This window comes from Gymnogyps californianus, chromosome 1 (assembly GCF_018139145.2).
Source record: "Gymnogyps californianus isolate 813 chromosome 1, ASM1813914v2, whole genome shotgun sequence".
Taxonomy (NCBI): domain Eukaryota; kingdom Metazoa; phylum Chordata; class Aves; order Accipitriformes; family Cathartidae; genus Gymnogyps; species Gymnogyps californianus.
This window is the reverse complement of record NC_059471.1, coordinates 122,331,227-122,475,405: the sequence shown is the minus strand read 5'-3', so window position 1 is coordinate 122,475,405 and position 144,179 is coordinate 122,331,227. Positions and strand designations below refer to the sequence as shown.

General features: G+C 40.3%; 1 long non-coding RNA gene across 2 annotated transcripts; it reads left to right on the top strand.

Annotated features, from left to right (window-relative positions):
- The first annotated feature begins 42,765 nt into the window (after positions 1-42,765).
- Positions 42,766-136,341, top strand: LOC127024659 (uncharacterized). 2 transcript variants are annotated; one of them, XR_007767587.1, is made up of 4 exons: positions 42,766-42,827; positions 119,161-119,303; positions 132,098-132,299; positions 135,109-136,341. It is a non-coding gene; the product is annotated as an uncharacterized LOC127024659 (long non-coding RNA). The 2 variants fall into 2 exon arrangements; XR_007767588.1 differs by lacking the exon at positions 135,109-136,341 and adding an exon at positions 132,535-132,849.
- Positions 136,342-144,179: the final 7,838 nt, after the last annotated feature.

Here is a 144,179-nt window from a genome sequence, read left to right as displayed (position 1 = left end):
TGCCCAGCTGGGTGTTTATATGCATGGCCTCCCACTACGTCTGTGGGCCCTCAAGATATGGATGCTTCAACACCTTACTTCTGAAGCTTTTAATGGCAGGCAGCCTGCATATGGAGGATATAAGTTACAGATCCAGTCAGCTGCTATTAATCCTGCTATTTATTTTTTAAAAACATCGAAGCAAAACAAGAGCCTACCAGCTGACTGATTTCTATGATAATTCTTCTTGGAGACTTTTTTACTGGAGAAAGGTAAGGGAATATTCTTATGGATCACATTGTAGAGGATGTTCCCTTCATAGTGACAACAGGGAAAAAGGTATATGAGATAAGATTAAGAGATATAGGTGACTGAGTCGTCAAGGCTGGTGCCAACAGGCAATTGGAGGGGGCAGGTTAAGAAGTATAGGAAAAGAAGATGAGAAATCTAGACAGTGCAAACCCCTTCATTCTTAATAGAGCAAGATTGGTGGGCACTGTGCTGAAGGAAACGTCTCTTGTCTGCACATCTTGTTTCCCAGTAACTTAAATGAGAAATCATTTGAGGAGGCTTTCTTATAAGTTTATCGGTGCATTGTATACAGTGCTGTTTCTGCAGTCTGTGGAGCCTGTTGTAATGTATCTTATTACTTCCAGACAGAATAAGAAGAGCAGTCATTTCCAGAAATGAGAGCACTCTGTATAATTATGGGGAATGAGTTATGCATAATATATATACACTTCAAAAATAAAGATTATCTGCTCTGCGGATATCCACACAGTATTAACTGACTGAATGTAGGAATCTGTCCAGTGGCAAGCAAATAGGAATTAAACCAATGATAAAGGTGAGGATCTTGTAGTGGATGATGGGAAAGAACTGTCAAAAAAGAAATTAAGTGAGAAAATTTCTTGGCTGCCAGTGAGTTATTAAAGGTGAAAGCTTACAAAGAGAACATTGTGTATAAAGATACCATCATTGAGAAAGAGGGATGCCAAGTTGGGGGGAAGGAGGGGAAGAAAGAGCTACCCAAGGACTGTCAGTCAGAGTTGAGTGGCACATGAAAAAGAAATGCAAGGAGGCCTTGTTTATTCCAGCTGGCAAAAATATCAGGTGAGGAAACTTGTAAATGTGTAAAGGGAGAGATAGGAGGAGAGGGAAGTAAATGTAAAGGTGATCAGAGATCCCAGATTAGCTGAGACAGTCCTTAAATACAAGCCCTATCTTGCCATCATGAAATCTTTGAAATGTCATTTTGTCTCAGATTTTGAAGGGAGTATAGTAGCCAGCCTCCTGCACAGTGGCAGGAGATCAGAAAACAGAAGCCCTGCATCAAACCCTGTTATGCATCCTGCTGTCACAGTGTGCATGCCCCATGATGACAGCTGGCACTCACGGTATATTCTCCAGCATGGTATATATATTGATTTATGTAACAGACGTACCACCAGCATCAGATCATGTGGTCTGACACAGAGGGATTGTGTAAAACCCAGGGTAAAGCTCCTCCCCCACATTGATTTTTATGGGTTTTTTTGTTCTAGCTACCCTATTTTGGAGACTCTATGCTAACTTTGTGCTCTAGGTGCTATGTACTTTGTTTTTAATGATGGTATTGAAGGGACAAAGAATGCCTTGTTAAGAGAAAGTTTCTTTCTGAATTGCTTTAGACATTTATGCTTGTCACTAGTTCCTAAAGGAAGAAGGCTACTATTAAATTCCAGTATCAGCCAACCCTGTTGCTTTACTACACCTCAGAAACAGGGTGATGCTCAGAGGGCTTGTCCAGAGTGGCTAAACTATGTGGTTATACCCAGAATGACGTGGTCAAAGCCGGGCTGGGTCTCCTGGAGACAGACTGAAGTGAGTCTAAGCTTGGCACATCTTCACTCCCTGCACTGATAAGCAGTGTGTGAAACTTTACCTGAAGGTAGCTTGGGTAGGGCTGGTTCTTGTTTGGAGTTCAGGTGTATTGTATTTCTTCTCAGTCCTAATTATTGTCATTCATTAGCCTCCCTACTTCCCTTATGTAGAGCTGGTCTCTTCTGCTTTACGCTTGTTACCATAAGGTAGTGCTTTAAGTTCATACCCTCAACGTTTTGCTTAGGAATGTCTTCTCTCTCACATTACTATTGAAGAAATCAGTTTACACTGTTGCTGGGAAATTCTGTTGCCATCCTGGTCTTTCTGGGAAATGAGATCCACGCACAGTCTGTCTCTGGAGGCCAACTGCCCCTGGAACATTGCTGCCCTGAGACACCCTCCCAGCAAAGGTCTTCTAAATACAGTGGAGAGTTCCAGTGAGGGCTTTCAATAAACTTGCCCCTCTTCCATGCTAGCCTAGCCGAATGCCACTTAGTTCTCCCAGTCTTTCTTTCTAAGACAATTGCGCCATCTCTTTAGTCATCTTTTGCCTTTCTTCTGAGTACCCTCCAGTCTGCTAATAGCTCGTCAGTAATGACAGTGCTCAGCACAGGGCGCAGCATTCCAGGTGTGATTGCATCAGCACTGTATTTTTCATTCAACAGTATCATTAGTCATCACTGTTTGCAGTATAGAGGGCAAACAGAGTGACTTTTCCAGTCCAAACAGTTTCAGTCATATATTGAGGCTGGCGTGTAGAAGCGTGCACCTCGTAAAGGACCAGGCTCACGATTACATTATCAGACCTAGCTCCTTCTTCCAGCCAAACACTCTTGGATAAATAGAATTCTGTGCTTTGGCATTTTGCTGCTGCATATTAATGTAGATTCCTCTGTGGGGGCTGAGAAGCTGATACTCAGTGAATGTAGTTAAAACACTTTTTCCATGATTATAATGAGAAGGACCTGGTGAGATCACAGGAAAGCAAGCCACACATACAGGGCATTTTCTGCATTTTATATTAAAATTATAAATAACTGCAGAAAAACAGGATGTTTGGGAGATTAAAAGTGTGCATTATATCCTTTATGGCATTGCTTCTTCTGAACTGGCAGTAGCATTGCACGATTTATTCTCTGCAGGGCATCAAGCAGAGGTTGGGAAAGTGGATGTCGACTCCCTAAAGCAATTTGTTTTAGCAATGCTGTTGAAACACAGCTCAGAATTATGTTTAATATGAATGAGAAGCTGGAACCACTTGAAAAGGCAGATGGAGGATTTTCCAGACCTATAAACCTGCCTCCTTCATGTTTTGCTTGTACATTCATCATGTTTCCTGCTCCTGGCACAGCTTAAGCTTGTTATGCCACACATCGGTTTTTACCTGGACCATGCTAGGAATGGCTGCCTCAGTACGAGGACTTATTTTGCTCTCCCTGTTGTGTGAGTTTCAGTTCAAAATCCACAGGACTGTTTCTGTCTCATCGTTGACTGGCTTTTAGCTTGCACAGGGGAGTGGCACCTGAATAGAGTTGAATACCTAGTTCATCATCCAAGACTGTATAGACAGACCAGTAGATAACCAGCAATGATTACAGACACAAGCTGGTTCACATTCAGTGTAGATCTTGCCCTTGTCTCATAACGTGAAAGGCTGCCTAGTTTCTGTGGGACAGGATACTTTTTTTCTGCCCAAGAAGCTGGCAGCAGGCTAGTCAGGAAAATATAGTAGATTTCCTTTGTTTTAAAGAAGGAAAAGAATTCTGGTGATGGCCTAGTTTTCATAAAAGTAACTGAGGGCTTTCATTAATTTCTTATTGGGACAGCAGCAATGTTCCATACTTTGCTTTAGTTTAACATACTGCTTGCACGTAGTTGAAGGTTGTCTGTTTTGGTTTTGTCTTGATTTCTGCTGAAGTAATCTACTACTTGTAAAAGGCAAAATACAGGAGAGGGAATCTTGTAAGTGTGTACTCTTGCAAATGTACTGAATTTCATACTGCTTGCTGTTAGAAACTGCAGGCAGTTTCTAAGCCTCATGGTAGTAGAGAAAAGACTGGAAATATGGTAGAATGCATCCTTACCATGTATACATTTCTTAAAATACCTGGGCAACTGGGATTATTGATGTTAACAATGTAAAGATGGTACCTGAGTTGCTCATAACAATCAGTTTCTCAGTAGTCCTCATCCAGGCAAGTCAGCTGCAAATTAATTTTGCCCTACAACAGGATAAGCTGCCAGAATAGGACATCTGACAGAAAGTCAGTGCTTACCAGTGTGGCCATGGGGAGGTTGGTTGTCCCCACATTGCATGTCTGTATTCAATGTCCATTATGGGTTCTCCTGTTGGAACAATAACTGCCAGGAATGGCATAGGTATGTTTGGTCCTGCGTGAGAGCAGAGAGGTGTGTTAGGCAACCTGTTATGCCTCTTAGCACATTTATGATCCTCTTTAATGCTTGCCAGGCCCATGAAGGCTTGGAGCACTTTCTCTGGTTGCCTGAGTAGAGCAAGCCCAAGTTCTGAAGAAAACAGTAGGAAGTCATGTCTGACAAGCCTCTCGATGGCACAGAGAAGTCCAATTGTACTGAATGGCACAGTGTTTCTCCTGGTGTGGCCCAGCCTGGCCTGTCTTGTCTGACCGCTAGCTTTTGCCTTGTTTTTGATACCAGGAGACAGAATTCATGATTGCTTGTCCACAACATGCCTCTGTTATATCTTGCATAGTTTCTTTCAAATTGCTCTCTCATGGCTGGCTGAGTTGGGTAAGTTACAGTCTGCAGCTTAATTCAAGCTGCAGAAAGACCCATCCTGACCATCAAAGGACCTGTGTTTAAACATTGGTAAAAGAACATGTGATGTGATGGCTATAGTTGCTGGTAATAAAATTTATTTTTGCCCAGGTTTATATGTTTAAGAAGCCTAATTTACCAAATGATAAAAATAGTCTTTATATAGGTATACACTCTTCAGTCAATAGAGGCACAATTGTTTGTTATGTTCAGTATTTTGGATGTTTTGCTTCTCATGTTTGAACAGGTCTGAGACTGTTCTGAGACAGTCAGAACAATCTGACTCTACCGTACATTAAAACTACACAGACTTGTAGCTTTGAAGATGGCTACAATATCCTTTGCCTCCTGTCCTAAAGCATTGGATGAATGCATATACAGAGGATGTGGACGTCAGCCAGGTTTTCTTAGAAATGGGGAAGGTATTAGAGGCTTTTACTTGGCACATGGTTTATGCTATAAAATTAGGTTTTTGTGAAAATAATCCTGATGAGCATGTTTGTCATGTTTCTTCAAATCATACAAATGCTTTTATAGCCTGTGGGCTTTCAAGCCTTTCTTTTCTAAATACTCTGTAGCCTGTACTGAAGTAATCTCCAACACTAGGATTTAGACTGTGGACAAAATAATTGCTTCTTAAATGATCCTGACTTGTAACTGAATATAAGTTATACTGGCACTACTGGTTTTTTTCCCTTAGCCTTTTATATCCCTCCTTCCATTTTATTGCTTCAGTTATCTGCATCTACCTTGCAGTGCATATCAGAGCTACAGGTCTTATTTTAGATTGGGTATCACTCCTGATAATTAGGAATTCTAGCGTAACGGACAGCGGCCATTTTTTTCTTTTTGTTGTGTCTAAACAGAACATGTGAGCTTTTTTTTTTAACCGGAAAGAGATAAGAAGAAATAAAGAGATGGAGAATTGGTTAAATGATGAGTCTCGTAAAGCCTTGCTTTTCTTTATTGTCCCCTTAGGCTGTTCAGAGCAGAAATTGCGTGAGTAAGAGTTGTGGTGGTTATATTAAGAGATTACACTTTGCATTATTTTGTATGTGAGCCTTATAGGAGGTCCCTGGGACCTGTACTTATATTTGATGAATTAAAAGAAACATTAATAGCACACTGGAAAGACTCATCCTTTTAAAGAGCTGTGGAAGTGTACAACCGTTGGTCTTCGAAACATTTCAGGCAGAGGACGGTGCTAGTTTTTTCAACACGAACAAAAGGAGAAGCACGGCTCGCTGTCTCACTGGCTGACTCTAATCTGGCAAGCTTTCTCAAATGACACAGGAAGGTAGCTGAACAGCAGCTATCCAAGAAAATGGCTATAAAACCTCCTTTAAATCAATATCCCTATGCTTGACTCCAATCCTTTCTGCCTTTCCAGCTGGCATGTTTACTGCCCAAGCACCTACAGAAGGTATAAGGAGAGCGAGGCATGCCGGGTCGGGTCTGGACAAACTCCAGCCAATTCTCCTGGCTTCTAATATCTTGCTCCCATTTCTATTGATAGCCTGGGTTCCTGTCCCACCCCACTGTCAGTAATCTCTTTCTTGCTCCTGCTTGTTGGCAGAACTCCACCCTACCAAATCTTTTTCATTTGTATTATTCGCCCTGTTACTCCTGCTGCTCCCTAGCACATGCCTCCCTGAGGGTCTGAAAAATCTCACCCTGTCTTATTCACAGCAGCTGTTCTCATTCCAGGAGTCTGTGTGAGGGCAGCCAGCATTGCCTGCTTTAGAGAAAAGTGCTTTAATCATCATGAGTGACAGGGAATAAAAGTCGTTTCTCCTTAACCTCCTCCTCGTGATGGGGAGGGTTACTCTGCAATGTCTCTTACTTCGTTTATAGTCTGTTTATCTAAATAGCCTTTAACTTGCTGTTCTTCTGTCTCTTGCACACATACATCCTACGAATGTGTGCAAATAGATCCATGTGAATATGCATTCATATTAGCTCAACTGTTAATTCTAGTTATTTGTTAATCATTTATTAATAACGGTTCCAAATGTCTCTTCCACTGCTTGCATGTCTGTCAAAAATCACTGGCATTCCATCACTTAAAAACTACTCAGTCTTCATTTGTTGTCTTTCTGTAAATATGTAATAACAGAGGCTGGCTCAGAAAACCTGCTGGGACAAAATTCCATCAAAAATACAACTTCTAATGAAAATGGATAAATTTGCCGAGTTGGGTACACATCACCATAATCCAGTGTTCTCGTAATAAGGACTCTGTTTAGATTTTCCCCAGAAACGACTCTGGAATTTATATTTTATTTCTGGATCATACTACAGTATAATAATGTAGAAATCAAATGACTCTGAATATTTTAGTCTTCGAACATTTTCCTTTGAGAATTTTGAAATGCTCAATCTTCTTTCCTGTCCTGAAAGCAGTGAGGTAACAAAATATCAAAATCCTTCATGAAACAAATCTTACAACCTCTTCATGTTAATAAATCCTGATCCTGCAGGCTTAATTCAGGCTATTCAGTGAGCTCACGTGAAATCCAAGATATCATGTTCTCATGAAGTACAAACAGATGAATGAAACGCCACTGAGTCGTAATATGAAACTTTACCCACCAGCCATGTAGGAAAATTAATTTTCATAGTGTGTGGAACCGTTACATATTCTTCTTTGCAAGTCACATTAGTTGAAAGCTATTGAGCCCCTTCACTAGTGTTTGAGCAGTCTTTTTTTCCAATACTGATCTTATGTCAGGCTGCAACTCTTCTGATTTTGTTTCTGGTGATCACCAATTTTAACTCTAATGAATTTTGAATAATTGAAGAATGGAATTCCATGCATGAAGTTGTCCAAAATGACTGAGTAACTGTCTAGCAGAGAAACTCATCTTGACTGACCCTCTCAGAGTCTGGCCCTGTCTGAAAGTATTCTTGCTGGATTTACACTGTCCATTTAAAGAAATGGCAGCCCTGCTTTCATCATCAGACTAAAAGCAATTATGGACTATTTTAAGCTAGTGGCTTTAACACAAAAGAAATGAATGTGATCTTTTTTTCAACTGCTTCTGACTAATATTCTGTCAGCTAGGCTTTATAATTAATCTTAATTCACATAAGCAGTAAAAAGGCATTTTTCAGTACTGGAGTCTTTATACAAGCTCTCTGCTTAAATAATTGAGTCTTAACCTCTCCAGAATGAGTCTGTGGTGTTCAGTGCCATTCTAGCTGCATGTCAGAGTGTGTAATTTGTTTCCTGTTTGGCTTTTCTTCTTTTTTTCCCAAATAAGGGTCTAACATTAAAGTGCATCAAACACATGGAGGCTATCTAAAGAAAAAAAAATGATAAGAAAATCAAATGCAGGCAACTCTGTAATCTCTGATGCTCCTTCTGCAGTATCTGCCACTGTTGCTTGAGCTGCTGCTTCTACCACCACTGGTTATAGTACAAATATTGGCAGTTTTAGATGGAGCAATTTCTTAATGGTAATTTCTCCTCTTGAAGGTTGTGGCTTGTACACAGGTGTCTCGTATGCCAGAACATATGATATATTCAACCATATATCTCTAGAGCTATGAACAGTGTTAAAGATTGATGGGTATTGTCTTACTGAAACATCAGAAAAACCTAATGAATCCATTTGCTGTCCCTAGAACATCAATTTAAGAGCACTGGCTTTTCCACATGGAAAAGATCATTGGACTGTAACGTCGGTGTCCTACTTCTGACTCAGACAAGTGTCCCTGGCCCTCCTTCCCCTCTCCTACTCAAGGCATCAGATCTGCCCTGTATCTAGGCACAGGGAGAATTTCTTTTCTCAAATTATGAGTTTTCTCCTTTTAGCTTTATCTCTTTTTGCTCCATGTCACTGGACATACTTGACTGAATATAGTAATAGCAGTTATAACCCTACAAATAGAAGGGTTCGTGTTGAGATTTCACACTGAATCTCTTCATTTTAGGGATAGTACAGCTATGTGTCAAGGCTGCAGAAAAGCCGACAGGTCACAAAAAAAGTGTGCCTGTTTTCTGTATAAATTTGCAAGCTTGTAATCGGGATAGAATAGACAGATCTCAGTGCATAATTCCAGGCAAATTCAGGCTTAAATCTGATACAGAAAAAGATGGAGACATTGCCGTAGGGTACAGGAGCAAGGAGCACAGGCTGTATACCAGGAACTGTTTTGCTCATTCTGGATTTCTAGTGTGGCTGACTCTGAAGCTGGAGTCCCATGATCATTAGTAGTTAGGGCCCTCCAAGTGGGAGAGAAGTTCAACGCTTAGTTGTTCTCAGCTTGCTTCATGAAATTCAAGACAAAAAAGTGTGTTGGGATTTGTGGCTGCTCAGGACAATGATATCCACATTTTATATTTTTCCAAGACCCAAGAGGACATATAGAGTATACCTAAATTCTATCCATCCTAGAGATGGTAGAGCAGTATTGGAAAAGTATGGATATTCTGATTATTTTCTCCTGCAACTTATGAGTAAATAGATAGATTATTTATGAAATGGTAGCTTTATAGCTTTTTGCTCTGTAATGTTGTCACCAGAAGAGGCTGGACTAACTCATGAGATATTTGCAGGTTTATTCTCTCTGGTTATATCTAAACAGGATATACAGGAATACTTTCTGACTCTGAGAAAACATCGTTGTCCCAGCTCCATCCAAAGTTTATGTCAAGAGTTAAGAGCCAGGAACATAATTCCTTTCTTTATTTTCCCCAACTGTGCATCAAGCCCAGTTGCAGAGGTTAGAAAGAAGATACAGACCTTAAACATGTACAAAGAATTCATTCTTCCTTCTTCTTTAAAGTTGTTTGGTTGCTCATTTGCAGTAATTTTGGACCTTCTACATAGGACCAGGTAAACATCAAGAGAAACACTACGCAGTTTATTCATCCTGGATGGTACATTTTTCAAGAAGTGATATTCAGAAAGTCTTCTGCACGTATGTAGACCTGATGAATACATGACACCTGATGCTTCTGTTTCTATCAGAAATATGCTTGTCTGCTTAGATATAATACCTTCCTTACCTACTCAAAGCCTGGAAAGAAAGATCCACATCTGATGTAAGTTGTCATTGACAAAAGCTGAGGAGCAGGTCCTGGAATCCATTTTGCATCTTAGGGCAGTTCATAAAAAGAAAATAGACTTACATTTCACTGCAAGCTATTTGGCTGTCTGACAGTTGAAGAAGACCAGTTAAGCAAACAGAAAAGGTGATGAAAAACTGAGTTCAGAGATGGTTATGTTCAAAGTGAAAGGAGGGAAAGGGCAATACATTAGTTACTAAGGCAACTGTTTGTTTAATGCTAAATCATTTCCTCATTGAAGGGAGCAGCTTCTGTTTCAAATTAATTTCCTAAGCTGTTGTTGCACTACTCACTCTTTCCCCTTACCATGTTTCACGATAAGCACAACCTCTCGCCAGCATCTATTTTCCAGCTCCCCTCTAACCGTTGAACCATCTTGCTCAGTGAGCGGTCAGGGTGCAGGTATGAGGCAGAACTTATGTGATTCATAGCCTTGGTTCTAATCCATCAGCAACTGCACAACATGAGCCTCTACCTAAGACAGGAATGACTGCCACTGACTTACTGGAAAGCTGCATAAAGGTACAGTCGCCACAGGAAAAAAGAATAAGGTTAGTCAGGGTTCCTTCCCCTGATTATTTTTGAAGCATAGACAGTGATGATCACAAAAAGTAGGTCTTCTTAGACCAGACACTCTACCACTTCCTGAAGAAAACATAATAGAAAATCTCACAGGTTACCATATTAACCTCTAGCCTAATCTACTCAGCACGTTCACCAATATATTTCAAAGCCTTTGGTTTTATTTATACTCTTTCCTCGCCCATTTTATCATTTAAGGGCTTAATTCAAGTTCAGTATCTATGTTGTAAGTAGTTCAAATGTGCTCCATTTCCTGATTTCTACTTTGGAATCTTCGTATTTTAAACTAATCATATAATGCATGATTGAAAATTCTTATTGGATGTAGTTGTCAGTTTGGTTTTTTTCACTTCAAGGTATGGTAACTGTACTTCTGAATGTACTTCTGAAAATAGGAGAATTTTAATTTTCAGGAAAAAAGGGGGTTTATATAATTTTTCATTCAAAATATTGGTATTTCCTGATGTTTTAAGAATCACAGACATTCTTATTTATTGATCAGCATATGTTTCTCAGTATCAAATAACATGATTTCATAAATAGTAATGATCTGAATGTGGTGGTTTTATTTATGAAAATATTCATGACTTCCTCTCTGGAGCTTTAGAATTCAATCAGTTCTAGCGTCTATTAAGGAAGGAATTTAGATGAAGAGAGGAATTACCCATATGTAAGAACATAGTGAGAACATATGTCAGAACTAGTGTTAAAGCTGCATTTGAGAGGTCAGGAAGTGCAGGGGTAAAACGATAACTGCCAAAAGTCAAGCTGAGACAGATCTTGTAAAGGAAATTTAAGCAAATTGTGAAAGATTTTTCAACCATGCAACTAAAAAGAACAAGAAAAAAAATGGAAACACTGTGCACTGAGGATGGGGCTAGAATTAAAGATGATCTCATTTCCCATTTTAAGTATTTTTCTTTATTTTCTTTGAAGTTGAATTTGGGGGAGGGAGAAAGAAGAAAAGGATAGAGAAGATGGCTAACGGGAAGAAGGGAATGGAAATTTCCACAACTAAGATATGAAAAATAAACTTTGTGATCTCCGTTCACTCCAGCTCACAAGGACTCTTCGTCTTAGATACCTGAAGGGACTGGCATACAGAAACGGATGTCCAGCACAAGGATTTCCTACAGTGGAATCAAGTCATAGTGGGCTTTCATGAATAGAAAACAGCAAATGTATTGACAATATTTAGGCATGGAGTGGCAAGGGAAAAGCAATCCAAAAAGCTGCAGACCTGTCTAACTAAGTGCATTTCTGCATATGGCTTTGTACACATTTTGAAGGGAAGAACAATAGAGTATATACAGATAAATGAAAACAGGATCAAATGCAATATAAGTTTATCAAAGGAAGATCATAGCATAATAACATATACGTTTATGTTCTTTTTTTTTTTTTTTTGTAAGATACCTGCTTTTTAGGCAAAGGAAATTCAGCGAGTGTTGGTTAACACACAGTAGAGCATTTGACAGGGTACAGAATATGAAATTAAGTATTCAGCTGAGGAAGATGTGAACTTGTGTAAGAACTGTACAGTCGTAAAGTATCTGGTTTAGTGGGGAGATGACAGATTATTAAGGGGAGCATTTAAGCTGGAAGGATGCTATTACCAGTGCTCTTTAAGGATGGGTCTCAAAAGCAATCCCGTTTAGTATTTTCATAGGTAAACCTGGCACAAAATGAGGACAGAGCAAATAGACTGCAGTGATGACACAGCCCAAGGAGGGGCCATCAATGCAGTGTAGGACCGGAGTGTTACACTCCGAGAATTGGATGACCTTAAGGACAAGAAAAGAAATAGGATGAAGATCCTATACTCAGTCCAGGGTAGTATGTAGGGTTAGACACATTCAGATTCAGAACAAAACCTTCTGCGGTCAACAGGATTGCCATCAGCTGGGGAAAAAGCAACATGAGGAGAGAGAAACAGGCCTGTTTGATCACAGGATGACTATGTAGCACAACCGTGAGGGAGCGGGGAAAAGGGTGAAAGCGGGGGCGATTTCAGGTGAGGTACTGTCAACAGAGGGGGAATAGTAATTTCATTGTGCGAGACTCAGCTGAGGCCTCATCTAGAATATTCTGTAGAGAGCAGTGCTCTGCAATAGCTGGGTAAGATTAAATAAACCTTGACCAAGTGGGACCTACCTGAATAATGTGGGGAATGGAAATCTATGATTATTGACCTGGCTAATCTAATGAAGGATGAGAGGAGATTGATTACCCTAAGTAAATACAGTACTACATAAGAGGGGGAGAAGAAGCATGTATAAATCATGTGTAATTACATTAAGGTTAAAAGTGAAGGGGAGTTATCTAACCATCAGAGATGTGAGTCCTTAAACAGCCTTTCAATAGGAATGGTAGAAGTAAAGTATTCACCTGGTCTCAAGATAGGTCTCAGGTGGCTTCTGGAAGGATTTTATGTTGTGATGGTTGTACAGAGAGGGATTGGACTCTTAAGACCCAGGACAAAGTGCCTCCAGTTCAGTCCATGGCACTGATGCAACCTACCAGTTGAAGCCCCTGTACCCACATGGACGATTCTCATTGTGCAGAGAGGACCTGGCGGGCTCTGGGTTTGTCCTGCAGCACCTGCAGTTCCTGTAAGGAGCTATCTTTGCTGGCAGAGAGAGCACTCTGCAGAATGAGTATTTATGCACCAGCACCTGGTTTCTTGAAGGTCATCTTTTGACTGCATCTTCGTCTACTTTTGCCCTCTGTCGCCCCTCTTCCTTCATTTTGCCTACCTTTTGCCATCTACATTGGTTCATTTTACTCGAGTCTCCACACATGGTTTCTTTTCTCTAGGGCTTCCAACAACATTTGCAATATTGTAAGTGAATAATAATAAATATGGCCCTTTGCTTCTAAGCAGAATAGTCATACATAAAGACAGTTGGTCTCCCAAGGCATCCTTTCCTTTTAAAATAAGTAAGAGTCTATGTTACGTATTTTAGACCTAGGTTATAGAAGCAGCTTAAAAAGGTGATGCCAGTATATTGTATTATTTTCCCCTAAGCAAAAGCATCTGTGCTTAATGAGACATTGAGGAGAGGCAGTTCAGAGGCACATCATGGCCTTGGTTGTCTGAGTCCTTGTCAAGACACCTTTGTGCAACTCTTTTTTTCTGTCAGCATCTCTCCAATGCACAAAAGCATTTGAAGTAAGAGTCATGAAATAGGAAGGTTGTGGCTTTACTGCAGGGCTACCAGCTGGAGGCTTGTGCAGATGAAAGCAAATGAGTCCCTCAAAGACTGCCATTTAAGAGATGCCTTGGAGGTGAAGCAAAACATTCACAATAAAATGGTATGTTATCTACTGTGCTGAATTTTATGAGCTGTGTGTTGAGTACCACCCAAAAGCAGACCCAAATGAGGCAACTCTGTGGGGAAATGTTCTCTTGAATCACAAACCTGGCTAAACTAACTTAAATATCTGGTTTTGTGATGAGATTTCAGTTTGTGAAGCTTTCAGCCACATCCTTCTGTTTTCACTTCACTCAAAGAAAGGAAATTGTTTTTTGCTTGATAGATGGAAATTTAAGATTATGTCTCATTTGTGTGGACAGTAGATAGATTTGTGGCGACTTACATCAGAATTAACAGTGTGCCCCAAAGGACTTTGTTTAAGTTTTCTTTCTCGTTACCTTTCTGCAGTACTTCATATGTCAACCAATCTCCTCAGTGCCATTCAGCAGTAAAAGCTTGTCTAGTCTTACATTTTGAATGGATTCCTGTCTTTTTTTGTTGTTGTTGTTAAGTGGCTATGATTATATTATCAAAATGCCTAGTAAGAAACTCCAGTCTACTGATGTCTGTGCTGGTTTTGGCTGGGATAGAGTTAATTTTCTTCATAGTAGCTAGTATGGGGCTGTGTTTTGGATTTGTGCTGAAAACAGTGTTGATAATACAGGGATGTTTTCGTTGTTGCTGAGCAGTGCTTACACAGAGTCAAGGCCTTTTCTGCTTCTCACCCCACCCCACCAGCGAGGAGGCTGGGGGTGCACAAGAAGTTGGGAGGAGACACAGCCGGGACAGCTGACCCCAACTGACCAAAGGGGTCAGCTATCCAGACCATATGACGTCATGCTCAGCATACAAAGCTGGGGGAAGAAGAAGGAAGGGGGGGACATTCAGAGTGATGGTGTTTGTCTTCCCAAGTCACCATTACGCGTCACGGAGCCCAGCTTTCCTGGGGATGGCTGAACACCTGCCTGCCGATGGGAAGTAGTGAATGAATTCCTTGTTTTGCTTTGCTTGTGTGCGTGGTTTTTGCTTTACCTATTAAACTGTCTTTATCTCAACCCACGAGCTTTCTCACTTTTACCCTTCTGATTCTCTCCCCCGTCCCACTGTGGGAGAGTGAGTGAGCAGCTGTGTGGTGCCTAGCTGCTGGCTGGGGTTAACCCAGGATATGTCAACTAAAATGCAGCTACATACAAGTAATTTGCTACCCTAAGTAAAAGCCTAACAGGGCGATTTTCACCAGTGTCTCCTGTTGACTTCATTTGGAAATATGCATCCAGGCTTCAGCTGAAATGTGTCCAGAAGTCCTGTATAGTGGAGCAATATAGCAATCAAATGCATTGATTTTGCTCTTCTTGAGAGCTCATCCTTTGGGTGATAGATGCAATGCACTCTATGAGAGCCATTGTCGTCACTGAATATTGTCCGCTGCTGTTGAGTACAGTGGAAAAACTTACATTGTCTGGCCAAGCAGCAGCTGCCTGATTCTGAGCTCCTGCTACATGCAGGTTAATTCTACATCACGCCATTCAGAGTGACACTAGAAGAGGCCATTTGTGAGCTAAGAAATGTATCGTTTTGCTGCGTGCATGTACTTCCATCAAGAGTCTGCTGAAAAACAGCTTGTGTTTGGGGTTGGAATATTTATGGAGCATCTTGCAAATCATTTTCAAATTCTGCCGTTTAGCACCTTCTTCATGCCATATGTTCTGCCATATCTTTCTGAGCTCCTTTTTCTAACTGAGATGTTAAATCTTGGTATACTAAATCTCACACTTCTGGGAAATGGGGGGGGGGGGATGTGTGCATGGGAGGGAAATGATGGGTTTTTTTCATTTGTTTTAACTTACAGTTAGTAAGCTAACATATTTGATGCTCCTCTACCCCCATCCCCAAAATGAAATTTAGTTATACGCTTCCAAGCTGTGCAACACATTTAGATAAAGCGTATCTATTTATGGCTAGCCTATTGCATTTTATGAGGCAGAAGGGGAGGTGTGGTTAATGCATCTTACTGTGCACTCCCAAGTTTAAGCCTCATCCTAGGCTAGCATGGAAGCTGATGGAGCTGTGAGTACCTGGCAGGCTGGTGACTCAAATGCCTGCTAAGCCCTGGTTTTTCCTCTCTTGAAAGCTGTCTTAAAGTGGAGCGGCTTTAAAGGAATCAGAGCTTGTAGGACTATTGTCAAGAAAGTTATTGCTTATCTCTCTTTTGGTGAGCGGTAAGCTGCCTTGAATTACCTTGCATTTGTCATTAAGCAAGAGCACTACCTCAGTGTAACTTGCTTCCCAAGCTCATCTCAGCATCTCATCAGACTAGCTTTTCTTGCTGTAAGTTTTTTATATACTCCAAGTATATGATATTGGCCTTGTAGCTGGTTAAAAAAGCTCAGCTTTTAACAGTTCTACCCCTCCATTTGCATCATATAGTGCTAATAAACAGGATCCAATTAAGGGATTGAAAGTAGGAAGTGAAGAAGTCAGCAAATTTTTCAAATTATGTTAAAATTCAAGTTTTTCAAATGTTGTGATTTGGGTTCACTTGGTCTATTTTTTGGAACATATTTATGAGCTAATAAACTTGGAGCTAGTCTATTAAGTTATCTCTGCCCGTATTCTTCCTACAGTGTTTACAATTGTGTACCATCATACTGGAAAGTAAACGACCAAAACATAAAAAGACAACAGGCAGTTTTTATATATTAAAAAAATGGACTTTTATGAATAATTGAGGACCTCATCAGTGTAGCTCCTTAAGGGCAAAAATATTGACCTCTGGTTGCAAATGTTTGTCTGGTAATTTCATTACCAGTCATTTTGTTGCAGGTGCTCAGGGCTTTCAGTGCTCCTGAATTTCTAGCTTCCCATGTAGGCCTAGGTCTGTTCTTAGGTGCCTAATCTGGTGTACCTGTGTTTTGAAAAGTTTTGCCCAAGTTTCCAGCAGGTCTGTCTGTCTCCAGCCACTCCAAAGTGATAGTTTTATTCTGGATGATTGATAGGAGATGTCTTAGCTCTATATCCAAAGCATAACACTGTAAATCACTGGTTTTCATTTGTAAGGAGTAAAATTATATTCACCTTTTGCAACCATTTATCATTCTGAGGCTAGGCTTGATATGTGTTCTTGGTTAAGCTCTGAGAAATCCGGGCATGTATCTTATGAAGACTGTGCATAGCACCCTTTTACACTTCTATATATGTCAATAGAGGAAATAGGCTTATATTTCCTCGAATGCTCTCTGCATGTTAATATGCTCCAGCATATGACTGCATAAACCTGTTGCTCAGAAGGTTACCAAGATGAAATTTTTGCTTTTACGAGTAAAGCACAAACCTAATCATGCTTGCATCTTTGACTTCTTATCTCCTTAGGGATATAAAAAAGTCTATTTATTGAAACTTTTTCTTCTGTGAGCTAAAGAATGGACTAGCAACTGTATTTCTCTACATCAATTTGTCCTGTGGGAAGTTCTTTCCTTGTATTTCCAAAGGTCTTGGTCTAAACCAACTCTTCAGAGGCACCTTAGGAGCCAAAAGAGGTTATTAGAGATGTCCTTCTGGTTATAGATTTTCTCAAAACCTCTCATTTCATATGTTTTTATTCATTTGAAGTTTTCCAAACAGGATAGAGACTGCAAGCACAATTTCTGTTCAGAGATTGCTCTCTCAACTGAGTCTACGCCAAGTTTGAAGCAAATAGTATTAGCCCCTTTTCCTTTGACACAAGTGAAGGGGTACGAAACAACCCCAGAGGAGCAGGTTCCACAGCTGTAACTCTGGTAAACCAAAGGGGCTTACAGACTGCAGATTTGAAGTTACCATAGACTGAAATACTATTTTTCTTGAAGTAAACTACCCTACTTCAGGAATGCCCCAGCAGTTTAGTTTTGTATGGATACAGTACAGAAGAGCTGGGAAAATTCCAGACTGGAAAATGAAGAAGCTATTCCAGGTCCTTGTATCAGATGCACTTTTTTATCAGCATAATGCAAAGTTGAATCTGTAGCTTTGCAGAAAGATATTCCCAGTACTGCAGTATCTTTCCACAATACATAGTCAGAAGCAGCACAGAGATAATTTGTGTTGTCATAAAACTAGTTAAGAGTGTGAGCAATTAATCCTGTGTTTCCTGTACTTAGGAAGAATTGAGTTTAAGAATGGCAAAGGGCTTTGTGTTTGCTTTTTGCTCCATTGCTACCTTTGTGGATTACTGATGACCTTGAGCCCGCAAGCAGAAATAGGAGACTCTTCTTACAGCGAAATACATAAAACATCAAAAGAAAACTTTTTTTGCCTTGTGGAATGAAAGATGCAAAACTTGCAGTAAATCCAACATGAACTTCATTACAAGAGTGCAGACTCTTGTCACAGTCCAGATAATGTATATCAGCATGTAGACTAACATCTACAAGTTGATTTATCATGATGTAGATGAACAGATTACATCAACAATGTAGATCTGTCCCCACTCTATTTAAGCATTAGCGTTAGTCCAGAACATGCATTTTTTAAAAATAGAAATCAGGCCATGTATTTTTCTAAGTAGTTTATTGATATGAATATATGGGAAAGGGACCTCCAGTCAAAATTATAAATCTGTATGGAGGCAAAGCCTTAAAGCAGTTTACCTTTTACGTTAGAGGTTTGCAGCTATGCTTTTTATTAGCATTTTTTTTTCAGTGTACTTATTTCTGAAAAAAAATATGTTCAAAATAGATGAAAGTAAATAAATAAATGAACAAAACCATTTCACAGTGATAGAGGGAGGAAAGTGAAGGAAGGATAAGAAAGTATAGACATGTCATAAACAGATCATGTATAAAGGTCAGCAAGCTACATAAATGACACCAACTTTTTTTTTTGAGTATAAAGCTGACGCATTCAAGTTCACAAAAAGCAGGTCAAAACAGTGTCTCATTTAATTACATCCCATGTAACTGCATTTTGTTCTGCATGATGAGAGTGCTGAGCACAAGACTGGGCACCAGCTATTGCTCTGCTTGTTTAGTCAGTTCCTCTGTTCGTTTGGCTTCTCACCCCTCAACTGGCTCGCAGTGGCTTAACTGGGAGTGGTATCAAACTTGATTTGCTTATATTTACACAACTGAACCCGTTGTGTGCTTGTGTGTGTATGGCTGAACTTTGTCCGGACTGACTGTTTTTCAGTTAAGTGAAATGTGTAAGAAGGATAAAGCATAATTTCACAGACTTTGTAGCTGTTTTAAATGAATAGTTTGCTTTGTTGTTGAATTTCTCGTGTCCTTCAGCAGCCCTGCCTGAGGCTGTTTTCCACAACTGCCCTTGTACTGTGGCACTGGTGCATAAAATACCCTCTCCTTACGAAACAGGCAGGTGTCTGATTTTTAAAGGGAAATATAATTTTCTTTTAATCTTCACTATCTTCGGGTGCTCGTAATTCACCTGTTTGGTCTAACATCAGTGGCTACCCCATAGTTTACATCCCCGGGGGCACGAGGTGCCCTGAGGAAGGACCGCGTGTGGATATGGTCCCAGTGATACTGAATTATGGAGGAGGCCAGACCCTGCGGCGCTGTGCGTTGCTGTTGCAAGAAGCGGGGCTGAGGGGGACCGTGCACCTTCTGGCCAAGTATGCTGCACAGTAAGCTGCAAGTGAGAGAGAGCAGGGCTTCGGTGGCGGCCCAGTACATGCAAAGGCTGAAGGAGGGAAGAGGGGATGGCTGGCCCTCCCTGTCATGCCTGGGGAGGGGGCCCTCCTCCTGGGGAAGACAGGAAATCCCCCCCAGGCCCGTCAGGTGTGACACCCTCTGGTGACACCTGGCCCCCCGCCACCCCCATCTCTGGTGGCTCCCGCTGGATCACTGGAGGGCACTGGGGACACTGTAAGGGGAGCCAGGACCAGAGCCATGCCCTTCAGCCAGAGGGAGGGTGGTGGCCCCCAGGGAGACCCAGGGGGCAGCCCTCCCCTGCCCTCCTGTCTCTGACCAGGGACAGTGTCACCCAGCACCTCTGTGGGTTCATTGGCAGCCCTGTCCTACCAGCCCAGCCCCCCAGGAGCTGCTGCTGGTTATCTGCCATCCCTCGCGGGAGGGAAGCCTCTGCCTCCTGCCTGACAGGCTGCCATGGGGTGCTGTGGCCCAGCAGGCCCCAAGGCTGGTAGCAGATCCACAGAGCTACCATGATTGTCCTCGGGGGCCCTAGTCAAGTGGCTCGGCCTCTCTGAGCTTCCTAGGCAGGCGAGATAATACTTCTTTCTCTTGGTGGGTGCCAGAAGGAAAATATATTCATGCTTACGAGGGGTCACATGCTGCAGTTGCATGGGATGTGATTACTTGAGCTATTAATTACAGTTATTAGTTTGGACATTTTCCAGTGTGCTGAGGGAGATTGCCTTTCCATGGAGAAAGAAATATTGGCAGCATACTTTTAAATTCAGTCAGTGTATTTTCTCCCTTTCCTGAGTGTCGTCTGATTTTCACAAGAAATAAAAAAAAAAAAGTGAAAGGAGCTGAATTCTTACAGAGCTTTGGGAAGAAGCTTTTTAAACAGCCTCCAACAAACTGAGGAAGTAGATAGATAACATTTGACCTTTCCAGTCACGTATTTTCAGAGAGCATGAGGAGAGGATGAGAGAGGACAGGAAGGAGAGGACCTGGAGGGAAACACAGAACAAACACAGGAGGAGCACACATGGTATGTCTCTCTCTTGCCCTTCATTACTTACTATTTATTTTTGAGAGGCATAAGGTGAAGCTGGGACTAAGGAGGAATTTTCAGGCTCAGTTAAGGCTTATAAACTAGCTGCTGAGACAACAAGCTTTTCAGATGTCTCTAAGGTCATTTCACATGCAAACTCACGTTGGCAGGGATGGTGGGCAAGTGCTTAGAGTGTGGTGCTCAAAGCTAAGTATTGCTGAAGTTTCGCAAGCATCAGGAATGTGTATCCCTAACTGCACAGTGCTGCAGTTCAGCAGGCGGCTGTGAAGCACAGTGAGGTAGGTTTGTCCTCAGCTATAGTCTGTGGGTTGATGCAATTGTGCCTGATCTGAAAATTTGTCTCGCTGAAAGCACATGTGTCCATAAAGCAACTATCAAACATGTGTCACTCAAAAACTGTCATCTGTAGCTGCTGGTGATAACTGTTAAAACCGTGCTGCAGTCATGAAACTCCAAGCTTCAAAAAGTACATGGGTCATCATATGGATAGGGTAAAAATGCACTGTGTGTATTCTTAGGGCATTCTTCTGCAATTTTCTTTGTACCCAGTACAGTCAATTTTCCATGAAGTCAGGAGAGATATAACTCAAAAATCAGAGATGGCGGCAGGGAAGGGTATGAAAACTCTGGCAGAGCTCTGCTTTTAATCTGTCAGGTGCCAATGGGACTCATCTAATGTTCATATCCAAATTTACATACTTTATTATCTCTAGAAAATGAACATAAGCATAATATTTGCTAAGAGTCAAATAAATGCTTGTTGCATTGTACCTGCTTGCAGCATGTAGCCATTTGCTGAACAGAACAACTTGGTACTCAAGATCATTAACAAAAAACCTCAAAGATTATTCTTCCAGTACACTTCTTTCTAGGACTCTCCCACATGGGTATGGATGGGACTGTTCCCTGCTGCTTCCCTGTAACTTTTGTGTTACTTCCCACTTTTTGTAGTGATATACCCGTTTGAAATGGAAAAAGCATTCCTTTGACTTAGAGAATAGCCATACCTGAGAAGATAATAGTTTAATCATTTGTTAGATAGAGAGGGATGAATCTGTTTTTATGAAGAAGCAGTCCTACATAGTTTTGAAAGTAAACAAAGCATTTGTAGCAGTTATATTGAATATTCTATTTGCCCAAGCTTCTTGTTTTTATCTGGGTGTGAAAATGCCATAATAGCATGAGTGAGCTATTTGGCCACAAATCTATCAAAAACTTGAAGAGATGTGGTCCCAAAACTGCAGTTTTGGCAGTGCAAGATGGAATAATGACTTCATAATAGCTAAAAACAGTTCTTCAGTTTCCCACTGCCTCCTTAGTTTCTTTCACTGTCTGTTTTGAGACCAGTTTTGTTTTCTTTCTCTTAAGGGAGATATGCTCCCAGAGGTCAGAAAGAAAGCTCTGCTTGTCAGCTGCCTGGGCATTGAAGTCAGGGTATATCATATGCATTTTCTCTCCCTGATTGCAGCAATACAGATGTCATTTCAGTGCGACAGAACCTTTTCATGACTAAAACGAGCATAGTGGAAAGGACTAGAAAGGCATATTCTATCACATAGTACACAGGAGCTGAGTAATTTACCCGAGAAGACACACTAATAGCAGTATGAAGTGACTTCCAAGAGCAAAAATCTTCAGGTAATTTCTCCTATGATGTATCAAATACCATTATTTTCCTTTAAAGTTACTGGCAGACTGGTAGGAAGAATAAGAGACCACTTAATTAAGAACATATAGATGTTTTGATTTCCACCTCTGCCCGCCATTCCACTCCTACCTCCTTTAATATGACTTAGCTGAGATAATCATCCAAGCAGCTATAAAGCAAAGAACAGCTGCCCCTTGTCCTTTGCTTTAACAGCTAGAATATACTCCTTGGCGCTTGCTAACATTTCTTACAGTTGCAGTAGAAGAATAATAGCATTCCTTCATTACTTCTAGGTGATGATCTGAGATAATCCCTTGGGCACCAATTGAACACCCTGTGTCCCAGCATGCAGCCTCAAAAGGGGACAAGATAAATGACTGACGAAAAATCAACTGTCCTCTCCATACATCTTCTGATCACCTCACTGCTTCTGTCAGTTGCTCTGTTGTTGAGAGTTGAATGAAGAATGGTTGGAGGGTTTTTTAGCCAAAGTATTAATAACTTTCCATCCCTTTGTATGGCAGGAGCCCACTTAAATGACAATAAAACATCACCGACAAGGAAAAGCACGTCCCCTTAACAATCAAAGTCCCTAAGTGAAAATGGCATAGAGCCTTGTCCATAACTCTTGCTAAGTATTTAATCTCATCTCCTTCAAACGTTGCTCAAAAGACGTTTAGTGCTGCTGAGGATGCCTTTTCCACAATAAGGTATCTGTGAGGGGCTTTCTATTGAGAGAAAATAGAGCAGTCAATACTGCTAATGGTGCTGCAGAGAGACATTGGGGTGTTTTTATCTAGAAGATGCTACTGAAAATGGTATAGCTACTGACACCTATTGTGATAAATGGAATTTAATATCGCCTCAAGATGAAAAGTTATAATAGAGTGAAAAGGAATTGCCTGAACACAGTCCCATGGTACAATATCATTTAAGATACCCCGACATTTCTGACTGGAGGTGATTGATTAACTAACTGGTGTATGTATGTCTGTAAATTTATGTACATAACATAACACAGCCAAAAAACATTGCTATAGTTTGTGCATTCTTCTACCTGTCCTGCTTCTGTGTCGAATGTGTTTCTTTTCAGTTTGGTTCAACAAAGCCCGCAGAAACTGTAGTGTAGAGAACTGTTTACAGGAAGCTCCGCTGGAAGCTGTGTGAAATTATTGAATATTGGGATTAGAGGTGGAACATTTATGCAGATTTTAATGGTAGATGTCCTTCTGCACCACTTGGAATCATTGTCAAAATTCCTGCCGATTTCAATGATACAGGATCAAACCCCAGGGCAGCAAGCATTGTAGGGAAAATATTCTCCTAGTTGTTGGCATCTGATGTAGTTGTAGCCACTGGGAAAAGCATCCAGTCATTGGGCATCTAGAGATGTAAATAAACAGTATAATTAAGATAAACACATCTAGGACCAGGGCTTGAGTTGAATCTATATTGGGTACAATAATAAGAGATAAATGAATATTTTTCACTAAGTTGTTTACTAGATAAACTAATTTAGCATTTCCTTCTTTTTGTAGAATACCGAGAAACAGATCAGTTTGCTCAAATTTACTTGATAAATCACATTTCCTTGCCACATATTTTCAAGGTTTTTCTTTTTAAGCTCTCAGGTGTTTGTGATTCTGTGCATGTTGAGTTATATGAGTTAGACTGTGATTTCTTATGTGAACCCTAGAAATGTTTTGCTTTTGTAATAATTTTCCATTTAAAAATTTGCATGAATTTATTTTATAGTCTTGGAGAGCTTGAAAAGCACCTGCTACTTTGTAACCTTAGGGCAAAAAGAACATCCCCATTTAAGTAAGGGAGGAAAATAAACATGATAAAGATATCAGAGAAAATGTTTTTTGTTTCTCTTCTCTCTGGGCCACAAGCTAATTTGAAAATATATCCACAGCAGCAACTATAAAAAAAATCATAGTGCACAATACAAAAGATATAGCCTGATCCCTACTGTTGCTATTTCCTTTAAAGTATTTGGCATTTGCTCTACATCAGTAGATGACTAAGTGAAGAATTAACCCAAAGAATTGGATAACCCCTATTGATAACCCCTACGGAGAACGGATAACCCCTGTAATTGAATGTACATAAAGCACGAACCAAACAGCATACATGGTTTGAGTGAAACTAGTCTGAAGTGCAGAGTCAGGCATTGTTAACCTTGGGAAACACAGAATCTTTTTTCTGTGGTACATTTTTGATATACTGCTCTGCCAATTTTTCCTTTTTTTTCTCTCTCTGTCCCCACTTCCTTTTTTTCTCTCTCTTAATTCTTTCTATTCAGAAACAAGCCCTCCATCTGCTCTCACTCTCCCTTCCATCAGTAGGTTTTCTTTTACATCTCTGCAGCTACTGTTTGTAATCTGCAATACCTGGAACATTCATACGCTAAACGGGAAGCAGTCCTGCGAGCAGTGGAAGCTCTGACTCCAGCCCTCTCTGACGAGATGCAAGCTCTCCATGTCAAATCTCCCTGGCCTTATCCTCACGTTTACAACAGTTAATTGGATGTCCAAACACTCACATTGAGAGAAGTTCCACCTTCCGCAGCAGGCTAGCAATAATCAAAATACAACCCTGGCTGAGCTGTTTTGCAGCGAGTAGTGCTATTAAAATCCCTCCCTACAAGAAGAGGCCTGTTCTACTAAGACTGTTGAGCCTTGCAGGCAATCTCCACTGCTTCTTCCTCTGTAAACGTCATCAAAGCTACTTCAGCTAATTAATTACAGGCAGAGGTATTTTAATACTTCAAGACATATGTACCCAACACAAAGAGTCTCCCAGTGAGGAAATGAAACTTTTGACTCCATATTTGAGCTAGATATTTGAAGAAATACATCATCACATTCAGGATGCCAGCATTTCTTTGGCGTTACTGGAAATATTTTTCATTTTTCCCTTGCTAAATAAATATTATTTAGCATCTTCTGACCAGAAGTCTTCACACCCAGAATGGCTCTGACCAGACCTGTTATCAGATAGTCCAGCTCATGCCACCTTTGCTGTCTGGAAAACTAGTAGGTGTGGGGGTCTTGTTGGCACAGTGAGGAGCAAGGACTGAAGGTGGCGAGTTCCTCCAACACCCATCAGCTTTGCGGGTGCCAAGGACGATGCAGCGTTCAGTGTCGCCATATGGAATGCAGACTGAGAGAAATCAAAAGAAACTTATTCCTCCTGGTAAAGGTAGCTGCCCCTAGCAAAACATACTCTTCAAAATTCAGAGGTGAGGAAATGTCTAGAAAAGTGTAAAGTTTGTACTCATCATCTGGGGTACATTAACATACATACTCAAAAATTCCTCTGTGGCCTTGCATTAAATTTGCATTCTCAGTCATGATTTTATCCACTTCACTTGCAAGTTTAGCCCACAAAGTACATTTATAAATTTTCTCCCTCACAGTTCAGTGGCAAAACTCCTGCGAGTTTCAAAGGTACTGAATCCAACCCTAAACAAGCCCTAACATGAGCAAAAAGGAAATCAGCTCAGGTAAAAAAAAAAAAAAAAAATTCTCCTCAAGGAGAAATTTCTTTAATGCTCCTCTCCCTGAGCTGATCTCAGACTTCAGCATCATGTCACACAATGGACAGCAAGTGTACGGGGGAGTCTTGTGTTTTCAATAGGAACCTTACAGGGCTGTGGAGAGGAAATTCTTGAGACACCACTGTCATCACACAGGAAGCAGGATGCAAATACCATAGCAAAAATAATATATGGGAGAGCTTCAGAGTCTGGGATAATACTTCTAGTCCCTGTTAACAGGCTTCTTGGTACAAATATTTGAATGGTTTTAATGAGTGAATCAATACAGAATACGCTATTGCCTTTCACTGTATTGGCATCACAGTCATGCTTGGAGGTTTCAAACAAGATTGAGACCTGCTGTGTTAGACAGTATGTATATTCGGCATGATAAATGGTCCCTATCTCTACCTTTGTACATCAGAGAAACAGAGTTAATATTGTGGTACAGGCAGCGATCTGAAACACGGAGGGTTTAAGTCATTGAGACAGAATAGGAAAGAGCTGAGATCTAAATCCATATCTCCCAAGCTCCACTCCCTGCATTACCCATGAGTCTGTTTGCCTCTTTGGTATCTCGTTGTACAACAGATGGAGGCAGTTGATATCAATAATTTTTTAGCATCATATAAATATAGATTGCATTGCTGAGAACTGGGCTGAAAGAGAATGGGAATAGACCTTAACGTTCTATAATATACTGTCCAATTATTGTGCCAGAGAAACTAAGCTACACTGCTGCTTTAAGTTTAATTTGTAAAATTAAATCACAAATGTCACCCCATACAAATAACCATGGGCAGAAGAATGAGTCACATTATAACAGACAAGATGTATATGAAATCTGTGAATTTGCAAGCAGACACATCAATTATGTCTGAATTATTGGCAGGCTTTGCCGATCTCCAATACCTCTACTCAAATGAAAAAATATTATTAACCTTTGGTGTGACACATGCAAATAAAATATGATGATTCAACAGCAAATTCAAGTTTCTAACCATCACAGTTTTAAGATAAGCAAATTTATTTTAGACATTGGGTGAGTATATTAGCTTGGTATTGGAAATCAAGTATTTTTGCAACTTGCAGTACTAGCAGACATCATAAAAATGTCAATTATTATACTATCATTGTAACTGAATGTTACAAATGTTACTGAATGGTGGAGGTGCTGAGTTGCAAAATGCATCAAAATATTATCATTCATGAATATATATACCACCTTAAAGTTCCAAGGAGCCAGTCAAGCAGTGGTAGATGCACAAACAGAAACTAGAGTGTTACAACCTAAAGCTCAGATGAGAAGTTAGTTTACAGAATTATTTCATCCAGCCCGCTGTCTTTTAACTGCAGCCTTGCAGTTGCCAAAGGATGGCTATTGAAAATATTGCGCTAAGCCCTCTTTCTGTGCACTGCCAAGTACTTCCACAGGTGAGCCTCCACAACACCAACAAGGCAGGGCCTACAAAGGCACAGGGAAGGGTCCCAAAGTGGCTGCCAGTCTTCAATGTGAAGATCTTGAAGAACCCATTTTAATACACCTGCCTGCTTTTAAATTCTTTCTCCTTTACCTGCTCTCTGTTCATTTCTCTGATTATTTTCTTTTCTTTTTCCCAAATGTCCTAAATATTTCCCATTCTGTTTTTTTTTTATTGTGAATCTCTCCTTAGTTTCTTTGCTTTCTACCCAATTGTTATGTCCCACTGGGGAGAAGGGAGCAAAAGGAATGTGAATGCTTCTGGTCTTCAGCCTCTGAAATGCTGAGTATTTCTTGTTGAGAGAAATAACAGAAGGTATTTTCCCATCCTGTTTTACCCCCAATATAGGTGTCTACAAGTACAGGAGTTCTGCTGAGGCTAGAGAGAGATTCCTTATTTTGCCTTTGTAGCAAGGAGTGTTACTGGATTTAATTCCTGTAAAGCCTTGAACGTAAGCTCTGACAGAGATGCAAAAATATTATTATAGTGTAATTCAACTTTCAGCAGAAATCTCTGCTAAATTTGTCTATATCTTTAGTTCCTTATGTTGTACAGTCTAGAGCTGGAGTAATATGTTACTTATGGCTTAGATCTGCCAGTCCTGGAGGATTCTGTAACCACAGAACATTGCACAAGGAATGGCAGTACATGATTTTTCCACTATACACTTCAATTTTAGTGCAGATTTGAACAATTCTTCCGTTACATTTTGGTGAGCCATATTCTAATTCGTTCAATACTCTGCCTGGTGACATGACCTTGCATCTTTCCAGAATTTGGTATTGTTAGCCTAGGCATCTTAAGAAATGGTAACTTCTTATGTCCTCTTCTCATGTTTATCTGTATCTCTTTCCCTTCAGACTAATATGAAAGGGGTCAGCAGTTTGTACAGTCTTATATTCTTTCATATTTGTTTTCAGGGATTTTGAGTGGTCAGGAAAAAAACCCAATGAAAATATGGATTGATGCTTACAGTTGGGAAAGCAGCTATTTTTCACCTGGTTCCACAGAGAGGTTTGGCTGGAAACCTGCAACGATGGCCTCTTTTTATGCAAACCTATAATTTTATTTATCTCTAGCATTTTTTGCAAACCTGTAATTTTATTCATCTCTGGTATTATACACAGTGGTCTGAAAATGAACATTCCTTCACCTGCAGTTTCAGGAGATATACTATTTGAATCAGCAAGGGCTGTGGAAATGCTATTTGTTTGTACTCTTAAGTTCTCAGAAATGAATCAGATGCAGAGAAGGTGCAGACTCCTAATGTGTTAGATGAAACTGAGTCACCTTCTTTTGAGAAGGGCTGCTGCAGATGTGGTATGTGCCGAGAATTCTCATGCAGGAACTAAATTAATCCTTTAGCAGTAATGTACCATTTCACAATTACCAAGCAGTTACAAATGAAGTAGCCAAGGGATTTCATTTCAGCTGCCTAAGAATACAAAGAAAGCTACCTCATGTCTCAGACAGGCACTTCCATCCTATGATTACCTAAAAGATCGCAGATATTAGAAAGTGAGTCCAAAAATCTGTTTTGCGGAAAAGCCTATATAATATATACTAGCAAAATTTCTGTATTTTGCCAGATAATTTTGCTAATGCCATTAGTGCTTTGTCTGTTAATGATGTGGTGTTAGGCACTCAAAAAAGTCAGTAATAGTGATGGTTAGAGTGAACTTAAAAATTCAGTGTTGCTCCCTCCTTTTGTGTGGTTGATAATGTGGTATTTTAGTTGCAAAATCAAAATCAAATTCCGCCTTAATTATAAGGCTGTCAATCCAGAATAATTCCACTGAGGAACAGTAATAGATTTCATGATCAGAAATGGTCTTTATTACTATCTGACATGATTTCTTACAAAATACAGACTCTTCTTCAGAAATTCCCTTAGAAAGCCCATGTTTTTTACTGGAGATGCAGCCAATCATCAGAAAGACTTCCAGATTTGATTTAAAGACTCCAAGTGATGGAGAAATGGCCATATTCCTATATAAATTATTGCAGTTCTTAAATATCCTCCCTGTTAGACACCTGAAGATATGTCTGCATATCCATGCAATTTGCTATGGAAGAATAACAAATCCCATTTGGAATGGGCTGAGAAGCAGGGAAAAGCTGAACTGTTCCAGGTACGCAGGCTGGATCAGCAGTCTGTACTTTGTATTTTGTTGTGCAGTTACATCCTAAGAGACAATGTGTAAAGCCTATGTTTTATAGGCTCATGAGACTAGTATTTCATGGCTATGTCAAAACTTCAGCTTTTATTTCAAAATTGTTATTCACATTCATACGTGCCAGGAAGGATTTGAAAACAGAAACAGAGAATGGCTACAGTGCTACTATTTGGGTTTACTGACAATGTGAAACAGCAAAATGGAAATACTGAGATGGTGTATTGAGAATTTCTATTAATTTTAGCCTGTGGGCATTTGGCTCTCTACCTTCCCCTCGGTATGAAGCAGAACTCCCAAAATGCCACTCTCTGGTAAGCCTGCAGGTAAAGCAAGAGTAAAATATGACCTGTGTGGTAACTGTGGTAGTTGTTTATTATCCCCATCCTCCTTTCTCTAGGACCTGTTACACTCCTTTCCTTCTCCTCATCTTCTAACATTTCCCACGTGAAGGGGAGTACTTTGTTCCTGTTTCTCTCCTATAGAGCATTTTACCTCCTGAGTAATCAGCAGTGAAAGAGCTCACACCGCCCTTTGAAGTGTCATACTGGGCACACTAGAGTGGCCAGGCTACCGAGGTGAATATCGGCCTGTCGATTGCAATTTCAGACAAACTGCTGGAAAACTCGTGCAAGTGAAGGGGTGGGGGTGAGGGGAGGCTGCATAAAAATAGTTGTGTGATCGTGAGGCATAAGGCTTCCATTACAACAGAAAGTAACCTCACTCTCCACAGAACCTGAGTGTGCTCTGGCATAAAGCCATCTAGCATACACCCTGGTTTTAACCCACCACCCTGCTGGTTGTCCCCGAGCCCTGGATGGAGCACTCTTAAGAATCATTTCGATAGTCCCAAAATGAAGCCATTTCTGGTGGAGAGCCTGGCCATCGTTCTGTACCAGGAGCACTGGCTTTCTCTGTTTGCCTGCTGTCCTACAGGCTATTGCTTGAAAACAACTGCTTCCATTGTCAGCAAAATGTTACTTTTCTTTTTTTTAAATCCATATAATAACAATAGAAATAACACCATGGTCAAGATGACATAATACATCACTACTGACGTTTCAAGCTGGTGTTGCTTTCCATCCAAGTGTGGAACTCCATGGTTATAGACATAGTTCAAGTCTCCAAACACCTTGGTATGTTTCAGAATAAACTACTGCTTTTCAATATTTGTATGTGTTGGTGTGAGTGATGAAAAGTGGTGTACTGGTAGAACTCAGTGAACAAATGTATCAGAGATAGCAGCAAGGAACTATCTGCCTTTTTGGCTAGCTGAAACATTGAAATAACCCAAAAAACATGACTGTAGTGCAAACTGACAGTACAAGCGTAGGGTCTCCACCTCTGCGGAGAACTAATGTCCTTCCCATATGGTACCAAAAACTGGTCAGTCTTCAATTGTCAGAATGAATTTCAGGTGAAAGGCCTTCAGTAAGCCTGCTTCAGAGATAGGTAAACTGAGGAACAGAAACATTTGCTCTGCTATTTTTCTGGGTTTGCTGCCACAAATTAAGCTGCCATGTGCTTAGATTGCAGGCATTGTTGAAGAGGTAGCCAAGAAAATGCTGTAGCAAGGGTGAATATAAGTTGCAGTATAGTATTATAATGTAATAGCAACTTTATTTTGATATATTCTCAATTTTAACTTAATCAATCCAGAAAGGATTCCTTTAGAAAAATGGTAAGAGGGTCGAGAAGGTGTGGAGAGATTCATTCTAGCCTCACAGTTCTTAAGCAGGGTACTGAAGTTTATCAACAAGACAGGAAATTAATAGTTTTGAGGCTGTGTCAGCCTTGTTTCACAATGTAGTTCGGACTGAAGGATGTAGCTGTAGCTGTTCCTCGGTAGCACATATGTTCTCATTTAGCTGGCCTTCAAACAATGCAGCCACTACCCTTCTCCCAGTTCTTCTGGATTAGCTTCATGACTAATTGTGGTAAAGTTTAGGATGACGTGCAATGGGCTGCTCATATGATAAGCCAAGGGGACACATCACCAACACTGAATGACGCTGATTTCCGAAGGAATTCAGTTTTTGGAACTTCTCATCCCCTCCCACAAATCCTCCGCTGAGAAGGCACGATCAGGACATATGCTTTAAAACCCAGGGGATGGCCTTATGTCAGACACAACAACGGATGCAGTGCCCAGAAGTGTAGGAGTTGGGAGGCTGATTTATGACCGTGCTAGGGGAGAGAGTATTCCAAAAGGCCTCTTGCCATTTCCTCCTAACGCAATGGCTGTGCAGCAGGAGAGAGGTCAGCAGAACAGGATTACATAAGGCTGCTTGCTATGCAGAAAAACGCAGATGGCCTAAAAGTGTTTCATTTTTTTAAATGAAGTCACATGCCCAAGAGCTGCAGTTTGAGGCAGAAGAGGAGTCTCTGAAGAGCAAGTACAGCAAGAGTCGTTTTGTTCTCATTTTAATTGAAAATAAGTCTGGAATCTCTCCAGGAAATAAGTTTTGAAGGAAAGAGTTGTCTCACTCACAGTCCAAGCAATTTAGAATCACCTCCCATTATTTGTATTTCATCTTCAAGCACTTTGGAAGATACTTGTACAGGTAGTCATCTAGAAGAAACTAGTTCCAAGTTCAGATGGGATCATCTGGTTGAATTGAATTCCACATGGTGCAGCAAAACAGAGGGTCAACAATTCTTTGCTTCTCAATAAAGACTCGTTCACCACTATTTGGTTTGAAATGCACTGCTGCTTCTCCTTTATACCCCCAATATTATTCTATCACATCTTAATCCAGAATTACATTTTGTGCTTATTAGATGGCTACAAAAGGACAAATCTCAGTACCAAAATTATAACCAGTGCTATACAGATTTACAAAATTAAATTTCAGCTCTCACTGATCTTTTTTCATTTTTATTGCATGTTTTCATTTTTTGATGTTTGTTACAATTAAAAACTTTCACTTATTTCTTTTCATCTCTTATGGTTAAAGAGCCATGATTTCCTGACTTGCAGTAGCCTTTTTTCTCCTTTTACTTTAATTCATTATTGCCTATAATATACCTTTTCTTTAAAAATATAACAAAATCAAACAAAGGTGAGAGAAGAGTTACTACAGAGCTCTAGTCATATCTGTCAAGGTGAAAATCAATTTCAGACACAGATGTGAAAGCAATAGCATTTCAACAAGTTAATTTATAAATTGAGGGAATTACTATGCTAGACATTATATATTTAAGCAAACTCAATGTTCCTGATCAAGTACTAGAATGACAGTGCTGTAAATGGAATTCTTCTCTTTAGTGTTACAATAGTACCATTTACCCAGTGCTTCCCTTCACAGTGCTTCCCTTCCTTTTTGCCAAAGATGTTTTCTTCCTTGCCTTGCCTCTCAGTGGACACCGCATGTAGGGGCCTTGCAATTTTCCTAGGCATCATCCCGAGCCTAAGGTAAACTGGGAACTCTCAATCCTGACAGATTTTTGTGTAGCCTGCTTTGAAATACGTCAGAGGGTGGAGACTCCATAGTCTCCTCGAGTGAACTATTCTCCTGTTTTCCTACCCATAAGTACTAGTAAGCTTTTCAGAATGTCTAACCTAAATCTGCCTTATTGAAATTAAGTCGGTTCTTCTGCAATTCACTGGGGACATGGAGAACAGGTTATTTTCCTCCTCTTTGCGGCAATCTGGACACAGGCTTAAAACTAAGTGGGAGAACAGATAGCATAATAGGGTAACAGTGTGGACAAGGAGAAAAATAGTGGATCATCTGCTGAACATCTTAAAGTGTCTGTGTATTAATCTAGTCCGTAAGATAAAAGAAGTTTGGGAATAAGGTAGAAAGTCGGGGAGTCCTCTGCATGATCAACATTATGTCTGAGTTATATCTGAATGGTGGCCTGAGTCACCGCTCTGGAATTTTTGTTTAGAAAGGTTTAGCCTGTCAAGGAAGGTCCTCAGTTGAAGTTTTCTCTTAGTTTTCTCTTCTCTAGATCAAAACCACCCAGTTCATCAAACATTTCTTTGCAGATCTTGTCTTTTGATCTTTTTCTAGTTTGTTTGGGGTTTTTTTTCTGTTCTCTGGAGGACTCTTTTCAGGTGGGAAAAGATACTGAACAGATAATCCAGTAATTGTCTAAGAAATGAATCAGAAAACTGGTCTCTTCAGACCTAAATGGATGCTTATTTATAACTGAGCGAGTATCTTCATTTGCCACATGAAAATGCTGCAGCTGCACCCCTAAGGTACAACCAGGCCAGGTCAGCCTCAGCATTTTTCCGTGGTTGCTAACAAAAGTGCCCATTAGCACAGCTATGATGCGTACACCTGTTCAACAAGAACAGGGTTGAGCTCACATCTCCATTGTAATGAGACATTCAAACACATTCAGTAGCCCTTAAGTACCCCCTTACAATCAGAGGACCTTTTAAAGTGCACGTCTAAGGAAGCAAAAACAGGTTCCTGAAGTAATTAAGAAGAGTTTGTAGTCCCTCAGTCATCCACAAACTAGTTTTTCTATTAGTGTCACAAGGAAGTGTCTTCTGGTGTCTCAGAGAAATGTAGCATAAGAATGCTGTGCCTGGTTGCATGAAGAAGAGAACCACCAAGCCAGGAGCCCAGACAGCGATGCAACATCAGGTGGTAGCAGAAGGATGTGCCTGCAAGCACCATGCTTTGAGGCATGGGGCCTCAGCTAAATGTCATCTTCCTAGCTGAAGTTTAGTGCCACAGCCTCCCCTCTGTAGTGGGACCCCATATGCCCGAGCGAACACAGCTAGTGAGGGAATAATAAATCAGGGCGACCAGCTGTGCCTGCCAGGAAAGGTCAGGCAGCAGGAGAAAGGCCAGGGGCGGCAATGATGCAAATGCAGGCTTGGTTGCAAGGAAGGAGCCTGAGGCAGGAGTCAGCTTTGTGAGAGGCTGTGCGAGAGGCACGGAAGGTAGCTACCTCTTCAAGGGAGGAGACGGGAAAAAAAGATGGTGCACTCACTCAGTATTAAATGATTGAGGAGATGAGATCAGTGAGAGAACACAAATTACAGTGGAACAGGAAACACTGTTTAGCAAAGGGGAAAAAAAAGGTGTCAAACAGTAAGAGATGCAGTCACTTAACTAGAATCTGTGTGGGTTTTATAGAGACACAACAGGAAATTGTCTACAACACCTGGCGAGCAGTATGTTCAACCTTTCACATTGAACAAAAAAATTAAGCTTATTGAAAATAGAAGGGCTTGTTTCTGGGGCCTCGTTGGATGTATACACAAGTATTTCTTTGGCATGTTTTGGGGAGGGGGTGGAGAGAAGAAGAGTTTGTTGCAGAACTGAAGACTTAATAGCAGGCTGATAAATTCTGTAAATATTTCATTTCTACAGCCAGGCAGTACTTGGAAACAAGCCAGGATGCCTCTGATCTCCAGTTGCTAATGAAATTATATTGTGCTATTGCTTTGCTATTTAAAAAATATCCTGCAATATTTAGATGATAGATTTGCTCGTTTTCCTTCCTGCATCTTTGCTAGGTTTAGGTCTGAGCGGCCAATTTCATTGGGGAGCTTATTAATTCTGTTCAAAGAACAGCAGACCTGCAATAAGTTGTGGAGGGAGGGGATGATACTGATCTTATTCTCCCCCAAATTCCCTTATTCCTGCTAAAACCGTAGCGGCTTCAGCCGGGCCGGGCCGGGCACCCGCCGGTGCGGCGCTGGGGGCGGCGGCGGCGGGCGGCGTGCTCGGAGCTCCCCCCGCTGGTCAGTCCCGCCCGGGCTCGCAGCGGCAGCCGGAGAGAGGGAGGCGAGGGTGAGGGCTGGGTGGGGGCCGCCTCACGAATTTCCTGCAGTGCTTCTGCTCGGGCTGATAAAGACTGCTGTCTTGGAGCCCAGGAAAAATCTGCGTACCCTACATGGTGAATTTCTGTATTGAGTAGCAGTATGTTCTGGGAGGAAAACGAGGGGTCGGCAGGTTTTGTTGATTTTTTTTCTTTTTCCTTCAAGATTTTTCTTTCCTGCAGGGCAGGTAAAGGTGAATGTTGTAGGGCTTTCACACAGAAAGTTATTTGTGACTAAAGGGACTTGATGGCTCACATGAAATTGTTCTGTGGCATCACTCTCATTTACTGGTCCTGTCCCCCTGTTGCCCCCCAGCACAAACACGCACATGACCCGTGGATTATCACCAACGTGTTTTGGTATGCGGGCACACCAGGTTAGTGAACAGATTTGTCCGACGCATCACCTTGCCAACAAAACTGACCTGCTGATATACAAAATTGCCCGTTGGGGGGCGGGGGCGCAGGGAAACAGAGTTACGGAGGATGAAAACCTCTTTAAAAGTCAGAAGTAAAGTTTGCTAATGGATTTTACCAGACAACACAAACAACATGCTGAGTTTGTTACAGCACCAGCTCCACTCTCTGCATCACTGAGACAGCTCTTTCAGAAGCTGCATCTTTATGTAAAGAAGCTGCGCTGCCTGGGCTGATGGTTTGTTGGTATCAGCTCTACAGTAAGAGCCTCTCATTGTCTGACATCTCCAGAGGCTTTGCTGCTTCACCTTTCACGGGGGGCTGTGGTCTGTTTATCTCTATTGCTTCTGTTGAAGTTTTCCATTCTTCAGCCAAAGCAGTTTTGCAAAATTCCTCCCTTATCTGCTAATTAACCCTTTTCCTCATCAGGCATCAGTAAGACTCTTAAAATAGAATTTAATTTTTTTCCCTGAAGTCCATCTGTTTCCCTTTACACTTTGAATTTTCTTTTTCTGCTGCTAAATTGTTCTTCCCCATTTCCATCTTCCTGATGGTTTCACTCTTTTGATTAGTCCCACATTCTCCAAAAAATTCCTCACAGTTACAGTATCAATTGGGGAAAGGGAAAAAAAAAAGTAGCCAACAGCTGAAAGTTGTCCTTTCTATCAACTCTGCCAAGAAACTGCTTACAGCCTCCTGGCTCCGTTCAGAGACTACCATTTAATGACCTTTCCAAGGGTCAAGTACTAACAAGGATCAGTATTTATGTACAGAATATTTTCAACCACTGTATCCTGAAATGTGAATTACAGTGTTTTGTATTCCAAGATACAACTTAAAGTTTATTTGTCAAAGTACAGCACCTCAACTCACTTGAGGCAAAGTATTTTTTTCTGAGCATGTACTTTTTCAAAATATCCTCCTCTGTGGGACAGAAAATTTCAGTGAAGTTTCCAAGGACTAAATGCTTTCCCCCTCTGCAATTTGTACTGTGTTTGATATTATCTTGGCTGCGATTTCATCAGAAACTGTGAGCAAAACAGTGTGGTAAGGCAGTTAGTAGAAGACCTTCACAGGAAAATGAAATGACACAAGAAATGGCATTAGAGATTTGTAATGAGGGGGCTGCTGAAAGAGCACTAGCAGCAAAAATGTCAGGGAACAAGCATGCTGTGAGAGGTGTGATTGCTCAAATGAGCGTTGAATGTTCATGGTTATGAAAGGCCCCTGTGCCATTTTCCATAAAAGTAGCGACATTAAAATCCAAAGATCCACCAAATACTTTCACTCTTCTCATCACATAAAGTTCCTTATCTAGTTGCAATTTGATACACAATTCTTCCTTCTTTGTATTTTACGCACAAAAGAGTTCTCATCTCAGCACTGCCGATATGGCAAATTTGTTCCCGTGTGTTGTGAACAGAGCCTGATTAAATTTACTAAACAAAACATATCTTGGACAATAATGGTGACTTTAGGAGAAGTTGTTTTTTAATATGCTTTTCCACACGCTAGTTTTAAAAAACAGAATGTGACATAGTCCAAATAATTCCAGTTGGTGAAAACTAGAATTTGATAATCCAAAAGAATTAGCTGTTGTCTTAATGAAGCAATTTGGAAAATGGGTGTGTTTTCAGTACAGAAGAATATGAGTGGCTTTGCAGCTTAACTCCTCAGTTTCAGGTCATCTCTAAACTCAGGTTGTAGGAACTCCTTTTGTGGGTGAAAGGCACATTAAAAATGTTGCATTCTTAGCGTACACGGTGAATTCTATACCCAGGCCTTCGGTAAGCCCTGCCATCAGCAACCACTTTAATATATCCCCAAGTCTTCCACTGCAATTTTGCTTGACCTTTACAGGCCTTCTCTGTTAGGTGACTGATTTTGCTGGTCCACAGAGCAGTTGGTTAAGTGAAGTATTGCTGGAAAGTAAAAATCTTTGTTTCATCTTCTGTAGGTACAATACTGAATGTTTCTGTTTGTGAGCTGGCTGCTCCCTAGCCAGAAGACCCAGCCATGGGGGTGCTTGTACCACCCAGTACAATCCCTTCTCACTCTCTGTGTCCTGGAGAAGATAAGCCTCATGAAGGACTCTTGCAAAAGGCAAGTGAAACGTTCATCCCCATTTCCTCAGAAGCTGAGAGATTTACATGGGCAGATAAATGGGTGCTCAAGTTACCAGCTAACAGCAGATCTGCTTTGGTTTTGCTGTGGAAAAAATGGGTCCTGTTCCTCCCCTCTGTCCTCCTGTTCCCCCACCACACCAACTCTGGCCCAAGAGGGACTCTGCAGCTGGCCTGGGAAGGGAGAGAGGGCTTCCCGGGGCCAGGCCCACCAGCCACCCTGGCAGGCTGGCAAAGGGAACTGGGCAGTGCCTAGGGTAGGGGCACACTCAGGTAATGCTGGATGAATAATAGAGGGATTGATTTGGTGCTGCACTGCTAAAAAACTCTGTAGCTGACACATGAAGCTGGGAAGAAGGGCAGCTGGAGAGAAGAAAACCAGAAATCACTTCGGCCCAAAAAGAAACATTTTGTTCAGATACCTCCTACTTATTTTTGGTGCATAGATAAAGGGAATATGAATTTTGTTCAAGCTTTTTCCTTCAGTTTATGTCAACTTTAAATCAAATTAATGTTAAGATTAATAGGATTCCAACTGAAAAGTGAAAAACCAAAGAGCTCCTTGGAATTGGTAATAGTAATGAAAAAAAAGTATTTCCAAAACAAGGACTTCATGTTGCCAGCATCTAAACGAAATACTTCAAGGCTTTTGCAATCCCTCAGTACACACATGCACCCACATTTCTTATGGGCTGAATGCTGAGTTCAATCATGTTTTAAGGTCATCCCATCCTTCAGTGTGTTTACTGTTTGTTAAATACAGGTGCCAAACTGAGTGGGGAAATTATCACAGGCTAATGGATGTAGAATGATGGTGGGAAGGGAGAGAGTAAGCTTGGTCTTAAGACTGAAATATATGTAATTAATTGCTGTGTTGGTTGGACAAATAACAGGGAACATAAAATTAATTATCACATGGGGGCTACCAGGGAAAAGCACAAAGCTTAACATTGTCAGTTAAGCTGAAGAGCTCCTACCCCAGGGGCTCAAATCACTTGGCTGTACAAATCTGGGAGAGCTGGCAATGCTCGATCAGACACACACAGGAGGTAAAGCAAGAAATAACATCCAAAAACCAGACCAAAAGTTCAGTGCAATCTCTGGCTTTAATATCATGTGGGTCCTTTTTTTATTGGTTTAAAATCTTCCTATTTTTGCTGGTCTCAGTAATTCTCTTTCACTAACGCATTGGTATTACCTAGCATAGGGAACGTAACTCAAGTGACCTAATTTTTGGCAGTTATAAGGGTTGTAACAGAAAGTATTACTTTTATTTCACACCATTAGGTCAAATTAATTTTATCAGCTGGAATTCATGCTGGTGATGAGGGGATGTGAAGAGCCTCCTCATGCTCCTGCTTGGGTTATGAAGGAAAAAAAAAATCATCTTTTCTTGTAAGACTGATGCTTGTAGGGGCAATGCTTTACTTAGACTTCTCCATGACATTTTTCTTGAATGATCCATGGTATACTGGGGGCAATGAAACAAAACTAAGTGAGCCTCTTGTTTACACTTTTTCCTCTCCTTTGTCAGGTTATTGCTCCCTTCTGCACCTAACTTTGTTTTCATGTTTTCTCTTTCAAATAGTCCCTTATGAATCCTTTTTCTCCTCACAGATCTTCCGTGGACTGTCTTTTTTTTTCACTTCTGTATTAATCATATCTTCAAGATGTTTTGGTGGTAAAGAGGCCGTTGTATGGTCTAGAGACTTGTGTAATTAAGTAGTCAGAACTCGCACCCTGAAATAAATGGGTCTCTGCTAAATTGCTTGGCTCTCAGTGATTGTTGAACACTGATATTACGGAGCTAAGGAACCACCGGTAGCAATTTACCTCTCTGAAACACTCTGGAAATGTGGATGGTGATAGGAATGTTGTGCTCAAATAGCACTGAGAGCAGTGGGAGCCAGTTGCAAGGAAGACAGACAGAATATAGCCTCATTTTTATGACAGTAGATGACTCGTATTTTTAATATCTTACTGTTAACTCAGGCAGAGATGACTAACTATGATATTCCACATTACAGAAATTTGAGGAGTGAGTCCTGCACTCCAGGTAAAAGTTAAACATATGAGATACAGCTTTTAAACAGAGTAGAAAAAGAAAATGAACATACAGAAAAATGTGTGTCTGTTCTGAGGCTAAAGAGCCAATTTGTCAATTTGCAAGGGGCTGCATGAGATCCTGATCAGAGCTTATGATGGAGTATAAGGGAAAATGTCATGAGAGAGACTTTTGGAAAACCAGAATTAACCTTCAAGAAAGAGTGGCGATTTGACAAGGAAAGGCAATCACAAGGGCAGAGGAGAATAATGTTCTGACACTGGGGTCACTGCAGAAAGTCCAGAAAGGGAAGTAAAGCTCAAAGTCTTGAGTTCACAAAAGCAACATGCAGAGCTGCCTGGATCGGGACAAGCAGCAAAAAGCCATATACTCTGAAAAACATCCAAGCATTATGCTGCATTACATTGACTTCCACAAATTTGCAAACACTAGCTGACCATGAACAACTTGGACGAGAGGACATCACCAGCACCATTTGTGCAAGGTAATCCTTCACAAGAGCAACAGACAAGATTTCAGCAGAAGATAAATGAGCTCTTAGCCTGAAAGCAAATGGAAAATTTATTAATTTTAAGCTGTACACAGGTGTACAAGCCAGTGTTTTGTCAGAGATGGTGATAGTAGCAAGGAAAGAAGAGCCCAGATAAGACAAATGGCTAGAATTCAGGTTTGCTGTTGTGATCTTATTGCCATTAAGAGAGTGAGTGAAGTAAATGTATGAGTAATAACATATTGCAAAGGTACAATTTGTAATAATACCAGGGACAAAAATATCCTTTACTGTTTGTAAAATGTATCAAGTTCTTCATCTTATGCAGTGGTGCTTCACCTTAGAAGTAAAGGTGACAAAGTTTGAAGAAGAGGTTTAGGATGCTTTCCCAGTGGAGAAGAAAGCATTCAGCAGAATACAAAATATAACTGAAAGCCCAACTGTTCACTGTCCAACAGAGGAGCAAAGAAAGGAGCTGGCTAAGCTTATCACTGTAGGAAAAAAGAGAGCAAGGAGCAGAATAAACAGAGCAAGACACTCACTTTCTGTAGGAAAAACCAAGCATTTCTCTAAGCTATAGGATGAAGAAATCTCATAGGTTATGCCTCTTGGTTAAATGTTTTTTTGACTGAAATATACAAAGATATTCTGCCATCTGTGCAAATACCAAGAACATTTTCCTCTGTTTCCCCTATCAGCTCTCCTCTGCAGAGTATTGGCAAAATGTGGGCTGCTACATTTGGCTGTAGAATTGCCTGAAAAGATAAAAATGCTTGGGGGGAGTGAACTTTCAAAACTGCTAATCCCAGTCTTCCTTCTCCTCTGCTCTGTCTTGTATGAAACCTGTAGGAACTGAATATCTTTAAGTCCTCTTCCTTATTCTGTAATTTTGGTTGAACACGCCAAGGCACACACACTGCCAGGGTGTCACATTATGGCTGGTTCTGTAGGAACTTAGGCTAATCCTTTCACTGTATATTAATTGAACAGCAACCCAACAGCAACAACAAAGTAAAAATGGAACGTAAGCAGATCCGGGTAGGTTTCTGTAGCTGGCCCATCCAAGTGGTTGTGGCAAATGTCTTTAGAGAAGCAGAGCAAATGTGGCTTGTAAGTAGCATGGCCTTTGAGAGACACTGCTTCTTCCAACTGATTTTTAGACTGTATCTGATGCCAAGTGTTTCGCAGTGGAGTATATAAAATGGGATTTGATGGGATTAGTAGAGTAGTTGCTGTAGTTCAGCCAGATGAAAAGATCTCACTGTATGTTGTTTTATTTATAATGCAGATTTCATTCTTGGATATATGTTTGACCCCTTTTGCTGTCTGCTTGCTGACCTCTTCACCTAATTCACTATATTTGCTACATATATGACTAGGTGTAAACTATCAGCAGTGTAATCACAAAGCCTAAGTAACACAAAAGACAAGTCAGTATGCAATACTGCATTTCACATATTAGTGAACAAAACCAACATCATCTCATTTTACAGGCATCTAATATTTTTTCTGCAGGTTTCTGCTACGTTTTTCTATGTTTTCTGGCTAAGATAGCCACTTAGAGTCATTTAGTTCAGCTCTACGAAACCGAGTTTTCCAAGTGGCATTAATGTGATAAAAATGAGGAATCCTATTCTTTTCCCTCTTCTCTTTTGCCAAATTGCTTTTTGAACCCAGGTAATTTTTTGAAATCAATAGCATTCTGTGCCAAGGAGATTCCCTCGGCATTACGTGACAAACATAATACATGCTTTGAACTTGCCACCTGCTAGTTTTCTTTCACACCCTCTAGTTCTTTTTTGGAAGAGAGGATGAATAGATCTTCCCTGATCATCTTTACTTAGTTTCTGCTAGGTGAGCAACATTACCCTGCCTTACCTGCTTAATGTTCTTTGAATATAGATTAAAGTAGGTAGCAAGGGGAGCTATGTGTCATGCAGTGGTGCTTTCTTAAAGTAACGTGTGGGAAGAGGGGAAATAGCCTGGAGTTTTCCACTCCTGCTAATTGCCTTCTTCACCAGCTTACTGCAACTTGTTCCACACCCTGCAGTTTGCATTCACGCTGCTATAGAAGTAAGCCAGCAGTATTTCAGTGTGAAAAGCCTGTGGTGAAGCTCTATTATTTGTCCTGCCCTTTTAGAAGATAAAAGCTGCTAACTAACTTACTTTATTTTTATTCTGCAGCTGTGATAGCCTTAGCTGTCTTTCAAGCCCATTAATCAGTTCCCCAATCCAGAAGCAGGGCACAGATGTAGAGAATTTTCTGTCGTGAACTCATGGATTCCCCAGCCTTAACAACCAAATTAAAGCCATCAGTTCCAAATTAGAAATGCAGATAAGCCTTTATAAGTTAGGCTCTCTGGTAATGGTTCTTTTATCTAGTGGTAAGCCTGAAGCCCTGTTGCTCCTTTCTAGCTCTGTCTTTGTGTACCTCTGCAATCAGGTAACTTGCTTTTATGTTTCTGTCATAGACTCAAACTGGCTCTGGTCATATCCAACAAGGGGTTTTGAATGAGATGGTGCCTTTTCTGCCTCTGTTTATAGGGGTACAGCTTCAGCAGCTTTGCTTGGCAAACAGTAGGGGAGAACACAGTCACAGCCAGTTTTATACTTGAGTTGAGACTTCTCTGTTTTTTCTATATGTTTATTTAAATCAAACCATTTTATAAAAAAGGGGAATTGAAATGTTGTAATGCAGTCTTTTAGGTCCTTAGAGAGTCTTTAATTAGTATGTGTAGAAAAAGATGTGAAAAATCAATGTTATTGTTCTCCTGACTTGTTTTAGGATGGATGTGTACTCAAGGCTTGCACTTTCCCTGAGAACCTTCTGCTGACCCTCCCCCAAAACATGGTGAGTCCTATGGAGAAACTAGAGTAGATCCTTCACTTTGTTCCAAGTAGGTATGCAAGCTGATGTGAGATGTCTTGGTCATTTGCTAAACAGACAGCAGAACTTCAACTCTCAGCTAGATTCTTTTACTGCCAAGCTTTTTGATAGTATCTTTCAGAATTAAGAATCTAACTGCTGAAGCCTATGACTTTTTTTACTGTGATATAATCCTTCTCTCCCAGTGTGCAGAATATAAGTATGTAGTGCTAATCACTCTTCATTAGTCTTCTTCCAGTTTATAAGCAAGTTTTTAAAAGTTGCAGGTAGCATTATGGCACATTACTTTGTACTGCATGATAAATTCCTTGTTAATTACCAGTTTCCAAACGTTACCCTCCGTATTTACTTTATCCTCATCCTGTCTGTGTGATCAGTATGTATCAAGGGAAGCACATGGAATTTGAGGTGGGAATGGAAGAATAAGTTATTCCTCCTTTAGGAAACTGAGTCTGTGCTTGTTGCCCTTGCTCCACCCACAGAGCTGAAGTAAGAAATAGATGCTCAAAAGGTATTGGTGTTGAAGAAAAATTTTGCAGTGAGGAAAAAGAATTGTGATAAGGAGGGGGCTGTAAGTTGTGAGAGTACATTAAATGAAGCAGGCCAAATAAGGGGTACTGCTGGAAATTCTGGTTGAAGCCAGCAGGGATAAACTTGGTGTAAGCATTAGATAGTTGTCCAGAGCTAATTAAATTACCCAAGAATGATGCCCAGTGGGAAAGGGCTCAAGCCATCTTACTCAGAAACACAAAAGTTGTCAAAAGTATTTTGCAAGAGTTATTGATTGTTTTGATGTTCTGATTTTGTTGCAGTAATGTCCCAAAAGTCCCATTTTGGCCAAGTAGAATCAGTTGTTTTCTTTCTTTTAATTACTTCACTGATGTTACTTGTGGGCAGAGGTTATTTGTTGCTGAGAGCTAGCGAATACTGTAATCACATACTACCAAGTCACCATCTTTCCATACACAAATTACCTAAGTTCTTACATGGTCTCCATTACCAAAAGATCTGTGTCCCGAGTTAATCACTCATGCTCAGTGCTGTTGAGCACTGCTGACTGGTGTCTCTGAATTTCACTAAACATTGTCAAACACTGGCAGCATAAAAGCGATGAGAAAGTACAAGCAGCAAAAGGTTTGTCAGCAGCCAGCATAGGTAAGGTGTTCAGAGACTAATGCTAACACCCTTGTTCTGTGGTGATTCAAATCTACGGTTGCTTATACTTCATGTTCCCAGGGAAGGAAGGCAAAGTGAGGAAAATGGGGCAGACAATGTGCTTTTTAAGTTACGTGAATATTCTTTCTTCAGATTTTTTGTCTCCACTACTGTCATGGAAGTGAAAATAGATACTCATTGCTGTAAGTGATTACAGGATCATAATGCAGGGGTTGGTATTTCTGTTACACAAGGCACAGCCAAAGTTAGACAAAGAATACCTCTCATTCCCTTGTAGACTTTTATACTGAGACTATAGAGGGAAATTTGGGAATGGAGGGCAGTTAAAAGGATGGTAATAGGGTGCAGGATCAGTTTTGCAAGTCTGTACTTTGAGGAAAACTCAAGGTACTCTTATGCTACAGGCCTGTATAGTGATGTCACTCAGCGTTGGCTCTTTGACTGGTAAACATAGAATCATTTAGGTTGAAAAAGACCCTTAAGATCATCGAGTCTAACTGTTAACACTGCCAAGTCCACCACTAAACCATGTCCCGAAGTGCCACGTCTATGCGTCTTTTAAATACCTCCAGGGACGGTGACTCAACCACTTCCCTGGGCAGCCTGTTCCAGTGCTTGACAACCTTTTTGGTGAAGAAATTTTTCCTAATATTCAATCTAAACTTCCTCTGGCTCAACTTGAGGCTGTTTCTTCTCATCCTATCACTTCTTACCTGGGAGAAGAGACCAACACCTACCTCGCTACAACCTCCTTTCAGGTAGTTGTAGAGAGCAATAAGGTCTCTCCTCAGCCTCCTCTTCTCCAGACTGAACAACCCCTGTTCCCTCAGCCGCTCCTCATAAGACTTGTGCTCTAGACCCTTCACCAGCTTCATTGCTGCTCTTTGGACACGCTCCAGCACCTCAATGTCTTTCTTATAGTGAGGGGCCCAAAACTGAGCACAGTATTCAAGGTGTGGCCTCACTTCCCTAGTCCTGCTGGCCGTGCTATTTCTGATACAAGCCAGGATGCTCTTGGCCTTCTTGGCCACCTGGGCACACTGCTGGCTCGCGTTCAGCCAGCTGTTGACCAACACCCCCAGGTCCTTTTCCACCAGGCAGCTTTCCAGCCACTCTTCCCCAAGCCTGTAGCGTTGCATGGGGTTGTTGTAACCCAAGTGCAGGACCTGGCACTTGGCCTTGTTGAATCTCATACAACTGACCTTGGCCTATTGGTCCAGCCTGTCCAGATCACTGTGTGGAGCCTTTCTATCCTCAAGCAGATCAACACTCCTGCCCAACTTGCTGTTGTCTGCAAACTGACTGAGGGTGCACTTGATCCCCTCATCCAGATCATTGATAAAGATATTACACAAAACAATATATTCCAGGAGGCTTGAAAATTACTGTTAAAAGATCAGAAACAGTGCTGAAGCATTTCTTATACTCTGACAGATATACCAGCTGAAGGAAGGGATTTGAGGTAGCCAATCCACCTTGATATCCCAAGGAAATGCTAGACAACAAATGACTGATTTAGATCTGCGTGTTATCCCTACTCATTTCAGCATCTGAGCTGTACAGTAGGAGAAAGCTGAGCAAGTTCTAAAAAATGCAAGTGTAATCAGAGATAAGGAAAAAAGCAATTGTTAATAAAATGCTCTACTGAAATCCTTTTCTTTCCATCTCCCAGCATCCAACATGCTCTGCAGGCATCTCTGCAGCCACTCCCCTCTCTGTGAACACCATATGTCTCATGTTTTTTACAAGCTGTATTTTGTGCTACGTTTTAGTTAACTAGCCAGGAAGATGAGGAAGTACAGAAAAAAATAATCAAAACCTGTGCTTATTAAAACAAACAGGGCACCTTTGTCTTCTGCTTCTGTGAGAACAAGAAATAGCCTAAAGACTTTGAATACCTAAGTTTCTTAGAGCCAATATGTTATTCATGTCTTCCTCTGTCTCTCAGTGTGCAGGGCATTCCTAGGAGAGAGTTGTATGTCTGTATTGTAGCTGCTGAAATAGCTGGTGCTACTGGCAGTTGGGTATGAATTTGAGCAACTCTGATGTGTGCTGGGGTTTAAACCTTCCTTGGCTGTCTTTTTATAATAAAGACACTAAAGAGAGAAAAAAGAAAGAAAAAAGAAAAAAAGCAGCTGTTAAGTTTGTCTTAGCTCCTCTCCATAGATTCACACTAGGCACAGAGCAGGATCAGTTACAGTCAGTTGAAAGTGCAATGCATGAACATGAATACCAGTATCTACATGGTTTTCAGCCTCCTTGTATGACATGTGACATCCTACATACCTTCTCAGCTTCTGAAGTTTGGATTCAGGAACAGAACAGTGCTTGCACCGTGATAAGTGATAATGTGATGAGATCAAACAGACTGTACAGGAGGGGTTTTTTTTGAGACATCAACCCAAAGACTAATGGCTTTATACAGCAGAGAAAGGGCTTTTCTCTGGGGAGATTACTCATGCAGGTTGCTAACACACCTGAACGGAATGGGGAAAGTGGTTTGGTGGACAGTGACAGTAATGAGGTCTGGTTCCTGGTGGCTTGGAGTCCCATGGTAGGATTCTTTGTCACAGTTAATAAAGATTTGAGTGCAGACGGAGACTTTTCTCATGCTGGGACACTCAGCACTTCTCTATCCTCTATACGTTCCCTGAGGCTTAGTATGAATTGAGGTCACACTGTAACGTACTCAGTGCAGGCAATGGATGGCCTTTCATCTCTACCTAGCTACCTGTTTCCAGTAATTTTGTAGAAAATTTGACATCCAGAATATTGAGACCTACTTCAAAGACCTTTACTCTGTCCAATGTTGCTGAAATTGGCTTAATAGTTATTTAGTTGGATGAGGGAGGTAGATAAAAGCACACACATACTCACATGCAGAAACTGAGCTTGATCAGACTAGGCTAAAAGCAAACACCAGTCTTAGCTTTTTCTTGTGTCATGGTTTAACCCCAGCCAGCAGCTAAGCACCATGCATCTGCTCCTGTGCTCCATAGCTCCGCGCCCCGGGCCCCCTGCCCCCCCCCACTCCCAGTGGGATGGGGAGGAGAATCAGGAAAGAGGGTAAAACCGACGGGTTGAGATAAGAACGGTTTAATTACTAAAGTAAAATATAATGCTAACAATAATAATAATGAAATATAATAATAATTGTAATGAAAAGAATATAACAAAAAAGGGAGGGGGGGGAATGGTGATGCACAATGCAATTGCTCACCACCTGCTGACCAATGCCCAAGCAGCCTGGCCACCTCCCCCCCGTTTATATACTGAGCATGATGTTCTATGGTATGGTATGTCCATTTGGCTAGTTGGTCAGCTGTCCTAGCTATGCTCCCTCCCAGCTTCTTGTGCACCTGCTTGCTGGCAGAGCATGGGAAACTGAAAAAATCCTTAAGATAAGTGCTACTTAGCAAAAACTAAAACATCAGTGTGTTATCAACATTATTCTCCCACTAAATCCAAAACACACCACTGTACCAGCTAATAAGAAGAGTTAACTCTGTCCCAGCTGAAACCAGGACACTTGTCAAAGTATACTTAGAATTTTGTGATCTCTTAGATTATGAAACACAACCTTCTAACATAAATTAGAGTTGTTCTGTTTTGAAAAGCAATCCTACAAACAGCTTCATGGAGGTGCTGATTTGGCTGGGATAGAGTTAATTTTCTTCATAGCAGCTAGTCTGGGGCTATGTTTTGGATTTGTGCTGAAAACAGTGTTGATAATTGTATTGGGTTTGTGTGGCAAGGTTTTGGTAGCAGGGGGCTACAGGGGTGACTTCTGCGAGAAGCTGCTAGAAGCTTCCCCTGTGTCCGATAGAGCCAATGCCAGCCGGCTCCAAGATGGACCCGCTGCTGGCCAAGGCCGAGCCCATCGGCAACAGTGGTAGCGCCTCTGGGATAACATATTTAAGAAAAGGAAAAGAAGTTACTGCACAGCAGCAATTGCGGCTGGAGAGGGAGTGGGAATATGTGAGAGAAACAACTCTGCAGACACCAAGGTCAGTTCCAGGTGTTCCAGGCACCGGAGCAGAGATTCCCTTGCAGCCCTTGGTGAAGACCATGGTGAGGCAGGCTGTCCCCCTGCAGCCCATGGAGGTCCATGGTGGAGCAGATATCCACCTACAGCCCATGGAGGACCCTGCGCCAGAGCCGGTGGATGCCTGAAGGAGGCTGTGACCCCGTGGGAAGCCTGTGCTGCAGCAGGCTCCTGGCAGGACCTGTGGAGAGAGGAGGCGACACTGGAACAGGTTTGCTGGCAGGACTTGTGACCCCATGGGAGCAGTCTGTTCCTGAAGGACTGCACCCCATGGATGGGATCCATGCTGGAGCAGTTCGTGAAGAACTGTAGCCCATGGGAAGGACTCATGTTGGAGAAGTTCATGGAGGACTGTCTCCCATGGGAGAGACTCCATGCTGGAGCAGGGGAAGAGTGTGAGGAGTCCTCCCCCTGAGGAGGAAGGAGCGGCAGAAATGTGTGATGAACTGACCGCAACCCCTATTCCCCATCCCCCTGCACCACCTGGGGAGAGGAGGTAGAGAAAATCGGGAGTAAAGTTAAGCCTGGGAAGAAGGGAGGGGTGGGGGGAAGGTGTTTTTAAGGTTTGGTTTTATTTCCTATTATCCTGCTCTGATTTGACTGGTAATAAATTAATTTTTTTTCCCAAGTCAAGTCTGTTTTGCCCATGATGGTAATTGCTGAGTGACCTCTCTGTCCTTATCTTGACCCATGAGCCTTTCGTTATATTTTCTCTCCCCTATCCAGCTGAGGAGGGGAGCAATAGAGTGGCTTTGGTAGGCACCTGGCATCCAGCCAGGGTCAACACACCACAATAATACAGAGGTGTTTTCCTTATTGCTGAGCAGTGCTTACACAGAGTCAAGGCCTTTTCTGCTTCTCACCCCACCAGCAAGTAGGCTGGGGGGTGCATGAGAAGTTGGGAGGGGACAGAGCTGGGACAGCTGACCCCAACTGACCAAAGGAATATTCCAGACCATATGATGTCATGCTCAGCATACAAAGCTGGGGGAAGAAGAAGGAAGGGGGGAATGTTCTGAGTGATGGTGTTTGTCTTCCCAAGTCACCGTTACATGTGACTGAGCCCTGCTTTCCTGGAAATGGCTGAACACCTGCCTGCCGATGGGAAGTAGTGAATGAATTCCTTGTTTTGCTTTGCTTGCGTGCACAGCTTTTGCTTTACCTATTAAACTGTCTTTATCTCAACCCATGAGTTTTCTCATTTTTACTCTTCTGGTTCTCTACCCCATCCCACTGAGGGAGAGTGAGCGAGCGGCTGTGTGGTGCTTAGCTGCTGGCTGGGGTTAAACCATGACAATGGAATACCTGTTTTTTATGCTCCACTGATTACCAAAGCAATGTGATAATATTAAAGCCTTCAGCAGTAATAAAGATTATGCAGCCTGAATAGGTAAGTCCTGCAGGAAAACCTCAGAAAGTCAAGGTTGTACTTGCACTGATACAAGATAGAACAATTAACTGTTCTTACTGTTGACCATGTTGTGCATGGCTTGACACAGTTACATTCACAGTCAAATAAAAATTAGACTAATTTTTAAATAGTCATCATGTACTTGTATTTCCCCTCTTTTTAAATTCTTTCCTTGATTTAATGGATAGGAATCTTTTTTCTACTACCCCCCACCCCCAATAATTTAAAATACTCTCCGACGTTTTACAAATTGCAGGTAGTTTGCACGCCACAGGCTGAGATCCTCTGGTTTAGAGGTCAGTCTATTGACCCCAGGCTGTGTTCGTTCTTTAGCATTGACAGAAATAACGGTGAAAACTCACTCTGTCAAAGATGGCTTCCAATACTTGGTGGAACCAGATCTGTGTTATAAGAAGATCGCCTGATATATTAAGAGCATAATTGAAAATCAGAAGGAAAGAGGACAATGTGGTTAACACTTCTACCATATTAGTGTTAAGAACATTCCTAATAGGCTTATAAATACAAACATTAAATAAACCATCATTTCTAAAGCATTGTTTTTTGGCAATTAAAAAAGAAAGCAATATGTAGTAACCTTAAATGAGTAGATATTCCAAATCACTCCTATAAAGATGTTGCACTAAGAAAGCTATTGTCAAGTGTCATCATATGCATAGACATTCTTAGATTAAAATCAAAGCAAGTTTTAAGAAATAAATTGACTGTATTTTTTGCTCAAGATTATTTGAAGTTTCATCTTTCTGTTTAAAAAAAGAAAAACACGACCAAAGCCAACCCTACTCTTACCCCTATGTTTTTCTATTTAATTTTAGCTATTATAAGGAATAGAAATTAGAAACAAATCTTATTTCAGGTTAAATCCAGCACTGAGCAGAAAATATGTAACTTATTTTGGGTGTCTTCTGATAAATGACTATCCTAAAGAGACTTTGAGTGCCTTAGGCAGTCAGGTACAATCCTGATGACCTATTTTGAGAAGATTGGTAGAAGAGAAGAAAGTTTGCCTAATCTTTGTTCAGTGTTGTTCATTCATGGACTCCTGTGGCAGTTTGGATTGAAGCCTGGATGCTTCGGCTATTAACACTGCAAAAATAAATAAGATTTTAAGAGTATACAAACTACACAGTAGACAATTATCTCAAGTCCATTTTAAAAGCCACAGAACTGTACCTGTCCTTGAGTGCAGATTTAAAGGGAAAGGATATTCTTGTGAACTGGTGTCCTGGTTTTGGCTGGGACAGAGTTAACTCTCTTCTTATTAGCTGGTACAGTGCTGTGTTTTGGATTTAGTGTGAGAATGATGTTGATAACACGCTGATGTTTTAGTTGTTGCTAAGTAGCGCTTATCCTAAGTTAAGGATTTTCAGTTTCCCATGCTCTGCCAGCAAGCAGGTGTACAAGAAGCTGGGAGGGAGCAGACCCAGGGCAGCTGACCTGAACTAGCCAAAGGAGTATTCCATACCGTAGAACGTCATGCCCAGTATATAAACAGGGGGAGTTGGCCGGGAGGCGCGGATCGCTGCTGGGGCATCAGTCAGCAGGTGGTGAGCAATTGCATTGTGCATCACTTTTTTTTTTCTTTTTTTTTCTCTTCTTTTTTTGTTATATTCCTTTTCATTACTATTATTATTATTATCATATTTCATTATTATTATTTTTAGCATTATATTTTACTTTAGTTATTAAACTGTTCTTATCTCAACCCATCGGTTTTACCTTCTTGCCCGATTCTCCTCCTCATCCCACTGGGAGCGGGGTGGGGGGGAGTGAGGGAGCGGCTGCGTGGTGCTTAGCTGCTGGCTGGGGTTAAACCACGACAACTGGGATCCAGTCAAAGCAGCTGAGACAAGGCTCATTTTGCAGTCAAACAAAATCCTTATACCTTTTTGTACCTGTCTCTTTCACTGTCCTCTATGCTAGTTGTGCTTCCAAAATCTTATCTAAAAAGTATGTCCTGCATTTCAGGGAATAGGATATGTAGTACCAGTGGGGATTAATTAATGCTCCCTGCTAATCTAACTGTACCTGTTAACACGGAGTAAGGTAAGAGGCTTTCTGAAAGGACAATTGCTGTTCCTTCACGTCAGCAACCTGTCTTAGTTTCATTCTAGGGATGACAAACCTCAAACAACTTGACAGACGCTTTTCCTGAGCTTCCCCTGATCATATTTGTTATTTCTGCTGCTACAGGTTCAGACATGATAAAGAAAAGCAGGACTTATGCTGGAAATATTCATAAGGGGAAAACTTCTATAATGTGAGGTACACTTAGAAACAAAGCTCCAGTTCAGATCACTGCGTTATTGAGGGCCTGGAAGCTATTTAACTTGAGTTAAATTGCAGCCAGAGATGAGTGGGCTTGTGCAGGTAGTGGGTCTCACTGGAGCTGGTGAATCTCTCCATCAGCTTGGAGGATTACAGGCAGCAGGAGCCAGCACCCTATTTGAGTGGTGGATTTATTACTTCCAGTGCCAGTCTTGCTCTGTGGGACTTTTCATAAGTGGGAGTCACAGCCTTGTCCCCATATCTGCCCTGCTTTCCCACACCTCTTTAGTTTCATCTGGATGCTCCATAGGTCCCTCCTGTAAAGAGGAATAGGAATTGGAGTAAGATTATTGTGAGCCACAGAAGCGTAAGGTGGGAGTCCTCCTTTAATCCCCTTCTGTATTTGTGTACCAGTATCTTGCTGACCATGGTTCTCTGCATAGATCTCTCCATTTCTCTAGAGAGTATAAATGTGCTCATGTATTTGGTGCTCAGGTACAGCTGTCTGTAGGTAAAGTATCTTGTTCTGAAGAGAGTTTTTGTCTGCTGTCAGATCAAATGATGTTGATGGCTCCGATCAGGAAGCCCTCTGGGAGACAAATGAAATTTTCTTCTGAGTACGAGAAGACTGTATTGTAGTCAAGAGCATCAAGTGCTTCTACACAGTGGTTTCCAAGATAGCATAGGCTTTTTCTTAAACTATAAAGAGAATAACTCTGTAGAAAGAGTTGGAAGATGTTGGCTTTCTAATAGTCACCACTGTGCCTTGTAATTGGAGATGTGGAAATCCACCAGTCTGGGCTTTCTTCCTTCCACTCCCAACAGCACATTCTTCCTTTGAGGTAACAGTTTTTTGTGAATCCTTGGACAAAGACCAGGTGTCGCATTCACATAGATTCACTTGGGTTTATTAAACAAAATTTTACAAAATTTCACTTGCAGAGTCCAGTTCTCTCTTCTGATTAGCCAGTGGCTATTTGGGAGAAGGATGGCTATGGTGTGTGCTCTGATATTTAAGCTGAAGATACAGGACTTATGTATGAAGTTTGTTTGGCAGGGTTGTGGGAACAAAACAAGTAATACAACTAGGAGTCAAATGTTTCAGTGTAGTTTAATACTATGGAAATTAATTCAATATTCTTCATCATCCACAGGGCATCTCCAGAGGTTTTTACAGTAATGTCACAGCAAATCTATTCAGCTCTTAAGAAAAGAGACACCATGCTCACAGCTGAGCTAATTTATATTAATACCTAGCATAACAGAAGTTATTTCACAAGATCTTTAGGCATTACGTCTATAATTAGTTAAAGAGTACATACTTTATTACCTTATCTCATTTACTAAGGGTTGGTTCTCATCTATTTGCAAATTTTGCAGGCTCACAAAGCTTAAAGGTCTATTTTCAAAATAGCACATCTTGCTAAACTGTGCCCCTACAAAAGATTAATTATTTTAAGGTTTTTACCATACAAAACAAGAAAACTTCAGTACTGATAGGTTGGGGATTTTTGCTGCTTAAATTTACATATGTAAATTTCCCTAGGTAACAAAAATCTATTCAAGTTTTAAATTCTCAGTGCTAGTGCTAACAATAGGTACATTCACTACAGTGTGATTACACTGGATAGGTTTAACATCTAAAAAACGCACTTGAGTCTATTATGCGGTTTCATAAATACAAATTACTTGTGATAGAATTCGTCAACGAATTGTACAGTAGAAATAGCTTCAGTATCAGCATCAGGACTGCATTGCGTTCCTTGCTCTCGTACACTCCAAATGCCACTATGCTGCCACTCAGAACCTCTAGGTACTTATTTCCTTAAATATCAGAGAACATTAAAACATGTGAGAACATAAGAATGGCTGTCCTGTGTCTAACTGAATAGCCATTTAGCCTAACACCTTGTCTTCAACCAGGACAATGTAAAATGCTCTTTCTGTTGTCTGTTTTGAAAATGAGAAGTGATCCCAATGAATCACTCTTAACTCTCCTTGCAATAATGACATCCTGTAAAGCGGGGAAACCTGCAACCCCAATCAACATTCTGCCTAAACATGAAAGTAAGGTACCTCAGGCTCTGAGGATGGAGCTGATAAATTGCGTGAGGCGAACTACAAAGTAAGGCTTGTCAGATACAGGTCATAAGCTGGAAGAATACTGCTATAGTAATAGGTTTGTGTCACTAATATTCTTGTCCACGGAAGGATATGGAAGATCAGAGTGTCAAGTGGGGTTGTTTCTTATACAAAGGATACTTTCTAGAAGCATGCTTGCAGCTCCTTAACATGTACCCAGATTTTTAATCTAGCAAGAAGAGTGTAGCTGTCAGCAACGCGGGATGCATTGTGGCTGCAGATCCCCAAGTATGTATTTGTGCATTTAGCCAGGCCTGTACCTCTGTGACCATACTCTAACTGGTGCCCTACCCACCTCGTTTGATGTTGACCATGGGGTGTCTGCATGATTTCTAGTTGTACCTAATGTCACAATCCTGCAGTGTAAAAGGACTTTAGGAGCTATACGTTGTTTGTCTTTAAGGTGTCTTTGCGTGCCTAGAACAACAAAAAAATGTGTTCAGCTGCATTTATTGAAACTGTTCAAATGTTAGGGAAACATGGGAAAGCTGTTTCCCAACATCCTTAAACATCAAATTTTGGAATAGTTCATTCAAACACCTGTGAGATGACGTGCTGGACTTCATTTCACCCTCCAGGAAACAGCACAGCAGAGTAGTCTGTAGAAAGTGGGCCACACGGTAATCAAGTACTGTGCCAGGAGAATTATATAGAAAATGAACACTACAATAATAAATACTAGGGGAATTTTGTTTAAAGGAAGCTACAATCTCTATTTTTCTTAATAAAATTAGCTACTGACCTCTGACTAGATGCTTTACAAGTTATAGTAACAACAAATAGTTTGCTGTTTGAAGCGGGTGGCTATCAATTTTATTTAGTTGCCTTAGAACATCTGGTGAAGATACATTTACAGACAGATAATGATGTTAGTATCAAACCTTATCGGAAGTGATTGCATTCCAGCAATTAAATTAGATTTCCCTGAAGCAGGATAATTGAACTACTATACAGTGTTTTGCCAAGATTTATCCTCTTCTGTAAATCTACTTGTGTCAGCTCTATAGCCTTTCAGATGATTCTGAAAGATTTAGGAACCTCCAAAGATATAAGTTTGTGTGTATTTGTAGCTTAACCCAGAAAGATATGGTGGTGATACCTAGAAATTCCTTATAATAATGTTGCTGTTATAAACATTTGGATTGTTAGACTATTTGGGAAGTGGTGGTGGTGTTTTATTTTGTTTGCTTTTTTTTTTTTAACTTGGATTGTTGTAGGCACTGAGGCACATGTGTATCACATTTTTCTGAAGTGTTTGAGTCTTTTTGTATAGAAAGCCTGGATACTTAGTTCAGCATTATGATTTCCAGGTACTAAAGTCCCATTGTGGATAGAGTCTTTTGTTTTCCAGCTGCCTCCGCTGTAAAGTTTTTGTATGTCAATAGGAATAGTATCACTTCTTTATCCTAGGCTCCCCTGCCAAGTGAAGGGGAGAACTGATACCAGTAAGGACAAAAATATTGTCAGATTTTTAAATGTCTCAGTGAGGACTACGAAAGTAATAATCTTTGTAGAAACCAGGGCTGCTTTTCCCCAGGGAGTCTGAGCATTCTCAGACTCCATGTGCATTTCTTGAATATCCATATGTTGTATCACATGTAGCTCGCAAGCGCTTCAAGCATACCTCCTGTACTGGGGTTCACAGCAGTGCTCTGCTGATACAGGGATGATGGGGGTGTTTGAATTGCTCCGTGTATTAGGAGGTGAGCCAGGAGGGCTGCTGAGGCTAGAGGTGCAGTGACATGTTGAGCCCAACTCCATCCTGCAATGGAGACAGGGGACCTCTAGGCGACCATTGTTGTCTCCTCATTGTGACCCACTCACTCCTCAATCACCATCATCTTCAGCTCATTTTGATACGAGCTGAGTGTCTGATATTTCTCAGCCAAATCAACATTTTGGTTTGCTCTTTGTGGGATCAGGAAATTGGGGTACCTGAGCTGTATATTTTAACACTGAGTCTTCTGATACAGCTCATCTGAGCCAATAATTTGTGCTTCAGTCTTCTGTTTTATACTCCAAAATATTAAACGAAATGTACTACATCTAGAAGTCAATTTTTGTATTTGAGGTCCCTACAGAAGAATTTCTATATTTGGTCAAAAAAAATGTACTTGGTAGCATTGCCCTTTGCAGGGACACTGTGCCCTAATAGTTTCTTCTGCTCAGTGACAGCAAACATATCATGGCTGGGACAGCCTCTGTTGCATGATACAGGCAGTCGTCAAGCAAGCAGTCACCTAAGAGGACCCTTGCAGTTTTTAGTTTGACCCCAGCCACAAGCAGAGTCTCTGAGTGCAACAAAAAAGGTACATTGAATTCACTTCACTAAGTTAACCTTAAGAAGAATATTAGAAGAGTTAAGAGTGAAATAGTGCATGCAAAGGTGAACAGTTCAGAGAACAATCCCTACTTGAGAAACAGCTTCTAAATAGCAGGCAGAGAACGAAGCACATAAATTACCTATGTGCCAAACTACCTGAAAATAATTTGGATACTCAGTGAAGCAAAGTATTGTATCCAATGGTTCACTGCTAGGGCAGATCCATCTGCTTTCATTTCACTTTATTTCTATGCCCTGTAAGAAAATCAACATACTTTTGCTACCCTAGTCTACAGTCCATAAAATCAGAACTATCAAAATTCCTCTGTCTTGAACGGAGGTCTGAACACTTACTGTTTTTATTAGGAAGTGCTTTATTTTTATGTGATTACTTCATCTGAAGGAAGGTAGGAATGAGTAGCTCAGACTTAGGTTACGAGATCAGAACCATTGACTTAACCTTTTGGTTTCAGTTTGCTGTCAGATGCCAAACTGCAAAGCTGGCATATAGTATATATTTAACTTAACTATGACAGTTTATGGGATATCTGCTGTTACAGCTGAAACACTGTGAGAGAGTTGTGAGATTTTTAACCCTACCTGGGGCCTTAGTCTAAACACAGATTTGAAAACTGCTGTCTCTATATAGCAAATACATACCTGACTTTTCAAGCGACAATATGCAGACACCAAACAGAAATGGGAAATGTTGCAGGTTTGGGTGTGGGGACAAGGGTATCAGCAGGTGAGAAAAAAAAGGACAGAACAGTCCAGAATGTGTAGAGAAAATTGCTGGTTCACTAGATGTTTTTTCTTAGATTCTGTTACAGAACTGATTCAATCTATAACGTATAATAAGATCAGCATCCTGTTTACTTTTGGTAACTGCTGATCACATTGGCTTCTTTGCAAGAACAAGGTGCTATATAATGGCTTTATGGGCATAATCTTGGGAATAGAGCTAAACTGGATTAACAAGAAGCTTCTTTAAAATTTTACAGTAAAACCAGAGATCATAAAAAAAAAAATCACACCAGAAAATCCCTGAGCTCTCACTGCAAGATTCACGTCCTTATTCTTCCTGATTCAGAACAGGAATTTATGGTTGGATCTCTCATATACAAGCTGACAATTTCAAGTGCCGGAGTTGGTGTGTTCTCTTTCTATTACTGTGTATTCCACATATTCTTGTAAAGTTTGTCATCAGCTGTCTTTGGCATAGTCTGTGAGCCATAAAGTTATTTTAAAGTAACCTAAGTAATTGAAGATTGTTTTAAAAACATTACACTATACTCTCTGTATTAAACAAATGAGAAAGTCTTACACAGAAGTAAAAATGCCACATTGGCTAAATGCTGTTCCTCTGGAAGGCAATAGGAATCGTACCTCTGCTTTCAGCAGGCACAGGGAGAGAATGTCTTATAGTGAGTTTCTTAGATATGTAGGTAGGTGCTGTGCGTTGGCAGATTGTTAAAGCCAGCCTTCACGATTTATCAAAGGCAATTTTATTCATGGGATTTAGGCTTCAACAGCTGCAATAGGCACAGCACATGAATCTGAAAATCCCTATCTGCATTGTTTGATGCCTAGATGCCTTTGAAAATCTAGCCTCACAAGCCGAAGTGGAAAAAAATCCTGACTACAAGCAGAACAAAGCCCTATTTTGATATGACCTACGCAACCTTTTCGATATGACAGTGTCACAGTGGTAAATTTCAAAGTTTCAGTATTTCCTTGGTTAGGGTTGAGACACAAACACTTTAAATCCAGGCTATGTCCAGGAACCTCTTTTTTTCAACTTCATGAAACTTCTGTTTTTAGTCAACAGTGAATTGTAAAATCCTGCGCTTAAAAGTATTGTTTTTCTGGAGTAAATATTGTCAAGCTAAGGTCTGTGTCATTATTTGAGGGTTAGAAATTCAATATTTGGAAGAAAGGGAGTAGTACTTACTGGCCAGGTAGCTTTTTATACAGTTGACAGCTGTCTGAGTGACTGAGATGCTAATAATGTTACAGATGATCTCTGCTGGGATGGATTATTGAGCATCACATAGCTAGGATGACTGGAATCTCATTGTAAATGTAATTTGTCTCACGGCTATTGCCACGCTGTATGTGGTAGTGAAGTAGAGAACATTACGCTTGCCTCTAGTTCAGTGAGAGTCACAATAGATAAATTGGAGGTCAAAAAGGCCTTTTGGGAGAGCTCTTGCTGAAAAGGGTTATATAAATGTAAAGTATTATTATTATTTATGAGCAGATTGAGTCAAATGTCATGTTGGATGCATTTCATCAATCTGAGATTAGACTTGGGCCTGTAGCTCAGCAACAGCTCAGTGATACAAACTGATAGGGGGATGTTTTACCAGGCTAAACAGAAACTCAAATAAAATAGCAAGCCCTTCTTTACAACAGCCCTCCCAATCAGTGATATTTCTGACATTTGGCATTTGGAACAGCAGATGAGGTGGCACAGAGCTTTTCCACCAAGGCAAGAAACAACATGCAGTCTCCAGCCCATTGCAGAAGTGTTTAATTTAGATCATGTAAAGATTTTTGCTGCATGATAGAACTGTGGAAACAGATATCAATATTTTATGAAATCCATGAATTACAGCTGTATAGAAATGTTAGGAACACTGTCAAACTCATTGCTAATGTGTAGCATATTCTGTCCTTGGGGAAACCTTTATTATTCAGTGAGCTCTTATCTCCCAGGAAAAGGGAAATGTCCACTTACCCCCACCTCCTTCTCCCTGCTCACTATGAGTGTGTGTGTGCGTGTGTATAAATATCATAGGAAAAAGAAATATGAAATTAAACTTTCTCCCTCTAAGTCTCCCACTGAGACTAGGGAGACATACCTCTAGCCCACAGAAAGATATATTTAAAAATATGTAATTTCTGAAATCAAAACAACTACCTTTCCCCTTTTGCATTTTCTCTTCATTGGCTTTAATTAAGTTTACCCTAGGAAGCTTGTGAGGCCAGATAACCTTGTTACATGAAAGAAAAAGATTACACACTACGGGGTGGTTCCTGCTAGCTTGGCCATCATTTATAAAGCCAGGATTTAATATCCTTTAAGCTTTTCTGTCTGCAGACTCATTTTATTTAAACTACATTTATATAAACTGCTCAGCAGATTAGAGAAGCAGCTCTATAGCCTTAATTTCAGTGTCACTTTCCAGCTGTTTTGGTCAGGCTTCATGCCTGGATTTAATGTATTTGTGCACTAAAATGAAAATACATCTCAATGATAAATCCTCTCCAAAGCAGAGGGAAATAGCAGTAAATAACATCTGTTGAAATCAAATGAAAATAAAAACAAAAGCCCACAGGAAAACCAGATACAGTAGGGAGCTTGAAAGCAAACAATATAGAGTTCAGGCTTAAAAAGAGTGATCCAGATCCTTAAAATTATCCATAGATAGGGGATGGGGAATTTGTGACCTACCACTTGTACAGATTTGTCAGTTCCAGATGTACAGGGGATCAGTTATTAAAAGACATGTTGCACTTTTGGGACTGATCCAAGGCTCCTTGAATTCATCCAAGGGATCTGTAAGTTCATTACGGATATTCATGACAGTCACTGATTATCCTAGAAATAAATTCATGCAATGATATGCTCTTCAAATTGAAACAACAGGGAAAGGCAAAGAGATATCCTTTCTGCCATCTCTTAAAAAAATAAATCTGGCTATCCCAGCTGTTCCATATTGGTCATCTTTACATGGCCAGAGCTAAGCACCTAAATATCTGCTCTCTATTTATTTATTTATTTATTTATTTAATTTCCCCAGAGGCTTTGATACCCTTCCACCCAAGATTAAAGATAAGTGCAATCTGAAATCAGCTATAAAATCAGATGTAAATCTTTTTATGCAGCTAGCCATTGTCATCTGCATTTGACAAATCTTAGTTTAGTTCACTGTGTTAAAGTCACAAGCTCTGTATGGGCTTGAATCTATGTTCCTATTCACCTAGCACTTCCATTTTTGCGGGGCTGTATGCTAGACAGTCTGAAAGTGTCAGTCCCACAGTGCTCGGTGGACTGTAGCGTACTTGTGATGCAACAAAAGATGACAAGGAAGAACTTAGCCCTGCATCCTCCCAAGATACATTTTGATTTTTCTCTCTTATACATCAAACAATGTAGATGAGAGCCAGAGGAATACCGTAACTTCCATAAGTATCCACTTGCATTTAAATAGAATTTTACTCTGGCTTTACCTTCAAGTTATGAATATATGATTTATCACATTTTACCCAGGCAAATGAGAGAAACAGTTTAAGCCTGCCCTTTCCTGGTATCCCATGGACATCTAACAGTACCTCCACGCTTAAGATAGCATGAAAGTGACTTCCTTCAAGTATACAGGACAGGAATATTTCATAGCTCTTGTTTCATTGTGATTTATATGAAGAGGTGGAAGGAAATAGCATCCTCACAGTTGAATTTGATGGACAGATGCTATGGCATGTTCTGCAGGATTGCCTCAACTTGCAATATGGGTTTTGCTTGTGGAAACTTAAATCTAGTGTAGTTTGTGCATGGAGGAACAGTGAGAAGTAATAACTAAGTCAGACAAGGATCTAACTCTTACCAGCTTAGAAAAAAAATATGTGCATTCACACAACTTTGGGAAATTACAGAAATGTGAAACAAGGTGTAGATGTTAGAAAATCTGATATATGGTACTTAAAATCTAGAGAGTATCCACTTCAAAGGGATACTTACTTAAAGCAAATATGGCTTAAACCATAACAAAGGTAGTATAAGGTGACTTTGAACACATTGCAGAAATGTAGTGAACTATAGGTTCAATTAAACTGTGGAAGAATGTATTCCCTAAAAGAAGTGATTTTCTGTGGTGTTTTGTTTGGTTTTTGTTTTGTTTTGTTTTGTTTTTAATGAAAACTGTTCCTGCCTTGTTTACGCAGAGTTAGAGGTGGGGAGAAAAAAAAAATCAAAACTGCCTGCATTGACCTATTATGTCTGCTAAATCCCAGCTCAGTCCCTGAAAAAATCTCATTTGCTCTTTACTCTATAATTTCTAGTGTTTTGTTTCAGCGGTTCTATATGTTGCAAGGAAAGTCATTTCCACCACATCCCAGGAGACTATTCCACAGTCTAACAAACATCATTCTAGGATGCTGAGATTTTTTTAAAATTGTATTTCAATTGATCTTTTAGAATAGCATGTGCTATCTCAACTAAACTGAAAAGAATTGCAGAAGTCTCTAAGCAAAAGTCTGCTCAAAAAACAAAGCAAGTCCTTGACTGGAGATGTGTAGTACAGACATACAATATGCAGAGGAGAGACAGGGATGAAAATAATAATCCCTTCATAAATATCCTTCATTGAGAGAAAAAAATAGTGTAACAGAAATTCAGTGTTATTTCCTTTGATATGCTGTTCTTAGTTTCTCTGGGTGCAGTATAAGGTATCTGCAGAAATCTCGTGTGCCTCCCACTGGCACAGGAAAGGTATTTGTGGCAAACCCGTACAGCCCTCCCATGCTTGTTCTTGGAACCGCAAGCTGCAGCCAGCACAGCAAGCTTGCAGTTTGCTCTGACACCAGGAACCAGATCAGCATGGAGCCCATCATACAGAAATGTTTGTGGCTCATATGTCAAATCCCTTAAAAATGAGTATGGCTGATCTGAGATTAACTCTTCTTTATATTCCCTCTTGCTTCGCTTTCTCCCCAAAGAACAATTCACATATGAACTGCATAAAGGTGACAAACTACCATTTCGGGGTGTATTCACTGCTGGAGAGGCAAAGATAAAATGAAAAGCACAGTTAACAGGAAAAAATTTCTTCTGAGATCAGTAACTCTTCTTCTTTAATAGTCTGCCAGCCCAAACGAATATAAAAGCATCAGAAGCAAGGAGCTTTTTAAAGAGATTATAAAATTGTTACGCCACAGAGAAATTACTCAAACAAGTAATTTCAGCAGTCACTCACAGAAACTATACAAAATGTCCAAAGCCACAGGGCAAACACAACCCCCATATCCCAACAGCTTTGAAATGAAGCTGTGAAAATGCCTGTATCCCAGTGGTGAAAACTCTTTCTGGATGACTAAGACCAGAGATTATTGTAGCAAGGGCTAAACAGACAGCAGCTGAGTAATACTAAAACCAAATTTCCATTAATATTTATCACTGATATGTTAACTTCTTATAGGAATGATGTTTTCTAAATTGGCTGAGGAAACTTAGTAAGGAACCTCACATTTCTGAAGTTTAGTCCTTGCTTAGAATTGCAAGAGGAGGAAAGCTGCAATTGAAATAATTACATTCTCAATACCACTTTCTGTTCAATAGCAAGTATAGGAGAAACCTAAAGTCAGTCAGTCTTCCAAACTTCTCTAAATGCATTGTATAATAATGCTATAAAACTCCTGAATCTTCTGTTTATGTTGCAGTCCTGACTCGGCATTTCTGTAATCTAAATGGCGAATCTGAAGATTCAGCAAATCAAGCTGGAGATCAGAAATTAGAAGTCCAGGGAAATACCGATACTAAGCAGCACCCAGCCATGCAGTTAAGTTGACTTTTTTTTTAAACTGAAAGCATAAAATATTTTTTCATGCCTTTTTTTTTTTTTTTTTTTGAAACAAAGTATTTCTGTTGTGATTACAGTGATGCTCTATCCTTTCAAAGTCTGACAGGGTCCATCTGCAGGGCTCGTACCTTGCTGTGACAGGAAGCACAGCTCTGGTTGTCCCTGTCCTACTCTGGCCCTGGGCTGCATGACCTTGCACATTGCCTGTGCTTCTGCATTCAGAGCAGGGCCAGGCAGAAACTGAAATGCGTAAAGGAGAGAGGAGAGGGAGGAAGTATAAATAAAGACCTTAAAGGGATCTAGGTGGACTAACCTTAGGCTGGATCCTAGACATTGTACCAGTTTGGAAACAAATCAATGTATTACATATTTCTTAATGGAGGAAGCTCTTCTTCACGTGATATTTGGTTGCTCTGATGTGTTGGTGGATTGAAGAGGAAAGCTGGGAGGTGACCAGCTGTCAGTGCTGGAGTCTGTGCCACTTATTATCTAACTTCTGTCTCTCTAACAAAGAAAATAGATCAGACCTGAGTGACACATGTGCTTGTATGTACTCATCCAACTTCCTTGTAACCCCTAGAGAGATGTGGGGGGCAAATCTTTGTATGCTGCTCCCTAGTCCTTCAGAGATATAGGCGGGAGATATCTGTTCACTAGCAACTAATCCATGCTGATCCATAGGCTGCCAAGGTTGTTGAGACTCCCAGTGGACTGGTTAGCAGGCTCTGAAATGCCTAGAGAGGATGAAGAAGCTGGCTTTCTTCTCAACTCCTGACAAACCCAGTGGCACAGTATAACTTCTTGTTATCACATGGGATAGATGGGAGGCATCTTTCCAGCTGTGTAATGGAGCATGATGAAGGGATCCTGAGCTCGCTCTGAGCAAGCTGGTATCTTTGTGCAGAGCAAAGCAGGGTGGAGATTGCTGGTTGGATGCAGGAGCAGCACAGCTGGGTTAGCACAGCAACATGCCAAGTGGATTAGCCCAACTCCTCAGCAGATCTTGCTGCATTTTCCAGTTTCAGGAGTTAATTTGCTTGGTATGAATTCAGGGATAGCTCACCATACCCACTGCACTCGTTAGAAATTCTCCTTGATCAATGATCAGAGGACCGTATATTTTTATCTCTTCTAAAATGCATAATATGGATGTATTATATTTGAACATTCTTTCAGCAAACTAGGAAAGTCCATATAGGGAAGGCATGAATACAGGTACTTATTTAAAACAGATTAATAGTTTTCCAATGTTAACTCCTATGTTTATACTACTTTCATATTTCTGTGTTCATTAAATACTTGTTTTGGTAGGGATGCATTTAGACAAGCATTTTCTTCCCTTGCTGATTATCCCCAGCTCCACCTTCTGTTATTGCTAGTACAAGTGTTTGTAGGGCTACCCTATAAACTCTGTCATTAAAATGATCCAGGATTTAAAAAGAAATAAAAGACAAAGGAGGAGAAAACTAGTTCTTCCCCCAAAATATTGTACAAAAGGGGGCAGTAAGTCTTTGCTGCAGGTGGATAGGATCTTCCACCAGCAGAAATGTTGTGGTCCCTTCACCACGAAAGAAAGTGTATGTGACAGTTCATCTTAAAGAGTTGTGGATCCTCCAATACAAGTGAGACTTAAACTGGGATGTAAGAAGTTGAAGACTGCAACAGTGTTCCATAGTTTCCCCCGTTACTTGTGTCACTCCAGCTGATGAGGAGCAAGCGGGAGCAACTTCATGCTGCTCAGAGTCCTTTACCTTAGCCTGATCAGCTTGCCTGCATCAACATGGATCAACCTGATCCAGATTTCCTGGAGAGGGAAAAATTACCACGTGGTTGTTTACCTCCATAGTTCCAAAACATTTTTGGCTTTGCATGGCAGGAGAAGCTTTGCTATTGACACTGTGTCTTAGAAGTCTTCAATCATAAACTGGGACTAGGAGGAAATAGGATGATTAACGTGTAACCATTTAATGTATCCTCCTTGCTCTTCTTTAAATGTCTGTTAAGTAAACACAGCATACTCTTAGATTTAAACAACACAGTAACTAGGCCTTTTATACAGTATATATCAATTACTGCAGAGCAGATCCCAGACCATCATGCTCTCAAAAATAACACTAATTACTTGATATCTTCACGGACCCTTGAGATTAAGGTATGGTTCAAGATGAACGTATGCAAGGCACAGAACCCAGTATCCTGTCAGGCACAGGAAATGCCAGGTGGAATCTGCTTTGCTCCTGACATAACAGACGTACCTAAAGAGACACGGGACAACAGTTAGCATGCAGAATGAAAGTGCAGCAGTTCTACCATATGCACTGAGACCAGATATGCCTAACAGCTCCCAAGCATTTGTCCTGTAAGAGGAGAACAGTAAATATAAACAAACCCATGTGGATTCTGTTTCCTGTGGGCACCTGAACTGATGCCTGCAATGCTTTGCACATTGGCAGGAGTAACAGGTGCCCGGCCTAGCCACTGTCAGTGAGAGATCAGATGTAGAAGGCACCATTTCCACGAGGCAGATCCACCCAGGCAGCCAAACGCTGCCCTGTGTAAAGAGCTGTCCAGAGAACAAGAAGCAACTTGAATTCACCAGGCTGCAGAAATCCTAAACTCCACCATGGCTCATGTAACATCAACTGGCTCCATGTATAATTGTTCTGCTTATTGTGCATTAATAATTCTTTTTATATCCCCATCAAAGAAAGCAAATACAAGGATGGTCTGTATTACCAGCTACTGTACTTCATGGCAGTGATGCTGCAGGCAATGTCTAGCTGTCCTGACACATTCTTTTACATAGGTCCAGGCCTGTGGAATTTCTCACAGAGAGCTAACGATAAACACTACAAGTAGTAGATAGCAGTGCTTCCAATGAAATAAAAAAGCTTTGCATCTATGACTTGTGGTATTCAAATATGATTAATTTATTCAATTATTTTTTTAATTGAAGTCTCCCTGGATAGCTTTACTGACATCTTCAAAGCAGGAAGCTGTGTACTGGCTGCAGTTCTTATTGGCAAGTAAGATGTGTACATGGCCATAATAGCTAAAGGAGAAAGATAAGGAATAGGGAACCTCCTGCAGGAATGCATGCATATATGCACATCTGGCTTGGGCCAGAGCTCAGTTTGCCATTTTAGTGATCTGGATTTAGGGTATATGTCTGCGTTAAGGAAATAAGGATACATGTCTTTTAAACACTTGTTTGTGCTGCTTTTTCTTCCACAGAATCCACAATTCATTTAATGTTTTTTTCTGAATTTCCCAGGACCACACATTCTCTAGTTCCTTGCCTTGAGAACTGAAGTGTTTTGAATCTCTTATTCTGACTCATTTTGTCTTACTGAAAAAACTGTTTTGCTGGGAAAAAAAAAAAAAGGAAAGAATCAGAAGGTAAAAGCCAGAATTATACAGAAAAGCAGTCTTGCTAAAAAATAACATCAGGTGGGTTGGGAAATGTGTAATAGCTTCACGGATTGTTGCTCTTACCACAGAACAACTTTTTTGTGTACTACAGCTTAAAAAGTCATCTGCCTTGCCAGGGTCTCATCAAGGATTAATTGTTAAATTATGAAGAAAATCTTCCTTAAACCAAACTGTTGACACATGTGGCACAGGGTAAAGGGCTCCAGAGCCCAAAGTTTCCCTCCTTTCAGCGGAAGGTAGTTGCCAAACATCTCATTATCTTTCACCTCTCTAATTCCATCACACATTCAGTACCCTTTCTGATTGCCTTCTCCAGTGCTTGCATTTTATGTCTATCTCTCTCTTTTTGTCTTCCCCCTGACTGCTTTGAAGAAATATAAGACCTTTGAAATGGGGTTGTTCATTTTATTCCGACATAGTATCCTTCTTAACCTCCTGTCATTACCTACTGATTAGTGCTGTTGGGTACTATTAAACGCTTGCAGCAGTCTGCCTCTGAGCTGGCTGTATTTCAGGGCTGAGAGAAGTTGCACTTTAATACCTGTCTGGAAGTGAGGGTCTCTGGGTAAAGAGAAAAAAGATTCAATGGGAAGCTCTCCTGGTTTAGTGGCTCTTCATACCACTTCCTTTGTCATGTGAGAGAGTGTGTTTTTGAATGATGGGATGCACACTGAGGAGAATGGGGACAAGAAGAAGAGGTGGATCTGAGAGGTTTTCACAACTCCAAAGAATGTTATTTGGTAATCATAATAAGAAGTCGGTGTTAGCGCTTATAGCTACAATAAGTCTTTAATATAACAACTGATACCTTAACAAACAGCAGAGGAAAGAATAAGAGATGGAGAGACGGAGAAAAAGAGCTAGAAGCATAAAGGTGTTGGTTGGTTGTTTTCCTAATTGCATTTATCTATTTAGAAGAGCCAGTTCTACTAGAATACGCCAGGACTGTCACATTTAACACCATAGGAGATGTGCCACTTGGCCAGACCTGCCCAGGGCTCTTTCTCTGACAGTGGCAATAGAGCAGTTATTTTGGGGAAGGTCAAGAGACTGGTCGCTCCCTGCAGTCAGTCACTTGCCTTAGTATTGCCCCAGCCTCCAGAACTGTTCTGTGTGTTAGAGGGTACATCCTTGCCTAGGCCTTTTTTTATCTGTTTATGGACCTCTGGTCTATGGTTTGTCTAAGCCCTCTCTGAACCTGCTTCTGCAACCTGCTTTGACAGCAGGCACTAGAAGTTCACTCCGTGCCGTGTGAGGAAGTACTTTTTTATCTGTTTTAAGCCAATTTCTAGGTCTTTCCTGAGTGCTCCCTACTCCTAGTATTGCAGGATCTCATGAACAACAGTTCTGCATTCAGCTTATCCACTGCCTGTGTGATTTAACCAACCTTAATCTTATTCCCTCCGGTCTTTTTTTTTATTCAGACTGAAGAGTTTCCACCTTTTTAGTCTTCTCTCATAAAGCAGCTTCTCCATCCCCTCGATCATTTTAGTTGCCCTTCTTTGTACCTGGAAGAACATACTATCATCCAGAATCCAAAACATTTTGTGGTTTGTTTTATTTTTTTGAATAAGCAAATGAATCTATACAAACTTTGGATGTCTCTTCAGATATTTGCTGGCACAGTATCAGACTATTGTTTTTGTTGAACCTTGGCTCTATTGAAAGCTCTAGACAAAGTACTTGGTATCATCACATGTTTTCCAAGTGTGTTTTCTAGTACTAAACCACTGAGCAGCACCTGAAAAAAATAGTTCACATAAATTAGAAAGGTGTGTCTACTATTCTTTTCTGCAAATGTCACTAAAACTTTGCGATCTGTGTTGTCTATACTTCTCTCATCTATCAAAGCATTTAATAATTGTCATGCCTCCAGATGCAGATGGAAACCCTTTTTCTACTTATGCTTATCAGTTCTAGATAAGGTTTTGGGTACATTTGACTTGTCTGCCATGAGCAATATATCTTAAAGTAAAAGTAGGACCTGATAGCTCACTTAAAGGCATTTCTTGAAAGTTCTGTCTGGCACTTTTGATTATCCCTTTATCCACGGTTTGATATTTTCCTACTCCTTCACATTACCATTCATTTTTTCTGGATTAGCAGTTTCAGCAGCCAGTACAGATACAGAGTCTTCCACCTTCCCAATTTACATTTCCCATAAATCTTTGTATACTTCCTTCCTCTGCAGATGGAGATATACTGACCTGTAAGTCATGGGGATCTATCTGCATTCTTTCTTCAGTCACTTTTCCTCAGAGTGGGTTATTTCTTTAAATTTATGTTTCTATCCAGGGAGCTTTAAACTGCGCATCAGGTTTTTGCAATCTCTCTGTGTTCTTCTATTGTTTGTTCCAATCTTAGTATATAATCTCTATGAACTCTAATGTCTTTGCTGTCATCAAAAATTTATTGTCTCTTATTTTGAAATACTTCAGGCACAAGATGTGAGCCACAAGATATTTTGGGTAAACAGAGTCTTAGTAATGGCTGTTAAAAGTCCACAGACATCAATTATTTTTTGTGGAAAAATACCTAGCATTTCCCCTCTCCCCAGTGTAATGTGTCCAGAAAGTGTTCCCTTTCAACAATCTAGTTGCACTACTTGGGCCCTTAGCAGCCCCTATCCAGTGTACCTGCAACACTCGTGTGAGTGTTGGTGTGTAGGGCACAGTTATGATGGTCCTGGTCTCTGCTTATCTAAACTCTTTACTTTTAGGGTTTCCTTGGAGTAGACAGTCTGAACTGTAGTAACAGCAAAGCACAGCAGAAAAAACAGATCTTTCATTTAAAGTACGAAGTGCAACTCTCAGTGTATTGTAGAAGCTGTAAAGATACTTAAAAAGAATAAATGATATATCATTTATGTGTCATATAGGGTAGCTCTTCTACTTCCTCTTATATCCTGTTAAGAGGAAAAAGGGACACCAATGATAAACCTTCTTGAAGTGGAGAGGAGGTAGGCTGGAGTTGCCTAATAGCCATATCTCATATTGCACCATCAGATAGTGGTGCTGTATTGGTTGATGCCAGGAAGGTGCAGTCACTCTGAAGTTTGGCTCTGTTGTGGTTTAGGCCCAGCCGGCAACAAAGCACCACGCAGCCACTCGCTCACTCCTCCCCCCCGGTGGGATGGGGAGGAGAAAAATACAATGAAAAAGCTCGTGGGTCGAGACAAGGACAGGGAGGGATCACTCACCACTTATGGTCACAGTCAAAACAGACTCAACTTGGGGAAAAAAAGGAAATCAATTTAATTTGTTACCAATCAAATCAGACTAGGATAATGAGAAATAGAACCGTATCTTAAAAACACACCTTCCCCCCACCCCTCCCTTCTTCCCGGGCTCAGCTTTGCTCCCCATTCCTCTACCTCCTCCCCCACCAGTGGTGCAGGGGGGCGGGAATGGGGGTTGTGGTCAGTTCATCACACGTTGTTTCTATTGCTCCTTCCTCCTCAGGGGGAGGACTCCTCACACTCTTCCCCTGCTCCAGTGTGGGGTCCCCCCCCAGGAGTCAGCCCTCCACCAGCTTCTCCAATGCGAGTCCTTTCCACAGGCTGCAGTCCTCCGCAAACTGCTCCAGCGTGGGCTTTCCCACAGAGTCACGGCCTTCTCCAGGCCCACCCACCTGATCTGGTGTGGGGTCCTCCACGGGCTGCAGGGGAATCTCTGCTCCGCCGTTACCCTCCATGGGCTGCCGGGGGACAGCCTGCCGTCTCACCACGGGCTGCAGGGGAATCTCTGCTCCGGCACACCTCCTCCCTCTCCTTCTTCACTGGCCTCGGTGTCTGCATCGGTGTTTCTTTCACATGCCACTCCTCTGTTCGCTGTAGCTGCTCTTCTGCTTCCTACCTCAGCAGTCTTTTCCTCTTCTTAAATATGCTATCCCAGAGGTGCTACCACCGTTGCTGATGGGCTTGGCCTTGGCCAGCAGTGGGTCCGACTTGGAGCCAGGGAAGCTTCTAGCAGCTTCTCACAGGAGCCACCCCGGTAGCCCCTCCCCCGCTACACAAACCCAGCACAGTCTGGCAGACACAGGCTGCCTGCTATCCCAGTGCCAGCACCCACTGTGGTGTCTCCACTCACCAGATCAGGGAGAACTGAGGCTAAAAACACCCTCGTAATAAGAGAGGTGTTGCCAACGGCATTTGCACACCAATATGCACACACAACCCCTCACAGACATGCACGCATACACTTTGACCCCTGCTCATGACTGAAGATGAAGGACCTGCTGATGCCACACGAGTTTACACCAGTGCATAGTGTGAGCCAGTTTGTCTGAATTCGCAGCCCTAGCGTAAAAAAAAAAACAAAACCACAACCTTTCTGTTTCTTGTGAAGGTAGTGTTGATTTTTTTTTTTCCTTCAATTTCTCCACTAGCCCTCATAGCTCAGTGAAGGCTTTGGAAAGACAGAGACAATGTTTTTAATATGTTTTTCAGGAAAACTCTTTTCCCTCTCCCCCAGCTCTTTTGCTGGCAGAGACCATCTGCAACATGGTGTAAGGAAAAGAGAACAAAATACACAGACTCATTAAAACACCTTGTGGATAATCTAGTCTGGCTGATGCAGCATGGCATGCTGACCTGTGTAACAGTGGAGAACCGACCTCCTCCCTGAAGTGGCACGCCCCTACAAGTGCCTGGACATGGAGGAAGGCATGTGGGAGGGCTGAGATTAAAATAAAAAAGGGAAAAAAAAAAAAGTCCTGCATACAATGAAGAAAGCTTCCATTTCTTTCTCCTCGGGCAAAATTGATACTTTGTTTTTTCTTTTCGTAATTAGCTACCTGGCTCTTCTGTATCTCATAAACCTGGTCCCTGGCTGCTTTTATAGAGGCACTCAGAAAAATGTGGCCATTCTTGGTGCTGTAGATAATTGTTGAGCATTTACTCCTTTGCAGAGACAGAGTTAGCAGCAGCGGTAGTATTCTCAGGTGTTCTTCCAGCCTTTGGAAAATAGTTGTTACTGTAATCCGTAGGCAATTTTCCCTCTAATGCCGTAGGCATGTGCTTCTCCTTCTGTGGCTGTTTACCAATTCTCTAACAGATTAATAGGAGAATAGTTCACTCAGTGACAATCTGAAACTTTAAAACACCCTCAAATGCCTCATTATGGACCAAATAAAATAGTTTGTTTTCTGTGAATGATTAGTCCCTCTCATATCTTCCTTGCTCCATTGCTTTCAAAATGCTAATCTCAGGGTGCGTTTATTTGCTTGTGCCAGCCTGTTTATAGCTACTGTATCCCTTCGGTGGAAGCTTACTGTATCTTCCTCATTTGCAGTAATCAGTGAGTTTCCATGATCTATAATCATAATAATAAGTCAGTTGAGGCATGTTTTTCAGAAAACTAATTTCAGTTTCTAGGGCTGGGCTGTCATCTCCACTTCTGTCACGTTATGTAAGACGAAGCAAAATGAATCACGATGCTAGACAGAGAAGTGTTTAAAAGAGCAGAGCTAAAGGGAGAAGAATCTTTTGCAGCACACTTCTGAAGAACAGAGCTACTCAGCTGTACTGCAGCACATTTAGTCTTTATAATGGTTTACGTTCTTTTTATTAAATGGTTGAAGCATCATTATTCTCAGGCCTTTTCAGGCCTTCTAGGTTGCTATAAAGCAGCTTTAGGACCAACATAGCTCACTTGAGTGACTTCGATGCGTGACACTCTTCAATGCATTTACACCTGTAAAAGAAACGTGGAGAGGGATTTCCTCTTTCTTTTTCCCCTCGCATACAGGGTCTACGGAAAAAATCAAAGGGCTTTCCACTGTAGGGAAGAATGCTTTTGCTAGCTGAAACCCAATGGAGGGGAAGGGTAGGGTGGGAAGGACATGCAATAACAACCATGTTTAGTTTTGGCCAGGGCACCAGTATTAAACCATTTGCACTCAAAGAAGTTTTGAGGTGCTCTCTGGTGATAAGACAGACATATGCAATATTTTTGCTGCCCCCTTCTCCAGTATCAAGAACTGGCCTCTTGCACTGCATGGCTTGTTGCTGAAGAAAAAGAATAAATGCTGCATCTAACCCTGAGGCAGTTTCCCAGCAGTTTTCAGTTCAAGTATTGATCGACTCTGGTGCTATAACTGAGCATACCCTTAGGTAGCATGGACATAATTTTTTTTAGCCATTACTGAAAGAAGTAGGAAGAGAATAGATCAAGTCAGCCAAATTTTTACTGATCCTGTAAATAATCCTTATTTAAGTACAACAGAACATCGTAGACAAATAGTGGCTATGCACAGATACAAAAGCATCACAGATTTAAAAGATTATTTCTGCAACATATAACATAATTTGTATTAACAAGTGTGACACAGAAACTTAGAACCATGGAAAATTTTGGACTGCTAAGGACCTCTGGAGATCATTCAGTCCAGCCCCCAACTCAGACTAGGTCCAGCTGGGACAGGGCCTTGGTTCAGTACCTTGACCAATTGAGTTTTGAGCATCTCCAGATCTGGAGATTCCTCAACTTCTCTGGGCAGCTGCCCCAGTGTTTGACCTCCCTTATGGTGAAAAATTGTAATTTTGCATCTCCCAACGTGTGTTCTTACACTGCATACCTCCAATAAAAGTCTGGCTCTATCTCCTGTACGCTCTCCTGTTAAGTAGATAGTTGAAGACAGAAAACTTGAAGCCAGGTAGCAGAGAAGACCTGAAAAGATGTGATAGTGATCCTAGAAATCACACAGAGTAAAGTTTTCAAACTGGCTAGCTGCATTTTCAGAGTTACTGAGTGTTGGCAGACAGAGCTTGGAAAGATTTGGAAATAAGATGAGCTTTCACATGAAGGATCTTGATTTGCAAATGTGCTAGGGAACTATAAATCAATGTTTTGTGTCCGTTCTCTGTTTCTTTTGACTCAAAACAGATTTTGGAAGATGAACTCTAGGGTCTCAGAGTTGTGATTTTTTTATATCATCTCTAAATGAAGGATAGATTGTCTGAACTCGCCAAGTACTGGGTGGTTTGGGATTTTGCAGAAACGTGCAAAAGAAGAAAAGACAACTGAAAGGTTGGATATCAAGTAAAATTGCCCACCTGTGTGCATAGCCAATACTTCAGGGAAACTTCCAGCTTGATTACATCAGGAGGAGGCAGAGGTGGACCTTTAGATGTGTCACTGGACAGTCACTTTCATTCAGCTTTCATGTTAAAGGAAATTAAATGTTCTAGTAGGAATTTACAAAAGGTGCCTGAAGTTGTTTTTCTGCCCTGCATATCTTCTACCTTGTCTTTAAAAAATGAGGCTAGGAATTGCTAGCACCAGGCTTGCAGGAGCAGGGACTGTGCTGGGGCTGTGTGGTCTCTATGAGGGAGAAGCAAAACAAAGCACCACATGGATGGGTTTCTGCGTGTTGTGCAGAGATGAACCCTGTGCTTGAATTGCCATTGCTAAGAAAGGTTTCATAGGCTGAAACCAGTACTGCTGTGCAAGTGCTTTGACTGGAAAGAGCAACTTGTAGCACATTTATAATGAAAAAGGCTCAATTACCTTATGTTCTTTAGATTAAGTAAATCCTCTTCAGTCTCCGAATTACCCTGTTTTGTTGGTTTTTTTCCTAGAACTCGGAGCAAGAAGTTAATCTAAAACCAGGGTAGTTGAGTGCTGACCTTCATTACGGAGCTCGCTAACTCTGGTTAGCAGTGGCTAACCAGGTGGCAGTTCCTGGTCCTTGTTGGTGCTTTGATTCTCTTGGTCACACCCAAATGATTTCTCTTGTACAGTTTTAAGCTGTGCCTCAATTTGCTTTAATGCATGAGCTCCAAGGAAAGCCATTTTCTTTTCCTTTTATTGCTACTTTGTTCTGTTTTGTTTTCTTGAATTTGTGAGCAAGTAAACATACTGACAAGCAACCTTTAGGGATTTTCTGAAGTCAGTTTAGAGGAGGATAATTTGTGATACTGCTAACCCCTGTCTAGTGTTAACACTTTCAAATATGTCTAATTACACTTTAAGATAAGGATATTAATGCCATCAATCAGCACTGATAGCTCACTATCACAGAATCCAGCCCTTTGGCAACTCTCACATGTAATATAGCAGCATAATTAATGGTTATAAAGACACTGTTATGTGCAACATCGTATTTCTATCAGTTGGCTTGTAATCATTAAATATCATGAAAGTGAGGTTAACAAGGTAAAGACCCAGTCAGACAGCGGTGAGAGAGAAAGGGAGGGTTGGTCAGTCCTCCTTCAGCCCCCAGTAACAAGGCAAAAGGTATTTTTTTTAATCTTTGGCTCATAAACCACTGAGAGAAATACTTGAGTTGTTTTCCACCACATTCTTGCTTGCTGAAAGTCGAAAGGTATCAATGGATGCCTTTTCAGAAATAGAAAGGCAGATGAAAATGTGTGTGAATACCACCAGTGCCACCTAGTGTTGGTCGGTCGTGGAAAGGTGTAATGTTTCCACGTAAACTCTGCCTTTCAGACAGGCACAACCAGACCTCATTTTTTCCACCCCAAATGGGGCAGGATAGTGTTGCTCCTCTACCGTCCTGTTTGCTGAAGTCTTAAGAAGTGAAGGTGACGGCTCCTGAAAATCCATAAGGCATTTTATTACACGCTTCTGTGCTTATTTTGCCAGTAAGCTAGCAGGTAGGCAAATGTTTAAGCATCTGTCTGTGTTTTCATGGAGACATTTAGGGTTGGGATTAACAGTGATTGTGTATGTGAACGGCATCCGAGCAAGGCTGAGAAAGTGACTGCATGGACAGCTATGTTGTAGCAGGAAAATTGACTGCATATAAAATGGTAACTAAAACCCCTTCCTCCTTACTCTGTTTTATATGCCCTCACCCTAATTTGTTGTTTTTTCCTACTACAGCCTTGCACATGTTCTCTGAATAAATTTGACTTTTTTATACTGACTTTGCAGCCTTGAGCTTGGTCCTTCCCTTTTATTGGAGAAAATAAACAAAGAGAATATTTACTGTCGAGTTTAGAGAGAAGGTCTTGCGTGCACAGTAAATCAGAAAAAGCAGAAGTATTCACTTGTTGACAGATTCACATATGGACTAGCATCAAAGAATAACAGTCCCTGTCTATCAGAATTATTTAAATTCAGTCAAATACATGAGCACTGGGTTTTTGAGTTGTCAGGATGTAGCTTCACTTTAGTGTCTCCTCTGTAGAGACATGTTTCTTTAGCACTGCTATGTTCTGGCTTTAGTTACTGCCGGGATCTGGGTACAGCAGCAAGGGAAGTATGGGGCCACCTCGAGGACCCCATCCTGCTGTGGCTTCTCTCTTGCCCTTGCAACCGTGCTGTGCCTCGGTGCTCATTCCTAACTTCTCCCCACATGGCTGCCAGAAGGTGTGTGAAGGTTTGTATTTCAAGCCCAGCCATTCCCCCTGCCCATGCTGGGGAGTAGTGTGGTGAAGCTTGGGACTAAGGAAGCTTTGTGTCCTTTTTCTGACACTGACTGCCCTGTGCAATTTATCCTGCCCATGGTGGCACATTTACACTGCAAACGGTGTGTGCATGCTACTGAACACAAGGAGGAATTATTATTAGTGCCCTCAGATCAAATGGGCAACTGCATTACCCTACAGTGGAGCAGGACTCGCTATCCTGGATGTAAAGCTATCTTAGTGAGGCTCTGTGGCTTTGGGAACTTGAACTAGCATTTCTGAGCAGCATCACACTTTTATCTCATAGACATGCCAATGCGTTAATGCTATTACCTTTAATAAGGTTCTTCAGAAAAGTATAGTGGGCTGCCTTTAAAAAAGAAAGCTATGTGGTCATTGCAGCACAAGACTCAGTGCAGGCTAATTTACCTGCTGCTCAGCACTTACCTGGAATTTAAGTGAGGCGTGTTCAGAATTCAGCTGTGCTTGATTTAGCACAGAGATTTTTAACTCTGTGTTCAAGCTGAGAGTTCCTACATCACCATGTTTTGCTGCCTTTTACTTCTTATTTTCAAGGGTCTTCAAGTAAATACCTGGAAATACAAGGTTCAAGCTGACTTCTTGGACTAGATGATCTTTAAAGGTCCCTTCCAACCCATTCTATGATTCTTAGTTCAGTGATACAGATTCGTAGCTGAGATGTAAAAGACTTGACCATGAATCCCTTCAGCCTCAGTTTCGTACATCTCGGAAGTCCCAGTCTGCAAAAAGGATCACACCTACCTCAGAAATCTCAGAGATGGAGAAAAGCCTCATCGGGAAATCTTCCTTCATAGTTTCCAGGTTCTAAACTAGAGCTCCAAACAGCTCAAGCAGCTCATGATTAGCCTTGTCACGACTTCAGTATCTTGGCAGTTTTGTATGTGTCAACTTGGAGAAACTTGGACCCCTTTCAAAGTATCACAGGTCTTAGGGTAGTAGCTGGAGGGAAGTTTTGAGACTGTGTCATCTAACTTGAAGCTCTAGTTGCCAGAGGGAAGTTTTGAGACTGACTGTGGCATCTAAATTGAAGCTCTAGAGCTTCAAAAACTACCTGCCTGAAGAGCTAGGTAGTTTCTGAAGTACCTTTGAACATACAACTTCTAGCCGTCTGTGCCTCAGATGCTATATCCTGGGAGTGTTGTGAGAATCAATGTGCTCAGATCCTACAGTAAAGAGGACTACATCTTTATCTACCTTAATGTACTCATTTTATCAGGGCTTTGATAAGTCCGTTGTAGCCAAGAACAACACTGTGTAGTGTGGGCAGGTCAGTCAAGCTCTCGGGGTTTGCAGAATGAGCACAGTAAAAGCCTTTTTATCACACACACGTCTCGGCACCACTGAATGCAGGAGATTAATTGCTGCAGTATCCATCACTTTCCTGATTGTCCTGCCCAAGGACAGCCTGTTTCTGTTTGAAAGGAAAGGTCCTTACCTTGGATCTCCACTGGTGCCTATGTAGAGCTAAGAGTTTGTGGGAATTGTTTGCTAAACTATATTCAACCCTCTAGGGAGATTCTCGGGGGGTTTCTTGGGCAGCAACACTTTCTGTATCCAAACTGCTGTTTGTTTCTTGAGTGCTCTACACATGGAGACATCTCTATATGATGTTGCTGATTGATGGCACGTACCATACAGCTCTTCCTATCGGCTCCTGCACAGTCCCATAACTGTCATCTCAACCTTTATCCCAATACCATCACCTTTTGAGTATGAAACTCCTTACAGCTCTTTTCCTTTTGACTTTACCTAGTTCATACACTGCTAGCCTTTCTCTTAAGCCATGTGTCTCTGTGATCTTTAATACCCGGTGTGTGCATGAATGGATCGCTCAGCAGTACAATTTTTGATCTAGATCCAGTGCTGAATTTCTGTCACATTTCTGTCAAATTAGTGAGAGCTTATGTGGGCTTTAAGCTTTATGCCAGCTTTATGCTGGCTGTGGAAGGACAGACGATGCCTAATCTGAATAAAGTTAAGCAGGTGAGAACAGCAGGTGACACTTGATCTGTCATAGAGCTTGTTGGTGCAAAATTAACCCATCGGAGTGGTTTCTTAAAGAAATGTGAATAGGCAGATTCATTTCTTGCCAGATCAGGGTTATAGCCAAACAGCGTTTCTGATGTGGTACAGGATACCCTAAGACTGCATGTACTGCCTGATGAAGTTATGGCCTTATATAAGCATAATACCTTTCAGAAAAAGCCTTGTTTCCATTGTCATCTTAGAAATTCAGTGGTGAAATTAGGTGCCTCTCCAAAAAAAAAACCCAACAACTGAAGTTTACTGATCAATAAATCAGTACTCTGTTCTTCTCTCAGGAGTGGATAGTGGTTATTGCTCTCCCTGATGCAAAGTTTTGGTGATGGCATCTTTGTATCTTTTGCTTTATTCATTATTTGAGGGTTTTTAACTTTCTACTGCTTGATATTTAGAATGAACCAAATGATACTTTGAAGCAGCAGAGAAAAATCAGATTTTATTGTTCTTTTAAATCAATATTTTTAAAGGGTACTAGAATAAATTTTTTTTATGGCACTATTAGTCCTGCATGTCATTGCCATTTTTAGTCGAAGTTGCAATTTATATGATAATAACAACAACAATGGAAAACATCCTTTGGCAAGAAGAAATACAAATGATAATACATCCTCCCATCACACTTTGGCATTTCTATCAAGAGTTGGAACCACAGAGGTCTGTGAAAATGAAAGATACTGAGGACCAGCTCCTCGAAATGGACCCAGTTTCAGTCTGGGGAAAGGATGATGTCCTGGTTTTGGCTGGGACAGAGTTAACTCTCTTCTTAGTAGCTGGTACAGTGCTGGGTTTTGGATTTAGTGTGAGAATAATGTTGATAACACTCTGACGTTTTAGTTGTTGCTAAGTAGCGCTTATCTTAAGCCAAGGATTTTTCAGTTTCCCATGCTCTGCCAGCAAGCAGGTGTGCAAGAAGCTGCGAGGGAGCAGAGCCGGGGCAGCTGACCTGAACTAGCCAAAGGGGTATTCCATACCATGGAATGTCATGCCCAGTATATAAACAGGGGGGAGTTGGCCAGGAGGGGCAGACCGTGGCTCTGGCATCGGTCAGCGGGTGGTGAGTAATTGCATTGTGCATCACTGGGGTTTTTTTCTCCTCCCCCCCCCCCCCCCTTTTTTTTTGTTATATTCCTTTTCATTACTATTATTATTATTATATTTCATTATTACTATTGTTAGTATTATATGTTACTTTAGTTATTAAACTGTTCTTATCTCAACCCACGAGTTTTACCTTCTTTCCCGATTCTCCTCCCCATCCCACTGGGAGCGGGGTGGGGGGGAGTGAGGGAGCGGCTGTGTGGTGCTTGGCTGCTGCTGACTCGGGTCAAACCATGACAGACGATCAGAAACAATTTGTCTTGGCTAGATTAAGAAAGTTTCTAGGCAGAAAACTAAGTCTATAGGTGGGTGCTAGTGAAAAAAAACACACTACATTTCTGACAAAGCACTTCCTGAGACTTGTTGAAGGTTGCAATGTCCTTCTCTCAAGAACATCTAAATTTCTTTGCTTTGCTTGTGCTCACCTGGACCATCCCCTGGCTCAGAGCAGATATTACTGCTTTTCCAAAAACAGACTCAGAATATTGTGGGCCTAGTCCTCCTCCCGTTCTGCACAAAATTCTGATTTACCCACTCCTAAGTTAAAATGGGCGAGAGCAACGCTGATGCCTTTGGCTGTGATCCTGACCTGCTGAAAGTGAAGACTCCCAAACTGTTTCCCAGGTGACTATTTAACCAAGGCCTACATCATTAGAGTACTTTTTAAACTCATTTTTTCAAAGGAGCCTAATTTCAGACATCTTATCTTTTAAGGAAACTCTGGTAAAGACTCTTTTCTCGCATGAATCTAGAATCACAGATGTAGAAGGCTGGAAAGGCCCCTGAGAAATAATCTCCATACCTTTGCAGATAGACAGGATCCTGGTATGCCATGACCTTCTCTCAAGAGATGTTTGTCTCATTGGTTGCTCAAAAGCATTCAGTAAAGGCTGTTTTACATTCTCTTTGGGTAGCCAGTTCCTGCCTGTCACTCACCTTCCCAGTGTTCACCTTGCATCTCACCTAGCTCTTCTTTGCTGGAAGCTAAACCACATTGTTCCCATCTTTTAATGTAGACTGCCATTTATGCACTGAAATACACATCAGCATCACAAATGGCTTTCTGGAATTTATATATCTTGAATGTGGTGATATGAAATGTATAATTTTATTGATTGATTGATTTTTTTCAGCAGCATTACATATTTACTTTGTGTTCCATAAAATTCAAGATCCTTTTTAGCAGCCTGGTCAGTTATTCCCTGCTTTTATTCAAGCATTTGGTTTCTCTTTCCTAAGTACAATGCTGTCTTCATGTCTCTATGGTGTTTGTCTTGCTGATTTCAGGCATTTGTTCACTGTACAAAGATCACTTTGCATTCCAGTCCTGTCATCCCTCTAGTCTGGTGCCTTCCACAAATCCTGTTCTTTGAGCTGGAATGATAATAATGCATAGGACCAGATTTTAGGATATTATTTGAAAGAATCGCCCTAGAAAGGTCGCCTCTAGTCTGCCCCCGCTTTTACAATTAAGTTCGGAGAACAGTTCTTCTAAGTTTTTTTTCTCGGTATTGCCCATTCACACTAGGACCATGTTTTCCTGGTTTGTGCATAGTAACGGCATAGTGGACAGTGTCAGAAATCCTGCCGACATCAAGATTCATATATCACAGTTTTTTCCTAATCTGTTTGGCTGGATGTCCTGGTAAAGTAAAATAAAATAAACTGAAAAACAGGAAAAGTAAGGGTTTCACAAGATTTGCTTTTGACCACACCATTGCAGTGTTTCTCAGCCCCTAACAAAATCTAGTTTTTTAAATAGGTGTTTAGCCATTTTTTTCAGAATTCGTCTAAAAAACAAAGGCATTCTGACTATTCTGTATTTTTCCGAGTCTCTTCTACCCTTATTCCCTCACACTTTTTTCCTTTATAAAGTAGGTACTTTATTTTTCCTCCTTCGGTCCCTTGGATCTCTCCACCCTTCATAACTTTTTGATGCTAACTGCTTTAAGACTGTTCTTTAAATATTGGTGGATTTCATCAAACATCACTCATGCAAGTATATCTAATTCATCTAAATATTCTTCACCTCTTGCCTGAAGATGGAACAAAAGGCCTGTCGTTCCTGGCCATGCTTGATACTAACATACCAGTCTGTCCTGGTTTCAGCCGGGATAGACTTAATTTTCTTCCTAGTAGCTGGTATAATGTTGTATTTTGGACTTAGTATGAGAATAATGTTGACAACACACTGATGTTTTTAGCTGTTGCTAAGTAGTGTTTATACTAAGTCAAGGATTTTTCACTTTCTCATGCCCAGTCAGCAAGAAGGCTGGAGGGGCACAAGAAGCTGGGAGGGGACACAGCCGGGACAGCTGACCCAAACTGGCCAAAGGAATATTCCATACCATGTGACATCATGCTTAGCAGATAAAGCTGGGGGAAGAAGAAGGAAGGAGGGGACATTCGGAGTGATGGCGTTTGTCTTCCCAAGTCACCGTTAAGTGTGATGGAGCCCTGCTTTCCTGGGGATGGCTGAACACCTGCCTCCTGATGGGAGGTAGTGAATGAATTCCTTGTTTTGCTTTGCTTGCGTGTGTGGCTTTTGCTTTACCTATTAAACTGTCTTTATCTCAACCCACGAGTTTTCTCACAGCTGAATCAAACTGGCCACAGGAATATTCCGTACCATATGACATCATGCCCAGTATATAAACAGGGGGGAGTTGGCCAGGAGGGGCAGATCGCTGCTCGGGAACTAACTGGGCATCGGTCAGCAAGTGGTGAGCAATTGCATTGTGCATCACTTCTTTTGTATATTCTAATTCTTTTAGTATTATTATTGTCATATTATTATTATTATCATTATTTTTCCATCCTTTCTGTTCTATTAAACTGTCTTTATCTCAACTCACGAGGTGTTGGTTTGGTTTTTTTTCCAATTCTCTCCCCCATCCCACTGGGTGGTGGGAGTGAGCAAGCGGCTGCGTGGTGCTTAGTTGCCGGCTGGGGTTAAACCACGGCACAGTCCTACAGATTGCCCCATCATGGTCCTGTAGTACTGGCAGTTTCATCCATATACTAAGATTTCAAATTCTTCCTGTTTCATTAACCACATTCCTAACATCTGGCAATAGATGGTTCAACAGGCTGCCTTATTGCTTTCCCCAGTTTGTCTTGTCCCGTCAGCATCAGCTGCCTACTTACAAGGATGATGGTTTTCTCTTTATGTCAAGTCTTCCCATGACTCCCCTTTTGCAGGGTGCTGTTCCATGCTCAGTAAGGCCAGTGCTCAATACTGCCCAAGTATCCTTGTATCCTACATCCTCAGGATCCATGCTTTAGAAATCCACTCTGTGCACTCAATGTTGTGCACCAATATGCAATGATAGATAAGATTAAAGCAGCCCTGCAAATCTGACAGTGAAACGGGCTAGCCCAAGTGCCATCTATGCTTGTTTGCCATTTATACTGATAATTAAAAACTGATGATAGTTGCATGTTTGCCAAGAAACAAACTCCCTTGGTTGAATGGGTGAGAAGAATTTTGCAAGGCAAGATTAAAGCATGCTCCCTTCTCTGCCGGGATCCAAGTGTCAACCTTTTGTTTGTGAACTGCGAAATTAATAGCTCCACAATGGAATCAGACTTTAAATCAGTGAAAGATTGTGTTGTCACTTCACTTTCAGTGGCTTAGCTGACAGAACTATGTCCCTGATTAGCTAGACAACAATTACCCTACATCATTCTATCATTCCTCCCCAATTACATTTTTCATTCTCACAGAGCATCCTATTATCCCTATTTTAAAAACTTGAATGATTTACATCCGTCATCAGAGAGAAGTGGAGTCTTCATATCCAGACAGGCCTTGGGTGCCCTCATGTGATGTCCAGTATTTCCTTGGGGACTGTAATTTTCTGGGCCATGGGCATCTCTTCACTTGAAACTTGACTGAGACCACTGAGTCCATGTCAAAGTGAACCATCTCAGTTTTGGCTGCTTTTCACTTGCACACTATTTCAGTCAGCTTTGGAGACCAGAGATCATCTAAGCTGTCAACTGCATAGCATCTAAAGCTGTAAAAGTGGTACAATAAAATGTCTACTATATGCATTCATAAAGTTATCTTCATTCTGTTTGTTGGTATTCTGTTTCTTGTTGCTCTAGCACTACCAGCAGTTGGCAGAATCTTCTGAAAGAAATTCTGATTATCTTATACCCTTTGGAACCAGTGGATTCAGAATAAGTAATGAATTTTAAAAAGTACTGTCCTAATTTCTCCGTGTCCATTTGGAATTGCCAGCAACCTGTATTTATCTTGAAACTGCCTGAGTGTAACATATTTTTTTGGTTTTGGTTTTCTTTTGTTGTTGCCATGGCCCTGCTGCCTACATAGATGGTTCCTCTCTGATCTCTTCTCGTCAGCGCACTTCTCCCCATCCCATCAGAGCTGAACAAATGTAGTAGTGGCTGCAGAAGGGGGAGAAGAGGGAAGAGTAGACAGTTTCTATCCTTCTTCCCCTTTTTAAGGTTGTTCCCTGTTGTATGACCTCCATGGATCTTCCCTCCCTAGCAAGAAACACAGCATCATGGAAATTGACAAGCTTGCTCAGATGCAGCATCTTCAGCTCGTGGGAAGTGGTCCATTCCAGTGACAGAGAGCATACGGACTTTGCGTGGACAGAGGAGAGGTTCATATGAGTAACAAATGACCTGTGAGTCTATTCAGAAGAACCTCTGGGAGCAAAGAACAAACTCACAGGGACATCTCTGTGTTCATGGCATTTCTGGAAGCATCAGTACTGCAACACAGTGCATTGGCTGGCTCGCCTTAATCTCCATTATAACCTGGAAGATTATAGACAGCTGCAACCTGTCTGTCTAACAATTATCAGAGAGCAAACACCCTTTTATATGTATAAGAATCTGGAAGCCAAAAGAACCTTCAATGATTTGCTTTCATTTTAAAAGATTTAAACTAGGCCCCTGTTCCTCAGGTGGTCCTTCGCTGGTCACAAGTTTCAGGAGTTCAGAAGCACAAATCCTGAAGGTGTTAGATAACCAACTGCTATAAACAGGTGTGTATCTTTGAAAGGGTAAAAATCACTACACTAGTCTTAAAGGAAAAAAGGAGAATCTTGCTAATCTGTCTAATGCTTTTAACCTTTATCGGATAACTTGTGGTTTATGGTACAATTACAGGAAAGGATTAATATTTATATAATTAAATAAGATTTATGGTGTTCCTTTTGCATAGAATCAGCATATCAACCTGTTCCTCTTTTCAGACAGTGAATATATTAAAACTGTTAAGTAAAACCATGCCTACCACTCCATTTTGCTAGAGAGCACGTCTCCACATTAAAAATGAGATTTACCACTATTTACAAATGCCTCTCTGTTCTCAGTTCAGCAGTCAGCTTTATATGCACGTTATTGCTCTGACTTTTAGTCCAGAAACTAGGCCTGTTCTGCTTAACTTCCCATAAAAAATACTGTCAAAAGACTTTCTGGATTCTAGGTTATATTACATCAGACTGGCTCCTGTCCTGATGTCCTCATCAATGCACTCTGTCATATTCTTCTGACAGTACTCCTTTTTAGTGAACCCATGCTGATAATTTCCCTTTTTAATGAGCCAATTTCTCCATCTCTTTATAAGAAGATTCCCAAATCTCTCTTTGGGAGAAGAAATAAGGTAACAAATCTCTCAAATGAGATACTTACCTTAACATTAAAATGTGTCTAAGTCATCCCATTGCCTCTGTTTCCATGCTAGACCATGGGGGGGGGGGAGGAGAGAGAGAAGTACGAAATGCAGTTGGCTAAATATTTAAGGAGAGGGGTTACGTTCTTCTGTCACACTGTAACCCTCATGTCTATGGGTGACTTTTATTTGGGCACCTTTGGCAAGGCTTGGAGGTTCGAAAGCAGGATGATACGCTTATGAGTACACAGTGATAACAATTACCTTGTAATTACCTAACTTTTACTAATACTCCCAGTAATGAGCTAAGATGAATATGCTGTTAGGCTGAGCATTAATATATTTATCACTCCCAGGGCAGTCACGCACAGAGTCTCGGCTGGTCAGGCACTTGTCATGTGGGGAAATGTCAGTCTCCAGAGCTGCTTGCAATGGGCTGACCCTTGATCTTGCAGAGCTGCCATTTCCTCCTTTGCTTCGTCCATTAGCTTTTTTTATCTTGCCATGTCTCTAGGGGTTTTTTTTCCTAAATCTCTAATGCTTTGACTTCTTTGCTTTAAACTTACTGGTATTGACTTCGTCTCATCTCTTTGTCTTTTATTTGTTTCTGCTTTCTCTCCTTGCATGGCTTATGGCCTACGAGCTATCTCTATTAAGAACTTAGGTGGTAGGATAGCTTTCGCTCATTGTTAAGATTCTTTTGGTAGAAATAGGCCCTAGATCAATACATCCCCAGAATATGTCTGTATTGGCTTGTATGGAAGGGTGAGTGATGGAAAAGTAGTCCTGTGTCTTCTGCAGCCAGAGGCTGTAAGGAGAGGGCTTCAGAAAAGATGGTAACCCTAGGAAGATCCTCCTGAAATATGAGCTCAGTTTGTCAAATTTATTATCCTGACCAGAGACATAGGTTATAATCCATACCAATAGCTCAAATTGATGATGTAAAAGAGGGAAGGAGGAAAGAAGAAGAAAACGGAACTTTGAAATTTCTGGATGGAAGCTGACTTTAAAATGCAAATCCTTATGAATATTTACTATTAAGACCAGGGTGCCCACTTTTGACTTCTTTTGTATTGCAATTACAGTTGTAAACCATAGTGTAAGAAAATCTCTCTGTATAGATCACAGAAAACTTCCCTATGAGGTTCTCTTGCCTATTCTCTTCTCTGTTCTTCTGGCCAGTCGAGACAGTCTTGCAGGGCAAGGGCAATGCAGTGGTTCCCGAGCAGACCTTGCAGGGTCTAAGGTGTTCCAGACTTCCTGTGGTCTGGCTCTGCATATATTATTATGCACTATCATGGTTTAACCCCAGCCAGCAGCTAAGCCCCACACAGCCGCTCGCTCACTCTCCCCCAGTGGGATGGGGGAGAGAATCGGAAGGGTAAAAGTGAGAAAACTCGTGGGTTGACATAAAGACAGTTTAATAGGTAAAGCAAAAGCCCTACACACAAGCAAACCAAAACAAGGAATTCATTCACCACTTCCCATTGGCAGGCAGGTGTTCAGCCATCCCCACGAAAGCAGGGCTCCATCACACTTAACGGTGACTTGGGAAGACAAATGCCATCACTCAGCACGTCCCCGCCTCTTCCTTCTTCCCCCAGCTTTATCTGCTAAGCATGATGTCACATGGTATGGAATATCCCTTTGGTCAGTAGGGGTCAGCTGTCCCGGCTGTGTCCCGTCCCAGCTTCTTGTGCCCCTCCAGCCTTCTTGCTGACTGGGCATGAGAAAGTGAAAAATCCTTGACTTAGTATAAACACTACTTAGCAACAGCTAAAAACATCAGTGTGTTGTCAACATTATTCTCATACTAAGTCCAAAATACAACATTATACCAGCTACTAGGAAGAAAACTAAGTCTATCCCAGCTGAAACCAGGACCTGCATTAAAGTTACAGTAACAGTATGGGCAAAACTGCTTATATTAAATGGTTTGCAACATGTACAGTGTATTTAGAAAGTGATGACTTCAGACTGTATGTTACAAACAAAATTCAGTGATAGCTGAACAAGATTGAGGATCTTAAATCACTATTTTCTATTAAATAATCACATATTTCATTGCTCTATTTAGCTTTCTAAATTGCACATTTCATTTTGGATTTGATGAAACTGGTATATTGCCTATTAGTTATGAATCCAAGAACAGTCAGCACATTCTAAGTGAATATGCTGATTAAATAGGAAAGAATAACTGGGTCCTCCTACACAGACCAGAAAAGAGGAATATTTTCTTGCAGTGAAAGCCCATTCAGCTTCCCACAAACCATCTATGTGAAACCCCTGTATAGATGAATATTATGGTTCTTAGCCAAAAGGGGGTGTGGGGGTGACTATAAATACTTCAAGGTTTTAGAGTTGGAAATTTACCTGCCATTGTCTTTTATTTTGGTCGGTCATTTCCACAATTTTCATTCTATTTATGCCTTAAAAAACCCCCCGAAACCTCTCTTCATTTTTTTGCTTCACTCATCTTTTTCTATAGAGAAGTCAGGAGATTGGCAGCTTTCCATGAAAAGCTATTCCTGCTTCTGCTGCTTCAAAACTCTGATTCTGCTGCATAATAATTTTGTAAAAAGGAAACCTCAAAATATAATTTAAATGTACTGGTCAAGTATTTCCAACAATTTATAGAAACTCAGTATAGTTCCCAGTGGCGTGACAACTGACAAATGCATTTATAGTAGTTCCTTCCAAGGAAAGAAAAACCTGGGCTTATTTTAAAAATTGACGGAAGATGGATGCTTCAGCTCCATTGCAGATCAGTGGGAACAAAGTGCCTATTTCCCCTGAACACCTAAGTCCCTTGGCCTCCTTGAAATCGCCAGCCTGCATAGAAATTACCTCTAAGACACTATTCAGGGATAACCGTATTGAAGGTGAGGAGGCAGTCCTGTCTAAGATCTGTCTCCATATAAAGTAATGAGAGGCTTGAAATCTGTCCCCCAGCTCTGCTAAGCTTGCTAGGATCAATTTGTTCGGATGTAAATGGCTGCCGTTCATCGGCTGTTTAATACTGAAGCCCCACAGTCCCTCTCATTAATAAGGATGCTCAAAGAAAACATGCTGTGCTTTTATTTGTACATCTTCATCTTCTTACTCATTATAAGTAACAGTTTTACTGAGTGTTTCAATGCCTAATCATGTTGTTGTGTTTTTTTTTCCTTTCCAATCCATAGTTGTGGTTTAATATACCATTACAATTTAAAGCCTCTGTAAAGAAAAAGTGGTTCTTATCTGCTGCAGAAATGACTTTCATTAAGCATGTTCCGACAGCGTATGGGAGCGTGGAGGTACTCAACGAAAAGCTGTAAATTGTGGTGCTGTTAACTGCAAGCATACTAGATGGCACAGAAGCCTCAACAGCTTCAGGAATAATGAATCAAAATGATGTTTTTTTGCATTAAATCTGATTGCAAATAAAGGCAGCAGTGTTTTCAGATTGGCACTTGACTCCTGCTAAGCTTTGTTCAGAGCTCTTGATAGGCGTGCAGTCTCAGGGACGACAGGGCTCTTCCCCAAGGAGAGTGTGTCCCAAAGCTAGAAAAGACACATGCACCATGACAGCATACACCTAGCAGATTGCAGCCTGATTTCCTAGGGATATTGTGTAGTTTGTCACCTTCTGTTCCAAGCCAGTTGCTGTGGTATGGAGATCTTGGCTGACTTATGCTCTTAGAGAAAAAAATCAACAGATTTACGTTTACTCTCAGTTGTGATGTTCCATTATTGAATTCAGCAGCAATCTAGTGACTGCAGAAGCAGTATAGATTAGGAAACTACTAGATGCTACAGTGAACAGCCAGTGTGGTTCTCATCCAACAAAAGAAAGCCTATATGCCCTCGTTCTTTTACTTTCCTGTTTTTCTTTCTGCAGAATTGTCCTAAATAGGAGAGCAATCCTCTGCAAAAGATCTAACAGAGCTCACTGTTAGCAAATTGAAGTGATATTCAGCCTAAATGTCCTGACTTCTCTTAATTGCTTTCTCTTCTGTTTCCACCTTTGTGGAAATTACAGCGAGAGAGTCACCATTTAGTTAATCTTGACAATACACAATATGATACTCATATTCATAAAATGCACAGGAATATAAATCAAGGCAGAATCCAGCTTATCAGATTCTTTGTAGCTTTAAGCTCGCCTTTCCAGATTCAATCACAGTCACTTAATTCCTGGGCCACCTTACTTCATGTGAAACACTGATATTTCTCTGTGGTATCGCCTTCCTAAGTAGCCCAAGCAGCACCAAGTCTGTAAGGTGACCAAGAAAACACATGACTCTCTGGTGAGTTGGTCACTTGTGACAGGGAGAATCCCTGCCAGCAGCAAAAGCGATAGTCACATATCAACCAGAAGATAAAAATAAAGCCATGAACATGGGTAGAGAGATGGTGTCTTGGTTGTTTTGTGCATCACTTCTCTTTTCTTGGGTTTTATTTCTTTTTTTTTTTGTTATATTCCTTTTCATTACAATTATTCTTATTATAGTAGTAGTAGTAGTGTATTTTATTTTACTTTAGTTATTAAACTGTTCTTATCTCAACCCACGAGTTTTACCTTTCTTTTTCCCAATCTTCCTCCCCATCCCACTGGGAGGGGGGAGGGGGAAGCGGCTGCGTGGTGCTTAGTTGCTGGCTGGGGTTAAACCACAACAGTTGGTTAGATCAAGACTCACGTAGTGTCTCCAAGGCTCCATGACCAAACATCCTGAGCAGTACTGCGCAAGTTAATTAACCCCTGAGAATTTATTTTCTCTAAATTGAGCGTAAAAGCAGTTTCCTACTTCACAAAATTGTTTGAGACTACATAATTACCAGGTAGTCCTTTGATTCATCTTTTCAAGTTGAAGGTGGCATAGGAATGTGAAGTACTCTTGTAATTTAAAACATAATCATCTGCAGCTTAAGTAATGCACTCAGTGGCCTACAGAGAGAGAGGAATTTCACTGAGGAACCCATTGAGGAGTCTTCTGTGCTAATAGGTACCTGCTGAGGGAGTCAGGGAGTGGCACAGATTCCCGGCGATCTTTGGCTTCACACCAGAGGAGGATGTGGACCATTAACTTTTCAAACATTAAGATAAATCATTTGAAAGAGCACACTTAAGTGACTTATGTTCAGTCTCAATGATTATTTACAAGTATTGAATAAGGCTTAGGCATGACAGAGATAAGTAATAATATATTTTTTCATAAATATATATGAATAGTTGTGTATGTATTTGTGAAGCAATTGGTTTTGAGGAAAAAGTACCAAATGCGTCAAATAAATTACTGAACAAGTTGAGTGAAATTCACCAGCCAACGTCAGATATAAATGAGACGACGACCAGTTTTGACTAAATCCTCTGCTGTGTGGTTTACCAATTCTAAGCGCCACCTTCCACATAACAGCACAGGGGTAATTTAACATAGTTATGTCCCCTTGATTCTACAAAAAAAGCAGTATTCATTAGAGTTATTTCCAAGAAAAATCCCAGAGGTTAATAAGCATGCTATTATTTTATACCCATGGGCCTATTAACCTGTCCTTTCTTGAAGGATTTATGCACAAGACTCAGTGGGAGTTTTCTGGGAAGATTTGAATGTCTAGTTCCTATTAGAGTTAATAGGAGGTGTACATGTAAATGCCTTCTACACAGATAGGCAATAATGTTTCTTTGAGGACTCTAAAGAAAATTTCTAGTTCACTCTTACTCTAGTGTATTAAGCCCAACAGACAGTCCAGAGATTTGTCCTATTCTTTATCTGTCGCACTGAAGTCTTCAGCTCAGAAAACTGTCTTCCCATCTCTTTTTTCTTCTTCCTCTTACCACTTATTCTCCCATTCTATATTCTTCCCCTCCCACTTCTCTTTCATTACTAGATGGACAGCTTAAGAGTCTCCGCTGATGCGAGAAACAACATTGCTCTTTTCAACTCAGCAGTGTTATACTCTTTCAAGCTGGAAGAAAACCAAGGAAATACTCTGTTCAGCTTGGTTCTTAATGCAACAAGTAGTAGAGCGGTGCAATTCCTTCCCCAGGGAGGCTGTTGTTGCAAGATGGGTGATACAGGGTTTCAAGGGGAGAGTGGACAAGTACTTGTCAGAGAAACCCATCGAGGGTCACTAGATAGACAAATGATGTGAGGATCGGGAAATCCCTGAACGGAACGTAGCTGGCGGCTGGAAGAACACTCGGGAGAAGTATTACAAATGATTGCCCCCTTCTTTCTCTCCTTTGGCTATTTACATATGGCCACTGTTGGAGGCAGGATACTGATCTGAAGCAGTATGCCTGGTTTTATATGTTGGGTGTTCCAGTATTAGTCCATGTGTTTATCTCACTGTATGCTGGCCCTGCACTTCAGAATTTTAGTAGGTTAAATCTTCAGGGCTGCAATACCGATGAGGAAGGGAAGGAGCTGCCTGACTGTTGCTGCACCTTGTGCCTGGGGGAAGGTATGTCATACTGAGGGGCGCTCCCCCAATACCCCTAACTTTCCCTGGTTATTCTGAAGTCTGAAGGAGAGAGAGACAGCACCAGGCTGACCCTAGAAAAGGAGAGGAGAGACAAACAAGTTCCCTGAGGGATTTTGTAGGTGAGGAGGGGCAGCAGAATAGGGGCTTACACAGTGAAAGCAACTGCGAAATCAAGCGTATGTGCTTTGTGTGAAATGAGCGTATGTGCTTTTGCTATGTGTCAGTGAGACTCAGCCCTGCAAACTGCTTCTGAGGAAGGAATGCCCAAGGAAAATCAAAGACCAGGAGATTGTTGGAAAGTAGTGGTCTTCCTCTGATGGAGAGCTTGTCTCAGATCTCAAATACCATGTCTTGTCCAGCATATTGCTGGTAATTCCTTAAGCAGCAAGCATAGCTGGAATATACCAGTTATAGATCCACTGAACTCCATTGAGCAAAGCTAAATTTTCCTCAAGGTCTTTGATGAAGTGTATCAATACTAGGATTTCCATGCTACTTTTTTTGGCAAAGGCGAGAGAAGACTTCCCTACTGATTCCAGCTATGGAGGTGAGATTTTTGCTGACTTGGTTCTTTCTGGGAATGGAGCTAGAGTTTTACCTCCTGTTGCTGAACTGTGGTGTGAGGTTGCTGTGTGAAGCTGAACAGATGCTGTGTGGCATCCTAAATATACCATATGTTGCAATACGGGGGATTTTGATTCTTAAATGTATAATTTGCAGAGCAATTTAGAAACCTCTTGTGACAAATGATTCAGCCCTTCAGAGCTCCTCTCTCTTGATCTGTGTTTGTAGAGCAACTAACATATAGTGCTCTAGTTCAAATTTGGACATTTTTGCATGCAGTATGTGTTGTTCACACTTAACTTGTTTGATTTAGTTAACTTCTTTGTCACTTTACAGTATAACACATGAATCCTCGAGACAGGGCTACAGGTTATGTCATTTAGAAATCCAGTGCAGTATAGGGTTTGAGAATGTGTTTCTGTATGCTTGTTTTATTTTTTTATTAAGTGGTCAATGAAAATATCACAGGTTGACTGTGGATCTTATAGTGTGTACTTGTATCTTCCTCTTGCCCCCTCGAAACTCTGTCCCTCCTTTTTCTTCAGAATAACATAAAAGAAACAGATGCTTTGATTTTGCTGTTCCCTGTAGCATTGCAGAGGGAATGTGTGTCTCCTAGGGCAATGCTTCAGGTTATTCCAGCAATTGCAGCTTCCAAAATATTGCTGCCTTAGAAAGGAAACAGTTTTAAATTAAAAAAAACAAAGCAAAAAACCCCAAACCAACTTCTTTTTATATCTTTGGCTCCAAAAATGGATATGTAATTCATTGCACCTGTAGTCAATTATCCATTCAAAACAATTGCTATTTCACAGTGATTAGCTGATTTGCCAATATGAGAGGCAGCTGGGTTTTCCATGGCCAAGTAGTAAAGCACAAAGCAATGAAATCTTCTGAGCCCAGATTCTTCTCTTTTTAAAGCACACAGAGAAATAATCTTTCTGCTTCAAAAGAAGACTTCCTTCGAAAATAAAAATAGCATTATTTCAGGTTTTAAATGGAAAGTTGGGAGTAGTCATTTAGGAGCTTTTTTATGTAAGATGACTGCAGTGGACAGATGTTCTCAGTGGAGACTAATTGCTTTACTCTTTCTAATGGACAATATCAAAACATTTGGGATACTGCATCTCCTGAACTGCTGTGGCACAGCCTCTTGGTCCCTGGCTTCTGTAACTTTGTCATTTCTGTCATGACACACTTTATCGGTCCTTGCTGTGCTTTTCAAACCTTTGGCTTTTTCTCCCAGCTACTGAGGCTGAATGTTTAGTTGTTGAAATATGAGGAACTGTTTGCAATCTCTTGTGTATTTTATGCATCATATAAAATTTATGTTAAAAAAATACAAGTTTAAGGAAATAACCTTGCCCTACTTCCACTGTTAGTCATACTGATATGTAACGGGGTGAACTTCACTAAGTCAATGGTATTACACAGAAGTAAAATAGGTGAAAATAACTTAGAAAGGAGAACATATAAGGGACAGGCTATAGTATTTAGATATTGACTTTTCTTTTTAAGAGGTGTAGAGTAATTCACTGCAGATAAGTGTTTGATGGAGTTACGGCTCATAAAAGTGGTTCTCCTCCACCTACTCCTTCTGGATTCATTCTCTGCATGGGATCCACTCTTATTAAAGCTGAGCAATGAGGTTGTAAAGGACAGTTAATGGAGGGAAAGCAACTTCTCCCTCTGTTTGCTTTAACATGTTGGTGCAGTTGTAAGGGTGAATTGTACGTTTGAGAGAGATCTCCAGGAATAGTCACTACTGTCCAGGAAAAAGTAAAGCTTTAATCTCTCATATTTCTTAAGAGTTTGATGATCATCAAATCAGATTAGCCTGGTATAATGGAAGATGGCAACTCCATGGGAACAGCCCTGTGTGCTTTTGGAGAGGGTGAGGCTACAGTACTCTTTGGCTGTCAGGCTTGGAAGAAAAATAATATTTGACTGATACTTAGGCCTCAATTCAGTTACCTGAGCATAGGCATCTTGTGCTGTCTGAGACACCATAAGGTATCCAAGACGCCTGGATAGGACTAGCAGGTTTGATTAAAAAAAAAAACCCACAGCATATCCATATCTTTCTGTAGCAGCAGCTAGAGATCAGTGGGGGTACCCTGGGGCATGAGCAGTGCACTGAATCGAGCCCATGATATTCTGAGATCTCTTACATGCCTGAACAGTGAATTCCCAGTTAGCTAAGGAAAGATTACAGCTGACCAAGCAGGCAAAAACAAGAGCTAATCTGATGTCAATCACATTAATTTCAGAACTCTTGTCAAGAGATATTAAAATAAAAAGCAAGATCTAGGCATCAGTGAAGTACACAAGCTTGAGTGTGAGATGTCATTTAATACATGGTGCCTGACACCACATGAATACCTAAAGCTGATGGTATTTTTCAGACGTCGTAATCAGGAGTGAATCTAGTTTTCTGTATTTGATTGAATTCTCCCCTGAGAATTTATCTTCTATTGTTTTTGAAATAGTATAGAATAGAATAGATCACTACTAGCAATGGATAAACTTCAAAGGCTGCTAAAACTGAGCTCAACTTGCAGGGTTTTTGGAGGCTTATGGGAGCTTTCAAAATTAGTGTGGCAGTCTTGCAAGGACAAAATGAGAAAAGGTCCTTCATGAGGAACTGATTTCCTTCTAGAAGGAGACTTTTTAAGAGACCTTCTCTTTATGATAATTTGTTTTTTTTCTTCTCAAGAAATTGGAAGTATAGTGACATTAAAGCATAATAATATAAAATGTAATTAAACTTAATTTTAAAAAATACTATACACGGTGGTTCAAATTTGGCTTCCATTTAGTGCAATATGGCTACTGTTCTTCTTAGAACAATTTCCCTCTCTATGCAAGTCATGCAGTAAGTCAGCTCTTAAGAAAGGCAGTATAAGTTCTTGTCTTAATAAGAAAGATGTAATCAACATTTAAATCTCAGCATAGTAGGGTCAGTGGGAGGAAAACTCTCCCTGCCATAGCAAGCACAGGATACTCAGTGCTTGAACAGTTCAAACACTAGGAAGTTGCATGGTCTAAACAGTAAAAATCTTTCATCAGTGCCGAGTCCTCACCGCTAACAAAGATTACAAACTTAAAAGGACATCTTACTTTGCTTTTTTTCCTCTTCAACCACCTACTGACTTGTTTCTCTGATCTACATCTGAAAGAGCTTGTTCAAAATCACTTTAAGATATGACAAGATAGCAGATCTACATCTGAAGCATTATATTCAGTGGATGCATTTTCAGTCTCCTTATAAAGCCAACAAAGGAAAAATTGCACAAAAAGTTTTCCAGTGATTATAAGACAAAAAGTTCCCACCTTTCATTTTCTACAGCAAAACTGACAAGAACAATTTCAGTAGCTAAAAACCATGGTATAATAGACGGCATTTTCTTCTTTGAGATGTCCTTTCTGCATTTCAACATGAAATTTGAACTACTGAACTTCTGCTGTAAGGTTCAGTGTGAGTGTTGTCAATCTCAAGGATTCACAATCACAAATCAAGCTCAAAAATGGTGTTGAGTTAAAACACATATGCATGCATGCACTCATACATACACTGACCAGATTATAGGAGCAATAAGTAGTGGGCATGTATGAGGGATTTACTTGGCCTTCTAGTTTTAGAACTTTTAGAACCCGCTCGTTTCATAAGTTTAAGCTTTTCTCATCAGCTATGGGAGGGTGGAAATTTTCTTTTAAAATAAAATAAAATCAATATTCTCATGTGATTTTAGCCCTAAGACCCAACCTCAATGTAGTAAAAATGCCAAGAGCTGTGATAAAGTCATGAAGGCTGGCAACCCCACATCTGAGCAAAGCCAAGGCCCAATGTCTTAATGTGGTGGACTCTACTAATTACTGATAATAATTCAGGAAAGCTGCTTTACTAGAAATACAGGAGATAATAAAAATAAAGTGAATCATCTAGCAAGATATTTTGCTACTCAGCTGATGTTTACAAACGTATATATGTTTACCTGTATACATATAAATATGTACATACTATCTATATATATGTAGATGAGCATGATGAGGCATATAGATATATACGACATAGCAGTAAGGTGTCTTATATTGAAGAAGAGTTTCCCTACTGAGAAGAGGTGGTGCGTATATATTTCCTGGATATAACAGAATTTAATGAATGGGTGTCATAAGCAAGTGCTTCTCCTTCTCTTGAGCAAGGAGAGGTGAAAGTCCCATTTTAATATTTTTGAAAGTCAGGATTTAAAATAAAGAATTAAAAATTAAAAAAGAAGATGACAGTAGCAAAAGGATAGTGGGTAAGGAGGGTGAAGGGCATCTTATATATGTGGCCCTTTGGAAGTAGAGGAGACATTACTGTACAGTACAGCTCAGTTCTTGACTCGTTTTTGCAGAGGTTCTTGGATTCTACTAGAGTGAAAGTATAATCCTGCTTTGGAAAGAAACCAAATGTATCTGTTCTTCCTCAAATCAAAATTCCTCCATCAATATCCATGAGGCATTGGAAGTCCTTAGTCTTGTGATTCCCATCACAGCTGGGAACAGGGAAACACCTGTACCATTTTTGTTTGCATTCTCTTTCCCGTACCTTTCAGGAAATAAAGAACAGGTTTTGTCTGCATGAGTATCTCAGGAAACTATTCTGTGGATCACTTTCTTCAATGGTAGTCTACGGTTCTCTGTCCCTGCTACCCAGAGCAAATACAGGAGAAAATCCTAGCTCCAATCATCCTCTCTTCCTACTAGATTACTTTTTCTTACTACAATAACTGGGCTTTGACCTCTTATCCATTTAAAATGCAGCTGCTGAGTTCTTCTCTTTTTCCTGTTGCTCTGATGCTCTGAGGATACAACTCCTTTTTCCTTCTTTTTTTTTCCCCTTCCCATTTCACTTGCTGCTCTACCTTTTCCTATTCCTCACCACACAATCTGTCCTACCTTGAAGGTCGTTCCAGCACTCTCTCCCTCCTTCCTTGTCTAGTCGAGTCTCTTATCTCGGAACATTAATTTAGCTTGCCTACAGTGAGTGAAAGTAATAAAAAATAATTGGTTATTTGCAATACTCCTAATCAAGGTTGTATTCATGTGTCTTTCACTTTAGAACTATAAGGTAATAAAAAAAAGTTGCTTTCTGTGAAATGTATTGGAATCCATTGAATCCGTCACTAGATAAATATTATACACAAAGATATTTGCTTTTCTTGCACTGAAAGTGTAGAAATGCTAAACTTTAACTACTCCAGGAATATTAGCATGTCCACCTACTAAAGATGAGTTCCAATTTAGTTCTTGTTTCTCTCACAGCAGAGTTGTCCGAGATCGGCATTTGTGGTTAAAATGAACATTTAACAATGTGAATAATAATAATTTTGTTTTGATTGGTGAAGTCATGACAGCTATGAAACATCTACATTTTAATTTCCTGCATTTGTAACCATCTAAATTGCGATCAGGACACAGGAATAAGAATGATATTGTGTTTAGATGCTGTCTTCCTAGACAAAGACTTCACTCTCCTTCCAGAGCTGCACAGTCAAAATTAAGGCCAACTTTTACACTAGAGTTCCTGGTCTTCTGCTGAATTATTCCAGCTGGAGAAGAAACTGGGGAATGAGTTAGTTGTCTTCATAGCTGAGTTTCTGTTATTTGGGGTAGACAGTCTCTTCTGTTTCTTTTTAAAGGCCATGAATGCATGTCTTTAACGTAGGAGGAATCAAAAAATCCCAAAGACATTTATTCAGGCCACAGCACCGACTCTCTCAGTTAGCAATCTGGCTTATATTTTCTGCTTTTTCTGAAGGCCAGACCAGTAACATTAGAGCCTAGGTGGTGGCAGGCTTTTGTCTCAGTCTCTTCTCTTTTTCACTGTTGCTCAATTTTCATCACTTCTCCCACTTTCTTTCACACAAAATAATACTCTGAAATGCGCTCCTTAATGTCAGTCCTTCATTTTTCCCAGAAGCCTTGCATTCACCTTTAAGTGGAAAAATGTACCTAACTTCTCTCTTATCCTAAATAAATACACCAGTTTCAGTGAGGTTTAAGCCAGTTTAAGCCATAACAGAAACCTAATGCCAATGCTACACAATTTTTACATGCCTACAATATTTTGCAGTCCTAAAAATTTAAGTGTAAAATAATGGACTTTTTCTATTGACCATAAACTCAATGTTACAACTGTAGACTTGTATAACTTTATCCCTTCCTTACCCTGCCCGCCCTTCATTAACTTGGAGATTTCTCCTCAGTGCACAGCAGTTATAAAGAAGGGATTATTTTGCAATTGTAGTTGTATCTGAGTAATCTTCAAGCAAAAAAAAAAATCACCTTTTAAGCAATTGGGAACTATTTTACTTTCCTATAAATCAAAATAGATGCACAGATTTTAGTCTATTTCACTGAAAATAACAATCATTCTAGGACTGAGACCAAGTATGGAGAATTCATCTGGAAATAGTGTTGTTTTTCGGAAAGGTAAAAGAAAATGAAAAGCAGAAAGAAGCCTTGAAATAACCTTATCTACAAAACGAAGCAAATTAATGTCTTCCTGAGTCCTCTTTGAGCTATAGCTCTGTTTATGAAGGATGAAGCAAACCGTAACATGTTACCTTTGGTCTTGTGTTGTTCTCTGTGCGTTGTTGCTGACTTCTCAGGAGCTTCATGTACGTTCTTGTTTAATGTCAGTATCAAGCCTCCCATTCACTTCATTAGGAGCAGCCGTTCATCCTGGCTTTTTGATGAGGTGATTCCATGAGTTTTGTTGTGCTGAGCAGGAGCCAGACTCTGTAAATCTTTCTTACTGGCACAAACAATTTTCTTGCTAAGTCCATCAGTATGTGCCATTGAATAAGTGATAAGGCAATACCATTTGGTCCCATGGTTGAAGCAAAGCCATACCCAAGATGACAACCAGTCGAGAAAATTCAATAGCACTGTGTGAAAATTTAGATTCTGAAATTATGCTAAGTGAATGGACTTCACCATAATGTAGTTGGTTTTACAGACTAGTTTTGCACTGTGACCTAACCATGGTAAGATAATGAATCGTCCTTATCCACTTAAGGATTAACTAATTCTGGTCTGACATCTTGAGAAACACTGCCACTCTGAAACCTACCAAGCCCATTTTGTCCCTGACATCAGGTACTGCAGGAAAGGAGGGACACACAGAGCTATGTCTAAGAAAACACAGGCACAGCAGATGGATCTTGAGCTGTCTTTTCTGCCATTGATCCATATATAACAGAATTTCCTAATGCTGCCACTGAAATCCTATTTGCACAATGTAACATTTTCCTTTTGTTTTAGGTATAAAGGACATAAAACTCAAGGTAGTGAAAATAACATTTACAGGGTTGTTTGGTTTTTTTAAACCCCAGGGAAAAAGAATGTCAGAGTTAAGGTTTCCTTTCTTTTTCTTTAAGCTATGTTGTTAGTCATAAGAAAAATATGATGGCAACTTGTGATCTTTTGTAACTCTTGCTGTAACACCTACAGAGAACAATGTAAAGCAAGGGTGCAGTGACATGCCTTAAATTAGATCTCACTTTAGCAAGCTTCAAGAGGATATTTTATAGCAGCGCAATTTCAAAAAGCAATACATTCCGTGGACTTTTTTTATAATAAATCGCAATTTCCGTGGCTGGCAATTCCCAGTATCCCTTCTGCTATTATTTTAGCGGCAGTACATCTTTGAATAAAATATTTCCTCCCTGAGAGTGGCTCAGATTCTTCTTGCAGTCTGGTCACAACCCGGACTTGAAAGCGCAGCCCTCTGGATTACGCCAGGAAACACAGCATTGCAAGCAGTTGTTCTCAGCTGCACTCTGCTGTCAACATACATTCTGTTGATTGGTATTATAGTGGTCTTTATACAGCAAATACAGAACAGAAGAGTATAAAGTTTTTTCCAATACAGTTTTGATACTGATGAACACTTTAAGATGCTGCCTTAATGCAAACAATATTCACAAATCATTAGTGAGATAAGGAGGAAAAAAAAATGCAGCCAAAATTCAGAACACATCATTCTGTTATGGACTTTCCAACTTCTGTTTAGCAAAAGGTAATGCAGTAGCACAAGCACCATGTTTCCCAGTGTCAGTCCTTTTGCTGAGTTTCACATTACCATTCATGTCCCAAATGAGAGAAGGCTAACTTCTTCTTACTTTTTATTGGTGGATGCAAATGTCTTAGATTCAGCAAGTTATTTGAGCACACAGTTGGCCATTGAATTAAATGGGACTTACCCGCTTAAAACTAAACGTGTCCTGCAGGCTGAACACTATAACACTGAGATATTAAAAATAGATTAGGGTACAGCAGTACAAAAGTTGAGACCATCCACCATCTGAAGTACAGAAAGAATTGAGAAGCAAAGGAACAAATCCAGCATACGATGTTTAATACCTTTAGGCATGATGGGATAATAAGTAAGTTATTGTTTTCTGAGCCATTAAAGGAATGCATTGGTTTTAGAGATGTTCTTATTTCTAGTGAAATTTTAGTTTTCACAGGAAATACAGACAGACTCTTCCTATGGCTTGCAATGTGTTTGCTAGAAACAGCCATCTGCTTCTCCTGTTTTCTCCTAAGGGGAATAAATTCCTTACATCTGGCCTGTATAATAGGACGTAGTGCTAGATCCAAGACCCAATGAAGTTAAATGATGTCTTTCCCTTAGTCAGGAAAAAATCAGGATTGTATTGCTTTTATAGCTAACATCTCCTGCTGCTCTTGCTGGTTTTTTGTTTTGAGTCTTATCCTATTCCAGATAATGGGCAGATGTTGCTGGCCGTATATCCTTATTTCTAGATTTATGCACAGGAATTCTCTTACCTTGCTGGCATAGATGCTCAATACTATCCATTTTCCAAAGAGCTTTTAAAAACTTTTATTTGCCTTAGTCTTAGAGACAAAACTGCTTAGAAAATCCAAAAATTGACAACCAGGTGATAACTTAAAGCTTTCTAGTTTTTCCAGTTTCTTTACTTATTTTCTATTCAGATAATCATTTCTAATTTCTTTCAGCTTTAGATGTTTCTGTTACTTTTTTGTTTATACTATTGATCTCATTCTCTGTGTCTTTTATCTACTGCTCAGCTCTAGAAGCACAAGAGCCTCGCACAGTCATTTATTCAACAGTGAACTTACTTTTTCTCTGCTGAGGACCTAGATTTTGTAGATAATTTCAGACCACATATAGGACAGAAATATTTCCTAGGGAGAGAAGTCCCTAGGATTTTCCTCTCCCCTGTAATACCTTCTGTGGGCAAGACCAGGTATCCATTTTAGTATAGCGGCAGATCTGTGGCAGTGTTACATTTCTCCTTACTGTTTTTGTAGCAGTTGGTAAAAGATATAGAGATGTGTGTCTGTCTTAACACAGGAAAAACAAGTCTTATGTATCTAAGAAGATTTTATACCCAACCAGTACTGTTGAGTTGATTGCAGAAGTAGGTGGGGAAATAAAATCAACCAAATAGTTACTGAACTATAACTATAACTATAATAGTGCAGTATAATGCTGTTGCCATGGAGAATACTCTGTGTGCTTCTGTTATGCACCTACTTATATATTCAACAATTAGTGAGTTTGGTGAAAACTTTGCTGATTACAGATATGTTTTCTAAAAAAGGATGGATGGTAGTAGCATATGGAATGGCTTCTACATGGTAAATAAATGAAGATGCCACCTAAAAAAGAGAAACTGAGGGGAGCTATGGCAAAAGTTTGTAATATCATGGGTGGCTGGGGAATGAGGAGGAGAGAATGACTGCTTAGTCGAGGAGAGCAAACAGAACTGGCCTGAGGCAGGCTAAGGCAAACAGAGAAAGTCCTTCTCACAATGTGTAGTGCAGCTATCGAGCTCATACCTGCGGGATGTCAGGGACGCCGAACGCTTATATTGGTTCAAAAAGAAATTAGACTCATGCGTGGAAGAAAAATCTGTTGGGGGTATTAAACATAAAGTCAGTGATCTCTAAAGCAGGAAGTTCTTGAGCCAAAATTTTCCAGAAACCGAAGAAATAATACTGAAGTGTCATGGTACATTTATGCTGTTCCTAAAGCATCTACTCGCTTAGAGTATCTACTGTTGTTCACTCTTGGAGGAGTAGTACTGGGCCAGATGGATCTTTAGTCTGACCTGTTTCAGTTGTTTTTATGTTCTTAAATAAAGTGGATGCTAAAAGTGTTAGCAGCTGCCTGGATTTGTGGCTTCCCTCATTCAGAATTGGTGCCTTTAATGGGACCCTGGGAATGAGCCACCTCAGACTCAGCTTTAAGCCAGGTGATTTAATAAAGCAGGTAGAAGATGACAATTCAAAACATTATTGAGGATTTTAGAGGAGTTACAAATGATTGGTGAATTAGAAATGTGTAGTAAACAAAATAATCCAAAGGACTTGAAATCAGAAAAATATTTTTCTATGATACCTAGCCTATAAAATCAAGATCAGACTTCATAATGTAATGCAATACAGTGTTTCCTAAGCAGTAAGGATCCTGTATCTGGTTTTCGGATTGGAAACAAATGCTGCCAGTATATTGTATTGTTAGTACTCATCACTATTTGTCCTTTTTCTAGGACCCTCTGATAATTTAGTACATAATAAGTTCTCATTATCTAATGAAATCACCTGGAAATTGTTTATTGAATTCAGCAGATTCATCCTTAAATGCTTTGGTCATTCTTTTCAAAGAGTCAGTGGTAATTTGTTGTCAGTCCAGATCTAATATACATCTCTGAATGTCCCTTGGGATTATCATTCTGTTCCTTCAAGACAATCTTCACTGGCAGAGAATGCAACTATTAGCATTTAAATGGTAGTTTGCTTTGATGTGAACAGTAATAAGCATCCTCCACAAGAACATTCATTACTGCCTTTCTTCCTCGATGCATGAATGTAACCATAAAAGCTCCATCCCACCTTTACTTGTGCATTTGCTACCATTGTTTGTTTTTTTTAAATAGTGATTTATTACATCTGTGATACATATTCAAGGAATATACCTTTTTTGGTTTGGGTTTCAAAACTAATGTGTGGATATTGATGTTAAATATGTACATGTGTGTACGTGCGTGTTGCTGCCTCTTGCATGGAGATTTCTGTTTCTGATTTTGGATAGTTTAACCAATACTGCTAGAACTGATTGTGTGTCTATTTGTTTAGGAGACTAGTATCAACTCTGATGCCCAGACATCAGGGTGGTATCTGATGTGAAAGTGTTTTTCAGTATACTGTGCTAGAAAATGCACAGGATATGTTCCAAAATTGCTCCTCTCCTCCATTCAACTGTACTTCAGGTACTTCATGAACTCCTCTTCATGCTTTCTTTAAGATGTTCTTGAATGAAACCAATCCCTCCATTCTCTGCACCAAAGTGCTGCCCACTGCTTATTAAAATCTCATCTCAAGGTGCTTTTATTTTGAAGAGCTCTTAATAATCCTTAAGTAGGGAAAGTATCTGAAGAATGGGACATTCTACATATTGTGGAGAGTGCCAACTTGTGAAAGAATTACTCAGTGTCACAGGCACATGATCTCTTGCAGTAATGCTTATACCTTGACGTGTGTCTGGACTGTCATTTCTACTTTTACCTTTGAGGATAAGTGGGATACCTTTTCCTCTGAAAGCACCAATGTAATAACTGTTTCCAGAAAAACAGGCTTTTAAATTCCCTCATGTTCAACCAGAAAGAGGAGCTTACTACAGTAACCAGTACTGCAGGGTACAGCCAGCATCAAGTCCCCCCAGCTCTGTAACCTCCCGTAGTGATCTCTGGTGGCCGTTTAGTGATCCCATTCCCCGCTCCCCCCCCCCCCCCCCCCCCCCGCCATGTGTGCTAAGTGACAGATTTCTACCTTCCACGCTATCACCCTGGAGAGTCCTTCTTGAAAGTATGGCACAGTTGTATCACTCAGTGCACTTGTCCTTCTGCACTGCTGGGCTGGTCTTGCTTCATATGTCTGAAACTCCTTATAATTAAGGTGGGAGACCCATAACACAAATTGCTAACTTCGTAGAATAAATGCAGAAAAGCGTTAGTAATGATCACTTTTTTGGTCCTTCTGTTGAGTATTACTACAAAACAGAACACATTGTACGGATATGCTTCCATGTCTTGCTATGGTTTCAAAGAACACTCACTTCTCCCTCTGCATCTAAGATTGTTACTCCAACCACCTGTTTTTTGAAATAGGCAAAAAAAGGCCTAAACTCTCCTTCTTACTGTTTTTTTTTGTTTATTTGTCTTAGTTATTTCCTTCCATTCCAGCAAAACATCTGAGTCTTCCAACCTGGAAAGGTCTTATAAGAAAGCGTTTTGATATAGAAAACATGTTGGTGACAATATTCTATGGAATTGAGTCAATGTGAGTGAACAGGCCTCAGTTTTTAAAAAACTTTTTAAAGTTTAAATTACCAGAACTGCATTTGTAAATAAATCAGAAGTACAAAGGGACAAGGGATATGAAAGTGTGATGAAGGCACGGAGCTTGGATTAGATAAGAAAATTATATTTCCTATGCTAAATTGTATTGCTTTCTGTTTTCAATAATACATAATAGGTATTTGGGGTCACAGAATCACAGAGTATCCTGACTTGGAAGGGACCCACGAGGATCATCGAGTCCAACTCCTGACTCCACACAGGGCAACCTAAAAGTTAAACCTTATATCTAAGAGCATTGTCCAAACACTTTTTGAACACTGACAGGTTTGGGGCCTTGACCACTTCCCTGAGGAGCTTGTTCCAGTGCTTGACCACTCTCTCAGTGAAGAACTTTTTCCTGATATCCCATCTGAACTTCCCCTGACGCAGCTTCAAGCCATTCCCTCGCGTCCTATCACCAGACACCAGAGAGAAGAGATGAGCACTTCCCTCTCCGCTCCCCCTCATGAGGAAGTTGTAGACAGCAAGGAGGTCACCACTCAGTCTCTTCTTCTCTACACTGAGCAAACCTAGTATCCTCTAGACACTAGGGTCAGATTCATTTGTGCTGTAACTCCATTAGTTTCAAAAGCTTACAGCAAAAATGTATTTGGCCCTTCATATTTAGTATTTTGCTAACCAAAATACAATAAAAATCTTAGGGTTTTTTTCAATTAAATGGATAAATAATATTAGTACCATGAAAGAAATTTGCATTTACATAGCACTGCTCACTGACAAAGGATCTCAAAGTGATTTGCTGATAGTCATATAAATTTCTAATTAAGAATTCTTTTTCTGATTATTTCTGCTTAAATGTGTGTCTTTTTAATCACCAGAACTTCAGGCTACAGTATATTAACTGTATCATATTCCAATCTACAGCCTTACAAATTATGAACTAGATTTGTAACCTCCTACTGTGCTAGCTGAATCCTTACTCGAATGGGTAATCCCACTGAATTCAATGAAGCTACTCATATAATTGTTCAGTAGTGTATTAAAATATTGTATAGCTTAGACCTATGCACGTCTGAGGCAATTCCATCTTTATAAATTTAGTAAACCATAATGTAATCCCACCAGAAAAATATTAGCTCATTTTTCATCTGGAACCTTACAGAAAAATTAAATCTTGAAAAGGGGAAGATCCTTCTCAGAAACATGTGTCAGTCCTCATGTTCTGTTAGTCGTTATTGGGCAATGGGGGTGGTAGAAGTGGTGTTTCTGGTTTGCTGCACAGAAACATGAATTATTTTACAGACTCTCTTGTCCTCAAATAAGGAGCCCCAAGTCTGCTGTAAACTATTATTACAAAGTATCATCACGTATTACAACTTTTTATGTGCATATTTCTAGCTTGCAGATGGAGATGGAGAAGGAGTTAGATACTTAATTTGCTTTTGTGGAAGTTTCTCCTTAAGATTTCTGCACGGATCTAAAGCATGAGAGAGGCAGTTCCACCAGGAATATATGGATGAACAAGAGTCTTCCTTGCTCCTCGTCAGCTAGAATAACTGCTTGTAAAAAAGAAGTGCTAAAACCTAAATGGGGTGGAAAAATTGTCAGTAGCTCATTAAAATGGAAGCATGAGATGTTACTTTTGGCTTTCAATAACAGTGTTTTAAAACCAAAATTCAAATTTAACTTTGTACTTGAAACATTCGGCATGTTTTAATCTCCACAAAGGCACTGTGGCAGGAAAGAACCAGAAGTATTTACACAATCAGTGGGTATTACTGTCACCTTTCAGAGATTTTTATCGCTTTTCTCCTGGATCTATCAGTTCTGTATTTTCAGATGGCAATTTCACTTTTACCTCATCCTACCCACTGGAGAGCTGTTATGGAGCCCCTCATCCATAGGGCCACCTTTGCAAGCAGATTGCATTCTGACTTCAAACACCCTGATCTCCACGCGTCTGCTCTATGTGCGGTCCCTCATGGAGCCAATTTAATCTCATATTCACATGCCTTATGTTTGCTGAATTCAGCAAAACTGTTCTGGATTTGCCATCAGGGCAACATGTCATACATTTGTTTTGCAAGAGAAATTGCATGGAGTAGGAATAGATTTTACACTGATACTCCTCCATATGTCCTACAAGCCTAATCATTGTTAAGGATGTGCCTTGGTAATGAATACCAAAGGAACTGGCATTGCTGTGTGTAGGATCTTGTTTTGAATCAAAATTGGCAAGAATATTTGTGTGAGGTGTCTTCCTATGCTAGACATGTGGAAATGAGAGGCTCTGAGTGACTTTGCAAAGGAGAGACTCTCTTCCAAACAAATAAAGGAGAGTGGGGGTGGAAGAAAATCTGAAAGGGAATTAGTATATTAAAAACCTTTATGAACTGAAGCAGTGACTGCCAATACTCCTTCTCCATTTGATTTTAGCTTATCATACAAATCGAAACGTTAGGTTCTACCCTCTCCAAGACCCGCTTAGAGATGGCAAACCCCTTCTTTTCTTCAGGTAAATTCCTCTTTTCTTCAAGGGCTACCTCTGCACCACTTCTCTCTCCTCAGGCAGGCTGCAGAAACTAGAAGCCCCTTTATGTCTTTAATATGCAGGTGAGGTGCTGTGTGGAGGCATCAAATTACTAATGCAGAGCTAAGAACAAGATATGATTCATTCATTCTTAGTCTTTCTAGTCCTGCACAACTATCTGACCAAGGTGATATTCAAGGAGGATAGTTTTACAGTGTAACAATAATTTTTATGTAATTTTTTCAAACATTTTGTATATTAATGTTGATGCTAATTTTTGCAAGAGAAAGTACATGTACTTTGAAAAACGAGGTGGTGAAGCAAATAATTCACCAAGTCTCCTTCATCTCTTACAAGCATCAGAGTAACTGTCAAAGTTTCCAAGGTTGGAAACCAGTTTGATTTCTGGCGTCTTGTACATTAAGGTATATATAAGCACAGCAAATGGGACACACTGCAGAGACCCCTGAGCTAGTACCCAAAGAGCTGGCTCCAAAACTGGGAGCAGACCTCACCTGATGGGTGCATGCCTCCATTTGATGCTGCACCTGAACTAATTGCCTGTTCTGCAAGGCAGTGATGCTAGGCTAAGATGGCTGTAACGCTCCTGGCATTTATTTTAGCACAGTGCCACATTGCACTTCATAGATGTATTGGCTCTTCTGGAGATAGCTTCGGGTATCGGTGTCTAATCCATCACATCATTGGATACACCCTAAAAGCACAAAAAGGTCTGTCTTCCACAGAAAACTTTAAGTTTTGCCACAGAGTTTATGGAAGCCAAAATCAGACCATTGAAGCTGAGAGATACTTTTTGGGGAGTGGTATTTAACTATCTTTTTGAAGTTTTAGGAACTTCTTATTGGAAAGCATGTTGCATGAGAGTGTGATTAAAAGGACATTGTCTTTCAAAGAAAAGGCAGAGACTAATGAGTCAAAACAAAATGATGGATTACACAGGCAAGGACAAGATGTATTTGCCTGGTGTTACAGAGGAATGGCACTGCGGAGCTGTGAGCACTGGAAGAAGATAAACTCAACAGGGGTTTTTTAATTAATATAGGCATGAATGAGTAAAAAGCATTAAGTAGACACTTGCAAAAATTGTAATAGGAGAGACAGGAGTATACTTGGATATCAAAGTTCCCTGGTCTGTGCTTATTCCATTTTACTGTGTGGACTAAATCTACAGTTCATTTTTTGGCAGTTGTAAACATTAATTGAAATGCTAGTTTAGAGACCAGCTATACTGTTTTTATGATGTCCAGGAGAAGTTTATGATGGAGTTAACTCTCATGCGGGTGAGGTGGGAAGAGATCCTGGGGTAAGTATATCATTGCATGTGAGCTGTGCGGCTGCACAAAGCCTGTACTAGTCAATCGTAATAGTTTTGATGTGCTTTTATAAAACAAAAGAAAGGAAGAAAGAAGCCAATGTTTTGAACTGGCAAAAGGTCCTCTTAAGTAGCAGCCTTTAAATGATTTGCTTTGATTGGTTTGTGTCTTTAGAAGACCAGATAAACAATTTGGGATTTTGGTACATGCTTTTCTCATTTCTACTTCTGATTAGAAAAAGTTCATATTAACTGGGTAAGAATTGTACGGCAGGCAGGATTTTGATGTTTCCATAATAGACAATCCCATAGGAACCATGAGTCAATTGCAGAACTGAAGTGAACTTTGACTCCAGGAGATTCTGAAAGGCACAAGCCTGGATGCAAAACATTCAGAGGATTTCAAACAGGTAGTAGTAAACTGGATATAACTGTGGGTTATTCCTGACATGGAATATGCACCTGATTTGGTACAAATTATTATAATTAAGGCTGGTTACAGGTGTTGAAGGATGGCACTGGAATAGTTCTGGACCAGATCAAAGATATTCTACAGCATCTGAGTAGTGGTCAAAATTACTTTTTTAAAAGGATTAGTCTGTCTGTAAAAATCTGTAAATTCTATTTACGGTTTTAGTTTTTATTTGTCTCTAGCTAAAGACTTTGTTTCCTTCTTTTTTCCCCTTCTTAAACTAGTTTCATCTTGTTATGCTTAATGGAATTACAGTCCTTTTTACTCCATACATTTTTCAGAAGATGCATGCATTTTCGTACTAATAGCCTGTGCACTGCTAAATAATCCATGCCAGACATAGTACAGGTAATCTTTCCCTGTTTCTGACAGAATTAATGGTAAGAACCATTTTGCTACAGTTGAGTATAATTTCCTATCTGGGGATATAATTAATGTTTGACAAGATATTAAGCAAATATTGAATTTTGCACTGAGAATGAAGCATTCTAAACAGTTCCTAAATTTACATAAATCATATTAATTAATTAATTTTCTGTTAACAATACAACATACCCAGCTGTGTTCAGTGTAAAAGTTTCCAGTCTGGTAGCATCTTGGAAAGAGCATGGTGGGAACTCTCAAAAAAACCCAAACAAATCCAAGACCCTCATCAGTCAACTGCAGCAAACTGGATCAGAGAGCAGGAGCTCTCCCTGTCCTCATGGTCATTCCTGCCAGGCATCTGGCTTTTCAGCCTGAGCTGGCAGGGAGGAAGAGCATGGGGGAATCTTGGAAATTATTTTAGAATCCTCAGGGATTTCAGAGTCTCTGCAACAGACTTGTAACACTTTGTATGGTGCCTCTTGTTTAATAGCAAGCCTAAGAGTAAGGTGTTCTTTGCAAATATTTAGCATTCCTGTTGTAGTTGTATGTGTGAGGACCCTGAAAGGTGCTAAGCTCCCTTCCTTCCCAGTCAGAGGCATGCAAGCCATATCAGAGCAGGGAGAGAAACACAAGCAGAGCCTCTGAATGTTTTTCTAGGATATGGCTTTGCAGCTCTCATTGGTGTTATGGTGTAGCTGCAGGACTATGTCCCTACAGCCCATTTTAGAATTTAGGAGCAGCTAGGGAGATGATCAAAAGATAAAATGAGCAGAGAAAGTGTACTTAGGTGTCTTTTTATCCATATGTGCTGTAGTGTATAGGGCAAACACAGAGTGAAACCAGGGACTGGAGGTCCTTTTATCACAGTGGGCCAAAAGGATCTCAGAGCTTCAGCCCTTCTTACATTTAACATTTTTCCTCACATGGCTTGTATCCTTGAAACAGACTTTAGAGCTATCTGAAAATGCCATGTGTCAAGGAGTTAATTTACTATGTTGTCATTGACAGCTGAGGCCCACTGGCCGTCAAGAACCCACAGGAGACACTGCCAGCTGGCACCACACTGCCAGAGTAGCCCTCTTCTCACTCGTTTGAATAGAGGCTACCTTTGAAAAAGGACAGGCATCAGCCAAATCTACTCTGCTTCAGTGACTCCCAGCTTCCCAGAGCCCACAGGCACTATGAGGAACATAGCACTAGTTAGATCAGAGCTTCTTTGAGCTGTGAGCCTTCAGCATACACCAGCAGACTCAGGACAGATGATACCTTCATTTAGAGCAATTCTTTGTGCCATAACATGGCACATGGCAGGAATGTCTTAGGGGTTTTTCATAGTAATGCACTCCCAACCTAGAGTTTTTGAAATAGTATCTACCTATCTCTGTCAGTAACCCTTCTTCTAGGTGAGCCTTTGGGGATCTTTTTTTTTAATCTGAACTATATCCCTTTTGTTTCAGGATCAGCTTTTAATTCTCTGGTTTCAGTTTCTAATTGATGCCTCTCCTGCATATGTCTAACCTTTCCTTTGGCTACCTGGAGACTCCTCTCTTATTTTGAGATCTAATTTAATAATATTATTTGCCTGTCATCTGACAGTGATATTTTCCTGTGCTTCAGGATTTGTGCTAAATGAGTTGTGGGTGGACTGGACCCATTTTCCTGGGGGTTGGTTGCATCTGATTGAGCTTAAAAGCTAGTTTAAAGGACTCTGTCCATTCTTATGCTCCTAACAGTATACACAACACTCTCCTTCTGAAATCTGGATTGCCTGGGTTATTTTTTTTTTCATGGATTAGTATGTTTGCGTGCTTTAAAACTGGTTGACAGGCAGGGGGATTAGGTCCAGGAGGGTATTTTGTTGCAGTTACTGATGACACTTGTAGAACCAAAACAGTTCTGAGCTTTTAGAAAACATTTTCACTGGTTCTTTTTTGCTTCCTTGAAGTTCCGGGAGAGCAAGAAACCAATTAACCAAACAAAACTACCTCCTTTTAATCAAAAGCACTGTGATCTGGAACTGCTTCTGAGAAAGAGGAAGGAGACAAAGCCATCCAGCTTGGTATATGATCATTGTTTTTCAGTGATCTGTCTCTGTATGATGAGGTGAAAGAGTAGAGTCAATTCTGCACAAGAGATACAGGCATCAAATGTGGCTCTTCAAATACATTCTTCTCCTTAAAACACTTCATTGATCCCAAATCGGCAGGCAGCTGAAAAGCTTATGTTCACGCAAGTATGTGTTGCCATTACTTTTCATTATATTGGACTTCTCCCTGGAGCTGTTTTTTTGTGTTTTTTTTTCATTATACACTGGAACATACAGTACTTTGGAGCCCTTTGACTGAATGTGAATAAAGACATACCAGGCCATAAAAATACCAGTTGTTTTGATGATCGGAAAAAAACCCCAAAACCCAAACAGTGTCAGATGGCTACAAGTCTATGGCAGTTCCTCAAGTGAGTTCTGATTCAGGCTTGTCTCATATAAAGAGGGATTCACACTTATTCGAAGCTAATAAACCAGCCTGATGCTGGTTTTGGACTCTGTGAACGATTAAGTATAGTTTAAAGTTGGATTGGAAGACTCTGACAATGAAGAAAATCAAATAATAAGGTAATGAATATCTGTGTTCTGGTGTCATCTCGGCAGCACAAGGTTTCTAGAGCATCAGCCGTAGAAGTTCTCTGCAAAAGATCACTGAATTTTTTTTTTTTGGTCATTTTACTTCAGGGGCTAGTGTCTATCATCTGAACAGTTGGAAAGGCAGAACAATACTTTCTTCTCACACAGCATATGCTTAGTTGGAAGTGGATGGTGACTGCCATTGTCTACAGGGACTGTGGTGACACTTCGTCCTCCTGTTAAACAGATACATTCATTTGTTCACTAGCAGTGAAAGGTTAGATGGGTGGCTGGAAACGTCTATTAGAAAAGGATGGACCCATCAAAAGCAGTGAGTTGGCCTGAGCTCAGGTCAGCTGGAGAGTAAGAAGAGAAGGAAAGGGCTCGCCATGACTGCATTTCAACGTAATGTAAAAAACTAACAACTTTAAAATTATTCTGAAAGGGATGTGTCAGCCAGAGCTAGCATGTAAATTTAAAAAATGTTGGAGGCAAAAGTGTTCTCTCTAGTGTCTCACTGGAATTTATTTGGTAATGTTTGGTGAAACATTGAAGCATACATGCAGCAAAACCATTTTTCTATTTTTAAAACTTTTCAGGGACCTCTTTATTAGCCTTCTGCCTACATGGTCTTCACTTCCCCTTCTCTTCTTTCCTCCTCTTGCCACATAAGAGGGATGTGTCTTCCCTCTTAAGTCATTCTCCCTCTGGTAGAAAGTTTGGAGATGAAAAATATGCCTGCTAGAAAGTTTTCGGTGGGAAAAGATGAATTTCAGGATTTTCAGTTAGAAGAATGGAAAGAAGTAGTTCCACAGAATCCCATCGCTCCAGATGGCAGAGCAACGAAGTACAGAGAAAACCAAGGTGTGCTGGGGTCTGCCTCGATCCCGGTTGGACTGCAAGGGGACTCTGGAAAAGAGAGTGGGGAGGGGAAAGATGTGAGGAACTTTGAACTGCAGCTTCCATGAGGCCCCATGGGAGCCTGCACTGTCATGCAAAGCATTGGGGATCCAGCCCTAAATGTAACTTTACAGTATTTTTCTTCCCATTGACACAGTTCATAACACTTTGTTCTCTCAAAGGCATTGTTATTTGCGCTTTCTATCTGATTCAGGATAAGAGCTAATGATGAAATAGAGTTTCTGAAGGCAAAAGCTCTGTTTTTCTGCAATCTCCAATTCCGATGGTCTTAAATGACACAGTCCCACGTTTATTTCTTTTCTGAGGTTTCCTGTCTCATTTGATGCAGAAGAGCAGCAGTGAATGAAACAAGAAAGTCTTGTGAATGCCTGCCATTCATTGAAAAATGGACTTGAGAACCATTTGCAGAAATCAACATTATTTATGATCACCTGTAGAAACCCATATTATATGTTTCTAATGAATTTGATCTATTTTTCTCTATGATCATTTCTTTACTAGTAGAACTGGCAGTTTTAAACAATTTTAAATTAAAACAGATCAAGAAATAGATAGAATAAATAGAATGTCTTGCCTACAAATGCTGATCCTGCTCCTTTTACTAAAGCAAAAGACCTTCATAATTCATTCATGCCTGTGCAGTCATGACTTATGGAGCTTTTACACTCATGAGAGAAACATAATACTCACCCTTCATGGGTGAAATATTCTATATGGACTTGGGATTTATTCTCTATTGGTCTCTCTATTGAAATGCTCATCTTAAAGGTCTGATGAAAAGTTTTGTTCAAGGATTAGATTTCTTACAGAAATTAGAGTGGTTAATCTCCAGACCGCTGACAAAATTTGACCTGTTTCTCGCTCACTATTTTGGATTATCCTGACTTTACAGCTTTATTCCAATTTTCTTCATGCTCAGGTTGGATGTGACATACCAAGACATCATGTACAGGAGTCAGCTGAGGATACTGTACATAACTATTTCTAAAGACATCTATTACTGAGTATAGTGTTTACAGGTAGACATGAATCACAGCAGATCTCTAGGCAACCTGAGGAAGAGACTCTTGTTAATAGTTTGGGCCAGCAAGCAGGTGTCAGCACCTCGAGCCAGATTCTACCGAGCTGAACAGTCTGCACTGTGTGGCTGATTTAAAGAATTTCAGAAACAATTTTGAGTAGACTATTTAAGAACGGTAATTATGCTAGAAACAAAGCCAAGTGAAGCAGTCAGAAGTCTCATCCAGGACTTATCAAAAGTACCAGTAAAATACATTTATATGTAATGTAGTTCATTACCTTACGGCTGGATGCACATGTATGTATTGTTCAGACCCACATACATGGGAGCAGTGTACCAGTATCAGTATGTGGTACGGTTTCCAGTATGTGGCCCACATCCGCTGTTCTCACTGAGACTCCAATCCTGCCATCACAGTCGCGCGCATTGTGAAATTATGTTCGTGCATTAAGTTAGGTATGCATATGAGTAGTTTAAAAAATTGAGTCTAAGGGCCAAATACACAGAATTGTGTAGGAACGCGAAGATGCAAATACATAGCTGGTGGGATTTGCAACAGCACATAAAAGCTGGGAGGTAAAAGTCTCGTTAGGTACACAAAAATCCTTAAAACTCTGGCCTGAGCCGAATGACCTTACGCAAGATACGTTAGCCATTTTTTACATTTCAAAATACTAAGTAGGATCTCAGTGCTTCTGAAAATCTGGCTCTGTGTGAGGGTGCTGGGATTTTTGTGAAATCTGGACATAAGGTCAGAATATTGATTTTCTCCATGTATCACTGAAAGCACTAGACTCTCTTCAGAAATTAAGGAATTCAGTTTAACTTCTTTGTGCCTCAGTTTACCCTTATGTACCCTAATGTATTAATGGTATTTTCAGACAGGTATTTTGAGGCTGACTTAATGTTCATATCACATTCAGAGAAGTTCAGATAAAATTTCATGTATAAATGTACATGTACAAATCGTGGGACAAGTATGTTATGGCTTTTACATAAAATGAGTCTGAAAGAGTGATTAGGCATTGCCATAATTCTAATATTGTAGAGCTGAAACTTTTTATCGCTTTGGAGGAAGTTTTTTTATCTGTTTTAGTTCTGTTTCTCACTTTACTGCTGGCAAAAATGTATTGTGTAACACCTCATTAAATAATTACTTGATTACAATTTAATTTCTTCTGCAGAATCTTCCAGAAGTAATGCACTTACAGTCTAAAACTTTATGTGGATGGTATTATTAAGTTATTGCATTTTAAACAGATTGCATGGATATGATTATTTCATTAAACTACCAATTGTTCTTGTGTGTATTAGTGCTGGCAAGGAAATAATCAGATAATGAATACTAAGGCCACAATCTGAATTGCACACTACTCCTCAGCTATCTAACCTGTAATTTTCACACAACATTTTCCCCTTCACTAACATACACTGCATTTATATTAAAATTATAGCTAAATTGCACAAAAGTCAGAAAATTCTGAAATGAGGCATTAGGTAAAACTGGCAGTTCTTTCCATGTGTATCATTAAAATAAATTTTTACTATTGGAGGAGTGCTACAAAAAAGGGAGAAGAGGTGAGAAAGAGTGAGCTGGGCTCTTGATTTTTCTTGTGCATCATCAGCAAGAAGACTTACTAATTTCTTTGTAGTGACACCTGTGTGATGTCACCATTGACTGGTAAGGTGCTAGAAATGTTGAAAAGTCATAATTCTGAAGAGCCTGGAGTTTCACAGGTAGGAAAGGTGGACTCGTTCAGTTTCTGGAGCCTTTGTTATCGGAAGAGACTTGTTGGGTGAATCCTTGGTCCTTTTGTAGGGGTTTGTAGCTGATTTCGATCAACTTTTTAGGGCAGACTAAATGATGATGTATGAAGAACCTCATGTTTTCATGCACAGCCTTATTATGTACTGCAGAAACGGGACCGTAGTTATGATTCAATATATGGCTGCATAGCAGTGAGGAAGGACGTGCCTTGGGGATGACATTCTGTCTGTCTCTTTCTCTCTCTAATCCATAGGCTTACGATGTAGCATAGGTGAAATGGATGAAGACTGTTCTTAGTGTTTCCAGTACAACAGTTGATGCAGACTGGAGTAGGAGGAAGAAAGTAAAAAGGGAAGAGTAGAAAGATAAGGAAAAAAGGTAACGGGGTAGAATATGAATCCTGAAAGTGTCAAAAACAACATCAGGCTCCTTTTTCTTTGTTCCCCCTTGCAGTTTGAAAATCTCTTTAAACTAGCTTAGAAAAGACCATGTAAAAGTATGACATGGAGAAAGCATTAAAAATAAGGTACAGGGCAAACACTGACAACAACTAAGTTTGGCCTTCATCTAGGAAGCCACATGAGAAGGGAAAAAAGGGGGATAAACAAGATGTACTTACACAGCAAGAATAGAATTGTAGGCTGAAGATAAAACACATGAATTTTCCTGGTCTCCTGCTTATCTGAGAAACTTATTTGTTTAAGGGTCCAGCAGGGAATACTGAAGTTAGTATCAGATTTTTTGTCAATAGTTAAGTGCTTTTGTTAAGCAAAGGTATTTTACCTTAAGGAAGCCAAGACTTAAGCAGAGATGGAGACTGAACAGCACTCCTACCATCCAGATGATAGTCAAAACAAATTAGTGAGGTGGAAGGAGGAGTAGAGAGGCAGGATGGTGAACCAGGACTGCCACTTCTGTTCTTTCTCTTATCTTTCTTTTATACCTGTTCCTATATCAGCATGCTCATGATAAGTTGAGCATATTGTACTACAGGCTATCATTTGACAATAGTCAAATAGTCTTCTATTTCTTAAAACAGAAACAAGAGCAGCCTATGAAAATAATTACATCTGAGTCTTCTTTCAACCACTCTGATTTTTTTTTCCTTTAAAATGTGCATCTATTGAACTCAGTTATTGCTGAAGGCAGGGAATGAAGAAAACATGATCTGGTGACAGCTGGTTACACTTTGGTTCACATAAAGTGCTCTTAATCCTTGCAACAGCAGTGAGAAGTATGCATTAAAGAAATGGACTGTATCATATGCAGGACTAGTAGCTAAGATTGTAGCTGAGATTGCTCAGTACTTTCTTTTATTATAATAATAGCTTTTATTTCCCTAATTGACTATAACTTTGTTCAAATGTAATCCTGTGGACTGACACTTGTCATGTTAAGCATATACCTCAGCTGGAGTTATTGAGTTGAAATTTTCAGCAACAACAGTTTAGCCACTTCCAAGAATAAGATTAGGGGAGGAAATTTGTTCAGTGCCATTTTAAAGTTTTATGGCAGCTCCTTTTCAAAATGAGCATATACATATAAAGGAAACCAACTGAGGCTGCCCTTGTAATCCTTATTTTGGCTTTTTCCGGCTGCTGATCATTTGACTTGCAACCTTGACATTGTTGTCTAGTACTTCATGTTAGTGATACTATGTAATTTCACAGTGAGTTCCCACAAAAACATAGATTTGATCTGAATGTATAGAACACAAATTGCAGAGAAATAAAACCATCCAGTGCTTTTAAAGGGAACCTTGGTTTTATTTCTGCCGTTCTCCTGCTTTCCTTCTAATGAATATGAATCTATCTCTTAATATAGCTATCTTTGCATTAAAATTTTTTTCTTTTTACTACAATGTAGTGCCTATGCAACTGTTCCTGCTGTTTCTTGTCCCAGTTTTGGCTGACATCTGTATATTAGATCTTTGGGGAAAGAGCAAAATAAATTGACTGCAGCTGCTTTTTAAAATATTAGGTTATCTCTGGAAAGTGTTCTCTTCTCTTATCACTCATGCCTGTCTCTTCCATGAGCTTGCTAATCATTCTGTTTCTTTTTAAGAATGGAGTGTTTCCTCTGTCATATTCCCTTGACAATGCAAATGGTATGCAATCTAAACGTGAACTTTTCTGTGTTTTGTGCCAAGAATACTGGCAAGCCTTTCCAGAGCAACCTCCTGGAAATCAGATAAAAGATCAGATTAAACTACCAAACCCTCACTGGCCATGGAAGTTTTGGTTACTCCAAGAATCTGTCTGTACTCTGACTTCTGACTGAAACATGCTTTCTGTAACTACAGGATGGAAAGTGTATATTTTTTAGCAGTGCAGATAGGTCAATGTCTAATTGCTACATCTCCTGTCTACTGGTACTGCAATAAATTTTTAAAAATACTATGCATATGGTATTGACAAACTATATGTCTAAATATAATCATTTAAGAGTCATTTTAATTAAATCTGTTCAAAGTTTGGCTGATCAGGCTCTTACTAAGCTTGTTTTGAAAGATTAGAAAATATTTGTTACTCCATCTTCAGGCCAAAATGAGCCAGAACTGTGGCTGAACACTTAGGAGTGTATACATGTGGAATGCACACCCCTCAGCTCTTCCAAGTTCTTTACCATTAACTTTGACACCCTAATCTGATGTACTTTTCCTGTATAAAAGGCTGAGGTATATTTTTTTAAAGAGCCATATTTCACACTCTCCATGAGAAACGTTGGCAAAAATAGTTTTGCCTAGCATTGCTTATAGTCCCTTGCTTTTTTGCCAGCTAATGTATTGAGGAACACAGAATACAGAGCAAAGTATCAGAAGGATGTAAATCCTTGAAAAGATGAAATTCAAGAAAGAAGTTTTCGGGTGGCTTTTAAACTCAGGTCTCCAAAACTCATGAATAATGAGCAATGGTCTTTCAGCAGAGCATGCGTGTATGTTGAGAGGAGAAGAACCAGCAGAGTTTCTCTAAAGAGTTTTTTGGAAAAAATCTCAGGAAGAAAGAGATCATCAAACCTCTTCCCAGAGTTTGTATGATCAAACTGTAAAGACAACACTAGATCTACTAGAATCAATGAGAGCATTACCCTTGGGATTTCATCATTAACATTTATTCCCCTCTTGAGATTTTGTTTTCAGGAAGGGAGCAGTAGTGTTTTTTATGGAAAGAAAATGTGAAAACATGGAGCGTTCCAGATATTCTGTCTACAGGAGCTATAGCAATAAGACACTAAAGTAACTACAGAAGGAAACAAAAGTCTAGAGGCAAAATGACATAAAAGCAGAACCGAAAAACAGGTAATAAAATGAAGGGATTGTAGTTCTGAATTTAAGCATTTCTTTGTTACTGTCCTTCTTGCTAAATGTGTAATTACCAACCTTACAGACTGAACTGTGTTAATCAAAAAGAGGTGGTGGTTAGCAGCAGATCAGCAGTTATGTGTAAATAGACTTTCAGATATTAAATGACAATTAAAGGCTTTTAAAAAGTAAATTTCCAAGTGAAGAACTCAGCCTCATGAGGGCTGGAAGGAAAATAGTACAGCTGGATTCAGCCACAAACCACTAACTATAAACAAATGACTGACAGCATGTCTGCTTCCTAAAATACCTTATTAACACCTTGTCTTTAACTCTTCCCTCATGCAACAAGCTCACAAAGAGCTACAACAAAATATTGAAACCTCTCTCTCAGCTTCTCAAACCAGCAAATCTGGAGAATGCCTTATTTTAAAGGGAAAATAACTAGCAATCTAAAAATTGGATTATTCTGTTAAATTTCATTGCTACTTTATATCCTCAAGCTTAAACTCCACCTGAGCAGTCTTGACAAGTTTGGGGTCATGATCTAGAAAAAATCCAGCTTAATGTGTGGCTGATGACAATGAGCAATGAGTGACAACCGAGAATAGGGGGAACCAGCCCTGCCGGAATGGCTAAGCCCAAAGGAGGGTCCTGGATGTCCCAGAGTGACTGTAAACTTGTTATTAGGACGTGAAGTTTGTGGCTTTTTAGCGCTCGTCTCACTCATTTTTTCAGGCTGTGTGAGATAGAGTGGCCGTGGCTGGTTGCCAGTGGGGACCCCTCAATTAGGGGAGCCTGTGTGAGTGCAGGTGGCTGTGGGAGTGTCCCATAGCAATGCAGTCGAGCCTTTTTCTCCCAGAGCCAGAGGGAAGAGGTGAAGCTGTGGTTCTCCGATGAGGCAATGATGCTCTGTGCTTGTTTCAGGTCCTGGATTCATCCCACCTTCCCTCCGTCTCATAACTGAAGCTCCTATACTGAAAACCTCATTACCTGAAGAGATTTGGATGGGCAATGGAGTCAGTCTTGGGAGGTACACATCCCTGTCCATTGACTGGAGGAAGTCTAGGGTGAGTGGGACCATGAATGAAAGACTTCTGTTAAGTGCCCAGGTGAGACAAATCCAGATCTGTGAGTCGAGAGCACCCCGACCAGGAAACAGGCTCTGCAAGCATTTCACTTCACCTGCATAAAGGGGCACAATTAAGTATTTAAGGTGCAGCCTCATATCTTAAACCATTTTGATGAATATTCCACCTTGGCTTTTTTTTTGAGGCCTTAATTACAGTCAAGAATGGCTGTGCTACCCACTGCAGTTTCCCTTAGACCCAAAATCACAGAGCATTACATAAAAAAATAATGCTATGCACTGGTGCTTAAAATTGAATGTCATTTTTACTCACAGACACTAGCAGGTGTTGAGCAGGAAAAAAAAAAAAAAAAAATCATGTACCAGGATAGTAAGTATGGTAGAGATAGAAAACAAATGTGAACAATGCTCACACTTCCTCAACTTTGTTGTGCCAAAACCCAGTCCCCACACAAGCTCTCTCATTCACTCCCGTTTGATTCCTCATTTCCATTTCTGCTTAACTTCCAACTCCAACCCCTTTCTCGTAAGGCCCTGCTTTCTTCCTGCCTGCTTTGTTTTAATCTTTCGTACCTGATCTTATCAGGAAATGTGCTCAATATAGCATAAGCTATTGTAGCTGTTTTTAAAGATTTAATAAACAGAGGTTGATGAGGACAATAATAGAAGATGCACAAACAACAGAGGACATAATTCTGCATCTTATAGCCTCACTGATTTTTCTGTCACCATAGAGTACCCCAGAGTCTCATAATGTTCATTCTTTATACAATTTATAGAAACATATTCACTTCATGTTTGGAAAGGGAGAGAAAGAAGCATTTTGATATATTTTTTAAAGTTGTTGATGGTCTTAGAAAGAGCTATTCACATGGCCCTGGAAATAGAAGACCTCTATTGTGGCATTGAGTCAGGAAGGGGGAGAAGGTACTTCAGTGTTCCTATACTGTCACTTGCACACTTTGCAGAGGTGCTATTTTCTCAGTTGTAGAGAAACCCTATTAAAAGGTGATGATTTGATATGAAGGAGAGCCTTGTCCTTTAGGATATGGATTAAGATCACCAATTTATTTCTATGCTGGGCATTCAACAAATCTCAGAATCACAGTGTAACGATTTAGTCCTATCTGAACTTGCCTGTGCCACCTGGTCACTCTCCCAGTCCCTGCAGAATACACCTCATTTAAATTTCATCCATTTTCTTCTTACTGCAGACTTTCATTACTCTTTATCTGCCCTGAAGAGTGTAATGATAATAATGTTGCTTATATAGCTCCTTTCATTTTCAAAGCATTTTACAAACATTAACTAATTAATGGAGAAGGCAGAGCATCAAATAATGAATTTTTCAATCTATTGGTGAACTATATAGACAGATAATATGATTTGTTCACTACCTGAGTAGTTCAGAGGTTGACTTTAATTTAAAGCGCTGGCCAATTGACTGTCACTGATGATGACAGAGACAAAAAAAATCAGTTTATGTTTCTCCTACATGAGGCACCTTTTTTCAATTGAATTCATGCTTCAGTCCTTCATTTAAAATTAGTTCCATTGAATGGGATGCCAGAAGCACAATATACTGATTTTCACAGAAATGAAGAAAATAAGATCCACGCAATTATTTCCAAATCGTCAAAATCTATGCATTTGACATTTCAGCTGAAGAAATAATGTCATACAATTTTGAAAGCTACTTTTGTGCAATTTCATGCTTTACAAAAAATCCATTTGGATACAGAACTGTGATGCTTTGTGCAAACATCTCACTTATTGGTTAATAATAATGGTTTAGCTTGGGTTTTTCCATCTTTGCTTTCATTGACTACCTACCATCACTTTCTGCTGAGGAGCAAGAGTAACTGCCAATTTATAACCAAAGTTAGAGACACATGAGCAAAGTAAACTAGACTGGGGGAAAAAAATCTGTTGGTGCTGTGATACGGCAGCAAAAGAGTGGTCTCTGAACTTCCCTTTCAAAATATTTATCCTCTGATTCGTGATGTAATAGTAGGAAGAATGAAAGAAGATTATCAAGTTGTGTTTCTTGTGGTGGACGTATTTATACGTATTCAGGAAAAACTGAAGGACTTGGGAAACCAGCACTGGAATGTGCAACTTTTTGTCTCCCAGAGTTACGGCATGTCTGTACTGGTTAACCAAGCTGAAACCGTGCGAGGGCTGGTTAGTGGTGAAGTCTTGTTCTCAGTCCAGAGGTAATTCTATTGGGAATAGTTTTTCACCCTTTTCAAATGCGTGTCCAGAACAGCCAAAGTTTGAATAGATCATGGAAAAGAGATGAATCATTCTGATAGTATAAAAATAGTGGGAAGGAACCACTTACTAAGTCTTTAAAAAAAAACCCAAACCCAAATCCACATTTGGTTTGAATTAATGTGTGGGTTCCCATTACTCATGACTGCTGGCAACTGCTGGCAGTGTCTGAATTGCAAAAACATGGGGGGAGTTAGCACAAATTATTATTTATTCAAATGCTATTACTGGAAGAATGCTTTTCAGAGAGTGGCATTAGGTATGGGCAACACGAGCTGCTGCTTGGGGCAGCAAATGGGTCAGAGCCACACCACCTGCTTTGCCTAATACTGAGCAGTGGAAAGCCAAGATCAGGGTTTGTGGGATGGCAACTACTGCTAAGGAAGGGGTTTCTCCCATAAGTAGCAGTTGCTGGTCCTTGTCCACCCATCTCCTTCCTTAGCTGTCCCAGCAAGTATGTCTTTTCAGGGACCTCCCTCCCCTCTTTCTCTCCCAGCTCTATCCCTTCTCCCTTTTGTGCCCTTTCTGTGAACGGAGCAGCATAGTTCTGGCCTTCATCTGCAGGGTTGCAAAACCCCATCTTGCCAATAGGATCACAAAACCTTGAGCCAGCCCTGGTTATTCATTAGTTGCTCTCTGTCACTCTGCTTTTAAAAGGATTCAGTCCTCCGGCTAAGGACCGGCAGCTGTACCATGTGATTTGGGTGACCAGACGCACAACAGCAAACAGTGAAAGGCACACCGATTAACCAAAATTATTTAGCAAATATTTGTGAATAAAGAATATCTTTCAAGGTGAGGTTCTCGTTAATAATTCATTAGCAATAAAAGGAACCTGATTTATAACAACTCGTCTCTGCGGTAAGCAATTGAGTCACTTTGAGCTCTCTCCATAGGGGTAGCCTCTTTGGAATGGTATTGAGCTCTGTGAAGAGCAGTCCTTGTTTTGTCTCTATTGCATACCTGAGACAGTAGATTTCATTCTTCATGGCAGTATATCCACCATATTATCAGAAGACTCTAGCTGCTGGCAAAAACCAGTTTTAGAAATAAAAATTTCTACTATCTCAGAATTACTGTAGTAATGAAGGAAAGTTTGAAACAATGACAAGCTTGAGTCAAAGAGATTATTTCAAAAATTTACCCAGAAAACTTCTCTAAATTCTATTTAATCCAGTCAGGGAGAGGGGGGAGGTAGAGGGAAGAGGCTTCTGTGTTTAATTTAATTCTTGATTAATTTGCAAATTGCTTGGCAAACAAGTTTATGCATATTAATTACATTTCTAATGAAAAATATTTGCCAATGCACCTGTTTTCATGGCAAAGTATAGACTGGGCTTGCAAAGCTAATATATGTCATTTAGTAACTGTTGACTCAACCATTTTGATAGAGTACATATTGCTGGAGGAGCAAATGCTGTCACACAATTTTTTTGCTGACATCAGGCTGTACAAGACACAGAGTGGCTGGGGCTGGTTGTTGATGGGGACCCCAAGATTAAAGCAGCTGTGTGAGTGCAGGTGACAGCGGAAACATCCCATAGTAACCCAACAGAGTAATTTTCTCTGAGTGAGGGACTAACCAAAAGAAAAATGTTGGTAAAAGTCCCCTAGTTTATGTATGCAAAGACTTGCCAGGTGTATTTGCTTGCTGTTTCACAGGGTTTTATCATGAGAACAGAGTCTTTTGAAATATGTTGTCAGTGTTGATTCAGCTAGTACCTGACTTGTTCTTTTATTGGCAAAATGGCCCATGTAACGCCACAGACGGGAGCTGACAGTTTGAACCATATTGGTCAAAACCTGAGCCTAGGCAAAATTTAGATGATGGGAAGTACATTGTGCAGCTAGAGTTTATTCCTATAGGTATCTCTGAGCAATGTATTTGATTTTTACTGGTATGGTATGATTTGAGTTTTGCAAACCATGCTCGGTTTTGTTATTTAAAAGAAAATTTGAAGTAAAATGCTTAAATTAACATTCACTGTTTATTTCTGCTTCATTATTTAAAGTGTTTATTCAGTACCACAATTTAGTCTTCACTGAGCTTGTAATGCATCTTGTATAGAATTGCCAGAACTATAATATAACATTAGCAAATCTAATGCTAAATGGTGCTTGTTAATGGTTGAAATTATAGTTTAGATCCTGAGAGTATAAAAGCATCGTAAGATCCTTTGCACTTGGATATGGGTTTTGAAATTCATATTAATGTTGATGAAATTTATGCTCGGGGATCTGGGAGAAAATATGCACCGTGAAAACTGAATGTCTCATAGCTGTGCTTCACCACAATGCAGAGTGCTGAAACGATCTCCGCCTGTTGCAAGCCTCACTCAAGGCACAGTAATTATAGTAATTAATGGCATTGTAAAGCACTACTTATTTTTAGTAGGTGTAATTGCCAAGGATGCTTCTTTTTAAAATGCTTTGAACTGCATTCTCTGTCAGTAAGCACAGAGGCTGTCAGATGTTTTTTCTAATTGAGAAAAACAAATCAGTCATCAAAGTCAAAATTCTTAGGAATAGTGGAGCCATAGCTGATGCTGAGAAGGGACGTGGTCCCTCAGGAGTGACACTGATTTTTAATGTGTCTGCTCGTGAAGTAAGATACTGTTTTAACACCTGAACAAGGCTGTGACAAGTGATTGTGACAAGCAATGTACGAAGTTTACCCAGTCACCTAGGTTCAGCTCAGATTGTGTTTACAGGGATAGCCTGAGTTTTCTAAAGATCAGTCCCTGACAGGTAAGCATCCTGTTTTCTTTGTGGCAGGCTTGTTTGCTTCCTTCAGAAATGCACTGCAAGAAACTCTTACCATTTTTCTGCACCTTAATGGGTAGAATTGAATAAATACAAGAAGAACAAAGGAAATACCTAGGTATGAGAATGACTTTTGATTGAACAAATGGATTTCACCTCTGCAAAATCAAACAGAAGCATCATGATTTTCTGTAACATTTAAATGACTAAGTAACACACAGAGAAAAAAGTAAAACCAGCTAAGTGAAGAATATATTAAATGATTAATGGCAGATATCCCAAAACCCAGGAGGCTTATGAGGAGAGAAACAGTGAATGAATCTGAAAAGCACAAAAAACCCTTTCCTATCGAGTTACAAGACAGCTGATTTTGAAAGACAGAACAGAAGGTCAGGATGCAAGAAAACATGATTTAATAAAATAGTACAGATGTTAACTAAAGAAAGTAGCTATTAAAAAGAAATTAAAAATTAAAACAGTAGAATCCTAATGATACATACTTCTGGGGTCTGGATCCATCACAGTACCATCTCCTTCAGTAGACCTGGTGGGGCTTGTGGGTGACAAGGTCAACAGTGTTTCATTGCACGCAAATCCAGGGTCCAAAACACCCAAATGCAGCCTACCATTTCTTGACATTTGAAGTCTGTCGTCTATAACAGAGTACCTATAGCATCAATGCACATTTTTACAGATACTGAAGAATAAGTCCTCAACATGTAGTCAAATCACCAGAACCTTACTGACTCGCAGGAAGCTAGCCCTGTCCCAACTAGCTGAAGACTCAGCTTTAAATAAGGGGGTTTAGTTAAGAACTGAATGATTAAATTACCATATATGACATAAAGAGATTAGCACCACACTGGTTTTATACCAGAGTAATTCATCTGACTTCAGACAAATGACTCCTAGTTTGTAGGAGTGACTATAACTAGCCAAAGAGGAACTGTTGTGTGGTGGGGAAGAGACCAGGTTGTAGAGCACAGCCAGTGATACAGACTGGTTTAAACTGGAAAAATTTAAGGGGGGTACAGAGCAGTCTTTGAGAAAGAAACCACAAAAGTTGCAGTGAATAGGCAACAAGCGTTTTCTGGGGAATAGGCATTTACTGGCTTTGACTTCCTCTCCTGTTTGTTTCTTTTTTGAAATGTTAAACACAAAGAATGGGCAAGTCTGTCTAGAGGGGGTGGGTTGGGCTGTAGCATGGAGCAGATGAGAAAGTTAGTTGCTTGTGCTATCAGAAAAGCCAGCCTTCACTAGCTGCAGGTCTGTGTGGAAGCAGTGATTTGCCACATGATGCTCTGCAGAGGACAGCTGTCAGATGAGAAGGACTGACTGCTGCAAATGAATTCATCAGATTTATTCAATCCAGTCACCTCTGACACTATTCTCTGCAAGTTTTACCAAACATTCATTGACATAGTGGCATATATATTCAGCTGTGCTGGAGAGAACCAGCAGTCAATGGAGAATTCAGAGCATTTAGTTTCAGTGTGCAGAGTCTGAAGGTACTTTTCTCACCACTTGTTTGTTTTGGGGTTGGGTTTTGAGGGATTTTTTTTTTTTTTTGTGGTTGTTGTTGTTCCTCAAAGGAAAAAAATCTGTCTCAGCTAATGTGGGTGTTAATATGTGGAAAGAGTTAGTCTTGAAGCAGCCATGTAGGCTGACAGACTAGGATCCCTTTTGTTGTTCTACTCTACCTCTGATTTAATATCCACATCTCACTGGAAACCCAAACACAAATAATGAGGAGGCAAATGACAAACGCACTTGTGTCAATATTTCCACTTTCTGATGATTTCTTAAGCAGGACTTTCCATGGCTGTGTTTGCAGTTCAAATAAAACTGTAGGAAATAATGCAAGTATACTAAGGCGCTAAAAGCGATGGTCAACAAATAAGGGCTCAGCATGTGTGCATTTTAATGAGGTGTTAATTGAGAGTAGGGTGAAGGTAAATGGAGAGCTCAGAAAGGGGGCTTGCTGGATTTGTTGGAAACCAGAACCATCTAAATGCTAGGCTGTCTAACACAGAATAAGGACAAGTTCAATTCTAGTTTTTCCTACTTCAGGCTGTGTTACAGTTATATTGGTTGGAACATTTGTAATTGATTTACTAAGAGCTATCACTCCAAGTTCAAAAAAACAGATGGATAGTATTTAATTTCTGAAGCAGGACCGCTCACGTATTTACATATAGAAAACGAGGGAAGCAAAATATTCATTCTGACCGTGTCCCATTCTTTAATCCTCCAGTTAAACTGAAAATTTGTCTAGTGCTGTGTTCCTGAATCACATCACAAAACACTGAAGTGAAGTCATTTTATAGCCTTTCCTTTTCCTCCAGAAAGAGTGTGGCAACACTATACTTCCATAGTTCAAGTGTTTCAACCAAGGAGAAATTCATATGAAAGGCTCTCAAAAGTGCTACTTTATCTCCATATTCACTATTCAGGCTTGAAAGTGAACCCTTTTTTGGCTGCCTGACAGAATAAAATATTTAAATACATGCCTTTGATTTCCTACTTGAAATAGAAAACAAAAGCACTGTTTTTAGGAAGCTAAATCACTTTTTACTCTGATACTTCATTAAGCTCACTAGAGACTTGTGTCTGTCTCAATTTTCAAAGTGCTGCAAGAGGTTTTAGTTTTGTGATTCCTCTTTGACTGAATCCCTTATTCCCTGCTTGGAAATGTAGTAAAGCTGAAATGTCAGTCCTATGATAGCTGGGAATATTCTCGTGTTTTTTTTCCTGCAAAACTAGTGTGCATGTAGCTAATGGAGGTATTTTTGAAGTGCCCTTAATCTACATCTGTAACTTGAAGTGAAGCATTGAGTTTTTTGCAGGCGGTAGTTATTTTTACCAAAGTGTAACTCTCTTCCACATCTGCTCATTTAGCGATAAAACTGACCCATAGACTGTGCAGCTGTCAAAGGGCTGCATGAATGGGCACTTGCCTTGCGATTAGATGAAGGGGAATCCCTGAGTGGCAGAAAGCCAGCATCAGTATTTTACCTACACGATCTCCTGGGCGGTAATACCCTGAAGAAGAAAATATAGCAACCTTTGCAGAATTATTGCCAGCCCATACTAACTGGCTAGAGCAACTCAAAACTCTTCTGTTTATAGGAGACCCAAGCTGCCCTCCTGCTTGGCCATTAATTAGAGCGCAAGATGCCATGTGATGTTAGGATCAACTTTGTCCCTTTATTCTGTCCTGAGCATGAGCAGGTTGAAAAAGAACTACTTTCAGCCTGAACAAAAGTGCCACAATGCCACTGGACGGGCTGTGTTTTGTGCAAGCCTGTCCCAGCTAGAAGGCATCCAAGACCCACAGCGTTTACAGCCCAGGTGGCTACTCAGTATGGTTTGGCTCTCTGACACCACATCTCTCAAACAGAGCACGTGAATTTCCCTCAGCCCCACTCAGAATTGCTCAGCAGTCATCCTGCTCGGGGGCAACGCTCCCACGTAGCACCACACAGGCTGGTGATCTAGCATCTTGATAACACTAGGTCTGGGGTTCTTTTTTGTTCAGTCTGGATGAAATCAATTGCATTACAGAGAAATGTAATATAGTTCAATAGACATTACTCCAAATGCCTGTGGAGCTTAATAGAATTAAAAAAAAAATCTTATTCATAACAATTTTTGACCCACCTGTAGAATTCTCCTGCAAAAATGTTATTCCCTGTTGAATTTCACCAGAGAGTTTCAGGAAGTTAATCTGAAGTTGCTATTTTCTACAAAAACTTATAGCACTTATTAATAACCACAAAGGTAAGAATCAACAAACAAAAGAATATGGGTAGATATGCCAGCAGGAAAAAAGTCAAGCAAAATGAAGAATGGTTCATGTGTCTTTTTCTCTCCTACATTGCTTGTACACCTAACTCATCTAGACCTTACTCTGCACTCCACCTCTGATCTCAGGTGCATCCAAATGCATCCTGGTGTTAAGAGTTGATGTGGAAGCAAACCGTTTATTTCTCTGAAGTCAATAGCTTATACAGTTTAAACAGCTTTCTTTTTATGTACTTTCTGTAATCTGAAATTTCTCTATAAAAAAGTTAGAGAACCTCAAGGTTCAACACAGTACAAGACAACTACAGGAATTCTGAACATTGGACTTTTGGCATCCATTTTGATTAAAATCCATTAACATTTTCTAGGTCATTATACTCACTTACAACATGCAAAAACTTGGCATGCCAGATCTGCTCTGGGGAAGAAAGGGTTGACCAATAATGGATTTCACCCTTCAAAAATGGAAAAAAAAATCCATGAAACATGGTAAAATAATAATTACATGGAAGTGGTGTGCAAATGATAATGTCTGATTGAATACCTCCTTTACTGGAGATTCTACTACTATGGTAACAGACAAAAAGCCTAATATATTCTGACTAATCAGGATTGATGTTAATTAAAGAAGAGTTCAAGATAATGACTTCTCATTACTATGTGAGAGCTAGAAATAGATTGTTCTACCTCTAGGTAAAATAAGCAATTAGATAACTTGTGTTTTTACGGACTTCTTTTTTAAGAAGTCTTATCTCATTCTCTCTTCTTTTTCTGTTGTCAAAATATTAATATATACATGTCTGATTTTTATCGCTGCTCATCTAGATGCACTTTTTTTGTGGTTCTCAGGCTACGTTATTCTTTCACTTCAATAGAATTATTTTTCCTGTTGCTATAAGGAAAGCACAGCTTATTGGTCAAAAAAATTAAAAATAGAGATGCTAAGAATAAAGCCTTGGATTACACATTGGAAAATACAGACAATGTGAAGTAAAGGCAGAGTTGAATACCTCATGGAAGCAGTAGAGTTTTCTTTAGAAAAGGAAAAAAACCTTCAATTTTGTCTTCCTAGTCATTTGGCTGCCCTGATAGGAGAATATTAGAATGGTAAAACCCCCATTTGGAAGGTGTCTCTTGCTTCTGCAGATAGTAAATAGCAAGAAGACAAAGGGCCTCTGAAAAATTGTTGGCTTTCTGATCCTTTCCTAAAACCACCATGAGTTGTGGTTTCAGCATCATCACTTGCATTCCTCATGTATGAGGGTATAAGGAAACCAATAGCCCCTCCAGATCCTAGGTGCTTATGATCTGGCACCATCAGACTTCCCCGGCAAGGAAAAGAAAAGAAGCTTCATTTCAATGACAGCATGGTTCCACCAGATTTCTTCTTTTTTCTGTTTTTCCTCTGTTGGACACTAGATTTTTAAAAAGTTCAAGAACTGTAGGTGTTAAACAAGGTGGGCTGTGTTATCATGAACTTGTAACCCTCTTTAATAATCAAAGGACTCATTGACTTAAATTCTGCCTTTCTATGTGCCATTCGTCAGAGTGATTACCCAGGACTGCTACTGATACAAGGGCAGACCTGGAGTCACTCTCTGTGGAATTAAGCTGTTGTACTTTTGAAAGAAACATTTAAAAATGGTGGTTTGGCGATACTAGAGGTTTAACAAATACTTTCTGTAAGTATGTACAGTCATTAGATCTGTGCAGAACCAAATAAAACTGAAAACTCATTGGACCGGAGGTTTCACTGAAAACCAGGCTACAAAATCTTTTGGCAAAAAGATTCGAACAGGCAGGATGAACTTTGAGAGAAAATGAGCTGAATTTTCAATAAACATGGAGTTGCTTGGTGGAGGAACACTTGTAATTAAACTACAAGGATTTCCAGGACACTATCCATTACCACACAGAATACAGTGGCTTTGTTTAAGATTTCCTTTGAAACCTGAAATTTATTCAAACCCAGAAATTTCAGGTGATAGTTAAGGTGCACAGATACATGTGAAATAAAGCAAAAGGTTATCTGCTGCAGTGCACAAGAAAAACAAAACCACTGAGCATAATCAGAAGGAGACAGCATACGTAAATTGCATAGGAAAAGACTAATGAGTTTACCTATTCCTACCTGTTTATATTCATATAAAACTGTTCCTTATAGTATATCCTTCACTGTTTTATTTTGCCTTGCTGTAAGTTCACCTAGAAAACTCAAATAAGCAGGATCTCATGAAGCCCATGCAATCAATGACAAATGGTTGGAGAGAAATAGGTGTAGAAACCATTAATTTGTTTAAGAATGAAATGAAGTGAAGCACCAAAACACTAATGGAAATGTAGTTTGTGTTAACTGTAGAATTGTAGTGATATGTCTTAGAATATAGTATATAGATTAGAAACAGAAGTGCTCACAGACAAAAGGGAAAATATGTTTATGTTATCTGTAAGGATAGAATAAGGAAACATTTGCACCAAAGAAATTGATGAATTCACATTGTATCACTGGATTCACAGTGTTCCATGATACAACTGCTTGGAACTGAATAGAAAATATGCTGTACCCTAAAAGTAGAATTTGTTTCCACCTGAAATAAATGGAAAATGTTCATCATAGAATCATCACAGAATCATCATAGAATGGTTTGGGTTGGAAGGGACTTTAAAGATCATCTAGTTCCAACCCCCCTGCCATGGACAGGGACACTTTCCACTAGACCAAGTTGCTCAAAGCCCCATCCAACCTGGCCTTGAACACTTCCAGGGACGGGGCATCCATAGCTTCTCTGGGCAACCTGTTCCAGTGCCTCACCATCCTCATAGTGAAGAATTTCTTCCTTATATCTAAGCTAAATCTACCCTCTTTCAATTTAAAGCCATTACCCCTTGTCCTCTCACTACACGCCCTTGTAAAAAGTCCCTCTCTGGCTTTCTTGTAGGCCCCCTTTAAGTACTGGAAGGCTGCTATAGGGTCTTCCTGGAGCCTTCTCTTCACCAGGCTGAACAACCCCAACTCTCTCAGCCTGTGTTCACTAACTACTATCAGTAGCAGGCCAATGGCACACAGCTGAGACATTATTCACACATGAATCCTCCAGCCGGATCTTTAAAACATTTTACAAAATTAGGCCAAGCCATATAGGTATCAACAGGACCTTTTCAAACTAACCTCTGTGTTGCTTTTTAATAAGGATATATGTGTAGACCATTCTAAATTGGATGATGTGGTAGCTCTTTAAGTTTTGCGACTTTAATTCATTTAAAGAAAGTAGAAACTAGTGTGTGGGAGACATTTAGTGACATACAGGGATTCCCAAAGCACTTGAGAAGCTTGAAAATAATTTAATTATCCTTGTATCACACTGATTTTCCTCCTCAGCTCCTGGGAACTGTACAGTTACCATCTGTGTTCATCCTAGAATATTTAAGGCCCCTGGCTAGCAAATCCTTGGTTTACTGTGAGATTTCTGTTTTATCACATAAATTATTGCCATAGATTGAAGATCTAATGGAAGTCTTTTCAGCTTTCACCAATACTTAGTACCAAGGAACGTTTATCATCTTTGATGAGGAAGGGGGCAAGTATAAATGTTAGGTTACAGTCATTATCTGACTGGGAGAAAAATAATTAATGCCATAGTCTGTACTGAGAGAGCTTTAGAACAAACAAAAAATAGTTGGCTTTAATGAAGAAGCTGAAGCAAGAGAAGGATACTTAGCAAAAAGGTGAATTAAGGTGCTGTTGGAAATCTCATTAGTGAAAAACAGTCAGACAATAAAATGGAAATAACAGTCCACTAATAACTTGCTTAAGTTACTTAGATGAAAGAGAAAATTGTCTTCAATGTATTTCTTTATGAAAGAACAGATCAAGCAATATATCCCAATTTCAACACAGTCTGTTTGGTTCATAATATGCTTTTCTGATTCCAGATCAGGCTTTTCAGCAGACAAGAGCAATAAGCACCCTGCTGCTTCTGTGTTACCACTTCTCGCAAGACACAGAATATCAATAAGGACACCTGCCTCGTAAGTGCCGTAGTGAGGAAGGAACTATGGCTGCTTTATGTGAAGTACACCAAGTTAGAAGTGGTTCATCCCAGTGGCTGGTGGCAATCCCAGCAACATGTTACCGGTAAGAAAATGAGGATAACCTGACTGAGCCGTGATTTCCAAGGAATTGCCTGCAGTCAGATTTGCTGTATGAGATTGTTCCTGGATAAATGTCCTGGGTGATGGCTTCACACCCAGACGTGTCATGTCATTCTGTCCAACCATGGTTTTTAGGTTATTTTTCCAAAACTTAAGAGCTTAGCAATTTCTTTTTTTCTTTTGAGCACCTTTCCCTTTCTTTTTCCTGTCATTTTCAGGTACAAGGAATGATTCATCTCCCTTCTTCCTTGTGACTTTCCACCTCAGGTGAACCAAGCAGAAATGGAATCGACATTTTTTAAATAGAAGGGTTTTGATGGAGATTTATGGGATTGGTCTTCTTCTTCAACATGTTCTTGTGTCAGTTGCGGTTTCCTAGAAGCAAGCATATTCTTCACAACATTTTCACAAACAAACCTTATAATTTCCCTTTTCACATTATTGATTCCAAGCATTTCTTGAATATGTCTGTAGACGTTGTTGAAAGCACTGAAGTCAATAGCAAGCTTGGGCAGTAGAGTAGACCACAGGTGAACAGCACTATAAAGGACTGTAAACGAACTCTGATGCTGGTCTTACAAACCAAGAAATAGAACACAGCTATAGCCCTCATCTCTATTTTATCTTTCCATGTGGCAAGAAAACTTAGTAGATCTGAAAGTAGTTAATGAAAGCAGTATAAAACTAAATCTACTGTACCTTGTGGTCAGCCAAATATGCAGTAATGTGCTTGTTAAAATCAACAAGAACTACTTGGAATTGGCCAAGAAGCATACTACTTTGGAAGGACTTGAGGGTCATATGTAGAAAAGGAACACAACCAAAATGTTGCATTACAGGGAAAATGTAATAGTGGAAGGAAAAGCAGTAGGGGTTTGGCTATGATTTTTAGTTATGATTTTTTTATGTAGCAATTAGAATGGGAGTCAGGAAATATCTCTGTAATCACTGACATGATCTCAGGCAAAACACTTACCATCTGGAGTTTTGGTGTTCCTACCTGTGAAATCTGAGAAACACCTGGAAATTCACAAGGGAGAGGTGTTATATTTAATGTCTAGATCGTGCTGTTCAGAAGGACTCTACCAATGGGCAATATGTGATTCTTCACTCGTTGGCTCAACTCGTTCTGAGATTAAAGATTAAACTAAAACCAGCAGCTCAGATTTTAGTCCCTCAGAGTTGTAAGGGTCAGGAAGCTTTATATTTGAACATGCAACAGCATTTAGAGCTGGAGGGAACCTAAAGGAAAAATAAATCCTTTGAATTAACAAGTAATAGAGATGTCATATGGCTGTGATTTTGGCCTGCTGTTTAAGTTATGCGGGGTGCACAGAGTACTATCTGCTCTGCTAGGAAATAGCTGTCAAATTGAGTAGAAGATATTCTACAACATTGTACGATGGAAAGATTTGCCAAACTTCTCTCTGCTTTTCCCCTCTAGTTTTGACCATCTTCAACAACTTTCAGTTTTTAGAGGAACAGGGAAGACATTTTGAAATGTTGATACTTGCATTTCTCTGTCAAAACCTTGCAGCGTTGAGCAGGAGTAGCATCACAGACCTCTTCCCTTGTCCTCTCCTGTTGTACTTTCCGACTCTCAAGGCCCAGGGCCAGGGGTTGACCAGCTGCTGCTATCAAGTGTCCCCTATTAAGCAGGTCCACTGCCATGCTGCAAAGATGAGGGAAATTGAGATATAGGACCTGGCAGCTGTCTGCATCAGGGTCCTGCGTTATACCTTGCTCTAGTCCTGTGCCAGCTACACTGCACAGCTGACGGCTGCCTGTGGCTGCAAGGCGCTGGAAGTGTTTATCACAAACATCTCTTCCAAACTCTTGTCACGCAGGGGAAATGTATGAAATGTAGCAGGGAAGTGCTGCTGAGTCCCACTGATGTTCTGCAGCAAGGCAAGTTAGCTGCCATTAATTCACTAAGCCTGAAAGAAAAGAAAGTGACTCTGGCTGGTGCCGACCGGAGTCCGGTATGGAGAAATCTCCATGGGAAATTTCTAAAGGGTGGTGACAAGAAAACTTAGGATGAGCTTATGGTTTTGCTGCTGTTGCTGAAGTTATCAAAAACCCCAATCTTAGTCTCTGGGTGTACTTTTGGAATTCAGCAGTCCATTTATCCAGCTGAATTAAACTGTTGAAGCTCTGCTGATTTCAGGAAAATTAATGAAGATGTAACAATTTTCCTTGGCTGGTGAGATGGCCTGGGATACCACTTTCAATGCCGAGAGGGAGCTCAGTCTGCTGACAAAGAGCTGTCAGCATGTCGTAGTGTTTGTAAGATTCGTTGCATAATGTCACTTAAAGAGATGGTAAGGGGAAAAGGAGACACCAAAAAGTAGTGGCTGTGGGCAGAAGGCCAGAAGCAGTCATTTCACTGCCATATCCATTAAAAGAAAAGGGGAAAAAAACATCTGTGGCAGCTAAATTGGTGTAATAAAGTCAGCAGATGAAAGCAAAAAGATCAGAAGAAAAGAAACACAAAACATAGAAAAATGAAACTGGAGAAGTTTAAACGTGCTTTTTATTTCTGGAAGTTTGCAATGGAATAGGAGGTAGAGGAAAACATTTTATTAAAAAAATATGAAAAGTTGAGACTGTTTCCTCCTCGTGCAAGGAAATCGCTTGCAGAAGGAAGCCAGGGTTGTAGCACAGTGTATTCCTCTGCACTCCCAGCCGTGAGGGAGAGACTCTGTCACAAGTGAGACCAGGGCATGGATGGTGCTGGAAAATCTCCGAGGAGGTGCCATGATTTCCAGCAGTTCTGTTTCTTTTGCCTTTAGGGTGACGCTTTTTAAAAATGAGCTTCCAACTACTTTTCGCGAACGACTTCATGGCACATTTCACAAACATGTTGATCCTCGTGTCCTGGCAAAATTCCAGTTTGGGTAATTGCATCTGCATTGGGTAATTACGTCTGCATAAGCTCAGCTAGAGATATCATCCAGAGCACAGGAAGAATCCTGCACACAAGCTGCTGACCTCAACTTTAAAAAGAGACCCTGAAGTTTGTGTATTGTTAAATGGTATTGTAATTTTTAACCCAAGGGTGGTAAAATCAGGGTGACTGTGTTGCTGCCTGCTTACAGTATGCTAATCAGTTGAAGTTTGCGGAGTACTTTTACATCCTTCAGGGTAAACAGTCACATAAATGTATGCTACTTCCCAATGAAAAGAGTAGGGTGCATATACTAGGGAAAGTAAAGAAAAAAGAAGTGGGAAAGGTTAAAGCTATAGAAGAGCGAAAGAGAGAGAGACTGACTGAAAGAAAAATAGCAAGGAAGAAAAATTCATTGCACACATTCAATGTCACATCCAAGCTACTACAAATAGTCTGTGATATTATTATTACAAGAAAATATTAAAAATTGACTGAAGGCTCACATAAAATATAGTTTTCCTATTTTATTTTAAGGCTGTTAATATACTACTATACATTGCACTTAAAATACAGAAGCAGAACTTTGCTTGCTATTATTCAAATACAAGTAATGCTTGATGGCTATTGTGAAGTTCCAGTATGTATCCTTATATAAGGTGCCATTTGAATGCACAAGACCTCACTGAAGTTCAGTCCAGCTGACACTGAGATTTTCTTAAAGTATTTGTAAAAATAGCGGGTTGTGAACACATTTATTGATATTATTGTGGAGGAAATGCGCTTATCTATGAAACACTAAGAGTTTGCTTGTAAATAGCTAATTGTATATTCACAACTGGCATCATCAATAGAAAAGACACATTTTGGCCAGTAGAACTGGTACTGCTCTGATTGCTGTCAATTTAATTCATGGATCACTGACATGCCGATGTACAATTATGTTAGCAAAGGGAGCTTAGGGAATGCAGAAGTAATGAATTCTGAAAGAGATTTGTTTAAAAAACAGTGTGTATTGTATAGGACACTTTTTTGGGAGGACTGCTGAAGAACAGGACTGTGGAAAGAGGATAACTTGGTAAAATACGTTTTTGATGCATGATTATTTGTCAGTTATTGCAATGTCAGAACCAGGCATCTCCTCTTGTAATGAAATAAATCCAAATAACAAAAGCCTCCGAATATATATAGACTATTTGCACTTAATTCATTTAAGTCTAGCCTACCTGGCTGCATCTGGTTCCAGAAAATGGAATCAGCCACCCAGAGTAGTCCCATGTTTTCTCTATGGTGGCTTTAGCCGCTAATCTATTGTTTAAAAGAAAGAAGGGGCAGAACAACTTATATTTCTCCCCTTTTATCACTGTGCTATAAAATGGGAGTGATGGCCGTGTTTTTGTTTTCCATGACTACAATTAGTCATATTCAGAGCGTCCCTAACCTCATCAGGTGGGTAAAAATCTGCTTTGTGGAGCCTGTTTTGCCGCATTGGCCAGAAGCAGCTTCTGAGTAAGTTAGCATTGGCAAGACTGAGGAAATCTTGGAGGTATGTGGAACGAGACCTTCAGATGCCCTAAAATGCTGTCAGGCAGGATTGTATACACCTGGGAACATCAGGTACCTACAACTTTTTGAAGGTTTAGCATCTGGAATTTTTTTGATCCCAGCCTAATTAGTCAGCATTCCATGCTATTGGTCATAAATAGCAAAGATATAGAAAGGATCCTAATGCAATAGGTTGAGCAGTGCTTAATTAAGATCAAGCCTTTGATACAGTATGCATAGTCATAGACCCAAATGCATTCTGCTTAACTGTAAACAATTTAGGAGTGCAGTCTCTCTATTCAATAGAGAATGGTAAGTAGGCACTCTCAAAGATAATTCATGCCTTAATGGGACTCAGTCACACTCTGGAGGTGCCTATGGCCTTGGACAATAGAGGGTTCCTCTCGTGATTATATACTTAAAGCAATTCAGTTAGGTGAGGCTTTGAAGCCACAGTTTTAAAGCCAGAAGGAAGAATTATGTTCAGCCAGTGGACCTCCAGTGCAACATAAGCCATAGAATTTCACCAAGCATCATTGCTTGTGTGCCAAGCCTCCCGCTTGAACTGGAGCATATCTCTTAAAAAGATCAGCTGGAGAAACTGCCTGTTTAAAACCAGGATGTTCAGTTTTATTATTATAGTTCCAGCATATTTCCTAAAATTGTTGGAATGCCAGATGCCACTTTGGTGAACTCCAGATGGCGGAACTTTAATCAGTAGTGAGATGTGATTTACTAGAAATGCTCCTTGACAGCAAAAGTAGATCTCAGGCTTCTTCTTTTTTGAAGTACTTTGGTTTGCTCTTCAGACCATGCCTTTAAATTTTCTTCACTGTACAGATTTACGATAAGTATCGTTATTGTAAAAAAGTACCACAGAACAAAATATTGCTTGCAATGCAGGGTGGTGAGACGTACAATTCTTTATTATAAGGGTTACCCAAGAATCTAGAACATCAGACTATCTCTTTTTTTTCAGGCTGAAAGCCTACTTTTGTTTAGTGTTCACAGTATGCCTTAAAATACTTTCCTCCACTTCTCAACCTCAAGGTATTGTTTCATATGGTAACAGCATGCATAGTTCTAAATGTTTGCATCAGGACCAGGTTCTCTGGTCTGCTTTGTTTTGTGCTGCCTGTAGGTTCCCAGCTGGGGTTCCTCCATTGATGAGAGAGCATAAAGTCAAAGATAGCTCTCTTCATCTTTCCCCTTTCCAGCCCACTCACAGGAGCAAAGCAGTGGGCAGCAGCCAGAATATGATACACTGCTATCCCCATCCGTCCTGTATTCTCTGTGATCACATCTATCATCTTTATTCAGGGAGACTGGGCTGCTGGAAGGAACCCAAAAGATTTGACCACATCTTTCTGTTGTGGAAGCCTTTTATACTCTTTCTTTCAGCTAAAAGTGCAACCCGATAATAATGTGTCCTATTTCTTCTATGGGCATCAGGAATAACATGACACTGCAGTGTCATGTAGAAAGATAGTCATACTCTACAGCTCAAAATAGCATAAATATGCAAAGCCAAAGCCATCCTTATAGCATGTGTAACTTTGAGTGCCCTGGAGTTACTCACACCATGAATTCCAGTGCTCATACTCTTGCTTTCATAGGCTGCATCTGCTGTGCAGTGCTGGTTTTAATGTGACTCGTTCAGCTTTCATGTCCATTAAGCAGTGGACATGTGGGCTTATGCAAAGCCCAGGTGCCCAAATACCTGTCCTGTTTTTCAGGTGGGTCCTGAGCTCTGTGCTGCCATATGTGAGGGACTGAAAGAGTTAATGCCTGTCAATGTCTCAAACATTGTAGCAACCAAGGTGCGGTCTGCATAACAAAAAGGGCCATTAGCAAGAAGTTGGCTGGCATGGACACAGGGGGGAGGGTGTGCAGTCCTGTGTTCTGGCAGAACCAGCCTGGTAACCCACCACATATGGCCGGAGGCCACACAAAGCTTATTTGAGGAGGGGGCTTGTAGCTCCTTGGAAAGTCCCTAAGACCACCACCCCAATAAGCCGCACATGCTCAGTAGATAAAGAACCCTCTGGAATACTACTATATATGTTGAGAACTGTCTAGAATGAACCCATATAAGTCTTCAAGAGGTGTGACTGTGGACGGAGATTTAGACTATAAAAGACACAACTGCAAAGAGCCACGGCGCGGGCGCGCCCATCACCAGAGGATTGCCATGCTCGTCCCCGACGCCGCGGGATCCAAGGGTGGTGACTATCTCTTTTCTTTTCTCCCTCTTTTTTTTCCTTTTTCCTCTCTTTTCTCTCTTCTTGTGAACGTTTTGCTGCAACCCACGCTGCCCACCGTTACGCCTTCCACAGTTTGGATTGTTCAAATAAAGCATTCAAAGTGATCGTTTGGTGTCGTTTCACCTTAATTTAGCCCGGGGGGATCCCAGAACCTCTGCGACCCTCTGGTCTGTCCGGTCTGGGTCGTAACACTATAGTTGCCCAGGGTATCAGCAATAACAGCTTTAATGCAGGATTAGACAAGGCCACAGAACAATTCACTATCAGAAGTAGCTGTAGTAACAGCTGCATATGTCTGACATAGATTTATGGAGGAACTAGGAGGGCATTATATCAGAGGCCTGCTGTCCTGCTAGCCTCATTCCCTCTCCAGGCACACTGAAGTTGTGTCCACACCTGACAGCATACCTCTAAAAACAACAGCTAGGTCAGAAACATAAGTGAGGTCAACTCTACTGATGGGTTAAAAGCAACTGATCTCCCCATTTCTCCCTCTCTTCATTTCTCTTGGATAAATAATAAATCCTGTTACAGGGAGAACTTCAACGTATTGATTTGGTCTTATCCAATTTTTGTTTTCCCTCACCCTCAGTTATAGGGGTCAATGAGCAGAACATATGTTGAAAGAAGAAGCAGCAGAGCTCAGAATGATCAGGTCAGATGATCACTATTTGGACTGAACTCTCTGAGCCTCTGCCTCTCTACCAACAAAATCATATGATATCTTTCATCCTCAAATATCTCATTGTTGAGGGCCTTGTAAAACTTGACCTGCCTCTCTAAGAATGACTTCATGCTGTGCTGAAACACAACTCCTCTGGGACTGTAAAGTGCTGCCTGTTAAGGAACATATTGCGACATGAATGAAGCTGAAATTAATACTGGGTTGTCTGATGTGTTCCAGGAGGCATTTGGGTCAAGATTTTGGGACTGAATCTCCATTCAAGCCAAAAGGTTGATGGGATAATTAAGGACAAGAGGTATTCATGAGATCAGTTTTACACCTCATCTGAAGTGTGCCATCAGTCCCATCCTTTCTCAGGGTATAATGAAGTCGTTCATTCAGTACTCACTAATAACTGCTGATCGCATAATTCTGGCAGGACCTGCAGCTTTTTAAGTTTTTCTTGGAAGTTACTGATTCTAACACTAGCCCTGCTCCAGTTACCCTTTGCACATTGATAAAATCTCAGCTTTCAGTAGCAATACGGTACAAGTGCACTTTCTTTGTGCTGTGTATCTTCTGATGCTACACCAGTAACCAACCATTTATCATATAATCAGATCCTTGCTGAACTATATGCCATCTGTGATCAAATGAATGATGAATAAATTCAGAATGCAATTTTAGCTAGCCTATTTTTTGTTCATATTTCGTTCTTACTAGATTTGAGTCTTTTTGACCTTGTGAAAAATGGCTGCATTTGAACTAAAAATGTGTTTTATTTCTAGATAATGGACTATGCCAACTTCCATTTCTTTTGGAATTCAATAGAAACTGTTTGGTATATCAGGACATTTTCTACATCCTTATTTACTTTTTCTTCCTTTCAGACTATACTCTTTGATATAGCTAAAACTCCAATCTTTACTCATATCTCCTGGCTCCAGCAATTCTTTTTTGATTTCCATTGTTTTCTGTGTGGCAGGAACTCCTGCTATCAAGCATTACATTTAGTTTTCCACTCATGTAGCTATGAGCTAACAAATTACACCAATTTCTTGAGGCCTTCCAAGCTAAGTGAATTTGGCTCAATCTTTCTCAGCTATCAGCCCTTCCATTATTGTTAGGGAATGCTTCAGTGATATTTATTTGTCATTCTGGTAATGCAAGTTCTTTTGCTTTGATGCTGAGACTTTGAAACCTGGATGCCTGACAACATAGCACTTCCTCCAGAAAGAGTCTAATTAAAATGTGCTAATGCAGTGACCCTTGGTCACTTGCAACCCCTGAAGACATCGCCTATACATATCTGGTATTGTTGTATGTCAGCTTTCAGCAAAGCAAAAAAGGGTTGGATTTACTCACAATGTTGTGCAAGGGCCGGTGTGGGGCTTTACACAAGGCAACAACCATCCCTTCCAAAGCTGCTTGGGAACAGCGTGCTCTCCATGGCCCTTGGGAAAGATGCAGACTGCTCTTTCCCCACGATGTGGCCGCTGAGCTTTGTGCAGCTGCTTATCAGACATTTTCTGCAGCTTCTTTAATGATCTGATTTGCATGTTTACCTATATTGTGTGCACAGCCATAAACATTGGTTTTGCTAAACAGTGTTTTGGCAGAAGTGAACAGCATCAGATGGGGACTGGAAATGCTTGACAGAATTCCCTGGGGCAGAAACAGCAGATGTGGGGAGGCAGAAACTGCAGCAAGCCTCTTAAGAAGACTGGGTAAGGACCTGTGGGAAGACAGAGGCAGTCTGAGCTAACCAGGGGAGCCTGAGATGGATACAGTTGCTTAGCAAAGGGGAACCCTCCTGCGAGTTTCATGCAGGTTGTCATCAGCTTCAGTAACTCTTGGTTTTTCTGTTGGGTCCTGTCATCCCATTCTGTTCCCTCATTAAACCCTCAACTGCTTCTGCTTTTCTCTAGCTCTTCTCATTTACTTCCCATCAATATTTTCATTTCTGTTTTTCCTCAGCATAGGATCTCGCCACATTTCCTCTTTCCATCTCTGGTTCTCTCCATTGCCGCTGTTTCTGCCACTTTCTTCTTGCATGGTTCCTGTCCTTTCCTCTCAATTCCTTACCACATTCTTTGCCTTGCTAATGTGTGGTAGTGACACTGTTCATGACACTGCTGCTGTCTCAACCCTTTTAGAAACCCACAGAGCTTTTTGGTGCCTGGTTTGAACTTCAGTCCAAATACACACACTTGCTGTAATCCCAGTCAGATATAGAGTATATATAGAGTAGTTAAGAGCTGCCAGAGGGAGAGCAGGAGGAGGGAGCATCTGCCTGAGTGCCAAGCAAGGCACATAACAATTGCCAGGTCTTCGTTAGGCTTTGAACATAGGACTCTAGGTAGCTGTAGCTTCAGAATTCACTCTCAGTGAATATTCTTCGTTGGTAAAGGTGGACAGACAGCTCCATCACAGTTGTATCACACAAAAGATGTAGAGATGACAGAACCTGTCATGCTGAAGAAATTCTATGACACAAAATAGCAGAACAGGTGCTATACCACTCCCCTACCTCTTAAGCACAGAGCAGAGACACATCTTTATATGACTCAAGATGCCAGGACACCCATGGGAATTTAAAGGACTGTGTAGGGCAATCCATAGACTGTTTGCACTTCATGAAGGTGAGCCTCAGGAACAGGGTTTTGCAAGCATTAAAGGTGACTCATTGACAACTTAGGCTGCCAGTGCAAGCTGTGCTAAGGCAAAAAAGCTGAACCCAAGCCAAAAGATAAAGACATACACTGTCTGATCTGTCAGTGTAGCATAAGTTGTTGGGAATGTCTCTTGAGACGTTCTCCCACAGACTTTGCTTGAAGAGAGTGTGCTGTTCTCTGCCATTGCATGGTATCTTGCACTACAACATGTCTAAGTTGTGACTCCCGAAATTTTCCTTCGTAATACTTCTTATATAGTATGTTACTGCCTGTAAACCACACCTTAGAAAAGGTACATTCAGCGGTGTGAGCTCTCCAGCTTTACTCAGATCTAACTACTTCATAGCAAAACATGTTCAACAGGCAAATTAGGAGAGTAACCTGGTGCCACACACATTGCCCAGCTAGATATGCTGAAAGGTGGTGCCCCCTTCAACCGGCCTATGCCAGAAATGTTCTAGGTAGATCACTTAGTTATAGTTCTGCACTGTCATGGAAAAGTTTAGAAGGGAGCAAAAGGCCGTCTAATCTATTCTGTGACCACAAAAGAAGACGAACTGTATGTAACCAATCATGAGAGTTGGTTGGTTTTTTCCACTTCTAGGCTATAAGAGGTTAGAAATTATAATATTGGTTTGATAGTTGGCATTTTAAAGGATATCAGTTTGATTTTTCCGATAGAGAGTGGTTGCTAGTTTAGGATGATGTATTATTAAATCATTTTACAAGGAACTAAGATAAATATTTTAAACAAAAGGGAAAAGTATAAGGCAGCATCATAATATAAAAAAACTTATCTAAAACTAAGGTAACTGCTTAACAGATTACAGTTGCATTTAAGTTTACTGCATCTGAGCGAATACTACACTGCAAACTGTGTTCAGGAAACTGCTCTTTTTAATGTCAGTCTTTAATAATTTTGATGTCTTCAAATGCAGTCAGTGATAGAAACTATTCGTCCCATTATTTGTTTTATCAGGGGTAAGGCTGAAAGAACTAAACACACTTTTAAGAAATGGTAGCATTTGCAAAAATTTGTGTGTGCTTTACTATACATTAACCACAAAAGCAGTCAATAAAACTTATTTTGGCTTGAATCTTCAAGCCATCTGTAAGCTATCCCTATGACCTCTAGGACTGGGCTCCAAGTTCAACCTTACTGATATACTCTGGTCTACCATCATATGTCCAAAATTAAGAAAAGAAAGTTTACTTTTAAGATTCCTCCTGCCTGTGTCTTAGTAATGGTGACAGGCAGTCTCAGTACATTGTAGATTGCTGGATATTTGGATATAGCAGAAGTACTCCTGGGGACGGCAGTTTTAATACGATCTTGAAAGGAATGGAAGATCTCTTTGTTTCCAAAGGAGTGACTGCAGTGAGAAAGCAGGGCTATAGATCAAATGGTTAGATTGAACAATAAGTGAGATGATGTATTTTAAATTGCACAATGGTATAATAGTGGGGAGGTGCCAAGCACTCTTTGGAAAGTGGTTGCAGATGTTTCCTACCCAGAACAATACAGATTTTGGAGACTTCATTTAAAAGCAATCACAAGGCAAAAGGTCGCCATGCAAGCTGACTAATTGGTCACTGGCCAGATGGAAACCTGTACTTAGTTCATTTCAAGGACAAGTTGCTGCTGGCTAATGTATGGCAGATGGGGAGCCAGGGGAGTTTATTTTCATGAGTCACGCTGATGTGGGGGCTACATAACTCTTTGTACTGGGGGTCAAGCCAGATCTTGTTTTCCTCATCTGAAGGATAGTCTGTGCGTGCCCCATGTTAAAACAAGGAAGAAGATGTGTATGCATCAGAAGTAGAGATC